General features: G+C 53.0%; 1 protein-coding gene across 1 annotated transcript; it reads left to right on the top strand.

The window, feature by feature from the left end:
* The first annotated feature begins 17871 nt into the window (after window positions 1-17871).
* On the top strand, window positions 17872-90486 carry SMAD6 (SMAD family member 6). The gene is made up of 4 exons (XM_032418077.1): window positions 17872-18888; window positions 26427-26483; window positions 30235-30312; window positions 89904-90486. Exons 1-4 carry the CDS (start codon window positions 18075-18077, stop codon window positions 90443-90445), a joined length of 1491 nt encoding a protein of 496 aa, XP_032273968.1. The 5' UTR covers window positions 17872-18074; the 3' UTR covers window positions 90446-90486.
* Window positions 90487-141492: the final 51006 nt, after the last annotated feature.

Here is a 141492-nt window from a genome sequence, read left to right on the forward strand (position 1 = left end):
TTAAATAATTACTATTATGACTTTGACACCTGAGCTGGGGAGGTGTCCTGCCCAAAACTGAGAGTTCAGAAGAGTATCTCTTAAAAGAGAGGCCCAATCTTCCTCGGCTATGGGAGCACAGAGGAGGAGGGACACCTAGTTGAAGGGATCTGGTGACTTCAGAGGAGGCAGCATGAGTGCACGGTTGGGACTCTGGCTTCAGAGCTCAACAGACTTGAGTTCAAGTTCTGATATCCAGCATGTGCTCTCTGGGTGGCCCTGGGGAGTTGCTTAACTTCTTTGTAAAATGAGAACACTGATAGAACCTTCCTCGTAGGGGTGTGAGAATAGGTGGGATCATTCAGGGAAAGGAGCCCTGGGCACATTGGTGGGCACATAGTACATGCTCAACAAAATCCTGCGGCCATCAGCGTTTGTGGGAGCGGGTGGTAGGCAGAGGAATGGCCCCCAGCAAAGGCCTCCATGTATAGTACCTGGAACCTGCGAATATGTAGGTTACATGGAAAGGGGAATTGTGCTTGCTGGTGGACTTGAGGTTACTAGTCAGCTGACCTCGAGATGGGGAGATTATCCTGGCTTGTCACTGGGGACCCACTGTAATCACAAGGGTCCTTATGAATGGAAGGCAAGAGAGAGAGAGAACTTGTGTCAAAGTGATGTGAGGAGAAAGACTCCACCAGCCATTCTTGGTGCCAAAGATGAGGGAAGGGGACATGAACCAAGGAATGTGGGCTGCCTCTAGAAGATGGAAAAGCTCCCTTGAGCCCCTAGAAAGGTTTACAGTCCTGCCAATGCTCTGATTTTAGCTCAGTGACACCCATTTTGGACTTCAGACTCCCTGAACTGTAAAGTAATAAAATCTGAGTTGTTTAAAGCCACTAAGTTTGTGGTCATTTGTTATGGCAGCAAAAGGACACTAATACAGGGTATAAGTTGGTCCTTGAAGACTGGCAGGATGATAACAGGCAGAGGCAGGGCTCAGATGTATGAGAAGAAGAAACTGTACCCAACGGCCTTTAGGCTAGAAAGCACAAAGCATTTTTGAGGACTGGTTGGAAAGCCTGTTTGGTTCTTTGCAAAAATGAACACAATTCTCCATCCTTGTCCATATCCCCTTTGCAATGTAACTAGGCAGCTCTCCTCAACAAGAGATGGAGTCTGTCTCCCCCATGTCTTGAATCTGCACTTGGCCCTATGGCTTGCTTTGGCCAAGCATATACACGTTCTGAGCCTGGGCCACGAGAGGTCTTACACACTTCGGCACTCTCGTGGTTTTGAAACCCTGCCACCAGTCTATGACCAAGCTCAGGTACGACAGGCAGCCTCTAAAATGACTCCAGTAATCCCCACCTCCTGAGATGAATGCCCTATGTAGTCTGCTCCCATCGAGTGCTGGCTGGACCTAGTGCCTCCCTTCTAATGGACAGAATGCAGCAAAAGAGATGAGTTGGCGTTTCTGAGATTAGCTGGCAAAAAGACTGCATGACTTCCATCTTGCTTTCCCTTTCTTGTTCTCTTGCTGGCTCGCTTTGAGGGAATCCAGCTGTTGTGCTGTGTCCTATGGAGGACCCCATCTGGCAAGAAAATGAAACCTCTGGCCAACAGCTAGCCAGGACCTGAGACCTACCCAAATCCACATGAGCGAGCTGAAAAGTAGGTCCATCCCTGGAGCGTTGAGATGGCAGAAGCCCTAGTTGATACCTTGACTTTGGCCCTGTGACAGTCCTTGAGCCACAGATACCCAGCTAAGTGGTACTAGGCTTCCTGACCCCAAGGGACTGTGAGAAAATACCAGTTTGTTGTTTTTAGCTGTGTAATTTGTTATGCAGCTATAGATAACTAGTACCCCCACCAGACTGGTTTGCTGGGTGATGAGTGACATGTGGCCCAGTCACTTCCTTTCACCCAGACAACAACTAGACATGGGCGTGAGGTCGTCCTAGACCAGCTAGCCCTTAGCCAACCTGTCAGTTGCTTGCAGATGCATGAGTGGGCCAAGCCAGGATCCGCTGTGCCTGGCCCAGAGCAGCGAAAGTTCCCGCTGACCTTGGACTTGGTAGCAATAATATACATTGTCGTTTTAAGTGACTGAGCCTGGAGTTGACTTTGTACCCAACAGTAGCTGACTGATATAACCTGTGTAGCCAGAGGTTCATGCCTGCAGTAGGAAATAGGGCTGGGAAGCTGTGCGGGGGCCTAAATGTGTAGGGCTTTGTGGCCAGGTTAAGGCATTTGGAGTTTAATTAGCAGGCAGTAGGGGTAGGTTTGGAGTGGGAGAACACGATCATGATCAGAGATGTGACTGAGGAAGTTTCTTCTGGCAGTGGCCTGCATCAGAGGCAGGGAGATCACTTAGGAGGCTGTTGTCAGGAGGCAGATGAGCCGTGATGGAGGCCTGAAATTGGGAAAATGTGAGGAATGGGAGAGACCAGTAGAGGCGGGATCAATGAAGACTGTTCGGGATTGGGTTGGGGGCAGGGCAACGGGAGAGTGGAAGTCAACACCCAGGTTTTGTTCCTGGGAGCCTGAATGGTTGGTCGTACTGTTGATAAAGATGGGGAAGTCAGCATGGGGGATAGGGAGATGCCAGCTACCGGGATGGACTGAGTGTTCAGTGCTATAGAGACCTCTGGGAAGAGGCTCAGGAGACAGTGAGTCAAGGCTTCAAAGGGAGCTTGATCCCCTGCCTAGTGTAGTCAGGGAAGAGTAGAGAATGTACCTTCAGATGGGCAAATGAGAGAAGTGGAGAAAGGCCTAATTACAAGGGGGTGTGAGGGGTTTGGGCATTGCACAGGGGTGGTGAATGGGCCTGGGTTAGCAATGGGGGGCAGCTGTTATCACCCCCTGGGATGGAGAAGCCCCTGAGGACAGGAGCAGGAACCAGAACCAGGAGAGAGTGTGCATGGAGAGGGGTGCCTTACAGGAGCCGTGGCCTTTGGTAGAAGATGCAGATGACCCATGACCACCCAGCAAGGAGGACACAGGGGAATGAGCACCCTGACCACGCCTTCTTCTTGCCTGCGAGCACTTTTTGGTGTCCCCCGTTGGCCAAGTCCAACCTGAAGGCCGAGGGCAAGGTTGCGTGTTGATGTGGTCCCTGCACACCAGCCTCCCAGGACACAGAGGGGACCGAGTGGGGGAGGGGTGAGCGGAAGGTAACTGGCCACCTAACAGATGAAACTCCTGTAGCTTAAGTCAATCGGTGACCCTGATCTGGCAAAGGAGATTTGAGGGGCTATCTGCTAGGAGTTTCTGGGAAAAGGGTCTTGACTTTTAGGAAGGAGACCGCAGGAGAGCTGTTCATTGTATCTGCTGTGATGGCTGGAGCGGCAACGGCTATCTTGCCACGACGGGGGAGGCAGCCGCAGTCAAAACCAACCCACTGAGGATGGAAAAGCAAAGAGATGGAGAGAACCAGGTCCTTGATGACCTCGTGGAACTGCTCTGAGAACCCGAGGTTCCTTTTTTTTTTTTTTTTTTTTTTTTTTTTTTGCGTGAAATAATACAAGTTCTTATCATTAGAACCATTTTGAGTTGTATTTCCCGTTATTTGCAGCTCAAAGCTTCCTAAAGGACAGAGCTGCCTCCCACTATCTCCAGGCCCGTGTGCAAGCCCTTCAGCCTCCCACAGCCTGCAGGCCAAGCCCCCCTGTTTCCCTCTGCTGACCCTGGGCTTGCATCCACTGCAGCAGATTCAATGCAGAATTGCAAAGGCTTTTTCAGTCTGTGCCGAAAGAGTCAGAAGTGGGCAATGGGCTGTTTGCGGAGCTGCCCCGTAGCTACTAGGGATGGGCTAGAGTGGCGGGGGGCACAGGCCTTGCGGGTCGTCATAACCAGCTTCGAGTCGGAGTCTACTGCTTTCTAACTGTGTGACTTTGGGCAAATTAGTTAACATCTCTGAGCCTTGGTTTTCTCACTGGAGGTGGTAAGGGTTGAATCAGATAGAAGAAGAAAAAAACAGTCAACCCTGACATGAATCCTAGACTTGAGAGGCTACCCTCTAAAGACTTCCTCCCCCTCTCTCCCTGTTCCTTTCCACCGCTGGGTTGGATGTGAGGGAGGTTGGGAAGGGCCCAAAGGGATATTGGCAAGAGAAACAACCCAGTGAGTTGACTGCACAAAAGGCCCCCCCTCCATGTGTTTGATGTATGAATGGATGAATGAATGAAAGAATAAATGGGAAAAAAATAAGAATGAGAGGGCTAGAGAGACAGGGAAATTTCGCCCACAGGGAGAAAGACTGATGGAGGACTTTGTAAAATTCCCCAGGATGAAATCTGCCCAGCTGAAAATAAATCCTCGTTCTGCTATTCAAGAGAAAGAGGGAGAACTGAGGTTGCCATAGACCCCTATGAGTCTCTGCCAGGGGTTTGCAGTCCTGATTGTCTGGACCAGAATAGCAGATGCTTTGCCTACACTGGACTCTCCAATTTGCCACAGACTCCGCCACTCCCTAATGCCTCCCTCCTGCCACACTCAGGATCGATACCCAGGGCACAGATGGCAGATCAGTCAGGAGAGGCTAGGTAATGCAGTGGTAACAAAAGCCCCTGAATCCCAGTGGCTTTATGACAACCGTGTTGATTTCTTGTTTATGCACTACATGGTGGGTTATTCAAAGTCTCTCGAAGATTGAGCTGAAGAAAGCTGCGTGGGGACACCCCTCTCTAATGACAGCAGCAGTGTGCGCAGAACATGGGAGACCCCACCCTGGCTCTTCAGTCACCTGCCCAGAAGTGTTTCACATCACATCTGCTCCTATTTCATGGGCCAAAGCAAGTCACATGGCCATACTTGAGTCAAGTCGGTGGAGAAGCACAATCCTCTGTTTCCAGTAAAGAGGACTGGCAGTTTGTCAGCAGTCCTGACCCCCCACCATCAATGGGCTAGGTCAGAGGGGGGCTTGGGCTGACTGCAGCTCAGACATAGCTTGTTTGGCCTGTTCGGTATTTTAAATATTTTTAAATAAGGTTTCCAACTTATATGACATCAAGATAGGTCCTATACAAATCTGTATAATCCTGGCTCACTTTGAGAAATTGGACTCTTTGGTAATAGTGGTTGTATTAATTGTTGTATTAATTAGGATTAAGTTGGGTGGATTATAACAGAAAAACTCAAAATAACGGAAGCCTAAGGAAGATAGATGTTTCTTCCATGAAAGAAGCCTGGAGATAAATAGGCAGCCCGGGACTGGGGCTGTGGATTTAATTATTAGGGACTTAGGCTCGTTTTTCTCTCTGCTTTGTTGTCTACAGTGTATAGCTCCCACTTGCAAAGATTGCTTCATGCCCCATCATGGCTTCTAGTGCTCCAGCCAGCACATTCATACTCCAGGCCAGAGAAGGAAAGGTTAAAGGCAAACAATGGTGCCTCCCAGCTGAGTCGGCTCTCTTTCTACTGCCTTTCCAGAATCCCTGCACAAAGCTTCTACTCACATGTTATCTGCCAGAAATAGTCATCTGGGTATACCAAGTGCAAGGGAGGCTGGAGATAATCATGTGACTCTGCTCAGGCCAAGGTAGTCTTTTTGCCCCAGGATAAAATTTGCCCAGCTGAAAATAAATCCTTGTTCTACTATTAAAGAGAAAGAGGGAGAACTGAGGTTGCCATAGGCACCTATGAATCTCTGCCAGGGGTTTGTAGTCCTGATTGTCTGGACCAGAATAGCAGATGCTTTGCTTACACTGGGCTCTCCAATTTGCCACAGACCCCACCACTCCCTAATGCCCCCCCCCCCCCCGGTGTCAGTTATTATTTATCATTGGGCTCATGCTGGCTTTATCTTTCTTAGTGGAATTAATAGGAAAAAGAAATATTTCCTATGTCTCTGTTAAAAATCAAGAGTAAAAGATATAGCAACATAGACATATGTTTCAAGAAAAATGAGAGTGGAAGTATATTTCTTGGGGGAAGAGAAAAATATTCCTAGCTGTGTATCATGCAAACAAGGTATATTGAAAAAAATGCAACTTGACACACTATTAAGAAAGAGCTGACTTGCTTTTTACTCACCACTCTGGCCTGGCAGGCATTTTACTGGTTGTGCAGCTAACTGGGAAGACAGTGGGCCTCAGATCTCCCTGGTTCTACACAGCTCACCCCTCTCCCTGAGAGGAGAACAGCCCCATTTTGTCCAACCCCTCTTACCCCTCATTTGGAATGATGTCGCCCTTCTTTGTATTCGGGGCTTATTTTGAGCAAGTTCAAAACCGTCTTGCAAAGTTCAAGATCATTATGGCAGGCAAAAATGCAGTGAAATAGCACACCACTGTCAGTTAATTACTAAAAATCCTTTAATAGCTGACATTATTATAAATTATATACCCATTATGACAGGGACAATTGGGCTCTCTGTTTTTCTTGCCCTGCATTGGAACCCCACACAATGCCGTCTTGTTGGGGAGAATGACCTGGGTGCACTTGGAAGCAAGTTGCGAGTTTACATGGGCTACCTATGCTGACCACAGCAGCCTGTGGGCCTCTGAGGACACCCTGTCCCTGAGTGGGGTTGAGGCTGCTGCCTGACTAGGCCCCAGAACGAACCCTGTCTCCATTCCTACCTGCTGTCCCTGCTTCTATGGCTACAAGTCCCTTCCCCATAGGCCTCCCAACTCCCTCTGCGCTGTTCCCTGCTCCTCTCCATGTCTAGGCTTAGCACAAAGAGCTTCTCCTCCAGGCAGCTTCCCCTGATTCCCATTCCAAAGCTCCAGACACATGGTAGGCTGGTTCTTTTTTGGTTTTGTTTTATTTATTTATGATTTTTATTTATTTATTTATGATTTTACTTATTAGAGAGACAGAGGGAGAGAATCTCAAGCAGACTCCCTGCTGAGCGGGGAGCCTGACATGGGGCTCGATCTCACGACCTTGAGATCATGACCTGAGCCAAAAACCAAGAGTTGGACGCTTAACCGACTGAGCCACCCGGGCGCCCCAGTTTTTGTTCTATTTTTGTCAGGTGCACCTTAAGCATCAACCTTGATGATGTTTTACAGATGTGTATACGACGTGACCCCCTCCTACATCAAGATGTAGAACTAACTTAAAAATGTTCCTGTGCATGGGCATCCCCTTCGGAGCTTGTAAAAGATGCAGCTTCTGACCTAACCCAGAGATGCTGATTCAGGGGCCCAGGAGGGCAGGGTGACTGTGCCGGATCTTCGGGTGGAGGGGGCCCACAGCCCACCCTTGGGGAAACCCACTCAGTTCTTGCTGGGAAAGTCCTTGGGTCTTAGCTATTCCCCTCCTGTTAGGCGGGAGCCATGCTCTGGTCCTTTGCTGTCAGTGTGTCTGTCCAGCAAGGTTCCGGGCCAGAAGGGGCACCCACGGGGGGGAGTCTAGGCTGGCTGCTGTCTGAAGATGCTCAAGATGGGGGGACTGTCTATAAGAAAAGTGATGTTTGCCCCACTGCCTCCGGCAGCCACCGAGCGTTCGTGGTCTTGGACATTGTCAGGGTGAGAAGTCATCTACTGGACAAGATGGAGCATTCTCCAGCTCACTCCTTCCATCCACAGGAATCGCCACTCGATGCTCAGCCCTGCCCCCTGTTAGAATCCCCGGGGGAAGCTTGAAACAAAAAAACAAGCCCTGGCCCCACTTCAGATATTTTGATTTAATGGCTCTGGGGTGGGGACCAGGCTTTAGTAGTTTCTAAAGCTCCCAGGTGATTCTAATGCATAGTCAATGCCTAGAACCCCAAAGCAGAGAGGCCTGACTTGGAATTTTAAGCTGTCTTTATCTGACTGTGGTCGGTGTCCTTGACATCCACCTGCAGAGGTCTCCCTCCATCCTGGGGACAGATCAATCAGTAATATTGGGTGATTATCGAGCACCTAATCATCATGGCGGCACTGCATGTTGGCAGGGGGCACACTGAGCCCAGGAAACCCTAGCGATTGCCTTCAGAGCCCCAGTGGGTGAGGCGGGAGCGGGGATAGGGCCCATGTGGCTGGCTGGGATAGGGCCAGGCTGCCCTGGAGCCAGAGCCTGCCTCTTGACCACCAGCCATGGCCAGGGCACAGGCCCAGGGCCAACTTCCTCCTTTAGGCACAGGAGACATAGGGCCTAGGGCCCCACGATAATTTCTGGGGACTGATGAGATGTTTTCATTTGGTTTTTGTCTGAAATCAGAAAGAAAAAAATGACTAATAATAAATATATCACAACGAATCTACATTTGTCTTTATACCAATACACTTGTAAAATATACTTCTTTTTTTTTTTTTTTAATGGAAGAAGGGGCCATGAAGATGGAAGTGTCCAGGGCCCACGGAAGTCACAGCGCAGCCCTGCACACAGTCCTGGGCTCTGGAAGGCAGGCTTTGGCTACTGCGTCCCTCAGCCCCTTCCCTGACAGAGCACGGCTGGTGCTCGTGGGGACGGAGGCCAGAAATGCTTATCACACACCTGCTGGGCGCCTAGCCCTGGGGAGGAAACAAGAGCATCAGGCGTGTCCTGGTTGGCCTAGGAAGAGAAGACGTACATACGGGAAACCAAGGACAAGACAGGACGCACTCTCCAGTGGTGGTCAAGTCTTACTTGGATGTCTTCTTGTGTTTATCATTTTTTCTGTCACTGGGTCCGGCCCTCTTTGGATAGAGTTGTTTCATGTATTTAATTCTTTTTTTTTTTTTTTTTAAGATTTTATTTGACAGAGAGAGACAGTGAAAGAGGCAACACAAGCAGAGGGAGTGGGAGAGGGAGAAGCAGGCTCCCTGCTGAGCAGGGAGCCCAACACGGAGCTCGATCCCAGGACCCTGGGACCATGACCTGAGCCGAAGGCAGATGCTTAACCGACTGAGCCACCCAGGCACCCTATATGTATTTAATTCTTCAACCACTATTCTTTTGTTGATTTATTCCTTTCTTCAACCAATGTTTACTATATTCATAATTCAGGTTTTTAAGAAAGATTATTTATTTTAGAGAAAGACAGAGCAGGAGCACCAGAGCAGGGTGGTGTGGGGGGAGAGGGAGAGAGGGACAGAAGGAGAGGGAGAGAGAGAAATTCAGGCAGACTCCACGCTTGAGTGCAGAGCCCCATGAGGGGCTCGATCCCAGAACCCTGAGATCATGACCTGAGCTGAAACCAAGAGTCGGACACTTAACTGAATACACCACCCAGGAGCCCCAGTTCAGTTGTTTTAAAAAATATATTGGATTTAGGGCGCCTGGGTGGCTCAGATGGTTAAGCGTCTGCCTTCGGCTCAGGTCATGATCCCAGCGTCCTGGGATCGAGTCCCACATCGGGCTCCCTGCTCCTTGGGAGTCTGCTTCTCCCTCTGCCTCTCTCTCTCTCTGTCTCTCATGAATAAATAAATAAAATCTTAAAAAAATATATATATATTGGATTTAATTATTTTTGAGTGGGTAATTCTGTCCACAGGGCAAAGATTCCAGAAGGTACCAAAGAGGGCAAACCAGGAGGGCTGGAGGCAGGAAAGAGAGGGAGGCTTCTTTTGGACTGAACCTTTGGTCTTGTTTAGATTTTGTACCGTGCGTAAGCAATATCTATTTAATAGAATGACTTAAAACAAGCGAGCAAGCAAAACAAAACAACCAAACAGTTAGGGGTTGAAAAATAACCTCCGTCTCACCTGGCTTCCAACCCCAGCCAACCTCTCCAACCCCACAGACAGCCGCCTTGATCAGCTTACCCTGTGTCTTCCCAAAGACATTGTATGCATATGCACACGATACTTTAAAAAAAATTGTGCAGATTGTAGCATCCTGCCCGCATTGTTGTTGGTCATTTGGGATCTTGATCTTTTCATCCTGAAGCCCGCCTCTTTTTAACAGGATGATAGGCCATCATTTATTTAACTAGATCCTCTACTGATAAAGTTAAGGTGGTTCACAATCGCTTTCTTACAAAGCGACGTGAGAGAGCGTAACTCCCCGCTCTTGGAGTGGTGCAGACGTAACTGTGTGCATACAGCATTTCAGTCCCGAGCAGGCACATCTGCAGGCTGTCTGCAGAAAGGAGAGCCCCAGCGTCAACAGCTGTGGGCATTGCTACAGGGAGGGGACGTCGGGAAGCTTCTACGAGGAGGCCTATTTGGCCGTATCGATCAAAAATGAAATCCCCACTCCCCCCATTTCTAGCACCTTCTGGGTGCTCGGCGAGGGGTAGAGAGATGAGGAGCACTCAGGCTGAGCTCTTGAGGGGCTCTCAGACGCAGACAAATCATTCCCAGCCCCAGGAAGGAGGGATGTCAAAATGCCAGGACAGTGCAAGGAAACTAGCCTTGGGCCTCTCACTGGGGAGAGAGAGAGAGGAAATGTTTGTTCAGAGGAAAAGAAGGAAGGGCATTCCAGCAGAAGGATCAGCATGTATGAAGACTGGATGTCACAGAGGACACAGGGGAACTGTGGGGCGTTCCGAGGAGCAGGCCCTCTCGTTCAGGGTCCATGTGGTGGGAGGAGGATATGAGGTGGGACCTGAGTGGCTCTCTCTGGCCATGGTGGTGTAGAGGAATGGCTGAACGCAGTCATGTCTTTGAATAAATTCCCAGACCCCGAGGGATATTACATAACTGTATGTATCGTCACAAAATGCCTTTGGCCTCTAGCAAGTGCCCAGTAGATACCTGTTGAAGTATAAAATGAGCCTTGTTCCTGGGCGTTATCTCTTCAGTGAGGGTCCCTGTATTCCCCTGAAGGCTGAGGGAGTGAGCCTCATCCAGGAGGCTCAGGGTCAGGTCGGGGTGGTGGTCTGATCCTGATAATGGTGCCATTCTTTGGAAGTCTTCCTTCTCTGTCAAAAGCTCATGGGAATTTTGCATTCTATTCCTTGATATATCTGGGTTAGCTTTAATATTAAATGTAGAATACTTTACAATATAAAAATAAATTTCTCCAACTTTTTTTGTAAGTAGGCTCCACACCCAGCACGGAGCCCAACATGGGCCTTGAACTCACGACTCTGAGATCAAGATCTGAGCTGAGATGGAGAGTCAGATGCTAACTGACTGAGCCACCCAGATGTCCCTTCTCTAACATCTCTGAGTCAAATGAACTCTTTGACGTCAAGAAGCCCCCCGAGTCGCCCAGCCTGAGAAGGACGTGGATTACCGACGGGTTGGGGTAACCCAGCTGCCCTGCGGTAAATCCACAGTCCTCACTCTGACCTCTGCGCAACCGCCTCCAGCCCTCTTAATGATCATGAGATTTGCAGCACTTCACCCATTCATTCATTCATTCATTCATTCATTCTGTATTTCTGAAAGTTGATAATGTTCAAGGCGCAGCCCTCTCTCCCGTGTCATCCACACGGAGCTGAGAGTAACAGCTCTAAATGCTTTGCACAATAATCTCAGTCAATACTCACAATGGCCTCTATGATGTAGGTACAGCCATTACGGAGGGGGAGATGAAATTCAGCAAGCATCAGCAATGGGACCAAGGCCACTCTGTAAGGGGCAGAACCAGAATTAGAACCCATGCAGTCTGACCCCAGAGCCTGCCCTCCTACTTCCTGCACCATATCTGATGTGCACTTGGGCCATGCGCACTGGGAAGGGCAGCAAGGAACCCTGGGAATCAGAAAAACCTTGACTGGATTCCTGGCTCCCTGCAGTTGGCCCTGTGATCTTGGGTAAGTGACCCTCTTCACCTGGTACTAGATGCTCTCCCCAGGCACCCCCATCCCTGCCCCCTTCTGCTCTGCACTGGTGAAAGGCTGCTTAGAGAGTGGAGGATTAGGTGCAGCCCAAAGGGTGTACTCCGTAGCACTGGAAAGGGATGATTCTCTCAGTTCCCTTACACAGCTGGCCTTCCTTCTCCAGGTCACTTCTCACGGTGGGCTGCTGAGTCCTACTGTGTGGAAGAACTTAACTCCTCTCACTCCCACCTCGGGCAGGTAGGTACACTTTACAGATGAGTAAACTGAGTCTCCCAGAGGCTAGTTTTAATAACCCTGTTTACCCGGGCTTACCCTGGTAAAGACTGACTCCATGCTCATTTCACTAATCACAGCTACTATCATTTACTGAGCATTTATTAGGTGCCAGACACTGTGCTAAGCATTTTAATCTTTAAAACAGTCTCCCAATATTTTTACTACCATTTATGTCTCAAGCTCCCCATCTGGAATCTATCACCTGGGCATGAGCATAGCATCTGGTTGGAAGGATTATCCTAGGAGGCGGAGGAAGTTGCCCAAGGCCACACAGCTAAGAGGTGGCTGAACAGGATTTGAACCCAGGTCTGTTGGGTTTGACAAAATAATGGTGAAGAACCACCACTCTGTACTGCCCAGGCAGAGGTTGCTTGGAGTGGCCAGAGTAAAACCAGCATTCAAAGCATAGGGGCTATGGTAATGGGTCCCCTAATTATAGACAGGACCTAATTATAGACAGGAAAAAAAAATCATCCTTTCTGTGAGAAAGTAGTAAAAAAGCAAGCAAATAAACAAGCAAAAAAGCCTGAAAGTGGGTGAGATTAGCAATTGGTTAAATCGGTATCCTGAGCATTGCATGTATCCAGGTGGTCCCTGGGCTAATTTTAGTTGATGTGCAAACATATTTTATGTATTTAAAGTGATAAATATAACTAGCACATTTGCGACTCCATGGATATTACTGCTTATGACAAGGCGGAGTAAGAGTGAATTGATTTTAAAAATTAAGCAAATAAGCGTCAATAACATGTGTTCACTGTTGAGATGTTCTTTCACACTCAGATCTGTAACAGCAGATCACGCTGGTTCTATCTTCAAATATGTCCAGGATCCAACCGCCTGTCCCCAAGCCAGCGTGGTCTCTCCTGGACCACAGGGACAACCTCTCACCAGGTCCCTGCTCCCAGCTCTGTCCCCCCGCAGTCTGGTCTCCACATGGCCACTAGAGGGAGCCAGCTAAAACAAGGCAGAACATGACCCTCCCCTTCTCAGAACCTCTAGGGGTGCTCTACTTGCTCAGAGAACTAGCCAAAGACCCCCAAATGGCCTGTGGGACCCTTCAATCTGTCCCCCAGTATTTCTCACCTATTATCACCTCTCTGATGGTCCTGGAACACGCCAGGCACATTCCCACCTTCGGAACCTTGTACTTGCTGTTCTCTGTGCCTAGAACATTGTTTCGCCATAGTGGTCCCCCCCCCCCCCCCCAATCAGGACTTTGTTCAAATGTCACCTTCCCAGGGAAGCGTTTCCTGACCACTTTCTCTGAACCACACCTACCCTCTCCTGGCATTCCTCTCTCCTCTTCTTTGCCTTATTTTTAACCTTGGCACCTTTACCTTCCAAAACACCATATACCTGATTGTTTTGTTTATGGTCTGTCCTCCCACTAGACTCCTTGAGCTTAGGAATTTTGTGTTTTGTTTACTGCAGGATCCCTAGCCCTTTAAACAGTCACCCTGGAGCTCGCCTCTTCCCACCACCAAGAAGCAAGTGCTGCCTTAACATGATTTCTGCTGTTTCATGCCTTGTGTCTTCCCAGCTAACACGGAAACTTCCCAAGGGCAAAGGACCATGTTTTCTTTTCCAGGATCAGGTGTTAAGATGAACACTCACCTCAAGGAGGCTTGGGTTCAAGTCCCAACTCTGCCACCTATGGGCTGTGTAACCAGAGACAAATTACTAAAGCTCTCTGTTTCCTTCTCTACAAAACAGGTCTAGTAAGAATGATAACTTCTTCACTGTGTCGTTTTTTTGGGGGGATTTGATGAGATAGTGCATATAAATGTTTGGTACAGGATGATGATGAGCATGAAGCTTGGCAAAGTGAGAGATTTGAATTCAACCACCTCACAGATTCTTAATGAGTGCCTACTACGTGACAGGCATTGGGCTAGGGACTGGAGAGAAGGAATGGGGCAAGACGCTGTCTTGTGTGAATGACCTTCCTTGATGGCACAGGGTGGTCTCAAATGGCCTGCGTCTGACTCCACTCCACTCAGTGCTGATGCGGGTGGCTGGTGCCTCATAGCGTCACCATCTTTCCCCACGTGGGGCTTACATTCCAGAAGCAGAGGAGAATGGACATGGAATTGTGTGGTTATGAATGGTGAGAAGCTTTGTAAAGAGAAAGCACAGGGTGTTTTGGGAAAATACTGGAATAACGGTGGGGGGGTCAGATTTGATGCTGAGGGGTTAGGATTCATTCTTTGTGAGTTGCTTTATGAGAAATGTGGCTGCAGAGACCTGAGGAGCAGCAGCTGGGACCCCACTTTCCTCCTCTCCTACATCCCCAGGGAACTGGAGCTTGTTTTGCACAGGGCCATCTAGGAGGGTGCCCTTAGGCCTTAGCTCATAGGCCCTGCCCTGCCGGCCTCTCACACACCCTCTAGTGGTGGCAGTGCAGGCGGGTGCTAGGCCGGATGGGCCCTGGGAATCCAAGGACAATGGAGCTGTCACGGCCCTTCCCTTCCTGATACTATCTCCACTAAGAGGCATCTTCCTGTAATGAGGGATGACTCTGGGTCCTCATGTCGTTTAATTTTGGTAACAGCCTCAAACATGATTTCTATTCCCATTTTACAGACGAAGACCCAGAGGCTCATAAAGCCAAGGGAGGTTTAAGGAAGGTCAGTACTGAACTCAGGAACATCAGACTCTGGTTTCAGTGCTCCTCATATGGCATCCAGCAGGCACCTAATGGCACCCCACCTCTAATGTCACAGCTCTGCATGAGCAAGAGCAGAAACCAAACTTTGAGTTACTGCCCAGAGAAGAAGGTAGCCCTCCCTAGGAAGGTAACCCATTTCCAGCCTGCTGCCCCATTACCATTGCTTCCCACATACCTGCAAACCAGCCCCCCCCCAGTTGGTTGGGTTCAAATCTCCCCTCTGCAACTATCTAAAAGCTTGTGCACGTTAAAGCCTCTGTGCCTCAGTGTCCTTATCTGTAAAATAGTAGTAACAACCATATCTCCCCCCAAAGTGTAAAGTGGCCTTTGGGGCCTCACCCCATCATATTTTGATTCAGCAGGTCCAATGCATCACATTTTGAAAGTCACTGCCCTGGAAGGGTGTTCTCTGGCAACACAGACCCACACACCACTCTCTAGCTGTTGAGGGTGAGCATACATACTGGTTTATGCACTCTCAACACTATCTTCATGTCAGTGGCAAATTAAATGGCAAGTTCCTGCGCCTCGGTTTCCTCAGCTGTAAAATGGAAATAGTAATAGAACCTATCAAGGTTGTTGCGGGAATTCAATGACTGAATCCTTATGATGCCTGAAACATTGTCTTGCCCGTAGTAGGAGTCCTTACTGCAATCCACAGCCAGACCAGCAACTACCCTGATAAAAGAAAATACATTGCATTGAGTTTCTCTTTGTATTCCCCCGCCCCGGGGGCGAGAAATGACTGAAAGGGACCACGAGAGGGGCTTCTGGGTGTTGGTTACACAAGTGTTGTATTCACCTGCGAAAATTCATCTTGCTGTTCACTTGGATTTGTGCGCCTAAAATGCACTATCTCCTAGGATCTTCACGGTCCGGTGAAGAACGCAGGGCAGGCATCGTCATCCCCATTTTTCAAACAAGAAGGTGGCAGCTATTTTGATCTGGCCAAAGCAGCAGGGGATGGGGGTGAGGAAGCTCCTTTCGAGAGAACAACCACTTCTCCCGGAGAGCGCAGCGCGAACAGTACCTGGCTCCAGGTAAAAGCTCAGCAAATGGTATTGAGTCCTTCCAGAATATACCGCCCTTCCCCCAGCGCTCACGCAGACTCGGGGCCCGGGGGTACTCTCAGGGCGGTACACTCAAAGGGCCAGCCCCGCACGTGGGCACCCCCGGGGGAGACCCGCGCGCCAGCGCCCCCGCGGCCCCCGCGGGGGAATGGCGCCCAGCCCCGGGCCAATGAGAGTAGCGGAATTTCTTTCATTCAGTGCGGGGCAGGGCTCCTGCCCGGAAAGGGGCGGGGCGTCGTGTCGGGGGCGGGGCCGCCGCGAGCCGGGGAGAGGGCGGTGCCCGCCCCACGGCCGGACCAATCGGCGCCGCGCCCGGGGGGGGAGGGGGGGACCAGGTCTTTTTTCCCTCCGCGCGGGACCAATCCTGACTTTACAAGCTTGAACTTTTGCCACCCTCGGACGAGCGAGCGCGCCCGAGGAGGTACCCCGCCGCGCCGGCTCCAGGGGCAGGAGCGGCCTTAACCCTTCCTGCGCCGGGCGGCCCGCTGCTGCAGCCGCGCCCCTCCAGCCAGCCCCGGGCCCGCTCGGGCGGGACCCTGCCCCCAACCCACTCCCATATCCTTGGGGAAACGTAGCGGGGGAAAGCACGACCCCTACCCACATCCCTCTCGGTGGTGCAAAGAATCAGTTGGGGGAAGGGGAGGAGGAAGCACCCGGCCTCGAGGGGGCCCGGGACGGCTGGCGGTCCGCCTAGCTCCGAGGGAGGGCCGTGGCGACCGTGAAGAGTCGGAGAGGAGACACTCCCCGCCTTTACCCCACCCCCTGCAACTCCCTACCTCCGGCAAGCCTGGAGCCCCCGTGCGCCAAGCGTCCCACGTACCCCATTTGGCCCAGTAGAGCGACCCCTGACTGCGCAGGGGGTGTGGAGGCCTGGTGCCATCACGGAAGATCCTGCTACCCCAACAAATGAGCCTCCCCCTGCTCCCAAGGGACTCAAGCCGGGAAGGCACACACGCACACCCATTTTTATGAGCCTTCCCTGGGATGGGGGTTTGGACCAACTCTAAAGTGCAATGTGTGTTTGCAAGTTTGTGCACAAGCCAGGGAGAGGCAAAGCGCCCGTTTGCATCCAAGTCTCAGTGGGTCTACCGAGCCCTCGCGCCGCTCACCCGTGGTTTGTGTAACTCGCGTGTGTGTGTGTGCGCGCGCGTGCGCGGGCGTGTGCTCGCTCGTATCTGTGCCCGCGGCGCAACGCGGGCCAGAAAGCGGGCCGTGGGCGCTGTCAGGCTCGGGGCGGGGGTGCCGGGGCGAGCGTGGGGCGGGAGCCCGGGCTCGGCCCGCCCCGGGAGCCGGCCCCTCGGAGCCTCGGGCCCTGCAATGGGACGTGTTCTCCTTTAAGAGTTAAGAAACTTGAAACCTTGTTTGCGCAACAATCAGCGCCGCGGAGCCGCCAAAGTGTCTAGACTGGCATATGATGGGAGGCAGCCAATGACTCCGCGGCGCTCCTCCGGGGGCCCTCAGTGTGCGTTTGAGGAGAACAAAAAAGAGAGAGAGCCGAGCGGGGGAGCGAGCGAGGGAGCCGAGCCGAGAGAAAGAGCCGCCGGGCGCTGCCTCGCCAGACCTCGCAGGGACCGCGGGGCCACCGGGAGGCACTTTTTGTGGAGGGGGGAGGGGGACGACCTCTGCAGCCGCGGCGCCCCGGGCGTCCGAGCGCAGCGTGGGGCGGGCAGCGACCTCTGCCTCGGTGGATTGCATTTTTAATTAAGGATTCCCAACAGCTCTTTGGGATTTTTACAGTTTCCACTCATGTGTTGACACCCGCGTTCAGGAGAAACTTGCTCCAAGTGCATCTAGCGCCTGGGACCTGAGACGGAGTTGGCTTTTCGTGCATGCAATTCCAGGATTTTGGTTTTGTTTGGGGTTTCTTTTTCTTTCTTTCCTTTTTTTTTTTTTTTTTTTTCCTTTTCTGTTTGCAGGGAGTAAGGAGGAAGCTGAGGGTATCAACAAGCCTGCCTTTCGGATCCTGCAGGAAAAGCCCATGTAGTTAAGCGCTTGGGTTTTAAAAAGCAGGGCTGCCCCGACACCTGGGGGGTTCGGCGCGAGCGCTTTGTGCTCATGGACCAGCCGCGCAACTTTTGAAGGCTCGCCGGCCCATGCGGGGTCTTTCTGGAGGGGCGCCGCCTGCAGTCCCCCTCCAGCGCCGGGGCTGGAGTTGCTGAGTAGCCGGGCCGCCGGGGTCCATGTAGCCGCTGGCCCCGCGCGGACTGCGGCTCGGCGCGCGCGTGTTCCCCGCCGTCCCGGCCCGGCGAGCTCCCTCATGTTGCAGCCCTGCGGCGCCCCTTCGACGACAGGCTGTGCGCGATCTGCACGGCGCCCGGCGGCGGAGCTTCATGTGGGGCTGCGGCCCGCGCAGCCGGCGCCTCGCTGAGGGAACGGACCCCCGGTAACCGGAGACCGCCTCCCTCCCACCCCCGGCGCCAAAGGATATCGTATGTTCAGGTCCAAACGCTCGGGGCTGGTGCGGCGACTTTGGCGAAGTCGTGTGGTCCCCGACCGGGAGGAAGGCGGCGGCGGCGGCGGCGTCGAGGACGAGGATGGGAGCTTGGGCAGCCGAGCTGAGCCGGCCCCGCGGGCACGAGAAGGCGGAGGCTGCGGCCGCTCCGAAGTCCGCCCGGTAGCCCCGCGGCGGCCCCGGGACGCGGTGGGACAGCGAGGCGCCCAGGGCGCGGGGAGGCGCCGGCGCGCAGGGGGCCCCCCGAGGCCCATGTCGGAGCCGGGGGCCAGCGCCGGGGGCTCCCCGCTGGACGTGGCGGGGCCGGGAGGCCCGGGCTGGCTGCCCGAAAGTGACTGCGAGACGGTGACTTGCTGTCTCTTCTCGGAGCGGGACGCCGCGGGCGCGCCGCGGGACGCCGGCGACCCCCTGGCCGGGGCGGTCCTGGAGGCGGCGGGCGGCGGGCGGAGTCGCGAAGCCCGCTCGCGGCTGCTGCTGCTCGAGCAGGAACTCAAGACGGTCACGTACTCGCTGCTGAAGCGGCTCAAGGAGCGCTCGCTGGACACGCTGCTGGAGGCGGTGGAGTCCCGCGGCGGCGTGCCGGGCGGCTGCGTGCTGGTGCCGCGCGCCGACCTCCGCCTGGGCGGCCAGCCCGCGCCGCCGCAGCTGCTGCTCGGCCGCCTCTTCCGCTGGCCCGACCTGCAGCACGCCGTGGAGCTGAAGCCCCTGTGCGGCTGCCACAGCTTCGCCGCCGCCGCCGACGGTCCCACCGTGTGCTGCAACCCCTACCACTTCAGCCGGCTCTGCGGGCCAGGTGAGCGCGCGCGCCGGCGGGGGCTGGGGCTTCCCCTCCCCGCCCCGTTCCGAGGCCTTTCGGTCCGGGACACCGCGGGCGGGCGGGCGGATCTGCGGCTGCACCCGCCGGTGTCCCTGGAGGCAGGACAGCCCGGGAAGTGGGTATCGGGGCACACGTGTCCAATGGCACCTTCTTCTTAAGACTCGGGCAAACTTGCAAGGGTATGCATTCGAGTTTTCTCTGCAGCTTCAGGGACCAATGTAGGCTGCAACTTCATAGACGGTGAAAGAGGAGGGCAGGCCTAGGAGAAGCCGAACACGAGTGTCGTCCAGCCCCCCCTTTTCCCCCCCAGTCTGTGCCCAGGCCTGTAGCATTTGTGTACATATGCTTATCCCTATGCTGTACTTTCCTATATCCAGGTAGATAGAAGTTGTGAAATTGGGCGTAGACAATTCATGTCTAGAGACAAAAGTGTTCATAAATTGTCACACTGGTTCCTTTGTATAGTTTGGAGCAAAGCTCTCTCAAAGTGGAGACCACCTTCTTGCCCTGATTGCTCCCGGCATCCCTTGGGTGTCAAATATCAGGGCCCCCGCCGTCCTCATCATTGTCAGTTCTGTGTCCAGTTTTTCTAGAGTTGAGGGTCTAGAGGTGGAGGAGGCGAGGAAGCCAGATATTAATTTTACTTACCTCTGCGAACTGCCTCCCTTCTTTGTTCTCTTCCTGGGATTTCCCGCACACACCCTACCCCCAGCCCTGCTTACCTGAGCAGGCCCTGGGTTCTGGAGCAGAGGTGAGGACAGGTGGAGGCTTCTGGCAGGCCAGAAGCTTGCAGTTCCCCTGCTCTGACCTCTGCACTGCAGGGCTCACACATTTCAGCCCATAGCATCTTAGGGATGTATGCATCAGGTGGCATTGGGGGTCCTGTGGGGCTGGGACCGCTGGAAGATTAAAGGCTGTTGGGCCTGGGAGGGCTCTGAACTCCTCCAGTCTCTGTCCCCTCTGGAGAGTCAGCATCTAGCCTGGGAGCACATAGAGGGTCAGATCACAGATCTCTGGACTCCCAGTGTGGAAGGGGACGGTGGGCCCAGGATTTGTCCCAGATGTCTTATTCACATGTAAGGTAGTGGCTGGAGGGGAAAGGCAGGTGTCTCCACTGTTCCTGAAGAGAGAGCACTAATGGGGTGGGGGTGGGGGAGAAGCAGCATTGACCTGGCTGCCCTGGTCCCCACATGGTCACTCCAGGCATGACTCAAGGGCTTTTGGCAGTTCCGGACCTGTGGCCCATGGTATGCTTTGTGTGCCCCTTGTTCCTCTTCCAGACAGCTTCTCCTGGAAGTGGCTTCCTCCTCTCTGCCACCCTGTCTCCTCCCTAACTCTGGAGAGGGGGGCCCTGTTTGTGGTTGCCCTGTCCCCAGTCATTTTTGTTGCGTGGGAGATAATTGGTGGGGCCCGCTCTGTGCTTTTAGCAGGTCTTGGCAACTACTTTCTCTCTTACCAGGTCAGTCTGCCCACAGATATTTGTTGAGCACTTACTCTGTGCCAGGCATGGCGCTGGGTGCTATAGCAGGGAGAGTAGAAATAGGAGTAGGATCCATGCCCTTAAGAAACATAATCTTCCCCGGGGAGATGGGGCAGAGACGGGGGAAGAAGGGCCAGGTCATTGGGTCTGAACTATCAGAGCGCTATGGGATGTGTAGGTAACAGGATCCCCTCCAGGAGCTCCATAATTCTATCTGGAGATGGGTCGGGGAGGTGGGCAGAGAAGAGGAGGAGGAGAGGGCCAGCTGAGAGTCAAGGTGCCAGGCAGGCTCAGGTGTGTGAGCCAGAAGGGATGCACACCCCTCCCTCCCTGGATTAGAAGTCAACTTAGGTGGTGGTTCGAGTTTGGCCGACTTGTGGGGGTACAGCTGCAGTGGAACAGTTCATCCCAAAGCCCTGGTCCCAGGGTCTCTAGTAAGCTTGACCTTGGATGAGTAACCTCTCCTCACAGTCTCCCTACTGGGTGAGTGGGTGGCTCTAGGAATATTCTCCACATCTAATTCTAGACTGAGCATTGGTACTTGACTCCCTCCCTCATCCCAAAAGGAGGCACTGTTGCAGGGGCTGTGTCTGTTCTGTTCCTCTTTGCAAGCCCTCCCGCCTCCCACCATTCAGGCCACCCTCGGGGCAGTTGGGAGGACTGATGGTCTGGGAAGAGTTTTCAGTAGGCGCCAGGTTGACCCTCTTGCTTCATCCCCTGCCTGATGGCTTGGGCCACTGGGACTGAGAACTGGGGAGCCCTTTGCTGCCCACCCCACCCCTGCTGCCTGGCCGCCAGCCTGGCTCCTGGAGCTGGGCGGGTGCATAGCTGGAGCTCAGCCGTGCGCATCCTGATAAGGAGACTGCTCCTTCCAGGGCTCTGGGGGAAGAGGGCTGGGGCAGTGGGGCGGGCAGGCAGGCAGACAGACGGATGGACAGACACACTCAGGGAGAGCAGGCACGTAGCTGGAGAGTACACCCGAATACCCAGCAGGCCAACTGAGGGGCACCCCACCAGTCACCCCAGTGCCCACCGGACCCCCACAGGGAGCCCAGGTGGCCAGGAGGCCCCTTTCTGGGCAGTGCTGATCCCTGCTGCTCAGAGCGAACCCTGCTCCCATCCATCAGCTTGCTTTGGGACACTGGGGCCAGTTCCCCTCTTTGGGCCTCTTTTCCCACGTGTAAAGTGAGGCGATGGACAGAATCCCTGGGGTCTGATGGGCAGATTCCAGGGGACCCAGGCCTGCCTCCCCTGCCCTGCTCTCTCCCCCATGCTTGTCTCAGAGAGTGGGGGTCCTCCCTCTATGCCCGGCTCTGTCCAGCACCTCTGTCCCCGTGGGAGTCAGGCCCCGGCTCCCCTTCCCTCTTGTGTGTCTTTCTGTCCCGGGAAAAGCCAGTTCGCTGAGCTCGGTGCCTATGTGGACGGAAATGTGGAGAAATACTTTAATCACAGTTCTAACCTGTGTTTATACAGCTCCTTTCTCCTGAAAGTATCCATTAACTTTGGAATAAATCTCCTGCTCTTTGCTCCACCACTTTTTTTTTTTTCTGTAATTATATTCAGTAAATTACTATTATCCAAATTGCGCCAGGGAAAGAGACAGAGCGAGAGCGAACTTCTAAACGACTGGAGGAGGCCGCCTAGGAAAACACAGGGTTCCCAGGCCAGGACTATAGGAATTAGAACGGGCTAAAAAGTTTTCCTTTTATTTGGCCTGGCATTATCCCTTTGAAATGAGATCAATTTCAAGTTGGGCTTCCAAGCCCCTGCCCCGCCCCTCTGGCGGCCCCTCGGCCTGCCCGCCCTGCTCCTCGGAGCTCCTCCTTGGAGGTGAGGAAGGGGTGATAATGTGCAGTTTGCCTCTTGCTGGCGCCAGCCGGCTGCGCTGTTTATCTGGCTGCCGGGGGAATCTGGGCAATTAGGCTCTGCCGGCCTTAAAGCGCCAGGAGCTCCTTTTCTGAGGCTCCCAACCCGGGCTTGGGGGTTGAGCCTTCAGGTTCTGGGGGTGGAGGGGACGGTTGCTTGGGAGGCCCCCTCCCCCCCCCTCACAGCCACCCCTGGGAGGGTGGCGACTGGGAGGCCCAGGGATGCGTGTGGATCCTTTCCTAAGGGAGATGCTGGGCTGCAGAGAAGGGGGTGGAAGGCATTGTCCCAAACTGAAACATTACCAGGCGCTGGGAGAGGCAGAGAACTCTCCTGGCTTTAGAATTATGGTCTAGATCCCAAAAGGCTAAGTATCCCCTGGGGGCTAACCAGAGGCACGTCTGGGCTGAGCTGAGCTGAGCACTAACCTTCTGGTACGCTCGGCCCCTGGCTGACTGCTTACTTCTGAAGGAAGTTGGAGGAGATTCCTGAAGTTGATGCCTGAGGCTGGAGTGTCTGATGTCTCTCTCTCTCTCTCTCTCATGTCCATTTCTTTTAGAGGGGCCCACAGGGTTCTAGGAGCTCTCCCCTTCAAGTTTAGAGCATCTAAGTTACTACTGAAAAATCAATACAACTTCTGTAAGTGCTGAGGTAGCTCCTAAAAGGGGACTGGATAGAGGGCCTGGAGGCAGCCCACACTTACTCTTCTGACCTTTTGTCTCCCACCTGAGTACCCACCTTGCCCACCTGAGTTAGTGACCTGGGGCTCCCCTCACCCAGATCCATGGGGCCGGGAAGTGTTGGGAGTGAAGTGGCGGTGCCAGTTAAAGGTCACCCAGGACTGGTCATAGCAGCATTATTATTATTCCTAGTAGTCAAAAAATGGAGAAAGTCTAAATGTCCATTAGCTGAGGAATGGCTAACCAGCCATACAACGGAATATCATTCAGCCATAAAAGAGTTCGTGGATGCTGCAGCTCGGGCGAGCCTTGAAAGCATACGCCGAGGGAAAGAAGCCAGACACAAAGGGCCACATACTATGTGAACCTATTAGTGTGAAATGTCCAGAATAAGCAGATCCATAGGGACCGAAAGTAGATTTGTGGTTGTCTAGGGTTTGGGGGTTGAGGGAATAGGGACTGACTGCTAACGGGACAGGGCTTCTTTGGGGTGAGGAAAATGTCCAGTAATTACGTGGTGGTGTTGGTCTCACAACTCTCAATATACTAAAAACCACTGAATTACACACTTTAAAAGAGTGAACCTTAGGGTATGTGAATGAGAACTCAATTGTTTGAAAAAAAAGGTAACTCGGTATTGGTCCCCACCTGGCCTTCTGCTTTGTTTTGCAGAAGTAAAATAACATCTCCTGCCTTTCTGTGCGGCCTTGGACAGGTCCTTTACCTGGCTGGACCCCAGGTGCCCGAACCAGTTAAAAGGAGCAGTTGAGCTGGGTGAACATGTGACATTATAAATCCCTGTGTCTTGGGGTGGAGTCCATAAGCCTTCATACTTTTTAACTTGCCCAGGATGGAATTTAGCATTCAGCTTCCAGCCTCTAAAGTTGTTCAGCAGTTCTGTGCGAACCATTTTGCTGGAGCAAATGGGGGCCTGGTCAAGTCCCTCCTAAAAGCTTTGCAGTTCCTCACAAGCTGGTGTGAGGGACGTTTCAAATTTATAGATCTGCTTTCTGCCTCATTCACATTAGGACACACCCAGCCCGGGAGTGGCCGTGGGTGGTGGGAGTCTCGGGCGGCTCCTTTAAGAGGGGACTTCGATAGCCCTTCTTCCCCTCCACATTTTGGGTCCCAGATAAACAGCCCCTGGGAGAAATGCTGGGGTTGGTGACAGTGGCTTGACTCCAGCCACCATTGCCCATTGCTGCCAAGTTTCACTTTTGGGGGACAGATCTGGGAGGCCAGTTGTCCAGAGCACCCCACCATGTGTGGCCTGAGCCTCAGCCAATCAGATTTTTGCAGAAGGAACCCTAACACAGGAATTACAGGCCTTCCGATAAGCGAGTGGGGGAGTGGACAGGGCATGAGGCCGGGGATCAGGAGACCTGGCTTCTGGCTGTGGCTCTGGTTCTCCCACCAGTTTACTGTGTGGCCCTGGGGGAGTCACCTCCCCCGGCCAGGCCTCCGTGCTCGCTGTACAGTGGGAGTTCTCCCTCAGTTCTCTTTCCCTGTGGAGCTGTAGCCCCACTTGCATTTTGCGTCCTGTCCTGAGAGGCCGGTCTTCACTCAGGTCTGGTCTCTCGCCCCTCCAAGACCCTGAGGACCAGTGGGCCAAGTGGCTCCTACTGAAGGCAAATAGTTCCCTTCCTGGAGTCTTGTTGGGGGGCTCCTTTGGGTCACTCCTTTCAGCCTCTAGGTCTTCGTTCTCCACACCTTTGTCTGCAGAGGCCCCCACCTCTCCATTATCCTGGTCACCATCGTCTTTGTCCGCACACGTTGACCGAGCACTTTCTGTGCACGTGATGGACTGATGACTGAGGTGAAGGGGTGTAATATGGGGTGCCTCTTGTTGCCTGTGTCCTTGGGATGTAGAGCAGAGTCAGGGCCTGGGCCCCGATTCCAGTTCCACCATGATTGGCTTGGGGGGAAACTGGGTAAGTCAGTCTTCTCATCTGTAAAATGGGAATGAGAATGGCCACCTTATTTATTTTTGAGAAAGGACGAAATAAGAAGTGCCCAGAAGCGTGATTAATCACACTGTACCTAAGATCCAAAAGAATGCAATTACTTACAATAAATGAAGTTGAAAATGCCCGGTGTGGAGAAAGACACAGGCATTCAGCAAATGTTTGCTTCTCTCCCAGTGGCTCTTCCATGATTCACTTTTCCTTCTCCCAAACGCCTGTCCACAAAAGATTCCCTGTTTCTAGACCTCAGAGCCTTGACTTTGTTGAAGTAATTTCAGGCTGGAGAAGCTGGGTGGGGAAGAAGTGAAGCTGCACTGCGTGTGCAGAAGAAAACAAACGCTCCTACAACGAATTGTGCCTTATTATAATTGCGAAAAACACTTATTACCCCTTGTGTCATTACTGATACCTGCCTAATAATAGTTATTACCGCTTTACTACCACTGAGGGTTTGTTTTCTTTTGCGATTTGATGGTGTTTAGTTTCATTTAGGGAAAATGAAGGGTCATTTCATTCATGCAAATTGTTACTTAGTTTAGCAAATTGTTACTTCCCCTAAAGCAAGAGGCTAAGGAATTCTTCTGAAGACAAAATACATGTTTTTAAGGAGGAGTATTTTAGGCAAATGAAAGGAAACCAAAAGAAAAATACCATAGACAATAAGGAATCACAGAGGGTCTGAGCCGGGAGGCCATGGAGAGCTTGGGGTGCACCCCTTCTCTTTACAAAGGGGGAGACTGAGGCTGAGAGCTAGCTGGAAGTGACTGGCTTAAGGTCTCCCATCTGGGAAGCTGGGTTGCCTTCCTGGGCTCTAGCCAGTCTTGCCCTCTCCTCCCTGCCCCCGAAGAATGTCAGTTATAATGCAGCTTATTTGGAAAGGAGCTTCTGTGTCTCTCACACTCAGTTCTGATTAGAGTTGCCAAATTTAGCCAATAAAAGGACAGAATGCCTAGCTGAATTTGAATTTCTGATAAAAACAGCACATAATCTTTTAGTATACATACGTCCCAAACAGGGCGAGGGACATACATATACTAGAAATTATGCCACATATATCCAAACTTGAAATTTAACAGAGCATCCTGTGTTTTATCAGGCAGGTATCCTAGCTCTGACTCTCCCTGCACCCATGTTTCATTTGTTGTAACAACAGTTAGTGTTTGTACAGGTACTTTTCCAGAGTACCAAGAGCTGTTTTACATATATTATCTTCGTTTGCCCTCCTGGCAAACCTGGCAGGTCTTTATGCTTATTATCCCTATTTCAGAGCTGAGGAGACAGGCTCAGAGAAGGGAAGTAGTAACTTGCCTGAGGTCACACAGCCAAAGGGGGCAGATGAGGGCTTGAGTCTGGGTCTGTACCCCAAGCCTGTGACCTTCCCTGTTGGGTAAAGAGAGGTGGTGGGGAAAGAGTTTTCTGGGGGCTGGGCTTATTATTTGAGGACACCAATCATCAAAAGCCAGGTCGAACCCCCAGGTGTGACCTCCCCTGCCCCAGCCGTGACGTGTTGTGTCTCCTGTCTTCCAGAATCACCACCACCCCCCTATTCTCGGCTGTCTCCTCGCGACGAGTACAAGCCACTGGGTAAGTGTGTCCTCCTTCCCACCCAGCTCCCTTTCGGTCCGGGGGCGGGGGGGGGGGGGGGGAGGGGGCAGCCTCAGTGCCGAAGGGCTGGAGGGAAGGAGGGGGCGAAAAGCAGGCCTGGCTGCCTTTGCGCTGGGGCGAAGTTTTACAAACACACCTACACTTGGGCCAAAGCAGACCCAGGCTCTGCAGCGGGCTATTTACATCTCGAAATTCCTCCGCTCATCATTAACCTCTCTGTGACCTTTAAACATGGGCCTGTGGGAGATGAATGGGTTTTGGCTTAAGCACCTCATTGGGGATGGGTTGGTGTTTCTCCCTTTTCCTCTCCCTTCCCCAGCCCTCGGTTGCTCTCCTTTTAGCTTGTAGTAATTAGCACTATGACAGATAGGTAGAGCATGAAGTCACTGTGGAGAGGAGTGGTGTGCTTCTCCCCATGTTAAGCCAAGAAGTTCACCTGGGCAGAAACAACAGTTGGACCGTGGAGACAGCTTGTGTGTCGGTGCAGGAAGTCGCTGGCATGGTCCGTCCCCTCTGTGTGCTCAGTGGAGCTGGTCATCGTTTTAGGCAGGTCCCATTTGGAGGCAGAACGGGTTTTCTGGAAAACCTTGGGGCTAGACGAGCAGCTCACATTCTGGAGTAGAGGCATGTGGTTTTGAAAGTGGCGATGGCTTGTTCTCTGGCCCTGCTGTACCCTCCAGTGGAGGATCCCAGGGGTGGGGCCAGTTAGTTCGGCTTTACCAGTACCAGGAGAGCAAGTTTGTTTCCCAGGCAGTTCCCGTGGGATTCAGGCTCTCGAAGGCAGCTAGCATGGCAGTGATGCTAATACATTCCACCAAGTGACCACAAGAAGTGGGTTTTGTTTTGTTTTTGGTAAAGGCCTCTTCCCAGTAGCCTGTGTCAGCATCGTCTGGGAGGTCACTCCTAAGTGTCACAGACTCTCAGGCATCCAGGCCAGTTTGCTTTCCAGGCCCCCCTGTGGAGTCAGAAGCGCCCCCCAGGTCCACTCAGGAGTTTGACCTCTTCGGTCGAGGGGGACAGAGGCTGTCCCATGACGGTGTTTGAGTCAGTGGTTTAATGATGGCAACTTCCTCATTGTTTCTCCCCACGTCTGGTCATCCCGTGGATGGAGGAGCTTTTTTTAGTTCTCCGGGGAACCGAAGAGGTCATCTGGTGGGACCCTGTCACTTCACAGATGAGGGATCTGGCTGAGGGACGAAGAGGGCCCCCCAGCTAATGAGCAGCAGGGCTGAGGCGGAAACCCACGAAGCAGCCCCCTATTCGACTCGGCCGTTCTCCATCCCTCCCTCATGGGCCTGTCTCAGCATTTCCCGAGTCAACATAATTGCACTATTCGCTTAGAAGATCCCTAGTTCCATTAGAGGAAGGAAAAAAAAAAAAAAAACCAAACAACCCAAATGTTCTCAGTAAATGTAGCCCCTCTGTTTGAATGTCAGGGATCATTGCCCTGAGGAATTGCGGGTCAGCCTGAGATAAAGCAGCAAAAATCAGGACAGTGCCTGGCCCTGCAGAGTGACCATTTGGAAATCAACAGGTGTCTCGGTTATTTTACAAATGGGACAACTGAGGCCTAGAAAGAGGAAGTGACACCCGCTGGTGGTCACACAGCTCAGGAGTCTGCAAACTATGGCCTACCATCTGTTTTTGTATGGCTTGTGAGCTAAGGTTGGTTTGCACTTTTTTAGATGGTTAAAAAAAAAAAATCAAAAGAGTACTATTTCCTGACACGTGAAGATGACATGAAATTCAAAGTCTAGCATCCATACAAAAAGTCCTGCTGGAACATGGCCGTGTTCCCCCACTCCCACATTGTCTCTTGCTGCTTCTGTACTCTAGCGACACAGTTGAGTTGCTGTCACAGAGATCCTGTGGCTCGCAAGGCTGAAAGTTTTATTTATGATGAGGGCTCTTTGCAGAAAAAGTTGGTGAGCCCTGATTTTTATGACTGGTGGCAGAGGTGGGACTCAAACCTCGGACCCCGGCTTCCAGACAGGGTCCCTCCGTGGGGCTTGGGCAGTCATCAAGGTGGGGAGTGTTCTTTTCTCCACCAGCCACTGCCCTGCTTCCGATGTCAGGGGTCACTAGAAGCAGTAAATGGGAGGCTTTGGAAGAATGCACAATAGGGCCTCAAGAGCCTTGAAAGGTGGAAACCATTCCCACTCTGGGGACCCTCACTCACTAAGCTGTCCACGTGGGCTCTCTAGCGGCTCCCTTAGAAATAAGGTTCAGCCTGCGATGATGTTACTTCAGACAAGAAGTAGCAGCAAGACTCAGGGAGCTAAACACTTCGGGACCAATAGATATGAAAAGCAAAACTCTCTTAAGAAGTTCCCACTTGGGCATTGTGGGTCTTTTTATTTTAAAGAGATTTTCCATCTGTCCTTATTTCCCTCCTAGCACGTTTTACCAGCAGATAACTTTTTCGTGCCCCGATAAATAGTCCGAGCTATTTTTTGTATTATTTTCTTTTCCTTGCATTGTTGCTTTTTCATAAACAAAAAGTCAGTTCACTTCTAAGCCTCTGTGATCACATGAGACCAAAAAAACAAAATAAAACCCAGAACACCCAGTCGGCATCTGGCAAGTGGGAAACAAACAAAACAAAACAAAACAAAAACCCCAAATTGGTTAATGTTTCATCTTCCCGTTCCCCAAACCTTGTGGTAAAAGGGGGAAAAAAAATCCTACAGATCCAATGGAATTCTAGCTAGCCAGGGCCTTGGCTAACGGTTTTAGTCCCAGGAATCCCCAGCTTGGAGTGGCTCTCCTGAGCCAGGTGGGACCAGCTGAGCCAGACCTGGGTTGAGCTGGGTAAGAAGGTGACGAGCTGTCAGCCTCACAGAACATGCCTTATGACTCCTTCACACGGACAACACCTCGTGGCTGGGAGCAGAGGAAAAATTTTGCGAGTCCGCCTGCCCAAAAAGGCATCGGCTTGTCTGGGTAGCAGCTCAGTGTTCCAGAGAAAACGTGCAAAAGATTTTCCTTTCCCCATCTCACTCACTGCACTGAAGACAGGGGAAAACAAATAATGCGCACCATATGAAGTACTTAAAATTACTTAAAAAAAAAAAGCCTTAAAAAAACAAAACAAAACAAAACAAAAAAACACAGTCCAGGCATTGAAAGTTGCCCTGTGAGCAGGTTTGGATATTAAGGAATGGAGGAGGGAAGAGGGGAAAAAAAGTTAATCTGGGAGCAAATGCTTGAGCCCTTAATTAGAGGGGTGCAAGTGGGACAGAGTGAGGGTGGCTGGTAACTTGTTAAAACAGAGCTTCCCCAGCTCCAGCGGGAGGAAGGAAGGAAGGAAGGAAGGAAGCAAGAAGGAACAACTTTAAGAATTTTAATGGTGGTAATTAAGCGCAGCAACTATGAATTGTTTAGGGGCTTAATTTAACCTTACCCAGGGAGGCTCCAAGTTGCTACTTGCTCAGTCCCCTGAACTTGGGTTATTTCTGTGGTCAGAGTAGTTGAGACTTTTTCAGGTGCCAAGGCTGCAAGAGTCAGCATTTTCCAGAGGAGTTCCAGGGCTGGCTGGCTTGGTCTCGTGTGATCATGGGACGAGGTTACAGAGTGGCATCAGAAAGCTGGGAGGGACACGGTGCCCTTTGCAAGCACTTGTGTGCACACACACGTGCACACGCACACACACACACACAGATGCGTGAGAGAGAAGAAAAGAGAGGAGCGCCCCACCGCCGACTAAGTTGTCTTTCTCTTTCCTCCGTAGATCTATCTGATTCCACATTGTCTTACACTGAAATGGAGGCCACCAACTCCCTCATCACCGCCCCGGGTGAATTCTCAGGTTGGCATTTCTGTCCTTGCACCGTGCTGTTGTGTTGAACTTCACAGAAGGGGACAGGTGGGGGTGGGGAGCTTGATGGAGGCCTTTTTGATTTCCTCTCTCCTTTTCTTTTCCCATTTCCTCCCACCTCTTGGATTGGAAGATTCACTGTCTTCGTTGCCAGCGTCCTTGGGGTTAAGAACGATCTATACGAGTGAGATCTAAAGTTGGTCACTTGGAAAGTGCCTGCTGGGCCATGTGCTCACCAGTTGTCTCCACCTTGTCTCTCGTGGGACTGGTGAAAGCCCAGCATGACCCTCCATCCCTCTGTTTAGCACGGGAGCCTCTTGTCCCAGCTGCTGAGAGGCCCCAAAACACATGTGTTTGTATACATTTATCTTTGTGGCTTTTTCCTCCTCTCTGCACTCTGGGGAAGGACAGACGTGGAAGGTCAGAAGAGGGGGAAATCGAGTGGGTAGAACGAGCTTGGGGGAGGGTCTGGCAAGCGAGGATTTTGCCAAAGGCTGGTGGTTTCCCTGTCTCTCCCTGAGCGGTGGATGCTGGGCTAGGAAGCAGAACCCCAGTTTGGAGTCCCCCAAGCCCCTGCAATGAAAAGTTGGCCACAGGGATCCTCCCATTCCTGAGAATAGCTAAACCTAGCTTTCCTTAAGAAACAAGAGGTTGGCCGTGACCTGGGGTCATCGGGGGCCAGGAGGGACTCTGGTGCGGAGGTCTGTGGGACCCTTTGGGAGCATGGTGGATGGGTGTGCTAGGAAGACAGCTGGGGCTTGTGGCCTGGGTCTGTGCTGCGTGGCGTGACAGCCACTCAGGCTGGTGCTGCTTCCCAAGTGGGCATGGCTGGCTCCCCGGGTGAGAGCCTCTGTGTGCATCCGAGCTGTCCTTCCCCTGCCCCACGCCTGGGGCGTAATGGCGACAGCAGTGACCATAGCTGTTTATGGAGTGTTTCCTTCTGGCCATGTCCGCTGCTCCAGCCCTGTACATGCATGGTCTCAGAACAGCAGTAAAGTACTGGCCCCGGGTCACATAGTGGCAGAGTCATTCGCCACCATGCCACTGTGCTCCTGACTGCTGTCCCGTCCCCCTTTTCTGCAAGGGCTGAATGTACCTCCAAAGCTTCCATTCCCCCGTGTGAAGTTCTGGCTGTCATTCTTGCCATCCTCTTCCCATGACTCTAAGGGGGACACGATGCTGGCTGCACGTGGCTGCCCGGCCATTTCCCAGGTCCGAGCCCTTCCCCATTCATTCCGTATTCTATCACAACCATGGGAGATCAAACGGGTACGCCTGGTTCAAAGATGGGAAAACGAGAAGCTGGAGCAGGAAGTGACTTGCCCAGGGTCCCATAGTGGGTCCCCTTGCCTTCTGGTCTCTGGTGGCCCCTCTGATTGGGGTTTTCTTCTATGCCTTTTGGCCCTACTTGGTTATAATGCCTTTCCCTGAAAGACCTAACCAAATGCACACAAGAAGTTAATATTTTAATCCATTCTTTTTCTTCTGTGCCTATAATTTTGAAGCAGGAGGCTTAACAGTATTTCTGAATGCATGATTCTGTGCCCCTGGCAGCCCTCAGAATGTATTTAATTTAGGTGGATTGCATTGGCATGGGTCGTCTAGATGGATGGGTAATTTTTCCACATTCTCTGCTTCCACCCCCACCCGGTTCATGGTGGAAACTGCCATTTGCGGAGATGCTTTAGAGTTCCACGGTCTGGGTCTGTTTGCAGATACAGTCTCTTTGGATCTCTGTCCTCCCAGAGCTGGCTGGGTGTGTGGCTCAGTGAGAAAGGAGCAGACCCCAGAGCACCTACAAGAACCAGGAGAGAGCGCCTTCTGGAGGGGCATGTCCAGAGACCCTGGGGGCTGTTAGATTTGGCGGCCTTTGGGGCCCCACGTCTGGGATTACCACCCAGTCATTCTAGAGCACTGTGTGGTACTGGCCAGTGAGCAGATCCCTGCTGCTCTTTACTGTGGACGAGGCCCGCATGGTTTGCATGAGAAAATTTGGCGTCCAGTGGCTTGGAATTCTGAGGGGCTGAGGGAACTGGGGAGAAAGTTTGGGGTTTCAGGTGTGGGGGTGGGGGGATCAAATGGGGTCTGCTGGGCTTTGGTCGGAGTTCGAGGTTGTCTCAGGAGGTGAGTGGAGCGTTCCCCGTGTGGTCACCCAGGCACCTTCCAGGAACGTCACTCGTCTCCTCCCGTTCTGGGGGCTCGCTGGTCAGCTTTTCCAGCTTACTCGTGCTGTGGGATTCAGAGGACCAGTGGGTTGGCACTGCCCTCGCCTCCTGGGAGCTCCTAGGCTTGGGGCTGCGGTAGCTGTCACCCTGGAGGACAGGCTCAGGGAGGGAGGCGCTGCAGGGTGAGGGGAAGGCCCAGAGGGGTGACAGGTCTCAGTGGATGAAGGCAGGAGTCATCCGGCTAGGGTGGAATGCGGGGCCTGCCCAAGGGCAGGGCGGGAGGTGAGGTCAGAAAACTGACGGGCAGAATGTGTTGGGCCTGGCCAGGGTGTTTGATGTTCAAGGACAGATAATAACCGCTGCTACTGACAACAGTTGACCTTATTGACACTCACTACTTAGCGCTTTGCTAAGAGCTGGTCATTCTCCATCTCATTGACTCCTTATGGCAACCCAGTGAGACGGATGTGATTCGCCCTATTTTATAGGGAAACTGAGGCTCCCTGCTGGGCCAGCTGCCCAAATTCCTGAATTGTAAGTGGCAGGCTCCAGCTGGGAGCCTGAGCGGTGTGACTGCCCAGCCCTCCTGCCCTGAGGGTCCTGCCTGGCATTCCGCAGCTAGGGTTCCCATCCCCCTCCCAGAGACACACCCCGGTGGGGGATGGGGGCAAGGGAGCGTGATCAAAAGAGCCTGGGGACAGCCTGGCCCTGTTTAAGAACCAGGCATGGGGTGCATAGAGCTCAGTGCTCATCCTTGTCACCACTGGGCAGGGTGGTGCAGACCACCCCGAGCCCACACGGGCCAGCTTCCCCAGCCCCTTCTGTCTCCCTGAGTCCCGAGGGGCCCCTGTTCCTGGGAGCCTGGCCCCTCTCTTGAGCAGAGTGTCTGCAGCCCCAGGACAGAGCCCACTCGGTTGCCTTGCGCTGTCTGCCTATTTTTATCCAGCCCCAAGGTCTCTGCTTCACTTTCCTGTCCTGTTGTTGAGGCCACTTTAGGGGGATGGTGGGCATTTTGAGGCACAGTCATGGCTGGGGCAGGCAGGGACACATGGGCGGCAGGACAGAAGAGGGTCTGGTTGCAGCGCTCTGCTGCATGGTTGACAGGACACTCATCTAATCTGTTGAGTAGCTCCTAGGTGCATGATCCCTGCTAAACAAAAGACTGAAGCTCAGAGGGGACAGATGACTCCAGCAGGATTGCTCAGTGAGGGGCAGAACACAGAGCTTCTACTAGATCTAAAGACTGACGCCCAGAGTCTTGAAAGCCTAGAAGGCCCTTTTGGGGTGCCTTCAGAAGCTTGACACTCTGGATTCCTGGCCTAACTCAGGGCCTGGGGTGCTGCCCTTGACTATCTAAAGTCCCCTCAGGCTGTCCGCCCTCCCCCCACCCCATGGCAATACCTCTGTCTTTCTCCTGTTCCTTTGATTTCAGTCAAACTAGTTTGGGGGAGGACAATAAGGTTAGCTAGTTAAATTCATACTAAGGTGTGAGTGGCTGGGAGACAACCCTTCTTGGCAATGTGAAGGTAGAATATGCCATAATTCAAGGAATTGAGGGATGAAGGGCCACATAGGCATGGGCATTCTGAGGAGGGTTGAGGGAGGAGGGCAGGGTTCTCTTGGCGTTCAGCTGCTCTAGGCTAGAACAGAATGAGCACCACACAAGGAGCATTAGGCCCTGGGTGAGGAGCAGCCAGATCAGGCTCCGTGCTGGGTGCTGAGTGAGCGCTGGGCCATTAAATGAGAGCCTGAGGTGCTGTGTTGCTTTAGAAGCCAGGCCTGCTTCACTCCCATGCCATGGGGCTGGGGGGTGCAGCACTGGGCTGGCTCTTTCAGGAACCAGTGACTCCCGTCTGGTATCCTGTTCTAGTGCCTATTGGATAACTGAGCGCTTTATTAAGCACCCACTGTATGCAAGGTGTGGTGGTATAAGCTGCCAGTCATAGGGACTGAGCTGTCCCTTTGGCTGACCTTGGATGTGCGTGCTGGTCTCAGTCGTCAGAGCATGCTGTTTCTTTAGAGCTGTGCCAGTGAGGGTGAGCCCCTCATTTTTAGAGGGAAAGGTCCAGTAAAGGCAGGGAGCTACATAGGCTCACGTAGGGGGGTTGGGAGCTCAGCTGCATGTGGCTGTCTTTCCTCGACCAGCCAGACTGTAAGCTTCTTGAGAGCACAGTCCATTCTTTAGGATTCCTGCATTCTGTGGATGGACAGAGTTTGGGAACAGAGGCTCAGAGAGGGTAGGAGAGTGGCCAAGGGCCGCACAGCGGGCATAAGCAAGTGGAGCCAGGTCACAGCCTTGGCGGGTCCACACTGCCCAGACACCAGCCTCCTTTCATCTCTGTGCTCTCTGAGCAGGTACCCTGTGGGGTTGGTGCTGTCTGGTGTTCATCGTCAGCGCCTACCGAAGCTGAGAGAGGAGCACTGGTGTACTGTTTCCTGCTGCTTCCTCCTTCTAGGGCCCAAGATGCTCTCCTCAGACACTCCCGTCTAAGAGACCCTAGCGCTCCTTGTTCTCCAAGGTGCTCAGTTCAGTTCAGTCAGCGTGTGCTGAGCCTCTTCAGCAAAATCGGCTGAAGAGCACAGGCTGTGCACCACTAGGCCCTGGGTTCAAGTCCCAGCCATGCCCTTTCCTGGCTTTGGGACTTTGGGGCAGGCCCTTAACCACTGTGAGATCAGCCATGGCTTGGCACACGGCATATGGTAGATGTGGCCACGACGGCGTGGCAGCCGCTCTGCTTACAACTGGGAGCTCAGAAACACGAATTACATGATCTCTATCCTCGTGGTACTCACAGATAGGTGAAGACATGATGATAATGAGAAGTAGTAGAAGAGACAGTCTAGAGGAAGAAGAGGTTAGTGATTGACTCTTGGTGTGGTAGGGAGGCAGCCCAGAAAGACTTCCTGGAAGAGGTGATATCCAAGTTGGGTTTTATGGGATAAATAGGAGCCTACAAAAGAGACAAGGTTTGGGGGTGGGTCGATGTGTTCCAGGTAGAAGAAATAGCAGGTGCCAAGGTCTGGAGGTGTGAAAACAGCCTGAGGCTGAAAAAGGAAAGGAATTTAGAAGGGTTAGGAAGCAAAGCACCAGGTGTTGGTGGGAGATGAGGCAAGGGGAGGCCAGGGCCTGGGTAATATTTTTAAAAACTTTTTATTATAATATAGAGTGTATAGGTAAGTGTCCAGCTCAGTTTTTACAAACTGATCACACCTGGGTGACAGACAGAGCCTGGGTGACAGGCAGAGCCTGGATAACATCGCTGTCACATGACAGTGCTCATGGCCTGTAGGTCTGGGGTGCTGCACGCCAAGTGGGTGGTTTAGGAGGGAGCACAGGAGGGAGGGCGGGGGGCGGGGGAGTTTTAGCTGCAAAGAGGGTTTCACTCGGTTTTAGAGAGCAGAAAGGAAGTCTTACCTGGGGTTTGAGGCAGATGGTACCCTGGCACAATTAGACCTGAACCCAGATCCGTCCCCACGGATTCAGAGCTGGCTTTTGGGTGTGGCCCACACTTGCTCTGCCTACCCCCCAGGTCAGGCTCCGGCCTGGAGGTGGTGGGCCGGGACTGACGCTGAGCTCCCGGGTCAGGAGCAGCTTGCCATGTCCAATTCAGAAATGGCCCCAGACTCCTTGCCCTCTGTCAGGGCAGGGGTGGGGGGAAAAGGACCATTCACCTCTGGTTCCAACATGGGCAGCATTTGGAACTTGCATCAAGCCTCTCCCATGTGTTTTTTTTTTTTAGTTTTGACCAACCAAAGGGAGGAAAAAAAAAAAAAAAAAAGGCTTCTCTCCTTAAAAACTCCAGGGCAGGTCACACAAGGACCCATTCTTCCTGGGCTGGTTGTTTGAGGCTGGAGTAGAGGTGGCAGGGGGCGAAAGGCAGCAGTGAGTGACAGGGACTGCAGCAGTTCCGGGAGGACCAGGGAGTTGTGGGGGGGGTGTTTTCTGGCCAACCTGGTTTGCCAGGAAGCAGTGTAGGATGGCGAGCAGCACGCTGGAGTGGCTTCCAGGCTTGGCTTGGAGCTTTACCCTGTGGTATGACCTCGGGCAAGCACCTCACCTCCCCGGTCTCAGTTTGCTCAGCTGTATATTGGGCCACTGATCTCAGGGGCTCCTTGGTAATGCTATGTTCCGGGCAGAGGGTACCGGCTCCTGGGCCTCGGGGTTGTGCACGGAGCTGGGGCTTCTGGCCTGCAGTATCTGAGGTTCCCATCATTGTCCCAAAGCAAAACTATGCTTGGGACAAGGCCATGCAGAGGGAGGGGCTCGGTGTCCTGCACCCCCCACCTCCACCCCCGGAGCACTAAAGCTTGGGGACTGGAGTAGGGGTACACTTGACTGATGAAGAATCCAAGGCCCAGAGAGGGCAACTGATGTGCCCGAGATCACACAGCCTTATACCCTGTGGGGTCCCTGACAAAGGAACCCAGGGCTGGTGTGTTTCCTGATGGTAGGCTTTGGGATGACAAGTCAATGTATTGATCATTTATTAAGAACCTACTGCATGCCAGTGGCAGGTGATACAAAGTAAAGAAAGCCTGGACCTTCCCCTTTGGGAGGTAATGGTCTAGAAGGAAAGGTAGGTAGCAAGCAAAGCATGGGGAATGATTGCTTGCGCTCAAGTGCTGTGGAGATATGGGTGAGGCTCAGCACCAGCACAGAAACATCAAGAGCAGGGGATGCTGTTGGGGTGGGAATGGGCCGTTCAGGGAAAGCATCAAGGAGAAAGTGATTCTGGGTTGGGTTTTGTAGGATGACTAGGAGTTCACCAAGAAGACAACAGGATAGAGACAGCATCTCGGATAGAAGGAACAGCTCGTGCAGAAGCAGGGAGGTGTGCAGTAACTGTGTGTTCTGAACTCATTTGTGGCTAGAAGGTTAATATGTGAGAGATGGGGGAATAGGGAAATATGAATCCAGAGAGATTGTCCTGAATCCGGAAGAATGGACTGGAACAGAGGGACTGTGGTCATTGGGGCCAGAGGAACTCCGGGATATACTTGGCTCTGGACCTTGTCTGGCATCCAGCATGGGGTCTAGTCCATAGCCGTGGGTCACTGTAGAATAAATGAATGAAGGAATAAATGATTTTTTTTTTTTTGCCTGGAACAAAGGGATCCAGAGTGAGAGAGAACACATAAGATCATAACACATATTTGAGAATCACAGTTAACGCAGAGCTCTGTGTCAGGCTCTCTCTAAGTACCATGCCTGTATTCATTCATGGAATCCTCCCAACAGTGCTGTGAGGTTGCTACTTTTAGTAGCCAAATTAAAGGAGAAGTAACTGAGGCTCAGAGAGGTTGAATAATGTACCCAAGGTCATCGCGCTAGAAAACAGTAGAAGTGGGATCAGAACTCAGGCCGTCTGGCCCCTGTGGGATTTCCCGTGTCTGGCACGGTGCCCTTTCTGCCCCCTGGAAGATGCAGGACTGACATGGTTCTTGCTCCTTGTGCTGCTTCTGTGCCCCCGGGAACCCAAGATCTGGCACGAACAACGCTCACCAGGTCCTTGGATGGCTGCTGGCTGAATACATGAATTACCGGTGGCATGGTGGGGGTCGGGGGGCAGGTTTCTGAGAGGGGCTGTTGGGCCAAGGGGGAGTCCCGTTCCTGTCCCGGGTGGTTTGGCTCGACCTGGAGACAGCCAGTGCTTACCCCTCACTACACCTCGGGCAGCCTCTATCTCCGGGAGAACCAGCAGGTTTTCTGAGGAGACCTGAAATTCCAGAAAATGCACTTGGTTGCCTCCAGCCTAATCACAACCATCTGTCTGCCGGGCTCTGTGGCTCGCCCTCCCCCTGTCCCCGGTGGCACGCTTTCCCTGGGCGTCTCTAACAATCAGGAGCCGCACTCGAAAGTTTCCTTGTCAGGGTAGAGTGGCTGTTGCCAAGAGCTCCTTCTTTGATGCAGAAAATATATCCTGAAGGTACTTTGTCAGATGTTTTTATACTAAACATTCTCCCTCCATGGCCCTTGGCTGCCAAGGGAAGCAGAGATGCATCGCTTTCCCAGTTGCCCTTTGTGGAAAGAATTCCTGGTGTTTATGGGCCCTTTCCCCCACACCACCCCTGTCAGGGCCTGGCAGCCTCAGCCGAAGAGGGGAAGGCCTTGCGGGTGGCATCCCTGCAAAGCAGGGGCTGCTCTGGCCCGAGGGAGGGACGCTGTGCTTACCCTGTGGTAGAAGCTTCTGGGTTTGGAAAAACAGAGGTCTCATGTCTGGAGCAGACCTCAAAGCCGCTGCCCCAGACTGCAAGGTGAATCATTGCCAGGACTTTAATTGACCTTTCAAAGGAGAGGTAGGAGCTCAGAGATAGGAGCCTGGAAACCATTTTAATCTCTCGGAGTCGTCCAGGGTTGTGCCAGCACAGGACAGAGCTGGGAGCCGCTGGGCTGTGGGGCCTTCTGTGCCAGGTGGGGGAGAAGGTGGGGAGGTGGGCTCCAGCACACAGCCTGGCATCGGGGGCGGGGGTGGGCAGCTGTGGGCAGCAGGAGTGTTAGGAGGGGGGTGAGGGCCGAGTACACCTATTCTGGCTCTGGCCCTGGCTTCTTGGGCTGAACAGGCTGAAATGGGGGCACCCAGAGGCACCTCTGTAGACCGGCTGTCCGCGTCAGCCCATCAGGATGTGTGTACCCCAGGAAGTCCCAGACCGTGTCTCTCCCCACCCCTCCGCCTGTCTCTACTCATGTTCCTCGGTCCTCTCGTCCGCTGCCTTACGTCTGGCGCTGAGGAGATATGCTCCCCAGCCGCTGTGTGGGGGCCCAGCCTTACACTCAGGGGCTCTGTGGGCTTCTGCAAAGCGCACATCTGGCCTGGGCCTCAGGTTCTGCCCTACTGGGCCGAGGGATGTGGAGGGTCACTCCAGCCTACCCCCAGGCTGGCAGGAGGGGAGGGGACACTTTACAAAGCAGGGACTCCAGGCTGCTCTCGGGGGCAGAGGTTGGGAGGCCCAGAGAGCTCAGGGCCTGGGATTGTGTCTGTCATTCACAGAAGGCCCCCCCCCGCCCCGAGGGTTTAAAACAAAACAGATTTCATGGGGATATGGCTTCTTCGCACCCCTGGACTCTCTCAGCTCATGTTGTCTGTCTCAGGCTCAAGGAAACCCTGATTTGGGTTGGGGGAGCCCTGCCTCTGGGGCCCCCACTGCTGTTTGACCTGAGAGAGGAGCTGAGGATGGCAGAGAGGGCCCATCTCCTCCTACCAGGCTGCCCAGCTGTGTCTTACCTGCCTGCCCTGGTCCTCACAGGGCAGAGGCCGGAGAGAGCCCCAGGGGCTTTCTTCCGAGCATAACGGTAGCGCCATACCTGGGCCAGGGGCCAGGAGCCCCAGCTCCCACTCCTGGCTCCGTCCCACATCTCTTGGTGAAACTGCTTCTGTTCGGCTTCTCCATCTGTAAAATGGGTCAGTTGGTCTAACTCATTGGTTCTCAACCCTCTTTGCACATTAGGGTTTCCAGAAGAGTTTTTCAAAAGCTCAGACCGCATTCTGGAATGGTTGGGGAGGGACAGGCCATTAGGCTTTTTAAAAAATCCCCAGGTGATTCTAATATGCCACCAGGGCTAAGAACCCAGATCTAGAGGGACCTAGAGCATCCAGGCCATCTTCCCCTCAAGGCAGGAGCCTTTTCTGTAGCTGGGCCCCCAGGCTATACTTGATCACGTCTGGGGCTGGGTGCACAAGGCATCTTAAAACAGGTGTTGTAACTTCCAGTTTTCGAGTAAGAAAACTGAGCGTGGGAGGTGGTTAAAGTGACTTGCTCAAAGTCACTCAGCTAGAGGCGAGCAGACATCTGATCGGCTTCTCCACGAGGCGGGTGTAGCTTTCATCTTCTGTAGCAAGGCGGATTCTCGGATGGCTGGAGGCAGCCCCACCTGAGCCCTTCTGCCCTCCTTGTTGCCCTGATGCCTCCTTGGTGTGCGTGAGTAGCTTTACTAAAAAGTAAAATGCGCCACTCAGCTCTGCCCAGGCCTGCTTCTGGACTTTGAAGTAGGGTGTGGACTCAGGTGTACCGATGACGGGCTGCTCAGGGACCAGCAGGGCAGGGGTGGAAGACCCAGGCTTTGGGGCCAGACAGACCTGCAGCGTACATCACTTTAGCCTCCCTTTTGCAGCCTTATTCCACTTGTCACAAGTGGGCCTGGCAACACTTCATGGACGCCACGGAGGTCCCATATGTGGGCTGCCTGGTGTGCATTTGTTTTTCTGTAAATGGTGATGAGGTGACTTGGTAACCAAGTATAGCATGCCGGATAGAATTGCACGAAGGACAAGGTCCCCAAGGTGGGGCCTTCTCAGGAAACTTAGAATCTAATTGGAAAGATTGGGGGAAGAAAAGCCACTTCCTAGAGAGGCAGTTACGGTAAATGCTGTTTCCTAAGGGAATAGTGTAGGCTCGGAGACCGCAGCTGCCCAGGGTGGCTGCAGGGGATGCTGGGAGTGGAGCTGGGGCGAAGGTCAGATGGAGGGTTTCACCAGGCCACAGGGGAAAGGGCACCCCAGGTTGCGGGGCCTGCTGGGCAAAGGCAAGGCCATGTGAAGATGCTTCTCTGGGAATGGGAGTGACCCTGGCAGGGCAGTAAGAAGTGAGGCCCACAGCAGGGCCTTGAATGCCACTTTGGGGACGGCCGGACTTTTCTCTGTGGTGGGCCACGGCTGGGTGCCCCAGAAATACTTTTGGTTGATGGATGCATTGACTGTATCCTTAGAGGATGGGTTTGTATGGCCCAAGAGTATAGAGTTTTGTTTGTGTAATGTAAACTTTTTATTGATGTATATAATATGTGTGCAGAAAACCACATGTATCACAAGTGAACGGTTTTTCCACCCTGAGCATATTTGTGTTACTATTGCCCAGATCAAGAAATGTAATGTGACCTCAAAAGCCCCCTTTCATGTCCCTTTCCAGTCATTTCCCACCCTACCGCCCCCTCTGCATGGGTAACCGAGCTCTGTTCTGACTTGGAATACCATAGGCTCATTTTCCTGTTTCTGAAGCTGGTACAAATGGAAACCTATACTCTGGGCTCTTCTTTTTTCCTTTGTGTAATTGAGATATAATTGACATGCCACTGTATTAGTGTGAGGTGTGCAGCATGACTTGGTGTATGTATATATTACGAAATGATTACCACATAAATTTAGTTAACATTCATAACCACCTAGTGACAGTTTTTTTTCTTGTGATGAGAACTTTTAAGATCTACTCCCTTAGCGACTCTGAAATACACAATCCAGTACTGTTAACAACGTTGTACATTATATCCCCAGGAATATTTATCTCATGACTGGAATTTTGTACCCTTCAACCACCATCCTCCATCCCTTGCTTCTGGCAGTCACCAGCCCACAGAGCCTGTGGGCTCTTTAACGCAGCAGAATGTTCATGAGGCTCATCCGTATTGTTGTGAATACCTGTGGTCGCTCATTCATTGCTGGATAGTATTCCATGGGCACACACCATGGTTCTCCTAGGCTGACATATCCATCTGACTACTGATAGGCACCTGGGCAGTCCCAGTTTTGGGCTCCTACCCATGACACGACAGTAAGGATTCTTGGATGAGCTTTTCTGGGGACATAAGGACATCTAGCTGGGAGTGGGATCACTGGGCTGTGCATTACATGGGTGGTCAGCTTTATTCCAGGTGTTGCCAGGCTGTTGTACCCTTCTAGGATGAACACTCGGTTCATCCCACCCATTTTACAGATGAGACCGGAGAGGGGTGGTGCCTGACCTTGGCCCCACAGCTCCCAATGGATTCGGTTCCCATACCCTACCTCCCCGCTTCACCCCTAGGGTAGGATTTTTAGCTCTGTGCCCTTTCCGAAGGGCCTGGGTGGTGCACTCTGGGAAAAACAAAAAGGAGAAAAGAGTGAAAGGAAACCAAACATTGGAAAAGAAGTGTGTTTCCAATAAACCGGGCCTTTCACCGGTAGCCAAACTATTACATTCCTGTGCCCCGGGAGCCGCCGGGCGGGTTTGCCGCTCTGGGCTGTAAATCTTGCTGGGCGTCGGGCTGGGACTCTCGCATCGTCCCGGGGACACACAGACAGGCAGTGTCCTTTGGGGCCTGGGCTTCTCGGGCGTCGGGGTGACCTGTCATTGTTTGGGCGGGCTGCCTCTGCCCTAGTGGGGCCTCTGACAACAGAGCAGCCGAGCCCTTCTGAGGGAGCAGTGTGTGAGTTACCGTAAGAGATTTTTCTCTGCCCGCCCACCCCCTCCCTTTCTTGGGTGCTTTGATGGGTTTGAGGTGTTTATAGGCTTGATTCATGACCGAGTTACCAGGGTTTTCCACGGAAATAACTTATTAAAGGGGCCGTGCACACAGCGACATTGAAGTCTGCAGAGGGGCGCGCATCAAAGGCGGCCCTCCCGAGCCAGGCAGTTCCACTGGCCACTGCTCAGCTCCGGCCCAGGAGGGGCAGGAGGGGGCGGGCCTCGGCTGCAGGAAAAACACTCGGGCTTACAAAAACACTCCCCAGACAAACCCAAATTCAGGTCCAGGGGGGAAAAAAAAAGAAGAGGGGAAAGTGAAAGCCCAGCATTCCGGGCCAGCCCTCCATCGGACCCTCCTGCCCAGATGGGGGACACATGTGGGTACCCGGCTGACACATGGTGCCCAGAGCTTCTGCTGTCATGCCTGCACCTCCCCTTGGCCCAAGGCTGTTGCTTGGAAGGCAGTGCCAAGGCTGTGGGCTACCTGCTGCTTTTTGCCAGGGATTGGCTGGGGGGGACGTGAGGGCTGGAGGGATCTTTTGGTTCTCCCCTTCCGGAGAGCTCCTTTCCTTTGATTTAATCACATCTCATTTGCCCTTTGAGGCTGACTGAAAGCCTTCCTTTTCCAGGAAGCCTTCAGGGATTGGGCAGCCCACAGTGGCTTCTCTTTTTTTTTCCTCAACCTTCGGTGGTTTTCACCTCCATACTGTTCCCCTTGCCGGGAGTCGACTTGGCTTTGAGTTTATCCCCTGTCCCCGACCAGACTGTGTGAATGCCTTCTGGACAGGACCTGGGTCTGCCTCTGTCCCTCAGGGGTGTGACCAGGAAACTGTAGCTCTGGTCCCTGGCATAGCCCATCTCGTGCAGGAAGACATGGTTTGGAGCCATTCCCTGAAACTCAGTCCTGGCTCTTTCACAGAAATAACAATTGTCGTAGAAATAGTAATAATAATGGCCAAAATTTGAGGGTGAGACATGTGGCAGACATGGTACATGTTTCTTGTTCCTTATGCCCTTTCAGTAAGGTAGGTTGTGTTACTATGTATCCCATTTTATAGATGAGCAAACTGAGGCTCACAGGGGCGAAGTCATTTGCCCGGGGGGCAACAAGCTAATTAGTGGCAGAAGTGGGGTTTGAACCCAGATCTGGCTGACTCCAGAGCTTGTGTCCTTGGACAAGCCGTTACCCTTCTCCGGGTGGAACCACCCCCTCGTTCTGTCCCTGAGTTCACCGACTTGTTGGAGAAACAAGACAAGCCCTCATGGGGCTGCATAGGGTTTAGTGTTTGTTTTGGTTTATGAAGATGTAATCTGTATACAGTAAAACTTTTTGAAAGTGTACTGTTCTGGGAATTTTGACAGTTAATGTAACTGCTGTCACACAGTTAAAAGATATAGAACATTTCCATCACCCCGAAAAGTTCCTTGGTGTCCCTTTGTGGTCAGCCCTTATCCCTACCCCCAGCTGCTGGAAACCCCTGATCTGATTTCTGTCTCTATAGTTTTGCCTTTTCCAGAATGTCCTACGAATTTAATCATACAGCAAGTAGCCTTTTGTACTTTTTTTCTTTAACTCAGAAAAATGCTTTGAGATTCAGCCATGTTGTTTCATGGATGGACATTTGGGTTATTTCCAGTATTTCTCTCTATAAACATGTGTGTTAGGGTTTCTGTGTGAATGTAAGTTTTCATTTCACTTGGATAAATACCTAGGAATGGGATTGCTGGGTGTATGGTTAAAAGAATATTTAACTTTATAAAAAACTGCTCCACTGTTTTCCCAAGTGGTTGTACCATTTTGCAATCTTACTAGCAGCATAGGAGAGTTCCAGTTACTCTGTCCTCACCAGTGCTTGGTGGGGTCAGTCGATTTTTACTTGAGTTATTCTGATAGATGTGTAGTGGTATCTCATTGCGGTATTAATTCACATCTTTCTATGAAGTTAAACATCTTTTCATATACTTATCTGCTATCTATATATCTTTGGTGAAGTGTCAGTTCAGATCTTTGCACATTTTTTTTCTATTTGGTTGATGGCTTTCTTATCGAATTTTGAGAGTTCTTTATATATTACGGTTCTCTGTCCTTTAAAAAATATGTGTTTTGTAAATACTTTCTCCTGGTCTGTGGCTTGTCTTTTCATTTTCATAATGGAATCTTTTGAAGAACAGAAGTTTTTCATTGTGCTGAAGTCCAATTTATTAATTGTTTCTTTTCATGCTTTTTGTGTTGTATAAAGAACTCTGCCACACCCATGGTCATAAAGATTTTCTCCTATGTTTTCTTCCAAAAGTTTTGTAGTTTTAGGTTTTATATTTAGGTTTATAATCCATGATAAATTAATTTTTGTATAAGGTGTGAGATAAGGGCCTAGGTTCTGTGTACATGTGAATGTATATGTGTGTGTGCGTGCGCGCGCACGTGTGTGTGTATGTATGTGTATGGAAGTCCAATTATTCTAGTACCATTTGTTGAAAAGACTGCCCTTCCTCTTTTGACTCATGTTGGCCCCTTTGTCAAAGATCGGGTGATCTTACATGTGTTCTCTTTCTGGACTCTGTTGTGTTTCATTTTCTACTCGTCTTTCCTTTTTCCAGTACCACGCTGTCTTGATTACTGTGGCTTCATAGTAAGTTTTGAAAGCGGTTAGCATGAATCCTCTGGCTTCGTTCTTTTTCAGAGTTTTGGCTATTCTAAGCATTTGCATTTTTCTATTAATTGTACCATCAGTTGTTGATTTCTACAAAAAGGGATTTTGATTGGGATTGTATTGAATCTATACATCAGTTTGGGCAGTATTGACATCTTGACGAAATTGAGTCTTTCATCCATGAGTATGGTATATCTCTACATATATTTAGGTCTTTGATTTCTCTCACCAGAGAATACAGATCTTGCACATCATTGTTAAATTTTTACCAGTGTAGTTCACATTTCTTGGTACTTTTATAAATTGTAAATCATTTTCCAATTATTACTAATATATAGAAACACAGTTTTTAAATATTGACTTTATAAGCACAGGATTTTAATGGCTTCGGTGCTTAGTATTGGGTGCCATGTTTCCGAGGAAGAGCTGCAAAATGGAGATTTTTTTTTTCCCCCTGGACTCTCAGGATTATCACTTCTGCCCCATGACATTCCCTAAGATGGTCAAGTGTGAGTTTATCCTACTAGGACATGTGGCATCTTGGGTGAGTTGCCACAGCCTCAGTCTGTGAAATGGAAAGCAGTGGAGAGAACCGGATCAGATGACCTGGTGAGATCCCTTCCAGCTCTGAGCTTGACGTTCACACAAACTACAGGGTGGGAGCTTTGGAAGGGAGCTGAGTCCTGAGCCGAGGGAACCCTGTCCTTATTGCACAGAACTGAGAGGGGAGGGTTCTTTGTCTGGGGTCGCACAGGGGCTGACCCTGACCAGAGGATGGGTCTCTTATTCCCAAATCCAGTCCCTCGCCCCTGATTCGGATGGGGAAAGGCAGCCCAGCAAGACAGCCCAGCGGGAGGTGACTCCACAGCTGGGAGGGAGGGAGAGGCTGGGGCAGCGGCCATCAGTGATGGCAGCCATGAGGCTGCCAGGCGCTGTGACCCTCAGAAGTGGCCAGTTCACGTTTGGCTGTTTTCAAAGTATCAAAGCACCGTGCTTGGAAATGCGGGTTTTGGCTGACCTCACCCCAAGTGTGGAGTTTAAAGGCCTTTGTAACTCTTTGGTTTGGAACCGGGTCTGGGCATGGCTGAGGAAAACACTGGAACCCATTAGTGCTCGTTCCAGTTGCTCTGCCTTGAGGAGAGGGAAGCAGCCTCCTTTCCCCCTTAGCACTGCGGACAGCCCAGAAACCTGAAGGGTACAAGCAGGGGTCAGAGGGGAAGGGAGAGGAGGCGAGTCCTCCGCCATCGAGGACCCAGCCTGGCCTTGGTTGGATAGTGCCAGGAGCAGCTTGGCATTTAATGCCTATTTGCTTGGCTTTTCCTGGCACCTCTCTGAGTCATCCCATTTTACAGATGAAGAAACTGAGGCTCAGAGAGGTTTCACTTCTCTCCCAGAGTCACACGTGGAGCAAGTGAAGGAGCTGGGACTCGGACCCAAGTTTTCTCTGAACTCAAAAGCTGGTGGGACGGGGAGGAGCTGCTGATGGGCACAGGCTTTCTGTTGGGGTGAGAAAAATGGCCTGAGTGTACTCAGTGCCACCGAACTGTACATTTAAAAATGGTTAAATGGTGGTTAATTTCATATTATGTATTTTACTACCATTAAAAAAGAAAAAAAGCTGGTGTGCCCTTTTACCCATCCATGCTGCCTCCCTCCAAGCAGGCTCCTTGGCCTGGGCGAGTGTGGGCCATCGCACCTGGGCCTCCTGGTCGGTGGGCCTGCCCAGGCTCCAGGCAGAAGGGCAGGCAGGGGCTTTGGCCAGTGGGGAGCACAGCTGGGTTGGCTGTTGCATGCCATCCTCCCCTTTAAGGATAGAGAGAAACTTAGACCCTGGCAGCATCCCCAAGAGGATGCTGGGACACTGTCCCAGAGCTCTCGATCTGCACAAAAGAGGTGGGACCTGGGGTGACCATGGCTTGCTGGCCACCAAAGCCATGCCGTAGTCCAGGACTGGGCTGGAGCCAGAGCGGCTGCCCTGGTGCCCGCCCGGTTGGCCTCTGGTCTCTGTCCCTTGGCACTGCTGACAGTTAAGGCTCTTTCCCCCACAAGAGCCTTCTCCCTTCGGGAGGGAAGTCAGGGAAGGAAGTCAAAACCTAACTGCCCCTATTTTTTAGAGGTGCATAATGAAGGACGTAGGGGAAATAATATGAGGTACTTCAGCCAAAACAAACAAGCAAATAACTAAATAAAAGGAGCTGAATGAAGCCATCTCAATCATTGTTGAATCTGAGTGAGAGCTAGCGTAGGTCCGGCTCTGAGAAGCAGAACCTGCGAGGGGGATGTGGACAGACGTGGCTTATGGGGGGGCATGTTTTCGGGAGAAGGGAGTGAGGGAGGCAGGATGGGGCAGCAAGGATGTGGCCTCAGCTGGAGGCCAGCCTCAGACCTCACCCGTCGGGAGCTCTGGAGCCGGAACTGCGCCGTGAGCCAAGGGGTTAGCCTTCTGTTCCCGGGTCTGTCATTGGCCGTCAGCATGCGCACGTGTGTAAACACACGCACCGCCCCCATGTTGGGGGGCTATAAACGCCTGACCAGGACGATCCTACCCATAAGGGGCATCTGGGAGCCATTAGCAGCCCCGACCTCCCAGTAGCCGGGGATAAAGGAGAACCGGGGTAAGACAAGCAGTGGCACCCACTACATGGATATAGATGGGAGTCTCTTGTTACTAGTCTTTCTACTTTGGGTGTATGGTTGAAAACTTTCATAATGGAAAACTTTCATAATGGAAAAAAAAAACAAAAAACGGGAACTCCCACCTGCTGCATGCTGGCTTTATGCCAAGCACCTCACTGCCTTCCTTCACCTGGGTGACTTCCCTGATCTGAACGGGGCAGTCGAGACTCAGAGACATTGAGTAGCCCTAGGTCTAGGGGTTGCCAGAGTGAGCAAATAAAAATACAGGATTTCCAGGGCGCCTGGGTGGCTCAGTCGTTAAGTGTCTGCCTTCGGCTCAGGTCATGGTCCCAGGGTCCTGGGATCGAGCCCCGCATCGGGCTCCCTGCTCCGCGGGAAGCCTGCTTCTCCCTCTCCCACTCCCCCTGCTGTGTTCCCTCTCTCGCTGTCTCTCTCTGTCAAATAAATAAATAAAATCTTAAAAAAAAATACAGGATTTCCAGTGAGAGTTGAATTTCAGATCAACAGCAGCAACAAGTTTTAGTGGAAGCATGTCCCACGTTGTATTTGGGGGAAAAGTTATTTGTTGTGTACCTGAAATTCAAATTCTAATGGGCATCTTGCATTCTACCTGATGGCGCTGTCTAGGTCATGCATCCCATAAGGTGGGGAGCTAAGATTTACACTCCAAGTGGGGCTGACACAAAACGCTTACATTTTTCAACCCCGATGGGTACAGCACTCACAGAAGGTGTTTGGAGGCAGCATCTTTCCAGGGCCTCATAAGGGTGCCATCGATAGCAGGGCCTGTTAGAATCATGGGGTCGGCTCTGGAAAATTCTGATGCCTGGGCCCCGCTCCAGAACAATGCAGTCCGAGTCTCTGTTGGACCCCTCCACCTCTGGTACTTTTTTAAAGCACCCTAGGTGAATGGAAGAGGCAACCAGGGCCAAGGCTCATTGGCCTGGACCCCCAGCTCTCCACGTGCATGGATGTGGAAAGGAATACACCAGAGGCCAAGAGGGGGCCCTCTGGTGACCTGGAACATACCCCGGAGCCCCTGCCCTGTGTTGGGCCCAGGAATGTGTTTGGGAGAGGCAGGGAGCCCGACCCTGTTCATCACCTTCCCCAATTCAGCATCCTCCCATGGCTCCCTGCCACCCGCTGGCCGAAGTTCGGCCCCAGACTGCCTGCATGCCGGGCTCTTTCATGGCCCCCTCGCCTTGCCGTTCCCTCTGCTTGGAACGCCCTGCCGGTCTGTTTTTGTCCACCTGGCCAACTCCTGCTATTCCTTCCCAAGGTCCAGCTCACATGCCACCTCCTCTCTGGAGCCTGCCCTGGCCCCCACAGCAGAACTGGTCACCCCATCCTCCATCACCTCATGGCAAAGACTCAGGGATAGCAGTTCACTTCTGTGCAAGAACGAGCGAGGGGTCTGCTTGCCCCTCTCACCGCTAGCTTGGTACTTGTCCATTTCTGATGGTGGTGCTTGGCACGGCGAGGCCCTTGATAAATGGGTATTGAATTGGAGGGAGAAGGAAGGATTTTGTTGACGGAGTGGGGTCCCATCTTTCCTCTTGACTCCATTGCCCCCAGGAGGGTCCCCTCTTTCCTGCTGCTTGTCTCCTTGGCTGACACTTAAGGTCATTTGCCTGGAGCCTAGGCCCTGTGCAGCCCAAAGGTAAACAGGTTTATAATGACTTGAGGGGAAAAAAAGCAAGTGAGCCAGGAAGTTGGGCAGTGCCGGCTGGGGGCCTGGGGAGGTGGAAAGAGGCCCCTGTGGCAGGCGCTGAGCCTTGGAGCTGGGCCCCAGCGGCCTGGGCTGAGCCTCGGCTTCCCAGAACTCCTCTGGATAAACACGGAAGGAAGTGAGGGGGGCAGCCTCCCCCTTTCTGAAACAGGCCATGGCCCAGGAGGAGGCTGAGTGGCTGGGGAGGCGGGAGGGGGCCAGGACCCCACTTAGGAGAGGCCTAGGGCTCTTGCTCTTTTGGTATTAAAAGAATGGCTTTTAAAAAAATTGTGATAAAATACACATAGCATAAAACTTATCATTTTAACCGTTTTTAAGTGTCCAGTTCAGTGGCTTCAAGTACATTCACGTTGTTGTATAACCACCAGCACCATCCATCCATGCACAGAGCTCTCTTCGTCTTGCAAAAGGAGGATGGGTCTTTAAAGCCTCCTCTTCAATTCTGTTGAAAATGTAACCGAGGGATGATTTTTTACATCACCAGCTAGGGGCACGGATAAATAAAACAGCCCCCCTGCCCCCTGGGAGCTCTTATTCTTGGGGGGCAGAGAGAACCATGGAGCCGGGGGAGGCCAGGCAGGAGAGGTTGGCGAGGACACAGCTGAATGTGTGTGGCAGGGGGACGTGGCCGGGCTCGGGCTCCGAGCGTGACACCAGGTGATGGCCCATGGGCCACTCTTACCAATCTGTCGGTTCATGTGAACATTGGGGGTGTGGTGCATGAAGCGGGCATCCCAGCCATCCAGGAAGTTCGGAAGGAGAACAACACAGCCACCTTGCAGAGCTCCCTCTCTGTGCTTGGGCTCCTGCCTCGTGTGTGTATGTCCGTGCTGTGGGGACACCGTGCCATAGAGGGTGACGTTTCCTCTGCCGCCTTCCTTGGGGACCATCAGATTAGAATAGCTATTCCGCGTTGCACCCCCACGCTTCCAAAAGTTTTCTGGCAGCCCTGCCTTGCCCAGGGAGCAGTTCTGTGTGGGGCTTTGGCTGCCTGTGGGTGCAGAGGACAGGCTCTGAGGATGGACTAAAGAGCGGAGGGAGCAGGCCCCTTCTTTTTGAGCAAGGTGGTGGACGGTGGCCACCGGGCGTACTTAGGTGGTGTCTTGGAGGCCACGTGGGTGCTCCTCCGGGGACCGCAGGCCCTCACTTGGCTACAGACAGAACCCAGGTGTGGATCACTCGACCTGGCAGCCTTGAGGACACTAGAGGTGGCCAGTGGACGTCTGGCATCATGTGTCCATCTTCCCGGGGTCTCAGGTGGCCACTCACAGGGCCTCCTGCAGAGAGAGCCCTTACCCCAGCCGTCTGTGTCCCAGTGTGGCTCCCTGGTCCTTCGCCTGGAGGCAGGTGGTGCTGCTCAGGGACGCGGGCGCACTGCGCGGAGGGCCCTTGGTGAGGGAGGGGGCCGGGGAAGGCTGCCAGCGACATCATTTTGGTTAGCTTAAAACTCGTGGCTTTTGTTTTCCCGAGAAACATATGGCTCATTATGGAAACTTTGGAAAGTACAGAAAAGTACAAAGAGATGCAGGGAAGCAGACCATGATCCTACCCTCCAGAGATAATCACTGTTAATATTTGGCTTATTCTGTTTAAATTTTTTTTTCTGTTAAAAAAAATACAATTTTGTGTCCTGCCTTTCCCCCATAGCATTATATAAATATTTTCCCGTGTCATTAACACTCTTCATAAACGTTCTTTTTCATGGCTGCGTTCTATTCCAGCCTAGGCTTCTATCCGCACTGACTTAGCAGCTGGTAAGTCGGACACCTGGCCCCCTCAGGTGAGAAGATGAACCCCAGCTGTGAGGAGGGCCCTGCCCACGGGGTGGGCTGGGGCTCTGGCTCCTTGGGTTCTCTCTTGGGTTCTTGCCACTCCTCTGGGCTGCATTGCTCCCTGCCTGGGCCCGGCCCCAGGGAGGTGGACATCCAGCCTGGGGAGCATGAGTCACTGCCTCCTTTGAGCTTCCAAAGCCCTGGGCATGAATGGTGGGGCTCTTCCAGGAAGCCTTCCCTGGTCACCCCAGCGTGGGGTGACAAGTGAGTGTTTGCCCTCCTCTTTGAACTCCCCGTAGGGAGGAGCCTTCACACACCCTGCCCAGATTGTGTGTTTGCGGGGTGAGCGTCCTGCCTGCCATGCTTGGCCTCTTCTTGCTTCACAGAGTATTGGCTTTAGAGGAAGGCCTGGCCCTTCTCTAGCTGTATGACTTTGGGCACGTTCCATAACCTTTCTGAGTCTTGGTTTCTTCGTCTGTAAAATGAGAATGATAATGCCCTGTTTGCTTGGTTGTTGAGTAAATGAAAAGAGAATATATCCCAGGTGCCCAGTACTGTCCTAGGGAACACAGTGGGTACTTGGTAAGTGGTGAGGGTTATTCTGAGTGTCAGCAGTAAGATTGTACTGACCTCGCATCTTCCCTTTCACCTGCAGGAATGAGCCGCCCTGGGGCGGGGGGGGGGGGGGGGGGGGGGGGGGGCGGAATGGTTGACCCGAACTGCAGTTGACCTAGCTACAGTTGAATGAACTATCTTTGCTCCCTTTTCTTCTGCCCACACTTTGGTTGGGGAAACTGAGGCCACCCTGAAGTTCTGCCTACGCTCCATGACTCTTAGCAGATCCCTTGAGGGTGGCTTAGGAAACGTCTTTAGGGATTCAGGAACACACTGGATACATCAGTTGGTGAGCCAGGGAAATTAGCAGTAACGAGCTCATTTCGATAGCAATGAGCTGAGTCTCCCTCCAGCTGCCAGACATTTATGAGGCTGGCTGGGTGCCGGCGGCCTGAGGCCTCTAACGGCCCTCATCCCTCTGCCTTCCGGCTGGAAAGAATTCGTATTTAAAAAATAACAATAATAAAAAAAAATCTCCATCTCCTCTGGCTTTCTGATTCCTTCAGGGCCAGGTGGGGAGATGGTGGACGTCTTTGCTCTGTGAACTCTGTGCGGGGCAGCAGACAGGAAAGGTCCCCCAGCTTCCCCTCCGTTATCTGCCAAACGGTAGGGTCACTCCACCCATCTGAGCAGAACTGCCAAGGGACTTTGCCTCGCAGTGACCCTCACTGTAGTGGACCCTGCTCTTAGTGAGGGAAGGATTGTTAGAATTCCAGTAGGATCCTGCAAGGGCTTTGGCTCTTTTTCCTGCTCCGGGCCTCAGTTTGCCCATCTGTAAAATGAAGAAGAGATCGACAGGAGGATGTGTAACTTTCAGGCCCAGCATTATGGAAACCAGGGTCCCGGGGTTGAGAGTTTCCAGTCCTTTCCGGGAACCGTAATTACCTGGGGCATGTGTTAAATGCAGATTGCCAGGCCTACTGAGTCAGAATCTCCAGGGTAGGGCCCAGCGGTGAACATTTCTGGGGTAATTTTAAAAACTGATATTAAATTAACCTAACATACAACTCACCATGGTAAAGCGTGCAGTTCATTGGTTCTTGGTATATTTTCAGTGTTATGCAACATCACCCCTATGGAATTCCAGAAGGAATGTCCATTTTGAATAAGGGCCCCCAAGACATTCTGTTGCCACCCATCCGTCTGGGGACCTCTGCAAGCCAGTGTCCCTGAGGGGTTGAGTTGGACCCTTGGGTGCCAGGCAGTGAGGCCACTCCCTGCTGAGGGAAGCAGGTGTTCAGGACCTCCATTAGCTAAGGGGAGGGGTCTCTGAGAGGAGGGGGCCAGGTTGGGGGAGAGGGGGTTCCTGTTTCTCCCCCAACCTCTGAGGGGAGCAGAGGCTCTTCCCCCATCTCTGTCTAGTGCACGTCATACCTTGCAAGCCAGTGAGCCCTCCCTTACTCAGATCTGGTGACCCTTTAACTCCAAGCTTGGGATTCTGAGGGTGGCTGGGGCGGCTTTTTGGGCTCACAGCCAGGACCTTTGCGCAGTGATGGCCCACGGGGCTCCTCCCACCCCAGGGACACCCTTCTCCTCTTTCTCAGCCCACCTCTGTGGGTGTCAGCATCCTCTCACTGCCCTGATCACACACCCCTGCTCCAGACACTGTGACCCACCCACACCACGCCCACCCTCTGTGAATTCCCCTCCAAGCAACTTGGGGCCCCTGGGAACTTCACCCCCTAGCAGACAGGACTTTATCACGGGGGTCAAGGGCCAAGCTCTTTCCCTGGGTGCCCTCAGCTTCCTGTAGAGGGCACAGGGGGCTCCGCCCTGGCTGAGGATGTATCTGGTGGTCTCGGGCGGGCCACTCCCCCTCAGGCAGCAAGATCCTGCACAAGCTTCTCTGCAGCCCTGATGTTTGTGGCCTCGAGGCTCCATGGGGTGTCCAGCTAGCCCCTCGGACAGAATGGGACTCAGCCCTTAGCACTCTTGCTGGGTGACCCTTCCCCTGGGTCAGGGGTGGCCAGATGGCTCTGTGCCCCTTGCCCGAGGTACCTCATGGCTCTCAGGGTCATCGTGGGTGTTTCTCACCCTGTCCACAGTCAGCGTCTCTTCCTGAGCCCCCAGCCTGACTTAAGGAAGCCCCGTGGATCAGTAGACATGGCCTTTGCCTCTGCAAAGACATGGCTGTGCCTCTGGGCTTGGGTGCTTTTACTGAGTTCTTGCCTGAATCGTCTGCTCCAAAATTCTTTTCCTCGGAGCTCTGGTGGGTCTGGCAGTCCCTAGCAGCCACCCCTCCATCATTTGCATGTGGTGGGCCACACTCCTGCTTGACCTTTATCTCCGTGGGCCTCAGTTTCTACATAGGACATCACTATTACTTTCTAGCCCTGCCCTTCCATGAGTCACCCCTGCCCTGGATGTGGCAGCTCCCCAGGGAAGGCTGAGCAGATGGATGGACCCACCTGCAGGGCCTTATTCCTGTGGGATTCCCAGAGTCCCCTGCAGTTTGCAGTGAGAATGGAGCAGCTGAGGGTTCACTTTCTTAGAAGGGTTGGGGGCTCTGTGGTGGGGCAGTTTTCTCCCAGGGTCCCACCCAAACCCCCACTCCCAGACAATCCCACAAGGTTGACTTGGGTGGCATTCTCTTGGGGTGGCTGGCGGTAGGGCTTGGAGGGTGCGCAGAGGCCTCTGGGCTGGCATGGAGTCAGTTTCTCCATCTGTAAAATGGGTCTCTACCTGAAAGGGGTTTTGTGAGTGTGAAATGAGATGATGCATGCGAAGACCTGAGCAGATACTGTCTTCCTGGTGGTCAACAGCCTTGTTATACAGATGAGTGAAGGAGGCTCCCAAAGACATCCCGTGGCTTGTTCATACAGCCCATTAGTGAAGGAGCCAGGCCCAAGTTCTGCCCATTGCAATAGCATGTCCTCTTTCTTGCCCCCCCCTTTTTTTAAAGTAACACATGATCAATGCAGAACATTTAGAAAAGAAGCATGAAGGAAACACAAGTTATCCTTAACTCTGCCACCCTGAAAGGAAATCATTATTATTTTTTAATTAGCTTGGAATATTATTTTTCTTGTTCTGTTTCTTAGCAAAGACAGGCAGCAGAAATCTGCTCTATACAATGTGTTGCCAAATGAAAAGAAGGAAGCCACACAGAGTGCATATAGCTGGACGCCTGGCAACATCGAGAACATTTCCTTAATTCGGCAAATATTCTGTGTGACTTTTAATGGGTGCTTAGTATTCCATCTCATGGCTGTGCAGTATTTACTCACCAATCCCCTGGGCCTGGACATGGAGGTTGTCACAGCGATTTTTTTTTTTTTACAATCATAAATACGGTGGCTTGGCGAGCATCCTTATGCATATGTCTGTGTGCATCGCTGGTTACTTCCTTAGGATAAGTTCCTAGAAGTGGGACTGCTAGGTCAAAGGCCATGCACATTTAAGGTCAGAGTGCCCTCCGGAAAGGCCGTATCCGTTTTCTCCCCCAGCAGCCGTGGAAGAGAGAGGGCCCGGATCTTGTAACTCACAACCCTTTGCTATTTCCAAACCATGAGCCCAGAAAGAGTTGGAAAAAAAAAAAAAAACCCACTGCGCTGGGAGCGACTTCCTGCCAGAGGAAGGGAGGCATTTGGTAAATAGTCCACTCCCAGTTTTTGAGTGGATGCTCTGAGGCCTGCCTTTGGGCCAGGCCACTCGGGAACATGCAGAAAAGCCGAGAGCTGGTCCATGGTCCCATCCACCGGGACAGGGAAGGCGGTGAACACCTGAAAGGCCACCAGAGCATGAGCCCCGGGCAGAGGACAAGTTCAGGCTGAGGGCAGGGCCACGGCTGCCCGGGCCACCTCCATCCCTAGCATCTGGTTCAGTGCTTGGAAGGACGAGACGTGCGGTGAATATTTGTCGAATAACAAAAAGCAGCTTGTTACCAACGGAAGCCGGCGTGAGCTCTTTGAAGTAGGGTTTGAGTCTTGTTCACAGCTGGCTCTACCCCGAGCCTAGAACAGTGTCCGTTCTCCATAAATACTGGCCGGGCGAACCAAGGCTCCGCGGGACAGACAAGTCCAAGAAGGTGGTGAAGGGGCGGTCCAGATCTCTGCAAGGAAGTGGGATGAGCCATCATTGGGGTGCTGATTTTGTGCCCCCACTTCTGTGTAAGCGGGATAGTTGCCCCCCTGTCTGAGCCTCGATTTTCTTAAGGGCCTGGACTTTGTTCTCAGGGCCCCTCTGGCTCTCTGACCGAGAATCTGGGTGTCTGTGGGCAGGACGGAGGCAGGGAAGGGTGTCATGTGGCAAGACATTTGCCCCATACGTCCAGTAAGATGGGGGCCTCGAGGGTGACCTCTGCCCAGCCCTGGTCCTGCCCCAGCCCTCAGCAGGGCTCTCTCAGGTCAGGGTGGCTCTCCTCTAAGGAGGGGATCTGGAAATAAGGTGATCCAGCACTCTCCATCGGTGGACACCGATGTTTTGAATAAGGTGGTGGATTGTTTGTTTGAGAGAGGAGAGGCCCCAGCTATACATCCTGCTTTTCAAGTCCTGAGCACCAGCCCCTCCACTCCCCACTCCTGCCCCCCTGAGCACCAGCCCCTCCACTCCCCACCCCTGCCCCCCATGTCCCCCCAACCCTGGAGGCTCCTCTGGCAGTCCCAGGCGGGCATACCTCTGCCCCTCAGCTTGACTCCCCCACTGCCACCCTACCCCACTCCCCTCCAGGGCCCCACAGTCAAACTGCTCTTGGTGGCTCCCTTCTCCCTCCTGGCCTGTTCCCCTCCACTTGATTCCCCACACTTCCCCTCTGCTTAAGCTAAGAGAAGCTCTTCCTCCTGGAGTAAGGCACTTTTACTTTGGCAAAACACTTTGCCATCTTGGACTTGTAGCCTCAAGATCTGAGCGCCAAGCCCATTTCGTTGGTGAGGGCACTAAGGGCCAGAAAAACAAAGCTTCTTGCTCGGAGCCCCGGGGCGGCGGCTTAGCACAGGACAGAGAATTAGCCTGGGGCCGCTGGGGCTCAGGCCCAGCCTCTGCCTCCCACTTGCCGTGGGACCTTGGACAAGTCCCCTTTCCTCTCTGCGGTCTCAGCTGGCTCATCCACAGAGTGAGTGGGTGCGTGGGAGACGATCTCTTGAGCTCCTTTGCACCCTCTGCTTCTCTGTCTCCAGGTGAGGATCACATGGCATCTGGTGGGGAGGCCCCTTGCGGGGCCTCCGGGGCCTCGTGGCACCCCCACCCCTCCCTTGCGCCCCACTTCCTGCAGCCAGTTTGGAGCCAGAGACAAAGGCCTGCTCCGGGTGGAAGGTGCGGCCAGTGGGGATGTGTGCTGGTGCCTGGCTGGCGGGTCCTGATAAGAGGCCGAGGCTCCCTGTGAATCAGCAGGAGGTGCTGGGAGCCAGGGGAAGATACGGTCACCGGCCTCTGCTCTCCCCCCCCGGGACCTCCCCAAGCACCCTCATACAGTGAGAGGTTTCGTGGCAAACGCTGGACCTGCAGAGAGAAAGGGACACAGCAGCCGTGTAACTTTGGTGACTCCTGTCCTATTACGTGTCTGCAAGGCTGGGGGTTCTCTGGCCCCAGCAAACCTGGGATTCAGGAGGCCCTGTGACCCTGGGGTTCTCTCCTGGCATGTGGGACAATGTATAGGATGGGACGTGTGTGGTTTCTGGAAGTTAAAGGTCTCCCTTCCCGGTGAGCTGTTTCTTCCACATCCTCAAGGACCCTGACTTCACCCTATTGTTCATGCCGCTGACACAGAAGCTCCGAGCTCCTCTCTGGGTTTGCGCTGGCATGGGGTGTTCCTGGGGTTGGCAGTGGGGGGCCGGGGGTTAGGATTGGTGTGTACCTGCTGATGAAGAGGCATCTGCTCGTTTGCTCATTCAGGGACGATGTCGTTTTGGGGACACCCTCTTGCTACGTGGGAGGCTGAGATGGTGACTGCCCGTGCTTTGGTATCTTGAGTTTTGTCAAACCGAGGCTTGGCCATTTCTGGCTGCGGCCAACTTCATGCCCTTGGTGGGCATGGTGATTAAACTGTCCCGTCAGCGATGGGCTTCAATCTGACAGCAGCGGAGGGAGGAAGCGCAGAGGGGCCTGGCCTCCAGACATGAACCATGATGGTGACCCTCTAGTGAATCCAGTGTCTCCCCACTGGGGATTCATGGGACAGTTGAGTCAGAGTTAAGTGTGAAGAATTGAATTCCCCAGAGTTGGGTTGGGGGGGTGACCCCAGAATTCGAAGGCACTGGCTCTGAAGGGTTAATCTTGTTTTAAAGCATAAATAAGGGAAGGTTATATTCAGGCTACCTTCTGGGAGATGCAAATGCATTTGGATGTTTTGTGTGTCAGTTATCGGTATGACAATAATAATGCGAAATTCCTTTGGCCTGGTTTTCAGTTTACAAAGAACAATTCAAGGATCCAATTGATCTTCTATGAGAGGCTCCGGCCAGGAAGACAAAATTCTTAGCTCCGCTTGGCAAGTGGGGAGACTGAGGCTTGGCAGAGGGTGCATGGTTTGCTGAGGTCATGCAGCCAGCCAGTGGCGTGTACATGGGCCTTGGGCCTCTGGCTTTCAAGGCCTGGCCCCTTGCTGTCACACCCACCGCCCCCCTGCCCTGGGGTCTCATCTGCCCCTGCTAACGAGCCCATCCTTATTTTCGGCCCCCTTGGTGAGCAAGAAGCTCTGACCAGATTCCTCAGCAACCGTATGGAGGGCCCAGCCTGCCCATCCCAGCAGCGGGGCTTTGAGGGTCCCTGGCCCTGTCCTCTGGGGCGTTCCCCAGTGCTTGAGGGACTTCATGGCTAGGGGGCTGGAGATGCTGTTTACACAGTCCACTGGGCCACTGGCACCCTCCCGTCCATCTGCTAGCTTTGCTTTGTCACCTGAAGATTATTCACAGCAGGTTCTTCATTCCGGTTTTGTTTTTTTCCTGACACCTGGTTTTCCCCCTTAGTCACGTATACTTATTAAAAAGTTGAAAAGTGAGTGGCGTGCATTTGATAGAGGTTGAACAGAACACCCCACCTTGGAATGCAGGGCAAACGCAGGTTACTCGGGGGTCATCAGACAGCGGAGGTTATCCTCATGGTCACTTCTGCTCCAGCCACCATTTCCTCAGAAGCTTGACTGTAGCCATCTGTCCTGTGTGGGAGCCACTCACCCACCCTTCTCACCCCTGCAGACATGGCCGAAGGCCCCCCCCCCCCCGAGCCTTTTGGGTCCCCCCTCTCCTCTGCCCCAGCACTAAGCCATGTTTGGAGGGCACACACAGCCACCCCCAGACCCTAACTTGCCCCCCTGCATCCAGACCTCCCCCCACATCATGAATCCCGCCCGGGTTCCATAAATCACCCTAAGAGCACATTCCTTGGGGGATTTGTAAAATAATCAAAATATTTGGGGAAAAGACCTTAAGATTACTTATGGCTATTAGTGGGATCCATATATTTTGGCACCAAGCATGGCTTAATTGAAAAAATATGTGCGCTTGGTGATTTCTTTCTTTCCTTTTTTTTTTTCTTCCTTTTTTTTTTATAAGGAGTAAGCCCAGAGAGAAGGGTGGTTAGGGAAAAAACCAGGGAGGAATTGAATATCAAAAGGGTTTGTGTGGAGGAGCTGTTTACAGAATTGTGGAAAATATAATGCTAAATGGAAAGTAAGCCCTGCCTATATAGTCCGGGATTATTAATAGAACTGAATTACCACGCACATAATGAACCTTTTAAGAGACCTGGGACAGCTTTCCCCGTTGCAAAACTAGTTTCCTTCGAATAGCACCATTCACACTGCTAAGGGCATTGGGTTACAACAATAAATAAAAATGAACAGTGCCCTGAGAAATTCAAGGAATGCACAAACGTTTCAGTGATTTAGTATGAGAAAACACTACTTAAACATTTAATTGAATCGCGCACTTTCATCTTTAAAATGTGAGCGTTTGAACTGCCACCTGAATCTTTCTCTTCACTTCATTAGATTGCCAGACTCCTGGGGGGAGGGGTCGCGCTCCCGCCCCTCCCCCGGCTTTTCCCCTTCCCTGCTGCATCCCAACTCACTTTTGCCCGAGATCATCAGGAAAAGGAGACTGGCCTGGGAGTTTCCTTGCAAAGCTGTAGAGAGAGCTGTAGAGATGAGGTGGGCTTTTCCAAATGCCCTGACTTGGTGTTTGCTTCGGAGGCCGGGGTCAGTCACCGCCCCTCCCTGAGACTCAGTTTCTCCTCTAGTTTCTCCTCTGTTAAAAGAGGCTTGGATTAGATAGAGCCTCTGGATCTTTGTCCCAGGACACATGCCTGGTGCCCAGGTTCCCCAGGTGCTAACGTGATGCCTTCCTGGTTAAAAATGATCGGAGTAGGAGCTCCTGAAGGCCCTCCCGGGTCGAGGCAACCAGAGGTCACCAACACAGTGAGTGGCCATGGAGCCCCTCCCGGGGCTGGGCCATGTGCTTAGTGCTTTGCTACAAGTTGTCTCATTGAATCCCCTTGGATTAGGGACTTTCTGACTCTAATCCCGGGAGGTGGCCTGGGCTGATACCTGCCGAAGGAGGCCTGGCCCCACGCCGTGTGCTGGGGTTGAGTCTGTGTGTGTGCACAGGGGTTCCAAGTTGCCTGGACAGCAGAGCCGGCGAGGGCCTGCTGACACATTGGGCTCGGCGTCTGAGAGAGACGGGGAGGATCATGGGTCTGCAGCCCACGTGCCACACTTGGCCAGGGGCTGTGCTTCGAGGTTAATGTGTATAAATGAGAAGCACACATAGGCACTCCCTTGAATGTTCGCTCCTCAAAGATTAACCAGGGGCCCTTCCCAGGTGCCTGGCCCGTCCGGGGCATGCTCTGAGCTGCTGTGGGGGACACAGAGAGGCTCTGCTCAACCCTGCCCTTGAGGGGCTCCTTGTAGTCGGTTTTCACAATAAGACAGGAGCCGTGTGACCTTGGCCAGGTCATCTGTCGGTGACTCATAACCTTTCCCTAGATGCCTAGGAACACCCCTGGTACCAAATACCTCTTTTTGGTATCTTCACGAACTGTTTTATGTCTCACCTCCCAGCTAGAGTGGGGGCTCCTCAGGACAAGGGCGAGTGTTCAATGTGGCCGGTGACTACTCAGCGAATGGGCACTTACGGGCACCTCTCAGGAGCTTGGCCTGTGCCTGGCACGGGAGTGCGAAGCAGAGAAGACCCAGCCCCTGATCCTGTGGCACTTCCTGTCTCTCCAGGAGCCTGGGCTTGGAAACGGCTCCTGCAAGCTACGATATGTGTGGTGCCCAGGCAGGGTTTTCTTAGCTTGGCTGTTCCCAGAAGCAGACCCTGAGACAAAAATTCGAGTGCACAGTTCGTGGGGGTGCGGGCTGGACTCAGGAAGCAGCAGCAGGAGAGTGGGGAGGGGCAGTGCGGGCAGCACGAGGAAGCCAGGTACCTCTGTGAGCACTTGGAGCTGAATCCTGCTGCGAACTTGGGAGACGGTATCCAGCTCCCCCTCAGAGTTATCCCACCCAAGGGGCGAGGGAGCTGCGGCATTCATCCTCCAGGCCTGGAGTGCTCCTTCCTCCCACTTCGCAGTCGTCAGGCAAAGCAAGCCCCCGGTGGCCAGGACGTGGCTTCGGGGAGAAGCAGGTGTCAGCATTAGGAAGTTAGGCCGTGCCCTGGCTGCGTGGGGGCTGAGGGGATGTGGGCAGAGCGCCAAAGAAGCTCAGCTTGTTCAACCAGTGTTTCTTGAGCACAGGCTAATGCGACGGCAGGTGGGATGGGGTCTGTCGCTGCCTGTTTCGCAAGAGGACACCGAGGTTCATAGAAACTAAGCCTGAAACCCAGGTCTCCCGAGTGCCTGGACCACACTGCCTTCCTGACATGACAGGCGTGTGTCAAGGTCAGAGCAGATTGCAAAGCCAGCCTGGGGGCAGGGAGGAGGGGAAGCCCTACCAGGGCGGAGGTGGACCAGCATGTTCTCTGGCTGTGGCACTCACCTGTCTCGGGCAGGTTGTTGCATCAAGATATGTAGCTCACTCAGGGCCTTATGCACTCAGCTTGAGCTCCTGGTTTGTGCAGTCTGTATCCTCAGTGCCTGAACCATGCTGGCCATGGAGCGGGATAGCCGTGCTGGAGGGGCTTTGGCCGTCAGCCAGCTCAAACCTTTGTTTTGTTGAGAAGAGGAAACGGTCCCAGAGACACCAGTGACTTCCCCGAGTCACACAGTGACTTATTGACAATTAGAAGTTCAGCCAGGCCCTGGATGGCCAGCTTGCTTTTCTTCCTACTCCTTCCGTAGGAAGCTGCTATGTAAAGTATGTTTTATTGTAGTTGATTATAAACAATAAAAATCCCTTGCATTTAATGGTGCCTTTTTTTCTTTTCCTTTTTCTTTCTTTTTTTTTTTTTTGGATGGTGCCTTTTTAAAAAAGCAGTTTACAACCCAGCTTTTCATTTGCTCCTTAAGAAAACCTGAGGTGCAAAGCGGCATCGCCCATTTTCAAGCTGGGGTAATTGAGGCCCAGGAAGCTCACCTGGGTCGTGGGACACCTAGGGCAGTGATCTCTCGGCCATACACGAGACTCAAGTGGGTCAGGTTGGCCGGGGCTGGTGCCGGAAACTTTTCCTGTGAGGTTCCGTCCCTGCTTTCTGACAGAGACAGACGTTGTGGGGAGGGTTCTGGAGAGAAAGCCATGGGCCGGTGCTCAGAAGACTGGGGTTCAAAGCTCCTGCTGGCCCTGGCTTGCTGTGTCACTGTTGGGCGTCCCATCACCTCTGTGCTCTTGAGTTCTTTGCCTAGGCTAGATGGTCTCACATCACTCCCCGCTCCCCGCTGCACCTCTAGCCTCTTCTCTCAAAAAGCTCACAGTTAATGGAGGCGGGTACATGACTAAAGATTACGTCCAGCAATGTGTAATAAAGGTTTGAACGGATTGCTGTGGGATCCCAGCAGGGATTGCCTAGGAGAGCATGGGAAGGCTTCGTGGAGGAGGTGACGTTTCACTCTGGGCAGGAGGCAAGCGAGGGATACTCCAGGGAGAAGGTGTCGGGGGATGACAGTAGCATTTGCCAGACATGTAGCACATGCGCCATACTTTATGCATGTTGTCTTAGAGCATTCTTATAACAGACAACCCCGGAAAGGTTGTTTAATTACTACCATTTTGCAGATGAGGTCATTGGGCCCCAGAGAGGGGAGATGGCTTGTTCAGGATCTCAGGATCGGGGTTTAAAGCCCCTTGGCTCCCTCCCACCTCTTCCCAGCCTCCCGTGTCACTGCCACAAAGACCCCAAGGCCTGATCAGACCTTCCTGGCACTTTTAGGGTCTGAGATCTGCAAGAGGTGGTGAGGCTGTGAGCAGTCCTATAATAAGGCATGCCCAGGCTGGAAGGGGACGGTCCCAGTGCCCGTCTCGGTACCAGCCACCTCATCCCCCAGCCTGTCCTGGTGTCATCCTAGCTGTGGGATCTGGACAGAGTTGGGCCTTCTGTGAGTTGGGCATCTCCAAGGAGCCCCAGAACCCTCAGCAGCACCCCTTGGGCACCAGCTCTCCACCTCCCTACTCCTCCTGCCTTGGCTCCCTTGGGAGCCTCTGACATACGCCAGGGGCAAGCAGGTGTGGGCCTCGCATGCCTGCTCCTCTCCCCAACCCCTGGGCAGCCTTTTCTAAGGGTCCTGCTTCATGGGCCTGAGATGGCAGGCGTCATTCAGATGTCATCCCACAGACAGGGTACCTGAGGCTCTAAGAAGGGAAGTAAATGACTTGCTCAAAGTCCCACTGTACTGGGGACTGGGCCGAAACTGCCGATGATCCCTGGCCAGGAGCGACCGGGGTGGACCTCTAGCCTGTCACCATGGTAGGATGGTTAATGGGATCCGGTACTTGCCCCCACCTTGCACAGCTCAGGCACCCGCATTCCAAAGGTCCTCACAGACTCGAGGAGGAAACTTCCAAAATGTTTCTCTCCTCTTCTTGCAAGGGCTTCATCCCTCTTTTGGAGATTTGTGGGGACAAGGTTTTGCTGAGGGAAAGCGCTCCAGCTGGGTGACGCTAGACTCCCATTTCCTCACCCCGCTTCCTGGCCCTGCCCACCTTCATCATCAGGGGTCCTAAAAGGCAGCATGGGGGGTGCTTGGGAGCTCGTGCTCCGGGGTCATGTGCCAGTCTTGCCACTCCCCATGGCTGGTCACAGGCTCATCTGTCCTATAAAAGGCGGGATAATGGTAGTCTGACCTCAGGGGAATGAGTTAATAACACTTGAATATAGTAAATGCTCCATAAACGGGTGATATTGTTATCTGGTCCTCTGAGACCCCCCTTGTCTCTCTCCATCTGGCTCTGTTGTGTTCTGAGGACTCCCTCAGCCACCGCCACTCTCACCGAGTGGGCTGGCCTCTTGCTTGTGCTCTCCTGAAATCAAAGGCAGGGGTTGAGCTCAAACTCCTACTTGCCAAAAGGTCAAAGTTTGCCAGGCTGCAGGTGACACTACCTGGGGAGTGGGCGGGCCCTCGCCCCCCTGCAGGAGGACTCGGCTACCGGTTGCGGTAGATGGGGGTTCACACTTAGTTCTTCCCTGACCACCTTCGGCTTGCCCCCACACACATGCAGCGCACCCCGAATCCTCACGGGAAGTACAATGGGCGGGACTTGGCAGGAGCTCTATAAATGCATGTGCCTGCTTTATTTTCTGTCCCTCGGCCGTGATGTTATTGGTGGGTGCCTTCTGCCAGGCATTGTAGCGTGGTGCGGGCTAAGTGCCTACTGGCTGTTGAGCACGGAGTTGGGTATTTTATACAGAGTGTCTCCCTTAATCCTTACCACCGTGGGTTGGGGGGAGGAGTGTAGTAATTATAATCCCCATTTTACAGGTGAGTTCACTGAGGTTCAGAGAAAAGACCCATGTCATTGCACATTCACCGAGGTAACAGCGCCAGGGTTAAAGGTCTATTTGAGACAACAGTGCAGAGGACGAGATGAGCCTGTAGGCTCCCTGCAGGAGGATTTGGGGGGCAGGGGAGCTTCTTTGGTTTGGGGCTGCAGTGTGTCTCATCTTACCAAGGAGGTAAGACTTGGGGCTAGGGAAGGGCTGCTTTGTTCTTATCCCTAATCCCCCCTCTGCCACTCCCGTGCTGTGTGACTTTAGGCAAGCCCCTTTCCCTGTCTGGGCCTCTAAGGATTACATACTCATTCAGTCCATCTTTGGATTTTCTGGAAGCTCCGGCAGCAGATCAGTGGTGTGCAGAAAGGAACTGTCTCTTTATTGGTTCCAGTACTGTCCTTACTCTTCAAAAGCTCCTTAAGGGTTTGGGGGTCATGGCCCAGCCCTGAGGGTCATTTTTCCTGTCGAGGAGTCGCCACCAGGCCAGGGGTCCGACAGAAATTCCTGTTTGCTCACAGGAAGGTGCCCGGCAGGCCCTCATGGATTCACGGACTCAGCATGAGTGCAGGGCCACGCCCGCCCTGAAGCCCACAGACCACGGTCACTCTTTGTTGCGAGGCCTCAGTTTCCTCTTTTGTCCTGGGAGAGGTGACACCTTGGATCTGTGGCTTTTCAAACTTTTGGGATGCTGCCTCAAAGCATGAGGCATGGAAAAGCTGTACTTTTAAAAGCACCTTAGATCCTGGGCTTCACTGTGAGATTCTGTGTGGGAGAGCGGGGACGGGCAGAATTGCACACCGCTAAGTAAGAAAACACATTTGAGGAACCAAGTAGATGATCCCTTCCCGATCCAGTCTCTTTTGATGATGAGCATATTATTCTGCTAAGCTCATCCTTGGACGACCCCCCAGGGAGCCCCAGAGCAGGAGGCTGGGGTGCTGGGTGGAGGATATAGGGCAGGTCCGGGATTGCTTTCCAGTCTGTGAAATGGCCACGGTCTGCGTCCCTGAAGAAAGGCTCTCTGGGCTCTAGGTGGGAGAGCCCACAGCCCATCGCTGGGCTTCGCGGGTGCTCACCACTCATCTCCCCGCACTGACCTGGGCGAGCAGCCACACCCCCCTCCCCATTTTAGGGACCAGGGGCTGAGGCCCAGGGAAGGAGGAGCCCCGGCCCAGGTGAGGGGCTGGGTGAATGGCAGCACAGGGTGGGTAATCCCTCCTCCCTGGTGCATGAGCCTTGGCCCCCACCTCCCTATGGGGCTTCAAGCCAGGGGAACCCACAGTGGGGTTAAACAGAAAGGCCTCCTGGAGGAAGAAAAAGATTCCCAGAGTTCTGTGCTTCAAGCCATTTTGGTAAAAAAAAAACTAATTAGAGGTGACAATGGTGACTTTGTCTGTGTGCTCACTTTTTCCTCCCTCTTCCCCACACCTCCCCCTTCTCTCTGTCCCTCATTTGTTACATCCATGGGAAAACTAGGTAACGTTATAATTACTGAAAATATTGTGGGTCCGTGGAAGCTAGGGGGAGGGGCGTGCCTGGGAGTGCAGGAGGCCCTTTAAAAAAAAAAAAAAAAATTTTTTTTTTTTTTTAGGTTTTATTTTATTTTTTTCCTTTTGTTTGGAAACGGAGCCCTTTGCAGTCATGCTGTCACAGTTAAAATAAGGTTTAAATTACAGGCCAGCCCGTGGCTTTTCCCCTTTCTTTCAGAATTTTTGCCAACTTGCAATTTACTTAATGAAATCCTGCTATTCCGTTTAACGGGGATATTTTTTGCAGATGTTGATTTAACTTAGCTTTGCAAAATATGTGAACTGTACCGTTTCTTTTCCTATTTTTAACGGTTTCAGGATTCTAGTTCAGCAACTCCACAGGCTCTGCCATGCCAACAGCGGTGTTTACTCCCATCCCTTGAAAATATTTGTTTTCCATTGCTCTGTCCGCCCTCCCCTCCATCCCACATACCCACAAAGGGGAGGGGTCCCCTACCACAGCAGAATCTTCCAGTGGAGACTCAATCAGGTTTAGGAATGGGTGGAATTGGGCTGATGGAGCTGGAAGGAACATCAGAGTTTCTTGTAGTCCGAACCCCTTGTTTTCCAGAAATGGACGCTCAGACTGGGGAAGCGACTTGCCTCAAGTCACACAGCAAATTAGGAGCAGAGTGGCTTGAGGCATAAGCTGGCTCCTCTGGACAGAGGTGAGAGTGAGGGACTGGGGGTTCTTGTCTTATGGCTATTTTGGCTGTTTCTTCTCCCTAGGAAGAAACTTTTCTCCTTCTCCCGGGAAGCTCTGGGGTTGACCCTCCCGAGTTGGGAGGGAAATTCTGCTTCATGTCTATCTTGAGGCAGCTGTGCATAGTGGAAAAATCCCCCACTAAGAGTCCTGAGGCTCTTGGGGTTTGGGGCAGGGCTTCTGCTGCCAACTAGCTTCTGTGACCTGGGAACATTGCTTCGTCTCTCTGAGCCTCAGTTTCCCCATCTGTACTGTGCGGGCGGTAGTCCTTGTCTCCCAGACTGTTGTGATGATCTCACGGAGGAGGAGGAGGACTTGAGATGGTCTAGCATATAGCACAGCAGGTGTCCAGGGAATGCTTTTATAAAATCCTCAGCCCCTTCCAACTTCGATACCCAGAGTAGGACATGGGAGGAGAGGTGTCTTTGGGTGTCAAGCAGCTGTGTCAGAGACAGCAGGAAATGCCCCTTCCCTTTCCACTGGGACCTCCTCCAGCCACCCTTTCCTTGAGGAGGAGTCACCCAGAATGACAGGGACTCACGTGGAGTCAGGAGACAGTGGACAAATGATTTAGCACCGTGGGGCAGAGGCCCACAGCCTGAAGCCAGGGCATCATCCCTGCTGGCTCCTGCGGGGGGGGGGGGGGGGCACCCCGGGGGGGGGCATCCCCCCCCCTCAGGACGGGTCTGTCCCTGACTCCCCAGGCGGGGCGGGGTGGGTTGGGGGGCTGGTCCATCTGGACTCTGACCCCTCTCAGGGCCTGGCGCACAGTCTCTTGGAGGTCTCCTGCTTCTGGAGGGAGCCGAAGGCCGGTCTGGGGGTGGGGCTGGCAGGACATCAGGGCTAGCAGTTCCGTGCTGGGGGCGCCCCAAGCACGCATTCCGCACACACGCCCTGGATGCCGGAATGTTCGCCGAGCTGAAGGAAATGCTGGCAAGACAGCGGAGCCGCGGGGAGTGCAGTGGGCCGGGCACTGGGGCCGGAGCCCTCTGGAAACGTGGAGATGGCCTGGCTGGGGCCAGGGTGGGAGGGACGGCCGCCGGGGCCGCTAGTGACCTCAGGGAGCCGTTGCCCAGTTTCTGGTCAGTCAGAGAGGGCCGGGACCCTCCCTGAAGCAAACTGCGCATCAGATCAACTCCATTTATATAAAAGTTGTTGTCTTTGTGTCTGCGGGGGGAGGTGGTGGGAAGGAAAGTGTGACTGGAACTTTTGTTGACCGAATTCATCATACGGATCCTTGTATGTTCATGGCTCTTGGTTCTTTCAAACTCCTTTTTGTTGGTAAATATAAAATCATGTGTCATTGCACAAGTCCTAGAGTTATATTCTCGTTATATAAAATTCAGAATACACTGATAGAGCAGAAGTCTTCCTCCCCCCCCTCACTTTCCTCCTGGGAGTTAACTACTCTAAACAACAAAACATGGTAGATTTAAACAAACAAACAAAAATGGGTAACCATATGGCAAGTCCAGACGCTAGTGACAATAAATGTGACAAATGCTCTCAACCATATGCTGGATTTCCAGAAGAGACACACCTAAACAAAATTATGTAAGCAGGTCAAAACTACAGAAAGTGGAAAAGAAAAGATAAACACCAAAAGAAAGCAGGTACAACAGTATTAATAGAGTTAATAGAAGATAGAGTTCCAGGTGAAGAGCATTAAAAGGAACCAAGAGGCAAAATTTTACACACTGATCAAGGGTTGGCAGACTTTTCTGCAAAGGGCCAGATAATAAACATTTTCAGCTTTGCAGGCTCTGCCGTCTCTGTCCCACTCTCCACGCCGCTGTTGTGGCATCCACAGACAATGCATGAAACAGTGAGCATATCTGTGTTCCGGTAAAACTTTATTTATAAGAACAAGTGGTGGGCCAAATTTGGCTTTTGCTGATTCCTGACTTAGATCAAGGCTAAGACGGTCAGTAAGATATAATAACCGAGAACCTTTATACACCAACAGCGTAGCTTTGAAATCTCTAAATCAATGATAGACAGAAATAAAAAAAGAATTTGACAAGCCCTCAGAAGATTAGGGCTTGATGACACAGTGCTTTCAGAAGTTGACAGATCCAGTAGACAGAGACACAGAATCGTGAACAACATTATAAACTTGTTGATAAATATGTATTTACAGATGCTTGTCTCACTGTACTGTACCAGGTCTTTGCTCACGCCTTGGATTTTTTAAACTAGAGTAGTCTGTCTTATCCTCTAAATGGGCTTGACAAATAAAGATCAGGAGAAAAAGCTCCCTATCTTCAGCGCTGAGTGCTTTGTACGGTCCTAGAGTTCCCACTTATAAAATCCACCTACCTGTCTTCTCGTATTAATCACACCCAGTTGTAGCCAGCGTTCCTGCCCATAATGAGTAAATGGTCTTTTGGGGTGTGGGGTGTACACCCATGAAACAGTGGGGAACCGTCAGGGCCCTGACCCTCCTTGCCCACCACCTTTCCATGGCTCACTGTGCCCACACCACAACCCAAGCGCTCAACCCCAGTCGTATATTCAAGGTCTTGCATGGTCTGGCCCTAGCCAACCTCTTACGCTCTTTTTTTCCTCCACGAACCTTTCCGTGTTGTGTAATCCGGCCACGGGAGGCTGTTTGTGCCTTGTCATCCCCTGTCCGAGTGCCTTGGCCCAGGCCAGTCCTCACCCCCAGAGCAATGCTTTCTTTCCCCTCCCTTCCACCCCCTTCTGCTCAGCTGTCCTCCCCTAGATGGATTTGGGGGTCGGGCCTCCTTGGCCTCATGCCCTCATTTATAAATGAGCATTATGGTGCTCTTTTGTAGCTGCATCCTCTCTTCCCTGGACTTGGAGCTCTAAAGGCAGAGGTGCGACTGGTCTCCTGACACCCCAGGAGAACAGTATTGTGCACAGCGTAGGTTCTAGAAGGTGCCCGTGGGAGGAAGTCAGCGTCTGTGGAGAGCCTCACTGCCTGCTGCACACCCACTGGAAACGGGGAGGTCAGACTGAATGTTTATGCATCTTGGCACCTCCTTGGATTGGCCAAGAGGCCTCAGTTCTCTCCTTGTCTGTTAAATGGGGCACTAACAACATTACCTCGTAGGGTTGTGGTGGGAACTAGGTGTGCCCGGCACATGGTCGGCTTGCAGGACACGGAGGCTATTAGTACAGAAGTCTCCATCCAATGATTCTTTGTTGTGGGTGCTCTTGATCCCATTTTGCAGATGGGGAACCTGAGGCCCAGAGAGGCTAAGGCCATTTGTCCCAGACCCACATCTAGGAAGCTGCAGAGGTGGGATTTGAACCGAGGTCCTGGATTCCAAGTCTCACGAGGAGGTGCGCCCTGCCCCAAGGCTCTGTCCTCGCACACACCCAGACACACTGAGTCAGGGCCATCCGCGGTGGCTCCAGAGTGTCGCCTTCCCTGCCGGTCTCCTGGCCTGGCGCTGGGACCGCCACGTCCGTCTGATGCTAGGAAGTCCCTTTGGTTTGGTCTCCTTCCTGCCCCTGTCATTCCTCCCTCGAGGAACCCAGCTCTCTCACTACCATGCCAGGCTGTTGAACCCTCTACTCTTGGGATCATGATATATCAGCCAGAAAAGGGGCCTCTTAAATCTTGTTAAAAAGCATAGGTTCCTGGGCTCCACCCAAGACCCATGAATCAGAAACTCCAGGGGCGGGGCCTGGGAATCTGGACACAAGGGCCCAAAGCAGGAGGAACATGGGCTCTTTTAACCCTTTTAGTTTTCAGGGTGGGAAGCTGGGCCTCGGGATGGGGTCCGCGTTGTGGGGAGGCCCAGTGAGCCTGGGGAACAAGAAAGCCCTCTCTGGACCCTTAACATGGGCAGTAGCTGCTGTCCCTTCCCAGTCCTGTCCCCACGCCTCCTTCCCCATCCCCCAGCCTCGAATCTCTAGAAGCCCTGTACAATGGAAGTGGTTGCGAACGGGTGTGCAGAGACCTTTCTGGAAACGCAGGCTCTGCTCGCAGACTTCCTGTGTCTTACAATGTTATCTTCAGAATAGGAAACTTTGCCCCATTTTTGCAACGCACATCCTTTGCCTGAGAGTCTGTGGTGGTGCCGGCCAGCCGGGGCGGGTCACTCCTCAGGCAGAGGTGGGGGTTGCTCTGACAGCAGCGTGAGGAAGGACTCTCTCCCTGTTACCCACAAGAACAAACAAACAGACCCTTTTGCAAAAATAATTCGTGTTGGCTGGCCTCATCAGGATTATTTGTTCCTTGAGCCCCGTGGTACCGAGGACCGAGTCTTTCCTCAGAGACAGGGAGCCCTAGCTGTGAGGCCTGGCCCCGCTGCCTGACCTCTGGCAAGTGATTTCTGCTCTCTGAGCCTCAGTTTCCTCTTCTGTAAGGGGAGGGCGTTGGGCCGAATGGTCTGTAGCCCTGACGTTTAGCAATTCCCCAAGAATCCTTTGATTGCCCCTCACTTCCTCCAAGTTTCTCTTTGAAATAAGCATGAGGTTGCTCTTAGAAAGTATGTTCCCTGGCACTCTCTAATTTTCAGAATTTCCACCAGTCCAAGAGTGGCGTGCCCACCTCACCCTCAACTCCCAGACCTTCACAGGACCCATTGGGCTGGTGGGTGGCTTCCCCAGGTGACAGAGTCCATCCTGAGTTGGGAGCAGGGACGTGACCCTCCAAACTCAAGGGGGGTGGGGCCTTGCACGGGCTTGCAGTTAGCTACAGGCCCAGGCCGGTGCTCACCTCCTATAGGCCCGCTGCAAAGAATGTTCATGCTGTTTCTTTTACTCCTCTCAGACTGGAAGTCTTAGGGAGGGCTATTTTGGTTTGAGGGAAGAACTATGTGTGTAGAGCCCACTAAATAACTTGGAACTGACCAGAAGGAATGATGTTTACAAAAACAAGAGTCTCTCTGATTTCCTTTGACATCTCTGTCATCTTGTCCTCGCTTCAGCCTCCAGCACTTCCTTCGCCACGGAAGGACCTGTCCCTCCAGGGACCCTGTGTTGTTGCACCCTTGCACACAGTAGGCGTTTAGTGAGCATGAGGGAGGAGCCCGCCTCCTCAGCAAGGGCTCTTCTCACATCTCCGTGGTACTTCTGTTGGCTGGACCCCAAACCCACAATGAGTGGTTCCTGAAAACATCCGACCCACTCTTTCCCCTCAGGGAATTTGCTTTCAGGGTTTTGGGCTGGAGCTCCACATGTTCGGTACCGCCCCCCCCCCCCCCCCCGCCCCCGGCCAGGGCTGCTCTCGTGGCTGGGTGGGAGCGGTCGGGAGGGGGCGCTTTGAGAAGGTAGAGAGGCTCAGACTGGCGGGAATGACCTGCTAGGATGTGGTTCTTGGTGGGTTTCTGTAAGTAGGTGGGTCCATCTGCTGGTTTTACGGTAAAGGCCAAGAGGAGGGCAAGGGTTGAACCAAGTCCTGCTCAGATTCCAAACGTCTGGACGAAGATCTTTCGTCTGTGGGTCAATGACAGAGCCCGTGGTGTCGGCGGCAGAATGTCTCTCTGGTTTCAGGATGCACGCACGTGCAAGCCCCTGCCTCAGTGTTTTTGTTGGTCTTAACTGATAGCAACTTTTGAAGCCCGAGAGGGAGGTGCAGAGGAGTTGGGGCAGCAGAGAAAAAGGGCCCACCAGTATGCCTGGCTTCCCTGCCCCACAAGCTGAGTCCCCCCCCAAGGGACTCAGTAGAGAGAAGCCCCTGCTAGCCTCGGGAGCCCCTCCTCGGCTGGTTCCATCACCCGGCGGATGCTATCAGGGTCTTGGTGATCCAGAAGACGTCTGAAACACTCACAAGGCCAGTAGCTGTAGTTCCCCTGTGGGGGGTGGTCTCGGGGCGGGGGGTGGGGGGCTCTGTGGAACCCCTCCAGAACTTGGAGGCAGAAGGTAGAGGGAGAAGAAAACTCTTCTGGCCTGGAGGCCGGGCCTGACTCCCCGCCCAAGGTCAGCGCCACTCGCAGGGGCTCTGCATTCCCCAGGGGTCCTTAGGCTGGCAGGCTGCGGGGTAGCGCCAGGACAGAGGCACCCCAGGGAGACTGGCGGCTCTGGGTCTCCCTGGCACGGCTCGAGCCCCCACGTGCCCGGTGACACAGGCGGTTGCTCCTGCCTCGGTGGCCTTGGGGACCCGCCCGGCCGGAACCTGCCATCCCCCGTCAGTGCCGCCTCCCCGACTTGGCGGGGCCGACTGCTGGAGCTGGAGCGGCCCTCGGTATTTCCAGCTTGGCCCCCTGCCCGCCTCTCCGGGGCCTTGCAGTCTGTCCCTCGCGGGCGAGGACCAACACACCCTCTCAGCTTGATGGCTTCCCAGCCTCACCCGGGGCCTCTTCCTGCCACCCCACACTCCTGGGCCTCTCACCTTGCCTGCTCCCCAGAAGACAGTATCGATGCCCCAGAGTGGAAAATGCAGCTGCCTCCCAGGGAGGAAGCATGGAGCCTGGCTTGTGTGTAAATCACCAAGGAGGCCACGACCGACCTTGGTTCACCTACTGCTGTGGGCACCTGAGGGGCTTGGACACGGGGTGCCCCCCCCTCCCCGCTCTCACGTGCACTTGCCCCAGTTGGCTGGGTCCCCGGGCCCAACGCCTTAGGAAATGCTGCTTCTTTAAGATGGGCACGGAGATAACCGGGTGGCCAGTTGGCCGGCTGGAGCCAAGGGCCACCACTCCTTCCTGGGTGGCCACTCGCTGAAGGGCCCTGGGGGTGCCGGGGGCTCGGCCGTCCAGGTGGCTTCCCAGATACCTAGAAAGGGAACAGTGACAACTCGGGCACGCCTCACCAGTGCAGGCAGATTGGATGGTGGGCGAATGGAAAGGCTGTCTACGAAACCCAAGTTTTGTGATTTTCAAATACCACGGACTGTGATGCTAACCGGATAATGTTTCCTGTTGGAGGTCATTTGGAGATGTGCTTGAGTGAACAGATAAGCGTGATTTGTAATTGGTATGCCAGTTGTTTATACAGTCCTCAGAGGATAAACAGTTCTCCTGAACCTTATTTATATTTTGCATTTGTTTATCAAAACTTTTTTTTTTTTTTAACTTCAACCCAGCTGCTTTTGGAATTATTACAAACTCTGGATTTATGAGTCCTAATTAATGGTACTTTATTATATGTGCACAATAATTTATCTTGGCAGCATGCGTGCTTTATCCAAAAGCCTCAGCGCTTAGGGTAAGGGAAGCCCAAAGTGTCCCTTCCTCCTCAGAGTGTCAATGTTATGTGAAGACTCCGGGGACAAATCATGTGTCTTTATCAGATCAAAAGCAGACATGTTATGGAGTAGATGAAGCGTGAGATTTCCAAGGTCTTTCCTAGACCATACCCTCCGGTGTTGTCCCCGGAGCTTGACTGGCCTGTGGACACTCCGGGTGAAGTTGGCATATGGTGGGGTGTGTATGGGGCCAGTGGAGGAAGGAGAAAGGGAGGAAGGTGACCAGGATCGGATACTCGATGGCACTTTCCAGCAACAACGGATGTTCGTCCTTTTTTTATGATCTGATGTGTTCCCTCTACCATTTTTGTCCTTCACTAGTGCCATGGCTCACCATCAGCGTTCTGGCAGCCAGCCCTGGCCTGAGCCTTTCCACGTTACTTCCAGTCGGGAATGAAAGATGCTACTTGGTCCAAGGATGCGGCACTGGTTTTAGGAGACCCGTGCTCTGATTTCACAGCCGGATCTCACTATCACGGAGCGCTACAAGTTCACACCAAGGGTGGTCACCTTGTTCTGTGGGTGCCCAGATTTCTTGGGGCGTTTACCCATGCAAAGGCCTCCCAATGACTTGACCCAGATAAAGACGGCCCCACACGTCCATCCCCTTCCTCACCGTCTCTGCAGACGTCTGGATGACTTGAATAAACCTGAGCTCAAGTGTAGCGTCCCCTGCCTTCTGTCACCCAGCTGCCTGTCATTCTTCCTCCAGTGAGGGTAGAGCAAGAGAGCAGAGGGAATTAGAGGCAACACCTTCCCCAGCCCAGCCTCTGCTGGCCTCTCAGCTTCAAGTCTTGGGGTCCCCCTTTCTGGCTAGTGAGTATTATCAGGGGAGGGCTCACCGTTATCCCCTTCCTGCCCACATGCCCACACAGACAGCAGCCTTGCATCTTCTCCCCATGGCACAGACGAGAAACTGAGGCATGCCATGGTTTTAGGGTAATGGTGGCACCCAGCTTGGGATGGAGCCGGAAAAGGAGACTTCTGGGGGTTTGGGTTTGGTGCTGTTATTTTTAACTCTGGTTTTCAGCGTCCTTTCTTGCAGCTCTGGCCACAAGATAGGGCTGGGATGTTGTGTGAGGCTTGATACCACTCAGTGGGCCTGGCCTGTGAGCTCCGACTGACCGAGGAGGAAGCGGTTAGGTGGCCAGGAATGCAACCTGCGCCTCCCAGATTAATTAATAATTGAGAGCTGGCCCCCAGCCAGGCGGAGCTGCGAGAGATAGAGTGAACAAAGAGTGGTTAACTACAGTGGGGGGAGGAAAAGTTTGACTTTGCCTGTGGCTAAAAGGGAAATTCACAATGGCCATGATTTATGGGCTGAATTACTTCGGCTCCTCCTTAGTGGGCCCCGTGTGGGCATGCACTCCAGGAATGCAGACGCTGGCGGCCTGCAGGACCATTCGTGCCCACTGGAAGGGACGAGGAAAGGGTGGGGGGCCGTGTGGCCCGTGCCAGCCTCGGTGCGGGAGGCGCGAGGCACACCCGTGGGAGACAGCAGGGAGGGGGACTGCCCTGGCCGCCTGGCCGAGCTGGGTCTAGGCTAGAAGCTGAGTGCCCGCTGGGACACACTCTTTGAGGAGGAATGGAGGGAACAGTGGGTGTGGATTCTGGCTGCCTGGAGTTCAAATCCCACTAATCGGCCGTGTGACCTTGGGCAGGGGGCTTAACCTCCCTGAGCCTCCGTTTCCTCGTCTGTAAGATTATACCTGGGATCGTTGTCCGGGTTACATGAGATGCGGCTTGTAGACAGTAGATGCCCACTAGCAGCTGGATTCCCAGGGAGGGACCAGAGATGAGGCCTCAGCGACAACCCAGTAATGGCAGGGGATGCCTACAGCAGCTGTAAGCAGGGTGGTCCCTCAGCAGAGCTGTGCTGGGCCCACGCGGCAGGGCCAGGTGTGCTGCTTGCTGGGGTACAGACACCATTATTCACCCTCCTTCCCCAAGAGTCCCTTCGTGCCTGCCCATGACTCAGGAAAGACACTCCTTTCTCCCACTAGCACTCGGGTCCCTGTGGCTGCCAGCAGCCCTCCACGGGGGGAGGCAGTTCTAGAAGGCACTGGGCATTGCCCTCAGTTGGGTTCAGCCCAGATGTCTCCCTGGGCTTCTTGTCTTTTCTAGAAGAAATCAAGGATTATGAACTGGATCATGGCAAACAAGCCCTATGCCCCTCTGCGCGGAAAGGTTAGCCGTGGGAGGCCAGATAGAAGCACAGTTGACAGGACCATCGCTCTAGTGACTTGAGTGCTGCCGTGTGAGCCCGTGTGTGTTCAGACACAGGCTGAAGGATTACTTTGAGAAATACACAACTGTTCCTGAGCTGATGGCTAGAAGGAGCGCATCGGCCTCAGAAAATGCGGACAAGCCCTGATCCTGCTTCCTTGTTAACCCTTGAGGACCAGGGGGCAGTCACCCCACCCCTCTGAGCTTTAGATTTCATAACCTAAAACGGGGTCACTTATGAATGGGCTCGGAGAATTGGAAAACCCTCCACATTTCAAAATAGCATCCCACTGTCACCGTCACCACAGATGGGGGGATAGAGCCACCTTTCTTGGCTTGGGCTGTCGGGGCCGCGGGAGCCAAGCTTGCCCTCCTGCTGCTGTGGAAACCAGTATTGGACTGGGGGTTGAAGCGTGGGGCCGGGGCTGTGGGACTGTGTCCACCTGCTAGCCTGACGGGATGGACAGACTGACTGGCTCCTTCCCTCCCCTGCACCTCCTGCCCCGGATCCCACAAGCCGGCCCTTGACGGGCAGCTGGGAGCCTGGGCCGAGGCTGCTTCAAGCACACACAGTAACACGGCCACAGACGGGAGACCTGGTCGCAGGGGTGAGCTGCTGCTAAGCCCTTTTGCAACATTTCTGCAGGGAACATTTTAAATCTCAGGTTACTGCGTTCTTTACGGCAAATATTAGTATTAATTGTGGCTTAATGATCTGTCCGGTCAATATTAGTTTTTTGCTTATTACAAAGCCCTCCTGTTTGTTCTAGAAATACACAAGAGTGATCCAGGCAACCCTCACTTTAAGAAAACCCAGCAGGCCGGACTCTGCATTCACTGAAGAGGTGTGGTTTATGTACCATTGTGTTGCAAAAGGATATTTTAAAGAAAAGGATTTAATGCGGGGATTATTTTTGGACTTGAACACCCCTGCCTTTGGTACTTTAATTTGGGGGTGCTTATCCTAACCTGCATCTTTAGTATAAAATCAAGGCAGGTGTGTTTGACTTGCAGAGGTCACATGACACTGTCTTGTTGGTAAATAACAACAGGCTGATGTTAGATGAGGCTTATTTTTGAGAGCTATGCAAACAAGAAAACCAGCCTCCCGCCCTGTTCTTCGGCTCTTCCATTCAGAGCCATGCCCTCTGTTCCCTTCACCCTCATTGACTTAGCAAGCCGCGGAAGTGAAATCCACCCCCATTGCCAACACAGATGACTGTAGACTGTAGGCGATTTTGCGCACAGTGAGCTCATCCGGGATTCCATCAGCCAGGCTGCTTCTTAGGATCAGCAAGTAGGAGCGATGCCTCGCCCCCCCTGCCTCAGTGTCCTGGCCTCTGAGCATCAGTGTTGTCACCTGTCAACTGGGAACAGGTGTGGCTGCTCACCTTTTTCAAACCCAGGGGAGACCCATGGATTTGCCTTCCCAGCTCTCGGCTGTAAAATCCATTTGGCACCCCACTGTCGGGAGCTGGGCGCCAGGGCCCAGGGGAGGAGAGGCAGAGCCGAGGGCAGCCTCATCCCAGGCGTGGAGACACGTGCCCTCCTGACGGCAGCATCACTCGGGTCCCTGTGGCTGCCAGCAGCCCTCCACGGGGGGAGGCAGTTCTAGAAGGCACTGGGCATTGCCCTCAGTTGGGTTCAGCCCAGATGTCTCCCCGGGCTTCTGACGGCAGCATCCAACAGGATGTGGTCACACCCAGGGACTGAGGAAGGCTTTTCAAAGGAGGTGACGTCGGGGTCTTGATGTTTGAGCAGGAGTCTAACAAATGTTGGGGCTTAGGGGAGGAAACTGTCGTGAGGGCCTTCACGAACTCCCTTTGAGTGAGGCACTCTGCGAGGGAAACCAGCACTCCTCAGGGCCACCTTCTTGGTGTGCACCACGGGCCTCACTCAAGGACGGGTGCTCAGGCAGGGCCTCCGCTCAGCTCAGTGCACTGCCTTCACCCCTGAAATTCTGAATCATTTTTTTAAGTAGGCTCCACCCCCAGCGCGGAGCCCAAAGAGGGGCTTGAACTCCTGGACCTTAGCTGAGATCAAGACCTGAGCTGAGATCAAGAGTCGGACGCTTAAGCGACTGAGCCACCCAGGAGCCCCCTGAATAATTTTTGAACAAGGAACCCTGCGTTTTCGTTTTCATATTGATCCCCAAAAGTGTGTCGCTGGTCCTGGCTCTCAGAGATGTCGGCATCTGCCCACAGTAACAGAGCTGTTTGGATTTGTGCCAGTTTTGCAAGTTTGCAGACTTGTAGTCTCAGGAGGCTGCCAGATCAAGGGAGAGTAGGTGGGACAGAGTACACGCAGAGTAGGGTGTCCACTGCACAGGGAGCTAAGGGATCCCAATGGCAGGAGGTGGTGGGGCCAGGGATTTGAGGGGTCCAGGCTGTGGGGGGCCTCACCTGCTTATCCCTCAGGCTGTTTCTGTACCAGCACTGGGTTCCTGCCCCTGAGAGCTGAGACAGGCTGATGGAGGGTGATTTGGGGGTACTTTGCTTTTATGGCTTTATATTGGGTCCAAGCAGAAGTCTGGGGCAGGAGGTTTTCCAGTAAAACTCCAACTGTATTTGGGAGAGAAAGGAAAAGCAGAGGTGCCCCAAATTCTCCTGGCTCCGGGAGCCTGCAGGGCAGGAACGTGCCCGGAGACGGGCTTCCCTGGAGCACCCCACCATCTGCCACAGACCGCATCCTGCACCTCTGCCGCATGCCTAGGCTGTCCCCATCTGAACCCCCAAAGGGCCGATTTTGTTCTCTGGGGTCTCGGATTCAACAGGGAAGTCAAGGTTGGGTTGAATCAGCGAATGTTGGCAACTAAAGCTTGAAGATGAAAACCCGGCTTATGGGGCGCCTGGGTGGCTCAGTCCGTGAAGCATCTGCCTTCGGCTCAGGTCATGGTCCTGGGGTTCTGGGATCGAGTCCCGCATCTTGTGCATGCTCTTTCTCTCTCTCTCTCACACAGATAAATAAATAAAATCTAAAAAAAAAAAGAAGAAGAAGAAAAAAGAAAACCCGTCTCAGCTGACTGAGAACCCTGAAGGCCGGGGAGGGGCCCAGTTTGTGTGTGAATTTGGGAATTGGGCCATCAACAGGGCCCACCTGCAGTCAGGGAGGATTGGGGGGGCCCCTTCCCTTCTCATAACTTCCACCTTTTTCCTGGGGACCCAGGAGGTGCCCAGCTTCATGATCTTGCACAAAGAGTGTTATTTTAGAATCTTTCCAGGGGCAATATGAAAAGCAAGGCTTTCCCACCCCAGTAGGTCTCTGGGTAAGAAAACAAACAAACAGATTCAGAGTCTGACTTGGTGATAAGACAAAAGAGGACTTGGAATGGGAGCAAAGTTCAGAGGCTTTTGTTGCAGAAACTGGTTCCTTCTTGAAAATGTGGGCTGATTTTATAAGCTGCTTATCGCTGTCTCTCCCCTCATAGACACTTCTCCGTCCTTCCCTCGCAGGGCCCAGGGAACCAGAATTCTCTCCCCCACCCTGACTCGCTCCCAGCCCTGCTTCCTTGGGGTCTTCTGTCTCTGGCTTAGGTGCCTGGGTTTCCTTTAGGAGGGCCAGGCTGGTCCAGGCAGGTGCATGGTGTTTCTGGTGTCGTCTGGTCCCCCAGGCTGATGGCAGCCCCGGGGTGGCTCTCAGAGGCTGAAGCTGCCCACAGAGTGTTGTAAGAAGGGAGCTGGGACTGGGCACAGAGACCCCGGGAGAAACCACTCCTCCCTCGGTGCAGGGAGCCTGGAACATCTCACCGGGGTGGCAGAGCGAGACGGATGCTGATGGCAGCAGGGCCCCCAGCTTTGTCCCCCTTGAAGCAGTAGGTCCCAGGGAAAGTGGGGTGGGGGTGGGAGGAAGGCTGAGCAGGCCTGTGTGTTAGGGCCCGGGTGGGAACTTGTTTTCTGTCAGGGGTGCACAAGGAGTTCACTTTTCAGGACTTGTTTGAATACCGCACAGGATAAAGGAGTGGAAACCTTACCCACCTCAGCCCAGGCTGCTACTTTGTTCCACCAGCGATGTGGGGCCGAGCAGGCCAGGGTCAGGCCGCCAAGGCTGGAAGAAAGGCCTTCCTGCAGTGCCCCACAGGTCTTTCCCTAGAGAAGGCTGGTTATGGCCTGTGGCCACCGACTATCCTTGCACACCCTCCCTCCTAAGCCCATCCAGGGCGGAGGCTCTGGGGACCACCCCAAAGAGCAGAAAGGGCAGATGAGGCAGCATGGAGGGCCCAACAGAGAGTGTGAGGCCAGCCAGTCAGGATTCCCACCCTGCATTGCCTTGTGGCCTCTCCAACCTGGGGTCCGTCCTCTGAGAAGGGGGATGATTCCATCTCTTGGACTTGGGAGTTTCTAAAGAGAGAATGGATAGAGAGCCCGAGCGCCCGGCCCCTCCCCTCCACCCTCAGGGACTCACCTGGGGTTAGTAGCCCTTTCCCAAGATCACCATTCTGCACTGTAACACCTAGAAAACGCTCATTGGGTTTTGGAGGGGTGGTGGGAGTGTGTGGGAGAAACTATACTAAAAAACTAAAGAAGTATATATGTTTGCAGGACTGTGTAGGGGGCCGTTGGTAGCTGTTCTAAGGCGTGCTTTTTGAAAACCCCACTGCCCTCCTGGTAATGGTAAGGTGGGTGGCATGTGGTGGGGTGGTGGCCTCCCGCATTGCCACATCCAAGGACTCCCCCTTTTTTTTATTTTATTTTATTTTATTTTATTTTCCCCCTTTTTTTTAAAGATTTTATTTATTAGAGAGGGAAAGCGCGCGTGCACATGATGAGCGGGGGAGGGACAGGGGGAGAGGGACAAGCAGACTCCCCACTGAGCAGGGATCCCAGCACCCTGAGGTCATGACCTGAGTCGAAGTCAGGCCCTTAACCGACTGAACCACCCAGGCGCCCCCAAGGACCCCTTTTAATGTCCAGTCTTTATAGAGCCTTCCCATGCCAGCTCAGAGTGGACCTGGCTGGGTGGTCACTGTGCAGTCCCTGTGGCATTACTCCTCCAGGTGGCAACCACGAGAGTAACACAGAGTCCCCAGTCGAGCTCAAATCCCAGCTTCGCAACTTCCTAGCTGAGGGCTATGGACACATTGCCTGACATTTGGGCCTCGGTTCCTTCATCTTGAAATGGGAATGACTGAAAGGGGTGGTGGGAGTGTAAAGTGACTTGCCAGTATGTCGAAATAGTGCATTTAAAGTGCTTCATATTCTGCCTGGCATTTGGTAAAGGTTCATTAAATGGTGGCTGGTTTATTAGTATTATTGGCTGGTTTATTTTATTATTGTTATTACTACTACTACTACTATTTCCCCTTGACTCAACTCCATTGGCATGTCTTATCTTTGTAAATATCATTACCTAATGTGAATACCTTTATGAACCAACGAGCTGACTCAGTCTATTAAATAATGTATACAAATAATATATAGAGATAAGATTTACGGTGGTTAATAATATCAGGAAAAATAAGAACAGCTGTTATTTCTGGAGTGCCTATTTCGAACCAGGCATTATTTGATGCCCTTGAAATGAATGCCAGCTGCCCAATGAAATAAGCAATGGTTGCATCCCCATTTCACAGATCAGGAAACTGAGGTCTGGGGAGGTAAACTCGTGTGCCCAAGATGTCACAGCTGGTGAGTGGCAGAGCTGAGATTCACATGCAGGAAGCTGTGCTCCTGAGCCCACGCTCTTAAATCCAGCCCTGTGCAGGAGACACCCGATGGGTCCCGGCCGTGTGGCGAATTTCCACCGTGCCTTGACAAGTCACTTGACCTCTTCCGAGCCTCAGTTTTTGCCTCTGCAAAGTTGTCAGTTTGGGCCCCGTAGTCTGTCTGTTTCCTGGCCTCCCTCCTCCCCTGCTGTCATTCCCCCTTGGCACTTCCATCTCATCCCTGCCTTGGGGGGTGGGGGGAGGCCATCCCCGAGCAGAGCAGCCGCCGACTGTCTGCAGGGGGGTGGCCAGCTCAGCCCTCGGCCCCGGAGACCAGCAGCCGAGAGAGCCCCTGAGGTGGACCCTGGGCAGGCGGCAGCGGTGGCCAGACCGCCCGTGATGTAATGACCGATTAGGAACTTCCTCTTGGAAGCCTGGCTTCCTCTAAGAGCCAAAGGTGCTGGAGCTGAGGTGGGGGGTGGGGAGGGGCGAGTGGGAGCGAATAAGAGGAAACTCCTGTCAGCTGGGCCCTGCTTTTGGAAAGAGTTCAGCAGAGAGGCTCGTTCTAAGCTGTTGACCATTAACATGACATGGCCCCGTGCGCATTCCTTCTCTGCTTTTACTGCCAGAGCCCAGCGGATAAAGGACTGGTCTCCCCCTCCCTTAACAAAAGAAAAAAAAAAAAAAAGAGCCTCTAATTAATGCTGCATCTCTGGACTTGCTGCAAAACCCAAAGCCATTTCTGCAGCTTAAAATGACAAAGGAAGGTTAAGTGGAAACTCCTTTTCCCCCCTTAAGTTTGATTACAAAAACTACTTATCTAATGGGCAAACAGGGCTTTTAAAGGGGTGTTAGGTTAACCAGATGCAGGGCCACATAATTACTCCCAGGCCTGGGAGCCGCAGATGAAAAAGCTGCCGGTTGGGCGGGAACTTGAAGCCACAGGCATGACATGGGACAGAAGAAAGGAGCTTTCCAGGAGGGCAGGAGGCCCCAGTGCGACCCGCGAAAAGGGGACTGGAAAAGCCAGCACCACCCCCCCACACTGGGGCTCCTCTCTGGCTCTGTCCCCAACTTACTGGGTGACCCTGGGCAAGTCACTTCACCTCTCTGGGCCTCTGAGTCTCGCTTTCCAGCCCTCAGTGGGGTCTGGGTCTGTCTGCCCCGGCTCTGTGCTCATGTGAGGTGTGGCCGGGTCAGCCCTTTCCATCCAGCCCTAGGGGAGGCAGGGAGGCTGTTGTGGCCCCAAGTGGGGGGGAAGCAGCAACAAAGGCTTTGAACACGGAGGCGTATGGGCCGCCTGGCCAAGACCCTGGAGACCAGGAGGACGCAGGGCCCAGCCTGCCAATGCTCCGAGCCTTCCTGTCTCTCTCTCAGAGCCTGAGGGCCCAGAGACTTGAATCTGGGCACATCTCTGGTTCCCTTCACAGGATGGCCCAGTCCGAGGCAGTTTGGCCAAATGGAAAGGGGGGGATCACGAGGAAAACAAGCTGCATTGCGTATGCTCAGGCTTTTGGAGAGTGCAGCCCACGGGGGAGCACATAGGAACGTTCCTGCCCTTTGTTTTGACAGAAAACTGCTGATTCGAAGAAGCTAAAGGCTTTTCTTGGGATTTCAGCTCTTCCCGCCACCCCCCAGGCTGCAGTCGGCCCCTTGGTGCCCCAGCACCCCCCTCCTCCCCAAATTACACGTTGGGCTCACAGCACCCTCACTGGGTAGAGAGGCCGAGAGGAAGGAATGCCAACCATTGGAGGGGCTGGCTCCGGTGTAGGGGAGAGCGCCTATTGTGGGCCAGTCTCCTCCTGCCCACCGCAGGCGTCCACCACCCTCTGGTGGCAGGAATGTGGGCACCACCGGGAGGCTGGGCCACCCCTGCCTAGTCTGGAAACACAGGGGCTGTCCCCTGGGCCACCGCAGAGCCCTGCTGAGGCCACTCCAAGACAGCCACAGGGGGCTGGCCTAGCAGCACATTTTCATTCTTTCAAGGAATGCACCTTGGAAATGCACCTACCTGGAAATGCACCACTCCTCCAAGTATAGGTGGTGCGTTCGGACAGTGTGTACACCCCAGTTCCTACGGTACCGAGCCAGATATCAAACATGTCCATCATTCCAGAATGTTCCCTCACGCCCCCTCCCAGTCATTCCCGCTCCCCAGAGGTAAACCCTGTTCTGATTTCTATCACTGTAGGTTAGTTTTGTCTACTCGAGGATGTTCTATAAATAGAAACAAACAGCCTATCTTCTGTGTCTGGCTTCTTTCACTTAGCACAATACATTTGAGATTCACCCACGGTGTTGTGTGTTTCACCAGGTCGTTCCTTTTTATCCGTGAGTCGCGTTCCATCGTACGGATGTCCCTTATTTCTGTGTTTCCATGATCTTAGTCTGTTTGGGCTGCTATAACAAAAAAGCCATAGCCTGGGGGGCTTCAACAACACGTATTTATTTCTTACCATTCCTGGGGCTGGGGAGCCCAAGATCAAGGTGCTGGCAGTGTTGGTGTCTAGTGAGGGCCCAGCTCCTGGTTCTTAGATGGCTGTGTTCTTGCTGTGTCCCCAGGAGGGTAGAAGGTGAGGGAGCTCTCCTGGGCCTCTCTTCTAAGGCCACTAATCCCATTAATGAGGGTTCTACCTTCATGACCGAATCACCTCCCAAAGGCCCCACCTTCAAAGGCTATCGCACTGGGGGGTTAGGATTTCAGTATCTGAATTTCAGGGGTTCACAAATATTCAGGCCCTAATACCCATCCTCCCGTTGATGGACACCTGAGCTATCTGCCCAGTTTGGTGACTGCAGGGGGAGCTGTTGTGAACATTCACTAAATCACAGAAATCTCGAGCTCATGATTCACATGGGAAGCCTGAGGCCCGGAGAAGGAAGACGAACTGCCCGGTGCAGGCCCAGAGGCAGGACCCCTGACTGCAGGACTCCTGACCCCCCCGCCCCCCCCAGCCTGGGGCCACTCTGCCCCAGACACAGCGCCAGACCGCACCTCTCCTCTCCTACTCTCCCCCACCCCAGAGCCCTCCGAGCCAGGACCCAGAGTCTGGCTGGGAACTAGGCCAGGCCCCGAGCAGGGGGTAGTGAGCAAGAGTTTCGGTCAGAGCACGGTCATCTTTGATGTTGTGCACTCGGGTCTGACTCCCTGGTATTTATTTGCAATTAAGGAGCTGGTTCCTAATTAGGTTGATGGCGGGACCACAGCCTTGGAGCCACGAGGAGAAAAAGATCTGCAAAAGACTGTCCCCTCGCACCCTGAGCGGCAGCCAGGCTGAGGACGAGGAGCACAGTGGTGGAGTGGGGCTCTGCCACCATGGGGAGGGCAGAGGTTTGGGGGGCCGGCCTTCTCACTTGCAGGGAGCAAGCAGGTCAGCTTGTATCGGCCACACTGCCTGAGACCCGAATCCACACGGGTGTGTGTGTGTGTGTGTGTGTGTGTGTGTAAACCGAGCCACAGTGGCCCTTGACTTTGTTCTAGACATTCAGCTATTCTTGCTCCATTCCTCATTCCTATGCTGGTGAGCACCTCTCTTTAACCTCGGGTTCCAGGCTAGAAGCTAAACCTTCCCATCAGTACAGTGAGGGACGCTGCCATCCACTATCCTGTTGTACCCTCCCATGGTGGTGACTCTGGGTCATGACCCCCGACACCCCTAAGGAGCCCTGCCTGGCCTTTGAAGGGTTAGGGCCAGCCCTGGGGCCGGTAAACAGACAGCTACTTCTTTCTGCACCCAACTGATCTGCTGCTGGAGTTTCCAGAAAATCCAAAGATGGACTATATAAATGAGGCACTGGATTATGAATAAGTCCATTTTACAAGTGGGGAGACTGAGACTTAGGGACACTCAGGGGCTGGTCCATGGCCACACATCCAGTCAGTGGTGAGAGCCTTAGGTCCGTCTTACTCTGAAACCCTTTGGCTCATGTGACAAGCACTGGATTAGAGTTCTAGGGTCCCAAGTTCTGGTCCCAGTTCTGCTATCTGTTGCTGTGTGTGCTTCGGTGAGTCCCCCTGGACCCCTGGGGTGCCGTCCTTGGGGCACAAGGACATTGGATTCAATTAGGGGTTCTCACAGGCCAGTCTCTGTTCTACGTTTTCACTGGTCCACAATGAAAGAGATAAGAAAATTTCTTATAATCTAATTGTGTTAACTTTTACATTTCTGATTTAGGTCCTAACTATTTCATTAGTATCAAATTATACTTTCTTTTGTGCTAGTGGTAGTCGATGGTCTTGGGGTTTTTAATAAGTCTGTACATGACAAAAGAAAACAGTAGTAACCCTGTATCACGGTCCCTCTGTTAAACAATGTATTGGTTTGTGAAAACGCAAAGTGTTGGGGCTCCCTGGACAAGATGATGTCAGTGGGTCCCTCAAGCTCTGGAGCCCTAAGAACCCAAGAGCTGGGTGGGGACAGGGAGCCCCGAGCATGGTGATGTGCTCACTTGCTGGCTTGCTCTCGGGAGACCTCAGACCTCAGTCCTTGCCCACCATCCCTTGGGGCCTGAGACCACCGGCCCCACCTGTTGGGCAGGATCCAATGGGAGCTGGGGGTCAGGGCAGTGGGCTGACCCTTAGGATGAATTTTAGTTCCTTCCTCCTTCCCTTTTAGCATGTTCTTCGAGCACCCTAGGGATACATGCAGTCTTGGGACAGAGGTAGAGAGGATGGAGGCCCACCCCTTCCTACTGGAAAGTTTAGACCGGCCAGGGGCACTGACCAACAGCACAGACACCTGCTCAGACCTAGGGAGTGACTGCATTGAAGGCCGCAGGTGTGTGGGAGGGAGAGACCAGAGAGGGCTTCTCAGAGGCAGCGTCCATCTTCTGGAATTTGAAAGACTTGGCCAGGAGCCCAGGTGTGATGAAGTGTTACCCAGTTTGCTTAACCAGAGAGGGCGCAGGAGGTGAGGCCGGGCCCAGGCAGCTCTGTGGGGTTCATTTCCCAAGCACAGGAGCCGATCCCCATGAGGAATGCTAGAGCAAGGCTGGAACATGGGTATTGATGAGGTGGGGGTAGATGATGAGGGGCATTTGGCTTGGCCAGGGTGGAAGGAGCTAAGAGGAGGGGGACAGGAAGTATCCCCCCCCACCCGCCCTCAGTTCCATTACTCTCAACCTCCCTCCTCCCCCTCCTACCCACCCCCCCTTTCTGACTGCCAAAGTGTTTCTTCACCTTTTATGATGGAGTGGCTCCACCCTGGGGCAGAGCTGCCACTTTATGGCTGGGTGGCCCTCTGAGCCTTATCTGTAGAGGGGGGATAGCAGTAAGCCTCACTCAGTGAAGCTGCGGTGCGCCCTCGGGGAGCGAAGGCCTTTCACGGGGTGGGGGGGGGGCCCGGAGTGACTCACCGGCTTGTGGGTGAGCACCTCTAGGATTCAGACCGTGAGATCCTAGAGCAGTCTGGTCACACACAGGAACCCTGAGGCTTAGAGAAGGGAGGGGACTTGTTCAGTGCAGGGGCTTCAGCAGGGAGTCTACCCGGAGTGTGGAGACGCCCCCCCCCCCCCCCGGAGTGTGGCCTGGCACTGAGGCTGGCCCTGGCAATCTCTCATGTGTACCCTCGACCAGCTCATGGCACCTCCCTGGGCCTCAGTTTCCTCACCTGTGAAATGGGCTGGTAATAGAAGTGAACCAAGGCTGTTGGGAAGAAGGTGCCTGGCTGATGCAAGGCTCTCAGTGACGCGTGTCCTCTCCTGTCACCCAGCATTCTGCAGGCACAGGTGTTTGCTTCCCTCCCTCTCTGTTTCTGGTACACTAAAGGGACTCTCACTGCTCGTGAGAAGACTGGCGCTGGAGTTTCACGGCCGGGCCGGGATCGTGCTGCTTTCCTACCTCTTGGAAACTCCCAGACCTGTACCGGATGGGTGGATGGATGGATGGATGGATGGAGAGAGGGGCCATAGCTTGCAGTGTTCTTGGCTGCCCACCTGCTGGGACCCGCCTAGTTGCCTGCAGCTTGGTCGCCCACCCAAGCTAGAGCTGTTTCTCTACCTGCTGGCCAAGGGGCGAGTCAGCTGAGGGCAAGGACCAGAGTCTTTTCTCCCCGCCCACCCCCCCCACACTGGCCAGAACCAGGAGGGGCCTGGAGGGGACTCGGAGGCAAATTAATACATTATCAGGAGTGACCTGGGGACCTGTGTCTGGGACCTCAACACCAGGCAGAGGGTGAGGGGCACGCCCTTTGGGGCTCTGCCCAGTCCAAGGCCTCAGCGGAGTTGGCAGCCTACAGGACGCCCTTCGGGAATACACTTTGCTGCTAGGTGGCTGGGTAGGCCTGCCAGCGCATGGGAGGATCAGAGGGGCCCTGTCACCCTGCCGCTCTGGGGCTTCTAGGTGGGGCTGGGCTGAAGGCAGACAGCTGACCTCACCCAGGCTCCTGAATGAAGTTGTTAGCAGTGTTTTCTTTCTCGGGTTTGGTTGGACTTTGATCAGTTTCCCTAGGAGAAGCCACACCGTGAAGTGCCTCACTGTGCTCCCATCCCATTCTCGGGAGAACCGCTCCCTCTGTGCATGAGCCCCATCCAAGGGCTGTGTGGGAACATGTCCCCCCACGGGGCAGTCACAGATGCCCACCTGCTTCCCAGAACTCTGAGCTCAAAGGAAAGACCAGATGTCAAAAGGTTTCAGAATCTGAGAAGCTGGCCACACACGGGAGTGGCAAAGATGGGGCTGCCCAGGCCTCTGTGTGGCCTTCGGTCTGGTGTCAGAAAATTGTTCATCCAGACCTGTGGACATGCAGACATGCCTCAAGCTAGAGGGGAAGGGAATTCCAGTCATCCAGGCCACCCCTTTGCTGTCCATGGGGAAACTGAGGCTCAGAGAGGAGCAGCACACACCTTTGAGAGCTGGCGATCCCTGGAGCCCTTGCGGGGCAATTTGCTTTAACATTCGGAGACCCTCAGCTTCCCTGTCTCACGGAAGGGGCTGCAGTTCGGGTGAAAATCTGCACTTAATGCCAAGAGAGCCACCTTGAGGGGTGGAGGGTGGGGGTTACTGGGAAACTAGGCATCATGCTCAAGGCCAAGGCTGGGAACATTCTGGGCTGCAAGGGATTCTGGGGGCCAACTCCCCCACCCCACCGTGTCTTCCTGTGCCCGGGTCCGCTTCGAGTGGTGATTTACGCCCCCTAATAGCTTAACCCCACTCTGTTCAGGTGGAGGCTTGGACTGGCGCGCTCAGACCCAGGCCAGGCCACGCACTAGCTGTGTGGCCTTTGGCAGGCTGCTGGTGTCTGCCAAGGCTTGGATCCTCAGCTGTAAAATGAGGAGAAGGTGGCCTCGTCAGGGAGTGAGGGGAGGACCCAGTGAGTCAGAAGGGCAGTGTGCAGCACCTGGAACATTGTAGGTGCTTGGTGTTCAGCCCCTCCTTTGGGTGTGTGTGTGTGTTGGGGGGGGAGTGTTGTCCCTCTCTCCTGCTAGCTTGAGCTTGGAAAATTCTACGGGCAGGAGCCGGGTGCGGTTCATGTCTGTGTACCCAGAGCCCGGAGCACACAGTGGGCGACTTGCCTTCTCTGTGGGCTCCTGACCTCGGGGCTCCCCTTTGCGTGTGCGTCGGGGGCTGTTCTCCTGCGAGCTCCAGTTCTTGAGGACAACCCGGCAGGCGTCGGTGCCCGCAGGTCTGCTGAACGCCGGAAACCCCACCGACCCGCCCCCTCCAGGAAGCGGCGCCACCTCTGCTCCCCTCTGCCCCCCACCTGCCCCCCCATTAACCGCCCCCCGTGCCCTGTGCTTGCCCCGCAGACGCCAGCATGTCTCCGGATGCCACCAAGCCGAGCCACTGGTGTAGCGTGGCCTACTGGGAGCACCGGACACGTGTGGGCCGCCTCTACGCGGTGTACGACCAGGCCGTGAGCATCTTCTACGACCTACCTCAGGGCAGCGGCTTCTGCCTGGGCCAGCTCAACCTGGAGCAGCGCAGCGAGTCGGTGCGGCGCACGCGCAGCAAGATCGGCTTCGGCATCGTGCTCAGCAAGGAGCCCGACGGCGTGTGGGCCTACAACCGCGGCGAGCACCCCATCTTCGTCAACTCGCCCACGCTGGACGCGCCCGGCGGCCGCGCCCTCGTCGTGCGCAAGGTGCCGCCCGGCTACTCCATCAAGGTGTTCGACTTCGAGCGCTCGGGCCTGCTCCAGCACGGGCCCGAGCCCGACGCCGCCGACGGCCCCTACGACCCCAACAGCGTCCGCATCAGCTTCGCCAAGGGCTGGGGGCCCTGCTACTCGCGGCAGTTCATCACCTCCTGCCCCTGCTGGCTCGAGGTCCTCCTCAACACCCACAGATAGCCGCCCGCCGCGACCTGCCCCACCGCCCAGAGACACAGCCCCCCACGGACGACACCCCCCCAAATATCATCTACCTAGATTTAATATAAAGTTTTATATATTATATGGAAATATATATTATACTTGTAATTATGGAGTCATTTTTACAATGTAATTATTTATGTATGGTGCAATGTGTGTATATGGACAAAACAAGAAAGACGCACTTTGGCTTATAATTCTTTCAATACAAATATATTTTCTTTCTTTTCCTCCTTCCTCCTCTTCTTTATTATTATTATTTGTTTTTGTTTTGTTTTGTTTTTTTGTTTTTAAAGAAAATGATACAGCAGAGCTAGGTGGAAAAGCCTGGGTTTGGTGTATGGTTTTTGAAATATTAATGCCCAGACAAAAAGCTAATACCAGTCACTCATTGATAATAAAGTATTCGCATTATGGTTTTTTTTTTTTTTTTAATGTCTTCTTTTTAACAAAGAGGGACATGCAGGGCTTCCGTGGGTCTCTGACCCAGCCAGCATCCTGAAACTTGATTTCAGTCTTTTACCAGGGAAAGAGTAGAGGGGATAAATTGAGAACGGAGGAAGGGCATATGTTTACTGTTGAGGCCAGAGAAGGTTCTCATGTTCCCTCCTGCCCATGGCTGCCCTGTGTCCACAGGATGGGGGTGTGTGTCGGGGTGGGGGCAGGGAGCTTTCCAGGTCTGATGGGGGAGGCTCAGGTCCATGCCTCCCATCTCTGAACTGTGCACAAGCTGCGAGAAGACACTAATTCTCATCACTCTGGGGAAATGGCCTGAGGAAGAAAGATACATTGGGCCTCGGGCCCACCTGCCACCTTCGAAAACCCACCTAAGCCCCAGGGTGAAGCTCCTTTTAAGACCTACTCAACCCACTCTCGCACCCCTCACCAAAGAGCTCAGAACTAGGCCATCTGGGGTTGTATTTATGATTTATGCAAAGGCAGGTCGTTTCTTTCTACTCTATAAAAGGGAAAAGTTGAGATTCTGGAAGAGCAAATGACTAGCTCATAACAGATCAGGGTTAGAAGTCACATTTAATTGTAGGACCAGAGCCATATTAAATCAGTTTTCTCTCTTGAGAAAACTCAAAAAAAAAAAGAAGGCTTCCTTGGCCAGATAACTAAGGGGAATGTTACATTGTATATCTTCTTTCTTGGAGATTTACATTAGCATATTAAACGCTCGGGGAAGTCATGTGTATTATCTATCGCTGCGTAATAAATTATCCTAAAACGTAGCAGCTTGAAACTAACATTTCTTATCTCTCCCAGTTTCTTGTGTTCAAGAATGCAGGAGCAGCTCAGCTGGGTGGTTCTGGTTCAGGGTCTCGTGAGGTTGTAGTCAAGCTGTCGGCCAGGGCTGCAGTCATCTGAGGCTTGTCTGGAGCCGGACGACCCGCGTCCAAGCTCACTCACGTGGCTGTTGGCTGGAGGCCTCAGTCCCTCACCACACAGGCCTCTCCACCGGGCTTCTCATGACATCGCTTCCCCCAGAGCAAAGGATCCGAATGAGACAGACCAGGAGTGAAGCTGCCATCCTTTATCACCTTAGCTCGAAAGTGACATGCATCTCTTTGCCATATTCTATTGATCGCTGAACGGTTCTTGCTGATGATGAGGGAGGGGCTACAGGAGACTGTGAATGACAGGGGGCGGGGACCGTGGCCACCACATCCTCTGAGAAGTGCACCGTTTTACGTTGCTTCGCAAAGTTATTTACCGATGGACTCTTTTCCCCACCCCTGCTAATCCTGTCCCCTTACCGAGGCACACCGGTGCTTCTGACAGTGCCAACCCCCGGACACAGCAGGGCGCCCCACACTGAGGCCCTGTCCTGAAGGTGCCCATCGGGGATGCCTGCCTTACTGGGGTATTCTTGGTGTGGGGTCAGTGTGGGGGGCACTTCGGGCTCAGGCAGTTAGCGGAGTGCAAGACGGAACAAGGAGCCAGTTCTGTGGGAGTGTTACGGCTCTGGTCCTCACGGGCAAGTGACAGGCTAAGGGTGGTGGAGGGGACAGGAGCAAAGGGGTGACGCCGTGGGCCTGGAAGAGACCAGGAGGCATCCGTTGCATGCAACACCTAGGAGGCAGGAGAAGGTAGTCTTCAGACACTCATGCTCTGGAGCCAGGTTGTCTGAGTTCAAATCTGGTGTCTGCCCCTAGAGTGACTCTGGAGCCTTCTCATCGGACCTCGGTATTACCATAAGGTGGGTAAGATGGGGCTAACACTGCTCCTGCCTGAGAAGTGGGTTCGAATTGGGAGAAATAAGGACATCACACAATTCCTGGTCCATCATCAGTGTATATCAGCTGTTGGGAATACAGGGCTGGGACTGGAAAGGGAGGCGGGCCCTCAGATATTAGGACTCAGAGCTGGGGTGATAGGTGGCGGGGGGTGGGACGCTGGTTTCTGAGTGGGCCAGGGAGGTGATCTGTGTGGGCCTTGTTTTTGTTTTTTGTTTTTTTTAAGATTTGATTTATTTGTCAGAGAAAGAGAGAGAGCACAAGCGGGGAGAATGGCAGGCAGAGGGAGAAGCATGTTCCCTGCTGAGCAGGGAGCCTGACGCGGGACTCGATTCCAGGACCCCGGGATCATGACCTGAGCGGAAGGCAGACGCTTAACCGACTGAGCCACCCAGGTGTCCCTGTGCAGGCCTTTAGAAAGCACTTTGTAGGGGCTTCCCAGCAGGAGGGCTAGGCTGCAGGCAGGAATGAGTGAGCTGAGACCTACCTGCACGCACCAGGGCCCCCCAGCGCATAGGGCTCACCAACACCAGTCTCTAGAGAGGGACTCTTTGCTCTCCGAGGAAGCAGCTGGTCACCCCATGATGCCTAGATGTGGAAGTAATGATCACAATCCCCCTTTATCAGGGAGCAAGAGGGACAGGGATTGACACTCCCACCCATTTCATAGATGAGGAAACTGAGGCCCAGAGCAGGGAAGTGCTTACCTCAATCCCATAATCGTGGATGTTTGGATATGACCCGGATTGCCTACTTCCCACCACAGGGTCTACTCTGTGCAGACCAGATAGTGACATCCTTTTGCCCTATTCCAGATTCTCAGGGTGCCCACTCAGCCAGATGACAATGATTCTAGAATGAAGCCTCACGGGCCATGCTGTCCTTCAAGGAAAACTTTCTCCTGGTTCCCCTGCCAGGCCCTTTCACTCCCCACCGCCACCCTCAGGCCTGAGCCTCCGGGGGCCCAACCCCTGCCCTGCTGTCCCGTAGGTCCAGGCCTTGGTCCTCCTCTCGAGCCCTGAGCCAAGCTGAGCTGTTCCACGTGAGGGTGGGCGAGGAGTCACTGGGTTTCTCGTCAAGGCAGTGACTGGTAACAGGCCCTGCTGGTGAGCCCTTTCCACACGCTAAGAACTGTTCGTGCCCCTGGTCTCCAGCGGCGCCTTGGCGAGCGTGGTCTCCATCATGTCCCCACACAGATGGAGAAACTGACGCTCACACGAACGCTGTCATTTGCCCGCGCTCCCTGGGAAGGAATAAGCCCTCTGTGTCAGAGGCCAGCTCGGGCTCCTCCTGGGTGCTGCTTGTCACGGGCTGTGCGGGAGCAGGCCTGTCCCTCAGGCAGAGTGGCCAGCATGGAGCGCTGGGTTCCGGGGCCCCGGGCCGTCGACCTCACAGCTCTTTTGCTCCCAGGCCTGCCCTGTCCCGCAGCCTCTTCCCTGGGCCTGCTGCCCCTCTCCTGCCTCTTCCAACCTACTCTCCACCCCGAGTGATGCTGTGCACCCAAATCTGGTGGTGCCCCTCCTCCGCAGGTCGGTGACCTCCCTGATGACTCCCTGTACCCTCGGGATGGAGAATGCCCTCTTAGAGTGGCCTGGGTGGCCCTGCCCCGCCTCTACCTGGCCAACCCCCTTCAGTCCTTGGGTGGCCACGAGTGTCATGGAAAGGTGGCGGGTCTGAGACTCCCAGCCCCTCAGTTTACGGGTGGGGAAACCGAGTCCCAGACACAAGAGGCTGAGGGGCCGAGGTCACAGAGGGGCAGGCCCCCCTCCCCCCCGCTCCCAGTCATGGTAAGGTACTCGCAGTAGCTCTGCGGTTTCCCCCAGACCACCCAGGGATCCGGTGACTCAGGCTCCAAAGGAGACACTTTCTAAACAAGGCCCGGTCTCCGGAGAGTGTGGTGGGAGCCTGGTCCCTGCAGGCCCTGGGAAGCGGGGTGGGTGCGGCTCACTGCCTCCAAACCCGAGCTCAGGCCTGGAAGGGGGACGGTGGGATTTCCTGCTCCCGCTAGGCTCTTAGAGAAGGGAGTCCCTCCACTGCCCCCTCTCTCCGTTCCACAGCCCACCCCCATCTCCAGTCCCTCCCTTGCTTTAGTGCCTGGGGGGGGTGGGTGTGGGGGTAGAGGGGTTGATCTAGGAGTGAGAGAAACAGAGGGGTGAGCCTGGAGATCTTGATCCATGCTTCAGGTGACAAAACCCAAGGCCCAGAGAAGGGTGTGAGTAGCCTGAGGTCACACAGCAAGGGCAGAGCTGAGCCTAAACCTCAGGTCTCAGGACTCCTGGTCAGGCGGCTCCCTGTGTCCGGCAGATTGCATCCGTGCCCTGGAGGGCCGGCACACTCCTCTGTTCCCCTCCCAGAACTCCCCTCATGCCCTCCTACCCCTGTCCTGGAAGCTCCCATCCCCCACCCCCCACTCACAGGGTTCAGGGGGCTTAGTGGCGGAAGCTGCCTTGTCCCAGTCCTGACTCTGCTGCTTACCAGTTATGCGATCTGAGGTAAGTTACTTAATCTTTCTGTGCCTCAGTTTCCCCATATGAATATTAATAAGAGTACTCACCTCCCAGGATTGTTGGGAGGACAAATGAATGAACGCACATTAGGCACTCAGAACTGGCTTGTATTAAGCTCTCAGCAAGTACACTTACAAATTAAACTCACTAGTATCATCTGGGGCCTGGAAGGTAGCTCGGGCTGGTAAGGAAAGCTCTGGCTGGGGACTGAGCAAGTATTAAGAACCCAAATCCAGATCCCTTAACTTGCTGTTGGCATCGGGCAATCACTTGACCTGCACGAACCTCTGCTTCCTCCGTGAGAAAGGACGTACATGATCCACTGGGACATCTGTCGTCGGGGACGCCAGGGGTTCCCCCAGACAGCTGCTGCGGCCTCTTCCCTGGGCCTCCTGCCCCTCTCCTGCCTCTTCCAACCTACTCTCCACCCCGAGTGATGCTGTGCACCCAAATCTGGTGGTGCCTCTCCTCCGCAGGTCGGTGACCTCCCTGATGACTCCCTGTACCCTCGGGATGGAGAATGCCCTCTTAGAGTGGCCTGGGAGGCCCCACCCCATCTCTACCTTGCCAACCCCCTTTAGACAGCACATTTCAGATCTCTCTCTCTCTCTGGCGCCTTTGGCCAAGCCGTCCCTCCTCCTGACCTGACCCCGCCTGCCCAATCCGAGCTCTGGTCACATTGCTGCCCCTTTCCTCTCTCCTGGAAGCCAGAGAGCTCATGTCCCATTTGCCGCCACAGCCCTGGGTCAGCCCCATGCTGGGCACAGAGGATGGACGCCCTGGATGTTTGTGGAATAAAAGGGTCACAGAGGTAATGGATGTGGGCATGTTTGATAAACTCTCAGGGACCCAGTGGGCATCCAGAGGGGTGTGTCTATTATTTTCCTATGTCTCTATGACAACTCCAGCTGGCTTCTCCTTCTAGACCCCTGAGAACCCTCACTTATCCTCAGGCTCCAGGTTCTGGGGGCTCACGTCCTGCAGCCTTATTCTACCCTCTCAGGGGTGTGGTAGTAAGAATTCCTGGTTTGGGGGTGGGTATTCCTTTGATGGCTTAGAATATAGACTCAACAAACTGGAAAGGTCCTCGGAGTGCCTCTAGTCCCATCACTATCACAGAACTGAGGTCCAGCGAGGGACAGCATGCCAACCAGGGTCACACAGCGAGACAGTGGCCAATGGGGGCCAAGCTCATGATTTGGAGCTCCTTCCAGAGCTGGCCTCTTAGCGATGCTGCAAATGTTTCGGTGAAGCCAACACTGGCCTGAGCAAAGCAGTTGAGAGGCAAGAAGGGTAGAGGTGCCGATCAGTTTTGGTTTTGTCTGTTTGTATTTGTGGTACAATAGATAAAGCATAAAATTGGCTAGTTAAACCATTTTTAAGTATACAGTTCAGTGGCATTAAGTACATTTGCATTGTCATACAGTTATCACCACCATCCACTTCTAGAATGTTTCCATCTTCCACATGCTCTTTTTTTATGTTATTGTGGCAAAGTGAGCAGAACATAAAATTCGCCATTTTAATCATTTGCAGAGAAGCTCATGGTGAAGCTGGTGGAGTGTAGATAAAATGCCTCCAATTTCCGACTGTGCCACCGGGAGCCTATGGGCCAAGCAGAGGAGGTAGATGGCTTTTAATGTGACCGCCCTGGACTGGAGGAGACCTGGCTGAGTGATGCTATGAGGGGGCCCTCATTCTGTTTGGGCCTCAGTTTCCCCTCGAAAACAAAAGGTCTAAACTAGATGGCTCTCTGGTGCCTCTAGAGAGTCCCTGCTGGGCACCACAAAATCTTACGACCCAAGAGGGGCGGCTGGGGCCGACTCTCAGTCGCTGGTAGCAGAATACTTACTTTGTTTGGCAATAGTAATAATAATGTTATCATTTCCTGAGGGATGTGATATATACTACGCACTTTGTATCATCTCATCTGATCCTTATCCCTATTTTATAGATGAGGCTCAGAGAAGTTAAGTAAGTTGCCCAAGGTCACACAGCTAGTAAGTATCAGAGCTAGGATTCCTACCTCGATGACTGAGCCACCCAGGCGCCCCTTAGAATTCCTACCTTGATCTCTCTGGTCCCGGAGCTGGTGTTCCTACCCTCTGCCCTGCGAGTGGCAGAACTCAACTTAACTTTGCTCAGCTGCTGAGCATGCAGGCTTTGAAGGCAACTCCCTGGGCTTCAGGCCCAGCTGTGCCTCCAGCTTAGTGACCTTGGGCAAGTCACTTAAAGTCTCTGAGCCTCAGTTTTGTCATTTGTTAGAATGGATGTAAAAATAGTACCCACCTCACAGCATAGTTAGGAAGATTAAATTAAATGAGTTTATATGTGTGAAGCAATTAGAATAGGGCCTGCTTGTAGTGAGTAACATCTAGCATTTGTTGAATTTTTTAAATATTATGTTTGTCGCCAGCTTTTTTTTTTTTTTTTTGGTCAGTTTTGTTTGAACCGGCAAATTGGAAATGTTTATTTTTAATAGTTTCGCTTTCTATTCCTCATCATCGAGCAATGAACGAAATGTAGCTTTAGGAATGCTGGAAAACACACACACACAAACAACACTGCATGCGTGCACACAGCCCTAAATGCGCTTTCCTTATTGTTTTAACAAGAACATATCCATGCATGATCTTTTGTAGAGGAGAGAAAAAGTCTCTTCCATAGGTCATTCAGTGTTGGCCAAGTTCCTTAAATTGTCTAAGATGAGGGGCACCTGGGTGGCTCAGTTGGTTAAGCATCTGACTCTTGGCTTTGGCTTAGGTCATGATCTCGGGGTTGTGGGATCAAGCCCCACGACCAGCTCTGCACTCAGTGTGGAGTCGGCTTGAGATTCTCTCTCTCCCTCTCCCTCTGCCCGTCCCTGCGTGTCCTCCCACTTTCTCTCTCTCAAATAAATAAATAAAATCTTTAAAAAAAAATTGTCTAAGATGGGCAGCATTTTGGTGGTTTTTTTTAGGATTTTATTTATTTATTTTTATTTATTTGAGAGAGAGAGAGAGCGCGAGCGAGCATGCAGGAATGAGGGGAGGGGCAGAGGGGGCAGGAGGGATAAGCAGACTCCCCGCTGAGTGCAGAGCCTGAAGCAGGGCTCAATCTCATGACCCTGAGATCATGACCCTGAGATCAGGACCTGACCCGAAACCAAGAGTCGGATGCCTAATGGACTGAGCCACCAGGTGCCCCATTCTGGTGTTTTCTAAGTATGTGTATAGGAAGTAGACCCTTTGGAAATGGACTCCCCCCATGCCTTGTTTCCTATCCTCCTGTACCCATGGAGTGAGGATGGTTCCATTCCTGGCCCTGGCAGCAGCTATATTGACTCTTTAAGAATCCTCTGCTTTGTGCTGCCCCAAATATAATGTCAATGAACATCAAAAACCACATCAGATCCCCAGAAAGCCGAGTGGCGCCGGGTCTGCCTTGGTGACAGGCCTTGGCTGGCTCCTGGGCTCTCCTCGCTCTGGGGCTCCAGGGGACTGAGGTCTGACCCCTGGGGCCACTTGGCCTCATCTGGGACCACAGTCAGGATCTCTGCCAAGCTCTAGCCATGCTAAAGGGTGTCCCCGCCATGGTTTGCAGGGAAGGAGACGCAGCTTGAGGGTTTTAAGTTGAGGAATTGTCAGTTCACACATTTGGGATCCCATTGTGTCTGAGTCCAAACCTGGACAGTCCCAGGGGTGCTCCGCGAGGGGAGGACTCTGGCTGGCCTGGCTCCAGCCCAAGCAGGCAGTGTCATCGGACATCTTCTGTGACTGTTTCTAGGCCGTGGATGTGGGCTCCCAAGGGACCAGAAGAAGACACAGGCCTTTGAAGTAAGTCTGATCTTGAATTTGCCAGGGTTGGGGAGGGAGGAGATACTTGGGATCCGACATCCACAGAGCCGCCGAAGACCATCTTTTAACACAGAGATTTTGCCGCTTTCACAGTCAAGCCTTATGCCCCGGAGCTGCCGCTGCTGAGGATGGAGGGCCAGCTCTGGAGAGAAGTGAAAGCCTGCAGACGAAGGTTTGAATTCTGCCTCCACCATTTCCCAGTCTCCATGACCTCGGGCATTTCATGTGCTTCTTCTGGGCTTTGGCCTTCTCATACATGAAATGGCGAGGATACCGTCTCCCACGTAGGGACCAAATGATAAAGCGTGGAGCGTTGGGAAACAATTCTCCATGGGTCTCTCTGGAAATCCTGCAAGCAAAGGCCTTTGTTCTAGATTATCTCTTCAAGGATACATGAGAGCCAACAGCCTTAGAAGGTGCCCCTTTGTGCAAAGGGCAGGTGTGTTGACTGCCCAGCTGTCCTAAAAGTTTTGGGTTCCTGAAGCTCAGGGTTCCTCCCCTAGAAAGCCTCCCACTGAGGGTGCAGAAATTCCTTCTCTCTTTGCACAGGGAAACCAAGGCAAGCACGGCGCTCATGCTATTAGCTGTGCTATGAGTAATAGAGACCTGTTGTCTCTGACTCAGGAATCTGGGGTCCTCTGCCAGCATCCAGGAAAGGGGGCAAGCAAACTTGTTATGTTGCAAATAGGGTAAAATCTCAGATCCTCACAGTTCTTGACAGTGATGAGGATGGGGTGCTGGAAGAGGAAAGATGAGGGCGTCACAAGACAATGAATGGGATTTTGGGGGAAGTCCATGAAAATCAGTAGCAAACATGTTGACCAAATTGTATGGCCAAGTGGGCAATCAATGACCCTCTGTTTTACTGCCTTTTGATGAGCAGAAACTGGGGAGGCGGTTGCAGGCTGAGCACCGGGAAGAGGCGCAGAGAGTGGCCCAAACCGTGCCCTGGTTGCAGCTGACTCTCCTCCGGGGGTGGGACCTCCTCACCAGCCTACGGCCGGTCTCACCTCCTCCCCGTGCCAACAGCTACGACTAGGACCGCCCCGGGGGGCAGAGGAGCTGCTCCTTTCAGGCAGCAGTTTCAGATGGGCACTCACACCAGGGGACAGGAGGGGAATTCACAACTGCTGTGGGCAGAAACCAAAGGGGTTCTTAGAACTCTGGCTGCTTCACTTGGAGACAAGAGGGTGGGTGCATCACACCGGCTAAGGAAGAGGGATGACCCGGCCCCTCTTGCAGTCCACGGTGCCAACTTCAGATCCATTCAGAGACAACAAGAAAAGGTCTCTCGGCGGGTTCTGCTGCCATAAGGGAAAGTTGACCTTCTTGGGGAAACTAGCCCAAGACAGACAAACTCTCAGAGGAAACCCAAGGCTCTGGGGTTGGGTTTGTCCCGATGGTGGCCACTGACTGCCGTGACCATTCCGCCTTGGTGACAGCTCTGCAGAACCGAAAATGGGCACTGCCACTCTGCTCGGTGGGCGGAAGTCAACGTCCTCACCGCTCCAGCCAACACTCCAATCCATGAAGCTCTGTGTCTTTTTCCTGTCCTCTGGGTAGAGCCCATGACCGGGTTGGTTCATCTACCGCTTGGAAAACCAGAGGCTGGTAGATGGAAGCCCCCCCTCCACGGGATCACAAACTGTGGGAAGAGGTTGGAGCTGCTGATTGGACTGGGTGCGTCATTCCTGCAGATGCCCCTGCTGAGAGCGTGTGGTCTGATAAGACCGACCACGTGGCTGCCCTTCCCAGACTGCCCCCCGGTCGCTGCCTGGACCGATCACCCTGCCAAACTCGGCCAGACCCCTCCCCTCAGAGACCGGTACAAGTAAGGGACTCCTTGCTTCTACGCTGCACACCACGCTTGGAACTCTCGCCAAAAGCTGACCTGGCTGCCTCGCGGTGGGTGTGTCCCCGAAACTTTGACCCTGTCTTGTGACTACGGGCGGGTGCCTCCTTGCTGTTGACACTTTTCCAGGTTATGGTGTGGCGTTCCAGTCTGATCAGCCCGCCAATTCCAGCTACAACATTGTGGCCCTTGAAACGAATCGTGTCATGCTTTCAGCTCTCGGGGCCATTTACAGGGTGACTACGGTGTGCCTTTTACCCCAGAAGGCACTCCACAAGGGGCTGACAGGCAAGGGGTTTGGTGACCTTTCCCGCTTGCTCCCGTTCGCAGGGATGGTCTTGGTGAGTCAAAGTTCCCCACTCAATTTCCCTCACCTCCTCTTGGTCCAAACTCCTGACTAAGGCAGGTTGGTCATCGATTGTGGCTGTCCCCAGAAAGGGCCCATCTGCGGCGCCACCTCCTGGGGAATGACCAGGATGAGAAGGGTGATGGGTTATAGAAACCTGGTCTGAGAAAGTTGCCATTCCGCCCTAACCTTTCCCGGACATGCTACTTCTTAACATTCCCCGAATAGCCAGCCTCATTAACGCAACCTTATGCTTGGTAGTGTGGCCAAAGGAGGACTCAAACTGAATTCTGGTTAAATTTTATAAAAAATTTTATAAAAAATACCCTGTCACTCTTGCACCTGGTCCTTCTGAGAGAAAGGTCTGGGTACAAATACGTGTGACTGGAGAAAAGGTGACTCAGGTCCTGATGTCAGGGTCGTGGGATTGGGCCCCACGTCGGGCTCCAGGCTCAGCGAGGAGTCTGCTAAAGTTTCTCTCTCTCCCTCTGCCCCTCCTCGTACTCGCTCGAAATCTCTCTCTCTCAAATAAGTAAATAAATCTTAAAAAGACCCAAACCAACGGAGCGGTATCAGCCCTAGACTAGAACTCACTGGCCATGGGGGAAGAGCAGAAGTCCCAGCACCTGGGAAGGGAGCACCTTAGACGTCAGAGCCTCCCCCCTCCCCCCGCCACGGGCCGGGCCCTGTGCAGCCCCCCACACTCACGCGAGTGCCTTCCGTCTCCCCACTGCTGGGTTAGCCATCCCCCGCCAGGCAGCTCCAACTCTGATTCGTTAGCCGATTTTCTGAACCTTCCTCCCCAACCACGATGTAGGAGAAACAGCGTAAGGTAGCCCCAACCCCAGCACGTCCGGACGTCTGCCCTGGCCCACCCCCACTGCACCAGCATCCGCTGGGGCTGACGGATGCCACCTGGCACCTGGTGTTGACAGACAGGACACACTGGGCTGGTTAGTCCTGGGGGGTAGTCTCTCTAAAATCAAGGTAATTTGTTACACAGCAATAAATAACGAATACACCGTCTGTGCTCCTGTTCCACGCTCACCGTGATGCCTCGGCGTCTGTGGGATGATGTCTGCCCTACCGATGAGGAGCAAAAGCTCAGAGAAGTCAAGCCGTTGCCTAAGGTCCCACAGCCAAGGGGTGGTGCAGGTTGTAACCAGGTCTACCTGCCTCTTTTTTCTGTGCTTTTCAGGTTGTACCTCGCTAGTTTTCCCTCCTCCGAGGTGCTGGGATTCTTCCTGTGACTCATGGACACTGGTCCATAGAATTTCATGCCTCTCAGCCGGGGCCCTGGCTCTGGTTGGGAGGTTTAGCAAGCTGGGGGAGCTTGGAGTAACCAGTGGGCTCCCTAATACCGCCTCCCCATATGGGGAGGCTGGCCTCAGTTTCTTCATCTGTGAAATGGGTCTAAGACCCCAGCCAGGTTGCAAAGAACAAATGAACTCAGGAGCAGAAAGTGCTTTGGAAAACTAGAGGTATGGATGTACACACTGATGTGGTCTGAGGCATGGACCAGTAGAAGAGAATGAAGGGCTCGGTGGAGGGCCTGGGATGGAAAGAAAGCAGAAAGGGCCAATCAGACACAGGGCCTGGGCCGGGATTCCCTTATGAGCTGTTGTCAGCTGTGATGGAAGCTGCCTTTCTGTGCCTGAAATTCTGGACAGTCCTCTGGGTTAAGCGGTGCCTTTTCTAGACTCTCCCTTTAAAACACTCATCCCCTTTAGGGCAGTGGGACTGTACCTACATGGCCTGAGCCCCTCCCACGTGTGGGAAACATACATACATTATCTAACGGAATACTCGCACTGGACACTCACTAACCCTCTTTATATATCTGTCTCTCCCATTTTATAGGTATGGACAAATGAGGCTCAGAGGAGCTCAGTCATTTGCCCAAGGTCTCATGGGAGGTAAGGGACTGAGGCAGGGTTTGGATTGAGATTGTGCTTGATTCAAAGTCTGGTTGCCTTTGGGCTCCTTGGTTTTTTATACACTTGGCTTTCACCCTCAGAGAAGCCAAGCACTCTGAGACTGGGGCCTGGGCGCAGGGGGCCCAGAATCCTCCCCTGTGGGTGGGATTCCAAAGTGACTGGCGGCCAGGTGCCCACAGGCTGGACTTCTCTCCAAGGAGGGACTGAGAGGGGCAGCCCCAGACCACCATGGCTCTTCGTACATCATAACCTTTCTTTGACGTCGCTACAACTGTCTCATGATGGGTCCCTCCACAGGCCTCCAGGAGCTCCTTTTCTTCCCCTCTACGCCTCAGCCAGAGGGATCTTCTTAGAACGCAGCCCTGGCCAAGTCCTTCCCCTGCATAAAGCTACCTGTTGGCTGCCCACCGAAGTCCAGCTCCTTATGGGACGTACAAGGCCCTCCTTGGTCTGCAGCCCCCCACCCCCTCTCGGTGGAACCTGTTCCCTAAATAAGAATGTTCCCTAAATGGGCCAGGCTGATTTGTGACTCCAAGCCTCTGCGTATGCTGTTCCCTCTTTCTAGATGCCCCTCACCTGCTCCATTGCCTTGATTGTCAAACTCCTTTCTATTCATTAAAAGTAGTAATCCTTAGGCAGATTTCATGTATTTATTAGGAGGCGCATGCACGTGGTACAAGATGGCATATAGTGAGGATTGTCTCCTCCCCACCCCCCAGCCCCAGCCAGCCAGACCCCTTTGTGTTACCTGTTTGTTGGCTGCCTTAGTGTCCTTTAATATCTTCACTCCTCGGTGCTTTGGCTGACCTGTCCTTTCCTCTGGGACCCTACTCCTGACGGCTACCCCCTCACCTGGCCCAGGTCAACCCTGACAGCTGAGTCTCACACAGCACCCAGACTTCCCTCCCATTCAAGCTGTTTGTGGCGATTGTCTGTGGCTGCCTTGGGAGCTGCTTGAGGGTGGTAACTGTGTCCTGTTGGTTTCTGGGCACAGTGAGTGTAAGTTGAGGGTATGGGGCAAGCGTGTGTCTTCAGTGGTGACAGCGGAATGCCTGGGGCCGTGCACTTCCCCAGGTCCCCTTGTGCTAGGGAAGGGTGAGCCGTGCTGGGAACACGCACGGGATGGTCGGGGGCGGGGACACAAGAGAAAGCTACATCTTCACCTCGCGCTAGAGAGCAGAACAAATTCCAGATGGATGAGACTGCAAAATGTGAAAACAATGAAACCATGAAATAACTAGAATAAAATGTTGATGATTTTGATCTCTGGCTGGGAAGGGCCTCTCTAAGCACGGCGGTAATGGAAGAAATTATCACAGAAAAGATGTATATATCTGCTTGCTTAAAATTGGGAACTTCTGTACATCCAAACATACCATAGATGGAATTAAAATAAAAACAAATATGTAAAGAGTGCTTGCAAATCAAAAAGAAAGAAAATCTAAAAACCTCAATAGAAAAAACATAGGCAGTGGACCTGAAAAGAAAATTAACAAAAGGAAAAACGTAAGTGACTAAGTTTATGTTTATGTTTCAAAGTAAGTAACCTCGTTAGAAAACAAACGATTCGTTTGAAATAGCAAGATGGTATTTTTCACTTATTGCTTTACCCAAACTATATATACGTCAAAAAATAGTGCTCGATGGGGCTGAGATAAAGTGAGATGAGCAAGATGAATGCTCTTCTCTGCTGATGGCACTCTAAACGGGGCGGCGTTCAAGAAATCAGTTTCTCAATACAGCTCAAAAGCCTTAAAGATGTTTATGCCCTTTGTTCCAGCAATTCTGTCTCTGGGGATCTTTCCTGAGAAATAATCTTTTTTTTTTTTTTTTAATATAACAGCAAAAACTCTATCCAATAACAGGGAACTACAGAAATGATGGCACATCTATGGGACAAAATATTACACAACCTTTAAAACTCATGCTTAACCGGGGCACCTGGGTGGCTCAGTCAGTTGAGCGTCCGACTCTTGGTTTCAGCTCAGGTCACGATCTTCAGGGTCCTGGGATCAAGCCCCGAAGCATGGGGCTCCGTGCTCCTCGGGGAGTCTTGCGGATTCTTTCTCTCCCTCCCCCAGCTCTCTCTCTCTCTCTCTCACATAAATAAATAAATAAATCTTAAAAAACAAACAAACAAACTCATGCTTAACTGTTAAGGCAATTGCACCTGGGAGGATGGGAGGGGAGATCAAGGTGCAAGTGGGTTTGTTTTCCTTGCACTTTGTATTTTTCTGGACTATTTGCCATAAGTGTGCGTGTGTGCTTTTTTTTGGTTAACATATAATGTATTTGTTTCAGGGGTACAGGTCTATGATTCATCAGTCTTAAGTGTGTGTTTTTTTAATGAAGAAAAATATCATGTTTTAGAATTATTTTTAATTATTTGGAAAAGTTATCATGTTATAAGGCAGAATGGAAAAAAAAAACAGGTGATAAACCTAGATATAGATAATATGATACTTCATTTACTTATATACATAGATGATGCAGCGAGCACTGAATTCAGCCCCTGGCTCATACAAAGCACCGGATGTATGCATACACATTGTTATTATTGTATTGATGCATATATATATATATGTATATGTATATGTACATATATAAAATATAACTATGAATATTTCTGGGTTTTTTAATATATATATATAATATAACTGGATATTTCTGGGTTGTGGAGTTAGGGATGATTTGCACATTTTTCTCTTTTAAAATTTCCCACATTTTTCAAATCTTCTGTCGTGAGCATGTATGAGCTTCATTATATCATGTTAAACTTTAATCTAAACTATATAATTATAAAAACAGATTCTCCAGAATAAATGTGGCACCAAAAGGGATTTGGCATTAAATCTAAATTAAACATTTATAATTGCCAGGGTTCTGCTTAATTGAAATCTGACTGTATGAAAGGATAATGAGCGAATCGTCACATTTCTATCATCCAATAGTGCATTTCCACACTCGACTCCCTCCCTTGACCCTGTGGCCCACCCTGCAAGGTACTGAGATTAAGGGAACTCCACAAAACACAATGGAAAAAATGGACACCCCCCCCCCCCCCCACACACACACGTCTGCTGGGCCTTGAGGAAGCCACAGTGATGGAGGGCTTCCATCTTGTGTAAGCCCCACGTCGTGGCTTTAGAAGACCGGGCCACAGCATGACTTTCTAACTGCCCTCCCCATGGCCCAGTAGGCAGTGGTGGGAGTTGGCAGGGCAGGGGGGAGGAGAGGAGGATGCCCCCAGTGCTCAGGAGGTGATGGGGTACATCTCCGCCTCATTTGGCTCTCAGATAAGACCCCACCCTGACTAATGAGGCTCCTACCCTTCCAGATGCCCCGCAGACCCACCCGTGTCAGCCCAACAGCGGGTTTGGCAAACAGGTGACATGTTCTTGAAAAAACAGAAGGCCATGTCCTGCAGGTGGCTCCAGGTAACTGCTTTCCACTCGTTCAGTCATCGGATTCATGTGCGATTTGTTTCGGGGGTTCTTGGGATGCAGAGGGTTTTCTGAGCCTCAGCACAGAAATCCCAGTTTGCAGACAGACTAAGCCCTCCATGGGGGGCAGAGAGAGCACAGGCAAGCTCATGGGGCAGCGCTGCGCTAGGCATATGGGTCGTACACACTGGAGGTCAGGCCACGGAAGAGAGTTTAGAAGAGGAATAATGATGGTAAGAAATAATAAAGCGTCTGTCATTTACTGAGTACCTATTATATGCCACGTATTATCTCATTAAATTATTCCACCGTCCTTGTGAAGTAGGTAGTGTTCTGCCCACTTTATAGGTGGTGAAACTGAGACTCAGTTGAAATGACCTGTCTGGATACCCGGCAAGCAAACGGCAGAGTTAGAATTCAAATCCAGACGGTTCCCTCTCCCAAACCGATGTCCAGAACATACCGGGCATATGGTGTTGTCAGGGTGAGTTGTTTGAAACGGATGGACTTAAGAGTATCTGCTGAATGCCAAGCTGCAGCTTAGATGCTTTTATATGGTACCTCATTTAATCCCCAGAACAGCCTCTGTGGGGGACGTGCAACTATTGTCATTTTACAAATGAGAAAACTGGGGCTCAGAGGTGTGTCCAAGATCACATGGAGCCAAATAAAGGCCCTTTTACAGAAGCTTTATGGGGAGAATGAGTCAGGAGCAACCTGGACCCAGGATCAGAGCCCCAGAGCCGGAAAAGACTGGGGAATGGGCCCGGCTGCTCGTGGGACACTGTCTCCACCCACAGGAGGCCTCAGAAGGTCCAGGGGTAACTATGATTTTGGACAAGCCCCACCCCAGCCACTAATACCTCCCATATCGTGTCAGGAGGGTTAAATGAGATCATGCACGTGACATGCGTGGAGCGACCCCGGGCTCACGGGAGACACTGAAAGGTGAGCTCCCGCTTCTCCTGCCCCCTTTCCCTTCCCTACTGGGCTCCATCAGCGGGGCAATGGCCCTGGGGGGCTGGAAGACCAGCCCGGCAGCCCACCCTACCTGTCCCTGTCCCTGACCCACACCAGTAGGTCGTAAGGATTCATGGAATGAGAGCCAGCTGAGCTGTTTCCTGGCTCTTCGACCTTGCGCAGCTCACGTACCCTCTCTGGGCCTCCGTCTGGACTACCAGGGCGGGCTGGGGTCAGGGGGTGCTGGCTGGACGCTCTCTGGGAGCCTCCCGAGACCCGAGTGGGCCCCCCACCCCTGGCTCTCTCCCCAGCCTGTGCTGCCATCTGCTGAGCCTGGGGACAGGCAGCTGCGTGCAAAGGCTCAGGGGGCCAAGGCAGTCCCTGGGCCATGGCCCCCCGGGACTATCCCTGAAGGCTTTCTCAGAGGGACAGCCCCCAAGCACATTCCAGGTGACATACAATTTTCCTTTCTCCCACAGCCCCTGGCAGGGCCCCTCCCACTCCAGCAGGGGACAGGAAAGTGACTCAGCTCCCCAGCCCCCTCCTCAGACTCACACACTTGCAGCCTTGCTTTGGAAAAAGGGTGGTTTTCATTTCTTTCCTTTTTTTTTTTTTTTTTCGCCCTTCAAACACTCTTACTTGTCTGTCCCTGGGCTCTTTCTCCCACGGGCCTCCCTGGTCTGGGCCAGGAGTCTGTGGGCAGCCCTTCTCCATCCTCATCTGGTGGAGGGTCCCGCCATCAGGGCGGGCTGTGTGGCCCTACTGTGCGTGGTGGGAAAGAGGCTGGACTCTGGAGGCCCCAGCTGGCCCCCTATTATATTGGCTTCTATTAAATTGAAACACATAGCACATCTATTACACAATAAACCACAGCTATTTCATGGATCAAATTAAGTTTTATTTGGGCAAATTACAACCTCTCCTACAGTCATGCCTTTGTGAGGCCATTCCTTTTTAATAAAAGCAAGCATTTCTGGGGCTGGCCCGGCTGGACCAAAGCTCCGTGGTGGGCTGGGGGCTCAGGCCAGGGCTGGCAAGAGGGTGGGAGTGTGTGTGTGTGTGTGTGTGTGTGTGAGAGAGAGAGAGAGAGAGAGAGAGAGAGAGAGATGGGATGGGAATTCCTGGGGCCCCTCTGGGGAATGGGTTTGTCCATCTCTTCCCACTGCCTCCCCATCCTGAGGTTACCATGGAAGTCTGCAGAGAAGTTCTCATTTAACAAGAGAAAGGAGGCGGCGGCAGCAGCGGGAAAGCATTTCCCGGAATCCAGGAGGAAGCGTGAGTCACCGGGCCTGCTAAGTGAGCCCTGCGTGGCCACCGCGGCCCCGGGCCCAGGAGGCCTGGAGCTCGGGGCCAGCCACCAGGACTGCAGCAGGCTGCCCGCATAGACATGCCCACTGCCCAGGCTGACGCAGGCTCTAGGAATGCAAACAAAGGCGGGCGGAGGGGCCTTCTGAGGGCCGGGGCGCTGGGCCAGGGACAAGAGGGGGCAGGCTTGGAGGAGAGGCCTGTAGAGGGGCCTCGGGCCTCACAAGAGCCCCTCGCTGACATCCCTGGAGCCCAGGCTGGTGGGAAGGCTCCTGCCTCCCGGGGTGACCCGGCCTAGCGCCCCCAACCCCCTTTGGCTTCTAGGCTCCTCCTCATCAGGCAGGGGCAGGAGTTGTCCCAGATCGGACACGATCTCAACATGGCCTCCTGGACCAGCAGCATCCGCACCACCGGGGAACTGGTCAGAAATGCAGATTCTCAGGCCCTACCCCAGATCTCCTAAGTCAGAAACTCTGGGGGTGGAGTTTTACCAAACTCTGCAGGCCATTCTGATGCACGGGCAGGTTTGCAGCCACTGCGCTTCATGATCTCTAAGACACCTTCGAATCCACATCTGCTGGTTATTCATTCAAAAAATTAAGAGGTAATGCTTAGTGGGAGCCAGGTCCCCGGCTAATAGCTTTACACGTGCGAACTCATTTCATTCCCACATCTGCCCTGTGAGGGCAGGTTCTGTGATCATTTCTCCAGTTTACAGGTGATCCAAGTGCTGCTTTGGAGTCAGAAGCCAGTGTTCTGGGATCTGGGGGTGATGGAAGGTGCTGGGCCAGATGCACAGACTTGGCCCACACTGGGTAACTGCTTTATGAGGCTGACCTTTCCCTACGTAGCTGGGAAGCTTTTCCTAAGGGCCTTTCAGAGGCTGCCGGGCCATCTCAGAGGTGGCAGTGGGGAGAACTCTTACTCCAGAACTGGGGAGCACAGAGGGAACCAGGCAGGTAGAGTGAGAGAAACAAGAAGGGACAGGAGGAAGCTGGGCTGGAGAGACATGGGGCCTCGCAAATTCTTTTTCTCCAAGCGTGGTCCCTCGACCAGCAGTAACAACATCCCCCAGGAGCCGTTAGACAGTCAGAGTCTTGAGCCCCGACCCAAACTTACTAAATCCAAATCTGCATTTTAACAAGATCCCTGGGGGTTCCTGCGCATCTTCAAGCTTGAGAAGCAGCAGACACACAGGAGAAGCACTGGGTAGGGCACCGAGGCATGTCCCCAAGCCCCTAACTGCCACAGAGGGGGACAGGAGGACAGGATCTGGCATTCATACCAGCCTGAGCCCAGCTCCCTTGGGGCTCCAGCTCCCCATTTAGCACCAACATCCGCTCAGTAAACCCTGGAGCCCGAGTCCTTAAAACCCACAGCCGAACCAGGGTAGTGGGAGGGACTCTGCCTCTGCTGAGTGTCCTCCTCCCAAGGTCAGGGATCTTCACTTCCTCTACCCTCTCTTCCTGGGTTCTGCCATTTACTGATGGTGAGTCTTGCTGTAGACTTCTTGGTGCCTCAACTTTCCTTTTCTGTGAAATAAGAGTGACACTATTTCCTAGATGATGCACTTTGTGTTGTGTAGATTAAATCAGCGGATACACATAAAGGACTTACAGCAGTACTTGGCACATAACTCCATTAACACAAGCTCTTTGCTTTCAGCCTTCCTTTGTTCCCTCGTCTGTGTGGCCCTGGGGCTGGGGGGGCGGGGCTGGAAGAAAGGGGTTGCTGACGGAGGAACACTCGGCGCCAACGCAGGGTGACTGGCTTGGATTCTGGAGGTGACAGGGGGTCCTGCGGGGACAGAAGGAAATGTGTTTGTAGGATACCTGTGATGTGCCAGGCATTTCCCTCCTCTCCACAGTGGAAAGTACTGTTCCCTTCCCAGCGGACAAAGTCTTGAGGCCCCAGAAGTGCAGTGAGCAGCCCAAGGTCAGTCAGTGAAGGGTGGAGCTAGCACTTGGCGGATCTGCCCAGCCAGCCTGACCTCAGCCTCACACCCACTTCCCATAGCCCCATGCTTCTACCTTCCCTGCAGCCCCGGCAGCCCCATGCTTCTACCTTCCCTACCTTCTGGTCCCTCAAGGAGCTAAGGGGATCCAGGAGACTAGAACTGGCAGAGGAGTGGGAAAGCTGAGGGGGCCTGGGGACATGGCTCGTGGCTCTTTCCCTAGGGCCTCAGTTTCCCCAGGGTGGTGCCTCCTTCTTGCAGGAGCAGGGCAAGTGTGCTGAATGGACCTGTAGTGGGTTGAGCTGCTCCTGGATTTACTCTGCCAGCACAGTTTGCTGTCCCTCTGTCCCATGATTGGATGGCAGGCATTTGGTGGATGTGTTAAAATGCCAGCAAGGGGTGGGGGAGGGTACCTCTGGTTTCAGCTCTGATGCATGAAGAGCTTGGAAATTGTCACTCTCATCCTCACAACAAGAGAAAGCTGAATAAGCTAAAAGTCAACAGCTTTTAGATGCATCAGAGAATGAGGGTCAATGGGCAAACCGGCCCTCGGAAACCTGGTGAGAGGGGTGAATACGGAGAATCAACCACGATCAGCTTATCTGAAGCAGAAGCCACCAGAGTCAGTAACTCTTAGGAACACTTAAGTGGTCATTTTTTATCCTCCCTCCCCCCCCAGTGATAATTTTAAAAACACATTTTTGAGGTATGATTGACATGCAGGAAGCTGTACATATTTAGCATATACAACTCAATGAGTTTGCACATAAGTATGCATCCACGAACCCATCAACACCATCTATGCCATATACATCCCCATCGTCTCCAAAATTTCCTCCCATTCTCTTTATTAATGTGTTATTATTATTGCGTTGTTGCTATTAAATGGTAATTTTGATAACCTGCTGGAAGTTGAGTATGGACTGGGTTGAAAGTTACAAACTTGGCCCACTCCTAGGCACGCCCATACTTTCATGGGCTTTACCCCCAGGAGCCCTACCCAGTTCACATGGTGAAGATCAGAGAAAAACCCCTTCTGTTTTGGGCAGAAGAAATAAACACTTTGAAATATGCCCAGAGCTTTTTCCATAACAAAGACCTACCCTTCAGAAGAAACTGCTTTCCCAGAGCTTTGTCTGATCGGGGGCAGGACAATTAGACAATCCCAGCCCTTTCTAGCCTTCCCGTGTCATTTAAGGGGAACAAAAAAGGGCTAAGATATGCTTCTGAAGGTCACAGCCCAGGGACTCAGGCCAACAAAAAAGTCCGAGATTTAATGATAAAAGAGTACAGAACACTTCCCCTCCCACATTTACCACCAATGCAGCAGGTCTTCAGTGTACTAATAGTGGATTACAACAGAAAGAGCTGCAAGACACAGATTCTCTTTCAGAAGAAGTTCTTAGGGAAACCCAAAGACAACAGGGCAGGAAGCAAACAAGCAAGGAAATTCTAGGACGCCGAAGCCCCTGGCATGTACGGCTACCGCAAACCTTAAACCTAGTCCAGCTCTTAGCCAAATTAACATAAAGACTCGTACTAAAAGCCTAATTGCCTTAGTTCCTATAACCCGATATATCACGTCTAGCTTTCCACAAAAAATTCTAAGGCGTGCTAAAAGGCAAGGAAAAACACTCTGGAGAGACAAAGGAAATAATGGAATCAGACTCAGCCATCACAAAGACTTTTGGAATTAAACAGATAGGAGGTTTAAAATAACTATGATTAATATCCCAGTGGAAAAAGGAAATAACATGCAAGAACACATGGGTAATGTAAGCAGAGAGATGGAAACTTTAAGAAAGAATCAAAAGGGAATGTGAAAATCAAAAACACTAACAAAAATGAAGAATGTCTTTGATGGGTCCATGAGCAGAGTGGGTTGGCCAAGGAAAGAATCAGTGAGCATGAAGATATGTCAGTAGAAACTTCCCAAACTGAAATGCAAAGAGAAAAAAGAATGGGGGTAAAAAAAGAAAAGAAACAGAATATCCGAGAACCGTGGAACAATTATAATAGGTGTAACCTGTGCATGATGGGAACACCCTGTCACCAAAACTAAGGGAATCTGTCACCAGTAGGCCTGCCTTCCAAGTAATGTTAAAAGAAGTTCTTTGGAGAGAAGGAAAATATGTAGGTCGGAAACTTGGATCTATATGGAGAAAGGAGAGTATCAGAGAAGGGATAATGAAGATCAAATAAAATCTTTTATTTTTCTTATTCTTTTTTTAAAAGATTTTACTTATTTATTTATTTTAGAGAGAGAAAGAGAGAGAGGGGGAGTGGAGGGAGGGGCAGAGCAGGAGGCAGAGAGAGGAGAAGAGAGTCTTAAGCAGATTCCCCGATGAGCGCGGAGCCTGACACAGGGCTCTATCTCATGACCCCGAGACCATGACCTGAGCCAAAAACCAAGAGTCGGACGCTTAATCTACTGAGCCACCCAGGTGCCCCTTATTTTTCTTATTCTTAATTGATCTAATGGATAACTGTTCGAAGAAAAAATGGCAGAAATAGTAGCCAAAAAAAAAAAAAAAGTATTGGGTGATTATAGCCTTTGGATAAGTGAAATGAATACCAGCAATATTACGAGGGATGGGAGGGAGGGACTGGGAGCATATTGCTATTAGATACCATGAAGCAGTACTGTGCTATTGAAAGTAAACTTAGATTCGTTGTAAAGGTATGTTGCAAACACTAGGGCAACAACTAAAAAATTTTTTAAAGAAATTTAATTGATATACTAAGAAGGGGGAGAAAATGAAATCACATAAAACCAGATAAGGCAGAAATAGAGGGGAAGATTAAGAAAAGAACAAGTGCATCAAACAGAAAACAGTTACAAATGTGGTTGATACTAATCCAACTATATTAGTATCACCTTAAATATGAATGGTGTAAATATACCAATTAAAAAACAGAGACTATCAGAGGGATTAAAAAAAAAAAACAGGACTCGACTATCTGTTGTTTACAGGAAGCCTGCTTTATTATTTATTTATTGACTTATTTATTTTTTAAAGATTTATTTATTTGAGAGCGAGAGAGCAAGTGAGCATGGGGGAGGGGCGGAGGGAGAGGGAGAGAGAGTCTCAAGCAGACTCCCCACTGAGTGCGGATCCCAATGCGGGTTTTGGTCTCATGACCCTGAGATCACGATCTGAGCTGAAATCAAGAGATGGACGAAGCCCACTTTAAAAATAGAGGCACATACATGAAAAGAAAAGGAGTGGAGAAAGATATACCATGCTAACACTAATCAGAGGAAGCTGGAGCAGCTACGGTCATTTCAGAGTAAGCAGACTTCAAAACAAGGAAATCGATCAGGGATAAAATGGGCATTGCATCATGACAAAGGGATAAATTCTTCAAGGAGATAAAATAATCCTTAACGTGCATGCACCTAATAAGAGAATATCAAAGCACATGAGGCCAAACACTGGAAGAACTGCAAGGAGAAATAGACAAATCACCATTATTTTGGGGTACTTCACACCCCTCTCTCAGTAATGGACAGATCCAGTGGGAAGAACATCAGTAAGGACATAGTTGAACTAAATAGCACCATTAATCAACTGGATTCAATTTATAGAAAACATCATCCAACAATGGCAGAATGCATATTCTTCTCAAGTTCACATGGAACGTTCACCAAGACAGACCACATACAGGACCATTGAACCCACCTTAAGAAATTGAAAAGAACATCATCTGGGTAACATCTGGGGGATGGGCATTTGGTTCCATTTCCTAAGACACCAAGTTCTTGTTTAGGGAACAGGGCCTCTGGAGCCCGATAGGCATGGGGTGCAATTCTGGCTCCATCACTCACCTGCTGTGTGACCTTGGGCCAGTCACTTAATCTCTCTGAGCCCCAGGTCCTTCATCTATAGAGTGGGGATGATAATATTAACTACCTCATGGATAAGATGTTGTAAGGATGAAATAAGACATTCCACGGGAGGTGACTGAAGTCTTCCTCAACTCAAGGTTAGGCCTCAAAAAATATTCCCTGCTCACTCATGGTGTTAGTAAGAAGGAAGGAACACAGTACAGAGCTCTTGGTGGTACCACCCCCTTGCTGGTCACTGGGAGACTCAAACCTCAAACACAGGCTTCCCTCCAGGGCTCCCACCAGGAGATGCATCACACTTCCAACCTTGGGGAGCGGGTGCCCCCGGCTCCCGGCAGGTGGGAGTGCAGTGTGAGGCAGGCTCAGCTGAGTTCAGGGGTGCAGGGTGGGAAGGGTTTCCAACACGGGGCATTTGAGGTAGCTTCCAAAAGACTGGTGTCCTTTCTAAACTGAGAACACAGGCTGAGCAAGCGGAAGCATGGTGGGTTCCAGAACGAGTGAGCAGTCTGATGTGGCTCGTGGACTGCACAAAGGGTCATGGCTGAAAAGGTCAGGGTGCAGAGGTTACTTGGCCCAATCATCTCATTGAGGAGATGAGCAACCTGAGGCCCAAAGAGGGAAGAAGGGACCCCCCCCCCACCCCAGTTGTCATACTACACATGTTTCTATCTGGGACCTAGCTGAACTTAGAGAATGAGAGTCTGGATTAGGGAGAAGGATAATTTAGTGATGACAGAGATTGATGACGGATTAATATGTTGAGGCACTCGAGCACGGGCTTTCCAGGAGATACACGATTTTATTCTTAAAAGTAACCCTGCGGGGCAGAAACCGTTATTCCCATTTTATCGTTGAGGAAACTGAGGCACCAGGGCTTTTAGGATTTTACCAGACGCTGTGGATGCCCCCTCTGCACCCACTCCTGAATGTCTGTCTTCTTTGCTGGCAGAGCAGCAAGCTGTTCCTCTGTCTTCCTTATCCCACAACTGGAGGTTCCCAGGGGAGGCTCTGGTCTCAGCTCATCGTGGAGATTGGTTCAGGGACAGGACGGATGCTTCCTGGCCCTCCTGTAAGTGGAGGGAAGCTAAGGGAATTCTGGAAGGAGTTCCTTGATTGATTGAGAGAGATGGGGTTTGGCGGGCGAGCTCCATGGAGCACCTCTGGACACTCTGGTGGTGTCTGCATGTGATGTTGGAACAAAGGCAGCCACCTTAGGTCCATGAGGGGACACGTCTCAGAACAGTGTGACACATGCAAGATGGCAGAGCAGAGGCAGGAACTAATGGGGTCCTGGAAGATGTGGTTGAGCTGCTTGAATTAACTAAACCCAGATGCCATTCCTCTCATCTCCTTGACATATGAGTTCTTATATCTCCTGTTTGCTAAGCTGGTTGCGTCAGGGTTTTCTGCTCCTGGCCACTAAAAGCCTTCTTGTTGGTCTAAGGATGAACCCCAAACCTCTCCCCATGTCATGCAAGGCTCAGACCCCTGAACCGTGTTTCTCATCAACATCTGCTGTCTAGCCAGAGTCGGGGATTTGCTAACCCCAGGCTGGGCCGTGTTCTCTGGGGCCTCTGGGCCTTTGCACATGCTGTTTTCTCTGCCTGAAGTGCCCTCCCAGGTGTTGGTTCTATACACCACCTCTTCTCTCATGAGCCGGCTGCTCCATCACCTTCTGTGCAGAGTCCCATAGCACCTGTCATCACCCATGTTCTCACCTGCCGGTGTGTATATCTGGCCCCCTCTCCTGGACTGAGCTCTGGACTGAGGACAAGACCTGTCACATTCATTTGTGTGCCCTTCTCATCCAGTGCAGGGCCTGGCCTATAGCACATACCCTCTACGTGGCTGTGGAATGAATACGGTGTGGGGGCCCTCAGGGGTGCCCCCGTGCTCACAGGGGGCCTGGGGGGCGGCAGCGCCCAGCTCAGCAGCCGTCCTAACAGCAACCATCGCGGAGCCGCTCACTCACTGGGGCCAGACGCTCCGCACACCTCCTCTCTGTGCTCTCCGGGGTAGCGCCCGTCGCCTGCTTTTACGGATGAGAAAACCGGGCTGCAGAGGGCTGAAGTGACTTGCCCAGAGCTGGGCTTTCAATGCAGGGCTGATGGTCTTTCATAAAGTTAAAAAAGTAATGTACCGAATTGTGTGTATATGTTACGATTGCGCGTGTGTGCAGGTGCTTGCAATATGATGGTAGGAATACTGGCACTTTACTTCTCCAACTTTCTTGATATTTCTAATTTTGTTTCAGAAGCATAATGGGGAAAAATAGAAAATATATAGCCCAAGGTTTAGAGAATTAACGTTAGACTGGGCTGTGTGCCCTGAGGACGTCACTTTCTTAAAGATCCTTCGGTGCAGCAGGGAGCCCACATGACTCTCTACTCCCAGACGCAGTCTGCGCCGTGCAGTGTCGAGGTTTCCTGATGCCCTTACTTCTAATCTGTGCTTTCCTGAGTTTGGAGACATTTTCATTTTTATTCGCCTCCCTCCCTCCCTTCCTCCCCTCCCTTCCTCCTTTTCTTCCTTTCTCTCTTTCTCTTTTTCTTTTTTTAAGATGTTTTTTCAATCTTTAAGTAATCGCTACACCTGATGTGGGGCTCGAACTTACAACCCCGAGATCCAGAGTCTTACGCTCCTCCGACTGAGCCAGCCAGGCGCCCGTCTCTCGTTTTCTTTCTTTCTTCCTTCCTCTCACTTTCTTTCTTTCTTTCTTTTTTGCCAGGCAGTGCAGATAAAGAGTGAGCATTGTTTACATTTCTTCCGGCACTATTTAAGCTTATTGTACTTCAAAAAGGTCAGATCATTAGGGTGGCGGGGTGTGGATGGGGAGGTGGGAGAAAACTCAGCTCCAAAAACACACCCCTTCTCTTTCTTATTTATATAAAACTTTGTTCTGAAGACTTGTTCGGGGCTAAAGAACAAGCACACAAACAAAATCAGGTCATGACCATTATGCTCTCTGCCCCTTGCCCAGCTGGACCCCGGGTGGAGCCCCAAGACGAAGGTCTGGAAGCACCAGGAAACAGAGCCAGCACATCCCAGGAGGGGGACCTCATGTGCCCTGGCTCAGGCTCAGAAGTAGAGAGAAGTAATCGGAGGGAGTACCAGACTCCCCCCAACCCAGCATCCCCATGCTCAGAGAGGGGAGCCCCCGGTTCCCTCCTCTGTGAAATGAGGCCATTGTGAGAACCGGCCAGGGCACACATGGGCCTGGTGGGAGGGAGGGAGCACCAGGTCGGGCCAGGAGCTCAGGCAGTGTGGGCCCAACTGGTCTGTGAAGGTGGGCCTGGGGTGGGCAGGTCAAAAAGCGTGTGTTTGGAGAGATCCTTGTTCTGTTGGTGGCTTGGGAGGCTCGTGTCTTCTGTGAATCACTTCTTCTTACGGGTTGGGTGTTTCTCCCACCTCGTGTTGAAGTCCTGGGAGCCCCTGATGCCAGTTTCTGCTTCCTCCCCGGGGGGCGGCCAGCAGCCACCGGCCTGTCTGTGCCGTGTCGAGGCGGTGGGAGGGACAGACAAGGAAGCACAGGGTCCCCCTCCTGGAGAAGGCCCTGCCCTGGACCCACCGGGTGTTGAGCATCTGGCACGAGGCAGTGGAAAGAAGTCTTCACTGGTATCAGAAGCCCCGCGTGCCTCTCGGACCTGCCACGAGACTGCCTGAGCCCCTCAGCCTTCAGCTTCCACCCTAAGAAGTGGGACATCTGGCTTGAGCGTCACGAAGGGCCTTCGGAGCTTCGCGGTCCTCAGGGGAGGGCTGAGACGGCCAGGGGGAGGCGGGGAGCTGCACTCTGTCCCGCCAGGTCCTCCCGCGAGGTCCCCCCACATCCGGCCCCGCTCCTCGACAGGGTTCGAGGCAGTGGAAGCTACTGCTTAAGGCAGACCAGATGCAGCCCTTTCCCCGGACACGCTCAGCGGCCTTCCTCCTCGCAGGCCTGGCGGATATGGGAGACTCCACGGAGTTTGGCTTTGGAGCCCAGAGGGGAAACCACAGCCCCATTAGGCGAGCACATCTGATCTCCCTGGGAGGAGAGAGGCGACTGGCCTCAGAAAAGGGAGAGACAAGTTGGAGGCCGCTGGCTCTGTGGGGAACAGTTTTGCCTCCCCGCTGAGGACAGGGTCTGGGAGCTCCAGGGAGGCCGAAGCCAGCATGCGTAGCCAGAAGGGAGGCCTGACCTCGGAGGTGCTGGGCTCCCGGATCCCCGGGGATGGTGGCAGAGGCCAGGGGCCTCCAGAGAGGAACTCGAGTCCCCTGCGAGAGCTGGACATCCACCGAGGAGGATTCTACATCTCGACACCCCTGCCATGAGAGCGCATATATTGAAAGATTTTATGTTGGCCAGACTCATCGCGAAAGAAGAAAAATGCCATCGGAGGGGAATGACGGCCTCTCCCTCTTCCTCCCCGGGGGCAGACCGGGCAACTGAGTTTGCACCAATGAGTGGGAAAGGGTTCCAAGGTCACTGCCTATTAAGATACCCCAGCTTCTATCGCTTGCCCCGTTGGGTAACTTTGGGCCAATATCTCCAGCCTCAGATTCCCACTTGGCCAATGGAAATAATGAGCCTTAGGGATGCCTGGGTGGTGCAGTCAGTTGATCGACTGACTCTTTGGTTTCGGCTCAGGTCAGGATCTCAGGGTTGTGAGATCGAGCCCCGCGTTGGGCTCTGCGCTCAGGTCTGCTCCGGACTCTCTCTCCCTCTTCTTATGCCCCTCCCCCCGGCTCATGCTCTCTCCCTCTTTCTCAAATAAATAAATAAATCTAAAAAAAAAGAAAAGAAATAACGAGCCTCACCTCGGGGGTGGGGGCTATTCCATGTGCATAGAAGAGACTTGCAGGGCTCAGTGGAGGCAAGTCAGTGTTACTCCCAAACGACATGGATTAAATCCTCCTTTCCTTTTTCTAAATAATCCAAGGCCATCATAACTGCCCATCAGCACTGTGGTCGGCAGAAGTAAGCAAGACACCCCCGGGGGCGGCTGTGGTCCCCGCTTAGGGGGCCAGTCGGCTGGCTTCGTGAGTGTAGCATCTCCGGGTTTGAGTGATGGCTGGGGCAGGCACTTTGAAACTGCCTACACTCAGCCCCCTCATGACCATCTCTGTCAGCCCTTCCAGCCTGAGGTTCTTTCTCTCCAGGGGTGAAGGCTCAGGCAGGGCAGTGGACCCCTAAGCTTCTGCTCAGTGCCCACTCACCTGCGTGCTCTGGGAGGGTTACTTGGCTATTTCTGTGGGGTGTAGAACTGACTTGCTTGGTCACTTAGCAACCTCAGTTTCCTCCTCTGTGAAATGGGGACAGTAGCCATGTTAGCTCCCTGGGTAGGGGCGTGTTATGAGGGGTAGGGAGAGTGATCAGTGGTTTGCTCGTGTGATCCTTCCCACTGTTGTGGGGAGAGATCTCAGGCTCAGGGCATCAAAGGATGGGAATGCAGAGTGGGCTGTTACCCCCAAAGATCAACTCGTAGGAGAAGGGTATATCCCCACATGTGGGGTCTAGGAGTGGGTGGAGCAGGTTCCCTATGAATTTAGGATTTGTGGAAGGAAAGAGATTGGGCTTGGTAGTAGACCTTGAAATAGACATAATGAAGCCTTTTCCAGTCTCACCAAACCTTCCAGTGGGTCTCCATCCATGCCCCCCCCTTCATTCTCCCTCCCATTTGTCCACCTGTTCATGCAGCCACTCATTCCATGAGTACTCCGTGAGCACCATCTTTGTGTCTGGCACTGGGGATACCATGCTGAGTATGGGGCCTGCCCTCCTGGAGCTTTTGCTTTATGTGGGGGAGAAAGACTTTCGCCAATGAGTCGCATACATCAGTACAGATTCAGATTTAACAGGTGCCAGGAAGGAAAGGGATGGGGTGTTGGGGGAGTGCCTAACAAGGGCCACCTCCTCCCAAAGGTCAGTACTTGCTGGGTATCTGGCAGTGACCTAAGTCCTTGATGTTGACTCCCTGGGTCCTTGCTGTGTCCATGTGGGCCATTGTCATCTCCATTTTACAGATGAGGAAACTAAGCGGACCCAATCAATTGTTTACCCTAATTCTGTGCCATGGCCGGTGGGGGGGGGGGGGGGCGGGGGGGAGGGGCCTTCCCTCTTCCCTCTTCCCTTTTCCACAAATGAAGCAACTGAAACTTTAGTGGAAGTCAAATGTTTTTCTCAAGGTCACAGAACTGGAATGGCTGAGTTTCCTGGCTCATCTCCTCCAACCAAACTCCAACCAACTTGGGACAGAATTTTTAGCCCAGTGAAGATAAATCAGCCAGTTAAAGTTGGAAGATTGATTATATTTATGACCTCGCAATTTTTCACCCGTCCCTGTATCCACATGCTTTGCTCAGTAAATCTGCAATGCTCTGCTACCGGGGTAGAATGTTCTGCAGTCCTTGGCTCTGGACTCTGCCCTGTGATTTGCTTTGGCTGATGGGATGTTAGCCGACTCAGGGCAAGCAGGGGCTTTGCAAAGTTCTTGCACATTTCCCCTTTTGCCCATCTCCTCCGCCACATGACTTTCCTTGATGAAGAGAATGTGGTGGAAGTGCCTCTGTGCCCATTCCAGGTGTAGCCTTAAATGGCCCGGGGCCTTCTGCTTTCTCTCTCTCATTTGGAAGTCGGCCGCCATGGAAAGAAGCTCGGGCAGAAGGACAGGGACAAGGAAGCACGCAGAAGGAGAGTGGAGAAACCCCAGCGCAGGGGCCTTGAGGGAGGCCTCTTGGACATTTGGGGCCAGCTGAGCTCCCGGCTGAACGCAGCCACGCCGATCGCACGTGAAGCTGGGGCTCCACGCAGCCCACCTGCAGAACCAAGAGCGGGACTAGAGCACTGTCATTTCAAGTGCTGAGTTGTGGGATGTTTTGTTATGCGGCAGAGGTGACTGAGACAGGTGGCCTGGCAGACGCCTAGTTTCTGGGAGTCTCTGGGACTTCCCACCTCCTCCAGAGCCCTGAGCTCTGTTCCCATGGTTCCCAGTCAACTGGCAAGCACTTTTCTCCTGTTTTATTCTTGCCAGGGAAGGGGAGGGAGGGGAGTTGTGTGGTTTCCTCACATCCCATTTTGAAGGTGCTCCTATGACAAGCTAATGGAGCTCCTATGATAAGAATAACAGACTATGAGTTTGGACTCTGGCCAGTCAGACTGCTGGGATTTAAGTCCCAGCTCTGCCCATTTCTAGCTGTGTGACCTTGGGCAAGTTACTCAACCTCCCTGTGCCTCAGTTTCACATCTGTAAAATGAGGTTAATGCTCATACCTACTCATTGAGTTCCTATGAGGATTAAATGAGGTAATGTACACAAACTCTTAAAATAGTGCCTGACTCATCGTAAGCCCTTGACAAATATTATCTATTATTTTACTACGACTATTACTTCTACTACCACCACGACTCCCCTTGCTGCTGCTTCTAGGAATAGCAGGTAGTAGGTTCCAGGGATTCTGAGCTGGATAGTTCAGTGTTCTTGACCTGAAGGAGCTCCCAGTCTCACCAACTAAGAGTAGCGCTGACACCTGAATAGGTATGTTGCAATACAGAGGGATAAAAATAAAAACGGGAGAAGGATCAAGTCTGGGAGTGGTTTATCCTACCTGGGAATTAAGAAGGCTTCCTAAGGGAGGTAACAATTGAGCTGGGTTTTGAAGACTGACAAGGAGTTTGCTGGCTTTATCAGTTAGGTTTATGCTCGGCTCTGAGTAAAAGCAACCACCACCACCAAAACAAAAACACAAACACAAAAATAACAATAGCTTAAACAAGATAGAAGCTTATGTCTGACCCAAGTAGGAATCTGGTGGTGGAAGGCCCAGGGCTCCTAGGCTGCTCCACGGTAGCAGGCACCCAGGCTCCTTCTATCTTGTTGTTCCAACATGCATAGCTTCCCCCCATGCTCTCCTCCTGGTGCAAGGTGGCTGCAAGAGCTCCAGCAACCCGGCTCATTAGGGACACTCCCAGATGTCTACACTGCATTTACAAGCTATTGTCAAGGCTTCATCCCATGGCTGATCTAATTGCAAGGGGGACTGAGAACATATTCTTTATTCTGGGTGGCCTTGTGCCCAGCTAGCTAAGAAGTGGGTATTCCATTACCGAGGGGGATGTGGGGACCCCCCTAGAACCTGGAGGTCTAGGTTCCCACGAGAAGGAATGGCACGTCCAGAGGCCTGTGTATGTGGGGCACATGGCTGGTTCTGTCTTCACCAGGCCTTCAGAGATCCTCATTCCTTCTCTGCAGAGGCATTCACGGGTTCCTCATGGCCGGTTCTGGGGACTTGCATTTCCACCAGCCTCCTGTCGGGCAAGCACACCCATTCCCAGCTCTCCTGCTGCTCTGGAGGCTCCCTCCCACCCAGTGCCTCCTGGGAGAAACTGAGACACCCTTGAGGAGCTCGAGCTCACTGAGGAGATGGAGCTGCTGAGTGGAGGGGCTGCAGAGAGAGGGCCCCCAGGCCAGGGGAAGGCTGTAAACAAAGGCCGGGAGGTGGCTTGGTGTGGGCACTTGGGTGGCCCTCAAGGAGAGCCGTCATGTTCATTCAGGGGGTCTGAAGCCTCAGGGGCCACATGCTTGAGGGATGAGAGCTCTCATCCCTACAGATGACATCACACCTATGTGGGTCGTGGCAGGTTGGGACCATGGAGTCAGTGCTCTTGGAGAAGAAAGGGAGCCACAGAGGATGGCGTCTTGGAGTGGGCAGGACGAAGCACAGGGCGAGCTCGGGGCTTGGAGGCAGAGGAATGGGAGACTCCTGTGGCACAAGGTCTAGGCATGGAGCTCCAATTCGGCCTTGGACATGCTGGGTGACTTGAAGCCTCAGTTTCCCCATCTGTCAAGTGGCGATCCACTTCTCAAGGGCATAATGAAGGTTCTGGATGGTGGCTGGGAAAGGCCTCGGCAAGAGCTCAGGTGCTGTGCACACACGTGTGTCCCGTGGAGATTCTGCACGAAGGGCCTTGCACAGGGTGCCTTCTCAGGCCTGCTCTGGGGCTTCCCAGGCCTCCGCCCCTGGCCACCTGCGCACCCCTTCCTCACCTCCCAGCCTTTCCTGTCCCCTTGGTCAGAGCTCCGCGTGCAGACTGGAGCCAGGCCAGGATTCCATGCACCTGGGGCATGGGCGGAGGTGGCCGAGAGAGCTGGACAGCCCGAGTGCTAGGTGAACACTCAGGTAGGACTCCTCACTCACACGCGCACAGGGAGTAGGCAGGCAACCAGGGTGCAAAGGGGCTCAGGGGGTGGCAGCCTCCGGGCACGCAGCCCGTGACACGCTGGGAAGCACGTGCCCACCCAATTCAAATGAAGTGTTTTTATACACTCGACTACAAAGCAGAATGGCAAGTTGGAGGCTTTGTGATCTGGATTCCCAGTCACGGTATCTGCTCTGTGCGGGTTAGCGGGGAGGGTGGGTATGTGTTTCACAGACCGAGAACATCAGCCGGCCTGGGGAAGAGGCCATCTGCTTCGCTTCTGTGCTGGGAGGTGGGGTGGGGGTCCCGGGGGGGTAGAATCTGAAGCATACAAGAGACACCTGTATTTGTTGTTGTCGTTGCGCCTCGTGTTGTCCCTTTGCTGGAGCTGCTCCACACCCTCATTAACCACACATTTCCAGTGGGATTTGCCACATTGATTCTCCCCAGGTGGTGAGCACCTGGCCCACGCGGAGCCAATCAGTGTCTTCTGCAGAGAATTTGGAATCAGAACCAAAAGACCTCAGCTAAGGCCAGCTGTCTTCACATCTAGAGGCCACGTCAGGCCAGGAGCTGTTGACGGACCTGATTTCCACTACTGACCGGAGGAGTGGACCGAGCCGGCCGACAGCGGCAAGGTAGGAGAGGGAGGGGGCCTGGCTGGGCATCCACGGCGCTCCCAGCCCTGACAGCGCCCTTTCCTGAGGCCCACTGGGTCCTGTGCTGGGGTTCCGGGAGACACTGCTGGCTCCTTTCAGGGACTTCCCTGCCCCTCCCTCCAACATTTTCTTTTTCTTGCTCCAGCTATTGTAGGTGAGTTTCTGTTGCAATGAAAATAATCCCACCTGATAAGGAGGAGCACAGTGAGATCTATTTTTATATGACTGCCACTCCCTGAGCCAACAGCTTCACCTGCATGATTTCCTTAGCTCCTTATGAGGACTGTGAGGTAGGTCTTGTTATTTCCAGTTGATGGGCGAGAACAGAGGCCCAAAGAGGCTAGGCGACTTGCCTAGAGTCACACAGCTGACAGGAACTTGAGTTTGGGCTGGCTGATTCTAGAGGCAAAGTAGACCTCCTGTGCACTCAACCCACCTGCTGTTAGGGGTTGCATTTGAAAGTCACTGGCCTGGGAGTTCTGCTGGGCCTCCCGCATAGCCCATGAGTCTGGGCTTATTGGACTCTGTTCTATTAAATAAGTTTGTACATCTCGAAAAAGAGCCCGCTGGTTGAGCTTTACGTTTTCAGTACTGGGCTGGAGGTGGCCTACTGGGGGAGCCCAGGCAGAGCCCAGCCGTGCCCCTAGACCAGGCTGGCTAGTAGAGGAGGCTGATTCTATGTCCTGCCAAGGCTCTGAGGCTGCCTGTGAGTAATGGATAGCCTGGATAGCCTGGGGCAGAAATGGTCCTCCCCGAGACCCCAGGTGGCCGTGACCTTTCCTCTGTTCTCCGTCATATTCACTTTGCCCTTGTTTGGGTTCTCCTGCTGAACAGCCATGCAGGGCAAAGCTGACACCTGGGATAGGCTTGGCCCCCTCCTCCCCAGGGGTGGGCGGTTGACTTTAGAAGGTCAGATAGAGATGACCCAATACGGGCTGGATCATGGGAAGATATGGGTCCTAAGAGAAATAGCAAGGGACTTGGCAGCTCCAGGAAGCTCAAGGAAGACTCTCGGGTATAGGCTTAGCCGTGTGTAGACCGGTAGGCTCTCCAGAAACAGGGACCAGCCATCCCTGCCCTTTGAAAATCTTTTAAAGTTCGTTCATTTGAATTCTATGAATGTAGAGTTTTCAAAAGAAATGGAGTCGTACTATATGACACATACAATTTGTTTTTCCACTAAATAGATTATGGACATTCTTCGAAATGAACAGAGGTCTGAGTCATTCTTGTTAATAGTTGCCTAGCAGTCTATAGACTGGACAGCTTAAAAAAAACTCAGGACTGGTTTCATTGTGAATGTAGATATAAGAATTCTAAGTAAAATATTAGCAAAAGCAATCTAGCACAACAATAAATGAAAAGAGTCCTTCATAATCCAATAGGAGTTTATTTTAGGAATGCAAGGATGGTCAGTATTGGGAACTCCACCAACAGTGTTCATTACATTGACAGTCGAGGGAAACCATGTAATTCTCTCAATAGATAGTAGAAGAGGTTTGCATGCTGACTGGCAGCCCTTCCTGATGAAGTGGTGAGAAGGAATCTGAAAGATGGTCAGAGTATTGCCTAAACCCCAAGAGCCAACAGAGGGGGATCTATACTAAAGACATTCTTGTTAAAGTCCAGAGCAGGGGCGCCTGGGTGGCTCAGTCGTTAAGCGTCTGCCTTCGGCTCAGGTCATGATCCGCAGGAAGCCTGCTTCTCCCTCTCCCACTCCCCCTGCTTGTGTTCCCTCTCTCGCTGTCTCTCTCTGTCAAATAAATAAATAAAATCTTTAAAAAAAAAAAAAGTCCAGAGCAGACAAGGCTCCAGGGTCCTCCATGATTATTAGTCCATGTTGTCCCAGCTAGAGGCCCGGGAAGAGTGACTGTGAGTGGGGCAGTGGTGGGGAGAAGCTAGTGCCCAGAGGCCTCTGGGGAAGGTCCACTCTCTGGAAGCCCTCCTACCAGAGGTGAATTTACCCAGAAGTTAAAGAAATTCCAACCTCAGGGCTCCTTACTTGTGGCTGTCCCTTCAAAGTCTCTGTAACCAAGTCTACATTCATAATTTGGTATTCTTATTCTTACAATACTTCAACAGTACATGGTTCAGGCCCCCGCACCCGGACCCTTCCCTGACTCTAGTTCAGCACGCCCCCTCACCCCCCGGATTTTCATCATGGCGCCACCTCGAATCCCCAGCAGCCAGCCTGGACCTGTCCAGGTGTGCAGAGCAGACTGTGGAGTGAATGAATGAGGAAAGTGGAGGAATTTGACTTGTCCCAGGATACTCTGTGGTCTTTGGCAGAGCCAAGACCAGAGCTTGGGTTTCTACTTGCCTTGTGTGGGGCCCCACCCACTTCACCAGGCAACTGCTTGGCTTGGTTTTGCCCCATGACATCCAGGAGATGCTAAAAGCATAAAGCAGGTTGAACTGCGACCTTTAGTGACTGGAGGGACACCCATATGAGGAAAGATACTCAGGCTGCCCTGTGTGTGGGGCTGCCAGCCGTGGAGACAGAGAGGTGGTAGTCTTGGCCCTGTGCTCCTGACCTTCCACCTGCAACCTCCTAGGGTCCCTGTACCAAGGGGCCTGGGGGCCACCTCGCGACAAGCCCACTTACCCCAATCCTCTTCTTGGGGCCTTCAAGAGCATGTTGAGTTTCTGGCACTGCTGGGGCAGGCTTGAGGGAGTAGGGACAGGGAGAACAGTGACAAACATGGCCCTGTGCCTTCCTTTCTGAGGCTGTCTTGTATTAAATGAAAACAGCCGCTTGGACAACAAGGGGACCCCATTTTTGTAAAAATAAATATATATTTATATGTGTGTATTCACATGGGCGAACATCTAGAAAGATATTCACGGAAAAGTTAACAAAAGTAATCTCCAGGTAATGGAATCCTAGTGGGTTTCTTTTATTTTTCTTTCAGCTTTTCTGTATTTTCTAATTTATCTATAATGGTTATGTATTACTTGAGGAGGGGCAGCAAAGAGCAGTGTTTAGGAGTCAGAATGGGGGGCAGGCGCCTGAGTGGCTAAGGTGGTTAAGCGTCGTACTCTTGGTTTTCACTCAGGTCCTGATCTCAGGGTCGTTAGATCCAGCCCCACGTCAGGCTCCCCGCTCAGCGCGGAGTCTGCTTGATGATTCTCTCCCTCTGCCCCTCCCCCACTCGCTCATCCTCGCGCTCAAATAAATAAATAAATAAATCTTTAAAAAGAAAAAAGAATCAGAATGGGGTTAGCATCCTAGCCCTCCTTCATTCTAGCTGTGTGTGTGTGCACATGTGTGTGCAGGGGGGAGGTCACTGGACCCCTCTGAGCTTTGGGTTATTTATTTGCAAAAGGAAGCATAGGTGACCTTGACATGCCTCATGCGCTGTTTGGGAAATCCTGTCCGACTCCACCCAGGGATCAGATTTAATCGAACTCATCATGGGGCAAATGCCCCTGAGAAGCATACGGTACCAAGATTCCTGCTGAAAACATTGAACCTGACCCTAGTCATGAGGAAATGTCAGACAAACCGAACAGAGCGACACTCTGCAAAGCACCTGGTCTGGACTTTTCAAAAAAGGCCAATGGCATGAAAGGACTAAAGAAAGAAAAAGTCTGGAGAACGATTCCGGATTATAGGAGATGCGAAGCGTGGTCCTTGATTGGATCCTGGGTAGGACAGGGAAGCTATAAAGGACATTATTGAGACAATGGGGCACATTTGCATATGGACAGTAACATTAGATAAGAGTATGAAAATGTTAAATGTCCTGAGTATCATCACTATGTAGGGGTTGTGTAGGAAGATGTCCTCCTTCTTAAGAAATAGTTGCTGAAATACTTAGGGGAAAATACCATGATGTTGGCAACTAATTCTTCAATGGCTCAGAGATAAAGTCAATGTAGCAAAAATTAAAATAAATTAAGTTAAATTAATTAAATTAAAGTAAATGCACAGCGCAGATCTCAATAATCACTAGCCACTGCTCCATCCGGCCTAGAGCTGCCTCTGCCCTGCCTCCTCCCTGAAAGGCCTCTTTTCTTTCCAATCTCTTCCCTGAGGCCGCTTTTCCAGAAGAGGTGACCGCAGAGAAGGATCTGGGAGAATAGGAGGAATCAGACCGTGGCCTTCTCCTGAAATTCAAGGCTTCCCCAGACTCATGCTCCAAACAGCCTCATCCCACCTCCATCCACAGGCCCTGGGTCCTCATTCATCACACAGACAAGCCACGGGCTGTCCCCTCTCTTCCAATTTGCTCCTACAGTTCCCTTGGCCTAGAATGCTATCCTTCCCTGTCCTATCACCTAAATCCAAATTACCCTTCAAAGAAAGCCCACTGAAGTGTTCAGAGACCTCCCTCTCTCCCAGCCCAATGAAGAAGCATCCTTTCCTGGAATGACCCTTTTGCTGTTACTCTAGTCTGCAATGCCTAGTCATCCTGTTGCCTCCATGAGCCTGGGAGCTCCAATTTGCATGGACTGGTGGCAACCCCCGGGTATCTCTAGGATGTACTGAGTGCCTGAGCCCTAGTAGACACTCTATACATGTTTGTTGACAAAAGTCTAGAGGCCCGTATGAATCTGCTACCATTTTGGAGACTAAATACATGTTGATATATTGATAAAATAGAATACTATGCAGGTGCCAAAAGAATGACATAGATTGGCATGGAACAATCCGAGATACAATAGTAAGTGAAAGAAGCAAGTTGTACTACCGTGAACGTAGTAAACTACTATTTGCGTTAAGAACAAAAAGTGTATATAAGCTACGAGCCAAGACTGCCTCAGGGAGGAGAATGGGAGCTGGGGAGATAGGGAGGGAGTATGAAGTTTCACATTTGTGCCGTGTGTATGTGAACCTATGCACAAATTTTATGATTTATAATAGAGCTCCCACTCTTTGGGGGAGGTTGAGGGAACCCCAGGAATTGGATGCTGAGGGAAAAGGGGAAAAGCAGGTGAGCATCCCCCTAGGTGGAGGAGAAGCCCGGGCTGCCTGCCTGTGGCTCTTGCTAGAGGATCCTGACACTGAGCCCTGGATGGAGCTGGCAATGGTGCCACGAAGCAGCCTCCCAGAATCCTCAGCGCCATGGGCATCTCCCGCTTCTGTGATGTCCCATCCTCTGGGCCTGCAGCTCCTCATGCCCCCGACTTCCACACCTCTGCCAGACTTGCGTCCTCGCTGGAAATGCCCTGCCTCCACTTCCACATGCTAAGTCCTATTTGGCTTTCAAGGTCCCCCTCAATTCCTGCCTCTGCCCCGTGTTCCCTTGACCCCCTGTCAGAGGCCTTCCTCATGCCATCTTGCTGCCTCGGCCTTCAGTGTTTGCTGTAAAGTCCTCAGAGCTGAGTGGGCCCAACTATCAGAGTAGAAGGTGGGAAGAGCTTCTAGAGAATTCTGGCTCCGCTGGCCTTTCTCAGGCCCAAGGCCTCCTGCTGCCCAAGCCCTTTGCTTGTTCCTGGTGTTGGGACAACGGACGGCCTGCCTCCAGCCTACACTCCCCTTTCACCACCCAGGGAGCGGTGGGAATGTTGTGCCTCCTGGAACCCCTTTGCATGGGGAAAGGACTAGAATACGTATAACAAGATGCATGTTTTAAAGAAAAATTATTTTTGACACTGGCTGAAATGATTAAAACAGTGGGTAAGGAAGATTTTATTCAGCTGGTAAGGCTATCACAGTAAGGAGAGAGACTGGGCTGCACTCTGAACACAGCAAAGACAGCTGGGGATTTATAGACAACAAGCAGAATTAGGGGGCAGTGGATAGAACATCACTAAGAGCTGACATCAAGAGTATGGGTCTTCTTACTAAACTGACTTAACAAGGTTCTTACTGAAGGCAGGAAAGGGTGTTCAGATAATCCAGGGTCGGGGGATTCTTGCTAACACTGGACTGGGCGGGCCAAAGACAAGGCCCCAGGATGAGGCCTAGTGGAAAGGAGGCTCAGAGGAACCTGTCTGAGGTTTGGCCAAGGAGATAGTCTTTGTCACATGTTATGGGATCTTGGGGAAATTCCCCTTTTTACAGGCAAGGAAATGGGGGCTCAGAGAAGTAGCCCTTCTCCTGAGGCCTGCTTTAGTCCACCTTCCCCTCCAAAGGCTCAGCCCCGAGCCCCCTGCTGCCTTTGCCCCTGGTCCACAGGCCCCGGGGGAAAAGGCCCTGGGCTCCAGGCCTGACCTTGCCACTGACTCATTGCCACGTGACCCCGTGTAAGTCCAGCCCATCTCTGGGCCTCTCAAGATGACCCAAGCACAAAGCTCCTAGAGTCTTCTGGCCAAGCCACGGGAGCTGGGGGGGAGCCGGGTGGTCCAGGCCTGGGACGGGCAAGGCAATAATTAGCTGAGCGCTCCTCTGGAATGTTAAGTACCCAGCCCTGGAATGCAGCGCCTGCTGGCTGCAAATACCACCCCCTCCCCATCAGACAGGCCCTGCAGGGAAGATAAAAATCAGGGTGTGCAGACACTGGGGACCCTGTCTTAGGAATCCCTGGAGCACCAGCATGTAGCACCGCTCTCTGACCTCTCCCAGGATCGCCCTCCATTTGGAGCTCCCTCCCTCCGAGGACTTTGCTCAGAGTGTGGGGCGCCTCCAAGGTGACCCCCAGTGGCCCTGCCTCCCGGTATTCATGCCCTTGTGTAATAATCCCCTCTCTGTCGGTGTGGGCTAGGCTTCGTGACCGCCTCCAGCAAACAATACAGCAAAAGTGATGGAATGCCGCTTCTGATATTAGGTTACAAAAAGACCACGGCTTTCATTCGGGACACCTTTTGCTCTCTTTGAATGAAGCCAGCTGCCATGTTGTAAGCTGCCCAGGAGAGAGGCCCATACACAAGGACCTGAGTGGGGCCTCTGGCCAGCAGCCCGAGAGGCTGGCAAGATCAGTGAGGAAGCGGGGTGGGCAGTCCAGCAACCCCTGAGGCAGCAAATCCTGCCAACGAGCACGGGAGTGAGCTTGGACAAAGACCCATCCCTGGTCAAGCTCAGACGACTGCAGGCCTGGCCGCCAGCTTGATTTTGGCCTATGAGAGACCACGAGGCAAAGGGCCAGCTGGGCCATGCAGACTCCTGACCCACGGACACTGTAAGACAATACGTGTAGAGTTGATGCTTTGGACAGTGGATAATTGGTGGATCTATGGACACAGACATAGGTTTTTATGGAGATATGGATTTGGATACAGATACAGCTGCAGGTGCTGGTAGAGGTGAAGATACAGAAGTGAGGTCCCTAAGGAAAAAGGGCATGCTCCTTCCCTCCCCCTCCCCCTGCCCAGGATGTGGGTGTAGTGTGGAGAGCCAACTTGGACACATCAAGATGGCAGACAACAAGGTAGGAGGGGCCTGGGTACCTAGACAACCTCCGGGAGTAGGATCACTGTCCCGATCCTGGACAGTTTACTCCCGGGTCATCCTAGGAGAGAGTAAACTCCACTCTGACTTGGCTCTGACCAATACATCACGCTCCCATGTTCCCCAGCAGACAACAAGCTCCTTGAGGATAGGGACAAAGCCTCCGTCTTTCCCACCAGAGCTCCCAGAACATAGTCTAGCAAGTTTCAGTTCGGGTTCTGCCCTTCATTGGCAGGCGGCCTGGGGCAAATGACCTCCCTGGCTATTTCCTCTTCTATAAAATGAGACTAAGAAACAGTCTCACCAAATTGTCATCAAGCTTAGTGAGATGCTGTGTGTAAAACACTTAGCCCTCTGCTGGCACATAATGGGAGCTAGATCAATGGTGGTTATTATCAGCTATTAGTTTTCAGAAATCTGATCCTGTCCCCTCCCACCCTGCTTTACACCATTGTTCCCCATTTCCCTTAAGATAAAGTCTAAATTCCCTACCATGACTCATAAGAACCCTCTATGCACCAATTCTGCCCACCTCCCCGGTCCCATCACTCATACTTGGGACAACACAGCCGGATAGGGTTGCTCTGGCCCCCCATCTTTCCCAGGGAGCTGTCCTAAGGTCAGAATAAAAGGTAAGCAATGTGCTAAATCCAAATGACCCTTGAACATCTTTTAACCTGTCCAAAGGTACAGTACCTAGACCTAGCACCTCTCAGGAAGTCCAACATAATTTTCCTCCAGTGGGGCTGTATCTTCAGCTGAGCACCAAAGTAGCTGCTTTGTGTCTAAGGGCCTCACTGGACCAAAAATACGCGTCTTTAATCAGTGAAGTCACATTCGGAATGAAACGTTCATGCGATGCTTCTCTACTGAACATTCAGTCCCATAACATGCATTGTCCTACCTCCCAGCATTTGCACATGCTGTTCCTTCCACCCCCAATACCTTTCTTGCCTCCCCCTCCACTTGGCCTGGCCAATCCTTATTCCTCAATCAGGGCTCTGTGCAGATGCCACTTCCTGGAGGAGAAATTCCCTAACTACCTGCAGCCCCCCCGCCACTTGTCTGGCAGGCGTAGTCCCCTAAAACTCCTCTGCCCTATGCAGCAGGCCTCCCACTGTGTATCACTGCAGGCCGCTGGTTGCACTTTTCCACCAAGTCCTTCCTTCTCTCTTATTCAGCGCTCAGACCGCAGCGCCCAGCACAGAATTAGGTGCACAGAGATGCCCAGTAAATGCCTGCAATGAATGGACCCGAGAGTGACCGCTGGTCAGGAATGCCTTTGCTTCTATCATCTGGCATCCTGGGGAGGGCAGGAAGGGGACAGGGGCCACCGTGGGGGCCTCTCCTTCCCCATCGTCCTCCCAGACCCTTTCCCTGCCCAACAGGGCGCCACTGGCCTGTCCCACACCCTCTCTGCCGCCTGCCCAGTGACCTAATTATTGTTTTTTCTTCCAGCCCCGCGGAGGGGAAAACAGAAATTCCTGGTGGATGACACAGGCCCGGCGGCCGCCTGAGAGCCGAGCACGGGACCGGCTGGGCCGGCTTCGCCCGCCCTGAACCCGCCGCCCGCCCCGCCATTAGGGCCGCGGGAACCCGTCATCAGGCTAAGTACAGAGCGGGCGGCGGGGCGGGCGGCCGGGAAATTGCCGGTTCCCGCTGACCCGCGGGGCCTGCGGGCGCCCCGAGTCTGGGGGCTCGGGGCGGGCGGGCCGGGGGCTGGGGGAACCTCGGGGGTTGGGGGGCGTCCACGAGCGGCCCGAGGCCGGTTCTCCTGTCCCGACCACGGGGTGGCCCTGCTGGGGCAGGATCCCGGGCCACGCTCAAGGGAGGGTGGGGGTGGGGGTAGAGGGTGCAGGGGTGGGGGTGGGGGTGGCGCCAGGCGGGGGCGGGGGTGGGGCGGGAGGAATTCGGAGCTGCTCGGCCCAGGGTGTGGCTTGCGAGGCGTGAGGCCAGAGCCTGGTGGCCACACCGCGACAACACGCTGCCAGGGCTCTGGGGGCCTTTGGCATCTCTTCTCTTTTCTGGGCACTGCCCCCACGCTTAGAAGGAGCCCTGGGCTTGGAGCCAGCCCGCCACCGGGTCGAAGGCCCTAATCCTGATGGACTGCTTAATCCGCCACTCACCCTCCGTGGGTCTTTGATGCTGGAGGGAGCCGCAGTTCCTCCATCCATGAAATGGGTTAACAAGGGCTGTGGAAGAAACGAGAGGTGCATGGGTCTGCCCTCTCCTCCATGCCCAGCAGATAATAGATGCTCCATTTTCTTTCACTTATTGGGGGAAAAGGCACTCAATCATGCATGCCTTCCATCAGCAAATATTGATTGCACACGTACTATGTGCCATGCACTGTGTTAGGCCTTGGGGTTATAGTGATAAATAAGACAGATAAAATCTTACATTCTCAAGGGAGACAAACAATAAACAAATAAATAGACACATCAGACAAGATAGTGCTTCAGATGGTGATTGGTGTTATGGTATAAAGGGAAAAGGCATCGTGGCAGAGGGGGGGTTCTATTTTAGACTCAGCGGTCCTAGAAAGAAGGTCTTCATGGTAAAATGCCCTTTGGCCTGCGACCTGAGTGAGGTGTGGCAGTGAGCAAGGCCATTTTCTAAGGGAAGCCTTTTTGTTCCAAGCAAACAGCAGGTGCAGAGGCCCTGGCTCCCCCTCCCCACCCCTTGCCAGCAGAAATAGTCTCTCAAGCTCCTGGGCTCCTGAAGCACAAGATTGCTCCTTTCTTCCACTAGTCCACAGGAAGGAAGCATGAAGAGCTGCTCTTGAGTTAGACCTGAGTTTTAATTCTGACCCTGTTACTCCCTGGCTGTATGACCTTGCATGAGTCACTTGATCTTTCTGAGTGGTCGTTCTTGCAATAATGGTGTGTTCCTTGCAGAGCTGTGTGAAGCTTCAATGAGGTAACGCTGATGTGCTGTAAGCCCAGGATGCATGGCCAAGTGAATGGTCTGTGGGATCCCTGGGAAGATCTCGGTTTCTTCATCTGAAAATTGGGTCTCTTTGTGGCTTGGAGTGAAAAGCAGACTTACACCCGTCTTGGTGTCACAGGGAGACAAGTCGTAGAGCAGTGAGCAGCTTGGACAAACTCTGGGAGACGGCTCCTAGCTAGTGGTCTGATGTTGGTAACTTTCTGGAACTCAGAGCCCTGTTTCCACAAAGAGAAGCAGTAGAACACAGCTCCCCACCCACCTGCCTGGACTGTCCACACCTCAACCAGGCACTCAGTGAGGTTCAGAAAGGAAATGTCCAGCAAGCGCAGGTCGGGGCAAAGCTGTGACCCTGGCCAGGTTCATAGTTCATGTCCTTCTCCTCTTCCCTTGGTTCCGTCTCCCTGCCTCCCTGGATGAACTTGCTCTTCCTTGGGAAAAGGACAGGAGGTCAGTCACTTCACTCACACCTGAGCGGGGATTTCAGTCCCTGGAGATAGTTCTGCCACGTTACCTCATTTGACACATAGGGAATCTGAAGCCCAGAGAGGGCAAGACTTTGCCAGAGACACACAGCAGTCCTGGGACATGAGAATTCATGGCAGCAGACCTCTGTTCCAGGGCTGTTTCTTCACTGTACTTCATGGCCAACTTCCACCCATTTTGTAGAAGGAAGCAACTGAGGCCCCGAGCCATAATGTGAATCAGCAAAGGCTTCCCAGGCCGGCGAGTAGCAGTGGGGAATGAAGAATGTATTCTAAGCAAGGGTAGATAGGGATGGGGGAAATAGAGACTTTTCTGGATCCCTCATATCATTCCCAGCCCCACCTATTTTAAAGATCTCTGAGCCCCCACAAGGGAAAAGGCATTTGGGGAGATTTGTGGCCATTGTCTCCTCCTCCTCACCCAAGAATCAAAAATTCCCCTTATCCTGCAACACCAGCCCAGAAGGTGCCCAGATGCACATTGTGCCCTTGTCTGTCTGGCTCCCATGAGAATTTGCTGTGACAATTGAGCTGTGGCAGGGCCTAGAGGCCACCATGATCAGACTGGTACTGCCTCACCCCACTCAAGGGCTCTAGACCAATGCCCTGTTGGGAGCCTTATCTCAGGACTTAAACATCAGCCTCTGGGACTGCAAACACAGTATCCTCTGGGCCTGTGATTTTTGTCGGTAGCTGCTCCAAGGGGTTGCTATTCATGCATTCATTCATTTACTCATTCATTTGCCAATTCATTCATTCACTCAATCATTCACTCATTCATTCACTCATTCATTAACTCACTCTTTCAGTCACTCATTCGTTCATTCACTCACTCTTTTGTTCATTCACTCATTCATTCACTCGCTCACTCATTCATTCACTCATTCACTCACTCATTCATTCACTCACTCATTCATTCACTCATTCATTCATTCAACAAGTATTTCCAGAGAGCCTCTCAGGTGCCAGGCCTGCTCTGCCTGTTGAAGGTGGAACAGAAAGCAAGGTGGTGAGGCCTGGGATCTCTGGAGCTCACATTCTGTGATGGAGGACAGGCAAAAAACAAAGATACACAGGATATGAGGTCAGACAGAGTGAAGAGAGAGTTTAAAAGGTAAGGGGACAGCATGTGATGGCAATGCTCTCTTACACTGGGTGATGGGCAGAGACCACAACCAAGTGGGGGATGTGCCATGTGGGTGTCTAGAGCAAGAGGTTCTGACAGTGGGAGCTGAGGTGGAAAGGCCGTGAAGCAGGACATGCTTGGCATTTTCAGGGAAGATAAGGAGGATGATGTGGCTGGAGTGATGGGGAGGGAGAAGGAAGAAATGAGACTGAAGAGCAGAGGGGATGGACTGTGCGTGGCTTTGTGGCTCCAGAGACCCCCGCCACCTCTTCTGTGTCTGCTTGGGGTGGAGCTGTGCCTTCCAGGACGGCCTGGACATCCCAAGGGGCCAATGGCAGAGCAGGCCATCAGAGTCACCCTTCTCCTTCCCCTTTTATTTGGCTTTCTTCACCCTCGCACCTGCTTTACCTGTTCTAGAAAGCAGGATTAAAAAGATCGGCAAGAAAGCTGACCCCTCCTGAAAAGAATTTGGAGTCAGGAAAATCTCTCTGGCTTCCAGACCAGGCCTCGCTACTTAGTAATTCCATGAGCTTGGATAAGCTGCTTAAATTCTCTGAACCTCTATCTCCATATCTGTAAAATGGGACTACACATACCTACTGTCTAAATAGCTGTGAAGGCAAGTGTATGCTCACCTTCTGACCCAGCAGGCACACTCCTAGGTCCATAACCAAGGGAAATAAATGCACATAGGCCCAAAAGGCACTAAGGGGTTCCTAGAGGTTGGTCACAGTAGCCCCAAAGGGGATCAACCCCAATGTCCCTCAGCAGAAGAGTGGCTGGATAAGGTACGGTATTGTCGCACGATGGAATATCACACAACATTAACAAACTACGGATGGATGTGACAACATGGATGAACCTGGCATTTCGCTGCGTGGAAGAAGCCAGACACGAAGGACAGGTATGTGGTATTCCATTCATAAGTTCAACCACGGCTAGAGTAATCTGCTGGGAGAGGCTGGGGTGGAAGTTCCCCATGGGGGCTGCTGACTGTGAGGGGGCTTGAGGGAAACTTCTGGCATGTTGGAAGTGTCTTCTATCATGATCTGGTTGGTGTCACGCAGGCTTACATGTATGTGAAAAGTTCACTGAACTTGAGTTCCTTGAACAATTTGAGGTCGGTGTGCATGGCGCTGTATGTTCTATTTCAATAAGAAGGTAAAAAGGAAAAAACCCATGTACCGCCCAGAGAGCTGGTGAAGAGTGACCAAGAGCGAGAAGGTAGACATGCCTGTCTCAGGACAGGCACCGGGGAACATCCCCTACTTCCCCAGTGCTCTCTGAGGGACAAGGAATGCCCTCTGGTCCCCAGGCCCCTGCCTCATCTGTCCTGCCGCGGACCAGGCTTCCGTGGGGGTCTGATGATGCTGTGGGGTGCAACTGAGAGATGGGATGGGATTGCATTGCTTTTCACTTTTTGCCTTTTGGTTTATTTTTTTTTCTGGTGCTTTGCTTCATGATGATAGTCTTTATAATCTTTATAGTCTTTATCATTATTGAATGTGGCAACTAGCTGCAGGTCAGGTCCCCATGTTTAATGTGTGGTAGAGACCCAGAGTGGGAAGTACTCTGCTTTCCAGGCCGGCAGCCTATGAGGTAGTGTTGAGAGCAACCCCCTCCCTCTGAGATGGGCAAGAGTCACCGGCGAAGAGCCCCAGGACCCCGGGTTCACCCTGCAATGGAGTGCCAAGCCCCAGCCCCCTATAACTCTCATTCACCCACATCCCGATGCCCCCAGGATCAGCTGGCTGGGGACAGCTGTACTACTTCACCCCGCCCCCAAGGTACGGTGCCACGCCCAGAGAGGGCAGTGACTTCCCCGAGGCCACACAGGAAGTCTGCAGCAGAGCCAGGCAGCGCAGGGAAGGACGGGAGGCTGAAGGCCTGGGCGCCTGTGCCCCCGGCCGAGCTCCCCCCTCCTGCTCACAGGGACAGGGCCCCTCCTGAACAAAAGCCAGGATGTCTGACTTGCCTCCTGCTCCGAAGAGGAAGGAAGCATATCTATAGTATTAACGGGGGGAGTACTTTCATTATCAACTTGGCATGGAGAGTGGGCTTCTCTGCCAGGTGCTGTGAACCCCATCACCTCGGCCCCTCCCATCTCAGAGCCACAATCCAGGACCCGCCCGCCTCGCCTTTGTGCCATTCCTTCTTTTGCCTTGTATAGAAATACCACAGACTATCCCTGTTTTCAGCCTGTGTGATCTTGGTTTGAGTCCTCCTGGGGGTCCTGGGTGTGAGGTGGGGAGGCCTGAGGGAGGGAGAGGTTCCAGAGTTGAGCGTGTCCCAGCCCAGGGCCAGCACTGGAACTGATCTGCTCTCCTTTCTCACCTGCCTTCAGGTGTCCGTGTCAATGTCACCCCCTCAGAAAGACCTCCCCTGGCTGGCCTGATGTCCCCTGCTCTCTCAGAGCCTGTGCTGTCTCTTCACACCCTTACCACTCACTGGTGGTTCTCTGTGCACTGGTGAGATTGGCTACGGTCTGCCTTTGGCCATGGGAGGGCAGGCTCCTTGAGGGCAGGAGCTGTGTCTGCCGTGGTCACCTCTGGGCCCAGGTGCCCTGCTTGAGGGCAGACTGACCGGATGAATGAGGAAGACGTGCTCTGGCAGGGAGGCAGACAGCAGGTGAGGGTGCCCGGGAAGGAAGCGTCAATCTGGGGGGCTGGAGGGGGGTGTCAGGAAGGAGCACTGAGGCTGAGCCTGTGTGGTTGCAGAGGTTCACAGGGAGCCGGCTGGAGGCCCCGGGAGAGCGGGAGGCCTCTCTTGACACCCGTGTCTGAGAACTCAGGCCCTTCCTTTATGAGCCAGAGGCCTGCCTGGGAAATTGTGTGGGGTCCCCACTACTCAGGGAAAGGCAGTTCCTGGGTCCCCACTCTCCACAGGACTCCAAGCAGAGCAGGCAAGACATTCCTCCTCCTTGGGGAAAGGAAGCAGGCCAGGCCTTCTCCCTCTAGGTACACTGGCTCTGGACTGGGACTCTCTCTTGGGGCTTTTGTCAGAGAGGGCCAGCGGCTTGCCCTGGGTCACACAGCAGGAGAAAGGTAGAGGCCGGGGACGGGGGGGCTCTGGCTCCCATTGTCTACTGAGCATGAGGGCCTTATAGAGGTTGATCATCACGTGGCAGGCAGCCCCAACCCTGCATCCCATGCTCTCCCTGTGGTTCAGCCAGGAGCCCGGTGTCCCCATGCAGTTCCAGGGAGCAAGGCTGCCATTATCGGGGGACATCTTCCCTGGCAGTACCCACAGCCCACCTGAACAGTGCTCGGGACCTGTGAGGCCTGGCTTCCGAAATCCTATTCTCTGGGCCTTGGGAAAGGTGTCTTCCAACTCCCCTAGCAGCCAGCCTGGATCTTCCCCAGGGCGGGGCCTCCATCGGGCTGGAGACTCCTTGCTCATGGGTGCCTCGGGTCTCAGCTCTCCAGCCCTTTGGCACTGAGTCTCGCCTCAGGACCCCAGTACCCCCAAGGCTGGCTAGGTACCCCCTTATACACCTCCTGCTCCAGACCAGGCTCCTTTGTAGGCCTGGGGTGCAGGCCCAGGTCAGGTCAGGGTGGGGTTGATCTTCCTGTCCCCTCTTCCTGGAAGCTCCAGTGGTCTTGGACCATGTCTTTATTCCTGTACCCCCGCTCCCCATCATAGAAACTATCATAGAGTAGGCTCTTGCGACATGAAAGAGATGACTCAGGATGTCATTTGAGGGGCTCTAGGAAGAGATTCCAGATCCCCAACTCCCATCCCCCCTAAATCCCCAGGAGCCATGGTCTGGAATTCCATTGAGAGAGTCACATTCCTTGACATTCTCTTCATGGGAATAAATCAGAGGATTAGTTTATTCTGCTCTTGGGCCTAGAGGCCTTAGGAACTTTGGAGAGTCAGACTGAAGATATGAGTGGGGAGGGGTCTGCCAGCCTATCCCTCAGCCTCTGGCAGGGAAGGCTGAGAGCCCGGAGAGGGGCTGACCTCTGGAGACAGGCTTGGGCTACAGGGGCCCTTGGGGCCGGCGGGAACAGCGGGGCCTGTCTGGGAGGAAGCCTCTGACAGACGCTTTATCAGGCCCTGTCGCCTGTGTTATCTGCGGCTTCTCAGCAAAGAAGGAGTCACAGTCCTCAGCTGCGCTCAGACCACTCCAGGCCTGGAACAAAGCAGCCGAGTCAGCTGGCGGCCCCATGGCTCTGCAGTCAGACCTGTGGGCTCCAAGCTCTGCAGCCCACGTGGGCTGTTCAAGGGGGTGGCCGGCCCAGCCTGGCGACGGCTCGTCTGCTGGGACTCCTCCGCGGAGTGCCTGCCTCGGAGGGACCACCTCCCTAGGGCCTGTCTGCAGAATGAGGATGGGGCACGGGGTCACCCCAGCCCCTCCAGGGCCCAGCTGAAATGTCAGCCACAAAGGACGGGACACAGAGGGGCCTGTCCAGGAACAAGGGCCAAGTGTTGGCGTGGGATGATGGCCGGGGCTGGGCTGGTCAAATGTTTACTTGGAATGGTTCAAGTGGGCACCCTCAGGCCAGGGGGCAGCTGGCGCCTGGCATGGGGCCTCTCTACCCACCCCCACAGGCTACTGCAAGGATTCAGACCATCCCAGATGGGCCCAAAGCCAAAAGCACCCAGAGGGGGCTGCCGGTCTAGGCCCTGGCATGGTCACTCCCTCCCAGTCCCTGCCCACTGCTGGGGAGAGGAAAAGCTGGGAGGGCGGGTTCAGCCTCTCTCATTCTGGAAGCACCTGCTTCTCTGGCCACTGGTGAGGCTACCATGAATGGTTGGGCAGGTTGTGCACTACAAAAGGACACCTTACCACTGAAGCAAGTGGACCTGAAATCCTTGCAACTGGCCAAGGGGCTGCATCAGCCCAGAGGGTGCTTTTTTGGTGACTGTCTGCTAGGAGGGGGTACTTGGGGATGTTAAGAGGATGACATGGTTCTTTTGTAGGAGCTCATAGACTGTTAGGGATGGGGTTGCCAGGTATCAAACAGGATGTCCAGTTAGGCTTCAATTTCAGATAGACAACACATACATTGTTTGAAGTACAATTATGTCCTATGCAATATTATGATGTATGGCGTAGCGAGGGGTGGATG

The sequence above is a fragment of the Phoca vitulina genome, unplaced genomic scaffold, assembly GCF_004348235.1.
Source record: "Phoca vitulina isolate PV1807 unplaced genomic scaffold, GSC_HSeal_1.0 scaffold20, whole genome shotgun sequence".
Lineage (NCBI taxonomy): Eukaryota > Metazoa > Chordata > Mammalia > Carnivora > Phocidae > Phoca > Phoca vitulina.

What these genes read in the sequence shown, in the direction of transcription:
- SMAD6 (XM_032418077.1), top strand. Translation starts at nt 18,075, where the DNA reads ATGTTCAGGTCCAAACGCTCGGGGCTGGTGCGGCGACTTTGGCGAAGT. An exon ending in CAGCCGGCTCTGCGGGCCAG is followed by an intron (nt 18,889 to 26,426) that starts GTGAGCGCGCGC and finishes CCTGTCTTCCAG; the next exon opens with AATCACCACCACCCCCCTAT. An exon ending in CGACGAGTACAAGCCACTGG is followed by an intron (nt 26,484 to 30,234) that starts GTAAGTGTGTCC and finishes TTTCCTCCGTAG; the next exon opens with ATCTATCTGATTCCACATTG.